General features: G+C 43.1%; 6 protein-coding genes, 1 non-coding gene and 1 pseudogene across 19 annotated transcripts; 6 read left to right on the top strand and 2 right to left on the bottom strand.

Annotated features, from left to right (window-relative positions):
• Nucleotides 1-2,983: 2,983 nt before the first annotated feature.
• Nucleotides 2,984-8,789, top strand: LOC118388847 (achaete-scute homolog 5-like). 3 transcript variants are annotated; one of them, XM_035778369.1, is made up of 3 exons: nt 2,984-3,108; nt 3,237-3,423; nt 6,899-8,789. In XM_035778369.1, exon 3 carries the CDS (start codon nt 6,983-6,985, stop codon nt 7,739-7,741), a length of 759 nt encoding a protein of 252 aa, XP_035634262.1. In that variant the 5' UTR covers nt 2,984-3,108; nt 3,237-3,423; nt 6,899-6,982; the 3' UTR covers nt 7,742-8,789. The 3 variants fall into 3 exon arrangements, 2 of the variants coding, with proteins under 2 accessions (XP_035634262.1, XP_035634263.1); XM_035778370.2 differs by having other exon boundaries at nt 2,995-3,108; nt 3,276-3,423; XR_008144633.1 differs by lacking the exon at nt 6,899-8,789 and adding an exon at nt 6,527-6,688 and having other exon boundaries at nt 2,995-3,423.
• Nucleotides 8,790-10,135: 1,346 nt separating this feature from the next.
• LOC118389361 (dihydropyridine-sensitive L-type skeletal muscle calcium channel subunit alpha-1-like) lies at nt 10,136-44,047 on the top strand. Its single transcript, XM_052527174.1, has 42 exons — nt 10,136-10,658; nt 13,232-13,337; nt 21,286-21,425; nt 21,657-21,799; nt 22,601-22,753; nt 22,970-23,175; nt 24,454-24,557; nt 24,640-24,785; nt 25,167-25,248; nt 25,381-25,541; nt 25,627-25,852; nt 26,080-26,287; nt 26,513-26,633; nt 26,797-27,011; nt 28,481-28,550; nt 28,663-28,795; nt 29,087-29,216; nt 29,505-29,564; nt 29,881-29,987; nt 30,314-30,401; nt 30,626-30,733; nt 33,674-33,726; nt 33,964-34,110; nt 34,333-34,534; nt 34,649-34,807; nt 35,098-35,208; nt 35,662-35,745; nt 36,881-36,928; nt 37,216-37,368; nt 37,520-37,585; nt 37,764-37,855; nt 38,100-38,259; nt 40,186-40,313; nt 40,469-40,565; nt 40,675-40,777; nt 40,889-40,990; nt 41,079-41,209; nt 41,422-41,547; nt 41,699-41,776; nt 41,945-42,090; nt 42,210-42,396; nt 42,554-44,047. Exons 1-42 carry the CDS (start codon nt 10,468-10,470, stop codon nt 42,779-42,781), a joined length of 5,499 nt encoding a protein of 1,832 aa, XP_052383134.1. The 5' UTR covers nt 10,136-10,467; the 3' UTR covers nt 42,782-44,047.
• An 8,069-nt stretch (nt 44,048-52,116) lies between these two features.
• Nucleotides 52,117-60,815, top strand: kctd20 (potassium channel tetramerization domain containing 20). Of its 5 annotated transcripts, none has more exons than XM_035778368.2 (7): nt 52,117-52,163; nt 54,671-54,839; nt 55,782-55,878; nt 56,025-56,145; nt 58,002-58,199; nt 58,420-58,530; nt 59,536-60,815. In XM_035778368.2, exons 2-7 carry the CDS (start codon nt 54,679-54,681, stop codon nt 59,832-59,834), a joined length of 987 nt encoding a protein of 328 aa, XP_035634261.1. In that variant the 5' UTR covers nt 52,117-52,163; nt 54,671-54,678; the 3' UTR covers nt 59,835-60,815. The 5 variants fall into 5 exon arrangements, with proteins under 5 accessions (XP_035634261.1, XP_035634259.1, XP_035634260.1 ...); XM_035778366.2 differs by lacking the exon at nt 52,117-52,163 and adding an exon at nt 52,216-52,632; XM_035778367.2 differs by lacking the exon at nt 52,117-52,163 and adding an exon at nt 52,685-53,032.
• Nucleotides 60,816-60,927: 112 nt separating this feature from the next.
• On the bottom strand, nt 60,928-79,675 carry stk38b (serine/threonine kinase 38b). The gene is made up of 14 exons (XM_035778361.2): nt 79,517-79,675; nt 77,440-77,576; nt 76,408-76,459; nt 76,215-76,337; nt 74,905-74,988; nt 72,456-72,579; nt 72,224-72,378; nt 68,421-68,523; nt 68,213-68,274; nt 67,483-67,600; nt 67,256-67,379; nt 64,022-64,117; nt 63,800-63,894; nt 60,928-63,391 (listed from the first exon to the last, which is right to left on the bottom strand). The coding sequence occupies exons 2-14, from the start codon at nt 77,568-77,570 to the stop codon at nt 63,234-63,236; spliced, it is 1,425 nt and encodes a 474-aa protein (XP_035634254.1). The 5' UTR covers nt 77,571-77,576; nt 79,517-79,675; the 3' UTR covers nt 60,928-63,233.
• A 368-nt stretch (nt 79,676-80,043) lies between these two features.
• On the top strand, nt 80,044-101,130 carry cept1b (choline/ethanolamine phosphotransferase 1b). Of its 3 annotated transcripts, none has more exons than XM_035778364.2 (10): nt 80,044-80,426; nt 86,610-86,878; nt 90,232-90,406; nt 93,118-93,265; nt 93,350-93,491; nt 96,838-96,922; nt 97,240-97,371; nt 98,269-98,427; nt 98,586-98,711; nt 99,113-101,130. In XM_035778364.2, exons 2-10 carry the CDS (start codon nt 86,685-86,687, stop codon nt 99,227-99,229), a joined length of 1,278 nt encoding a protein of 425 aa, XP_035634257.1. In that variant the 5' UTR covers nt 80,044-80,426; nt 86,610-86,684; the 3' UTR covers nt 99,230-101,130. The 3 variants fall into 3 exon arrangements, with proteins under 3 accessions (XP_035634257.1, XP_035634256.1, XP_035634255.1); XM_035778363.2 differs by lacking the exon at nt 80,044-80,426 and adding an exon at nt 82,098-82,517; XM_035778362.2 differs by lacking the exon at nt 80,044-80,426 and adding an exon at nt 82,100-82,457.
• On the top strand, nt 92,125-92,197 carry trnaa-ugc (transfer RNA alanine (anticodon UGC)). Its single transcript has one exon. It is a non-coding gene; the product is annotated as a tRNA-Ala (tRNA).
• LOC118388842 (synaptonemal complex protein 3-like) lies at nt 101,035-104,571 on the bottom strand (annotated as a pseudogene).
• Nucleotides 104,572-105,064: 493 nt separating this feature from the next.
• dram2b (DNA-damage regulated autophagy modulator 2b) lies at nt 105,065-110,461 on the top strand. Of its 5 annotated transcripts, none has more exons than XM_035778356.2 (8): nt 105,065-105,195; nt 106,120-106,326; nt 106,488-106,555; nt 106,677-106,819; nt 106,912-107,089; nt 107,345-107,427; nt 107,494-107,586; nt 108,877-110,461. In XM_035778356.2, the coding sequence occupies exons 2-8, from the start codon at nt 106,196-106,198 to the stop codon at nt 108,997-108,999; spliced, it is 819 nt and encodes a 272-aa protein (XP_035634249.1). In that variant the 5' UTR covers nt 105,065-105,195; nt 106,120-106,195; the 3' UTR covers nt 109,000-110,461. The 5 variants fall into 5 exon arrangements, with proteins under 5 accessions (XP_035634249.1, XP_035634247.1, XP_035634251.1 ...); XM_035778354.2 differs by lacking the exon at nt 105,065-105,195 and adding an exon at nt 105,202-105,393; XM_035778358.2 differs by lacking the exon at nt 105,065-105,195 and adding an exon at nt 105,407-105,596.
• The last annotated feature ends 9,107 nt before the right edge of the window (nt 110,462-119,568 follow it).

Raw genomic sequence — 119,568 nt, 5'->3', positions numbered from 1 at the left:
CCTGAGAAACAACAACAGCAACAACAACAAACAACAACAAAATGTAATACAAAAATATTATATACACTGCTCAAAAAAATAAAGGGAACACTAAAATAACACATCCTAGATCTGAATGAATGAAATATTCTTATTAAACACTTTTGTCTTTACATAGTTGAATGTGCTGACAACAAAATCACACAAAAATTATCAATGGAAATCAAATGTATCAACCCACGGAGGTCTGGATTTGGAGTCACACTCAAAATTAAAGTGGAAAACCACACTACAGGCTGACCCAACTTTGATATAATGTCCTTAAAACAAGTCAAAATGAGGCTCAGTAGTGTGTGTGGCCTCCACATGCCTGTATGACCTCCCTACAATGCCTGGGCATGCTCCTGATGAGGTGGCGGATCTCCTCCCAGACCTGGACTAAAGCTACCGCCAACTCCTGGACAGTCTGTGGATGGAGCGAGACATGATGTCCCAGATGTGCTCAATTGGATTCAGGTCTGGGGAACGGGCGGGCCAGTCCATAGCATCAATGCCTTCCTCTTGCAGGAACTGCTGACACACTCCAGCCATATGAGGTCTAGCATTGTCTTGCATTAGGAGGAACCCAGGGCCAACCGCACCAGCATATGGTCTCACAAGGGGTCTGAGGATCTCATCTCGGTACCTAATGGCAGTCAGGCTACCTCTGGCGAGCACATGGAAGACTGTGCGGCCCCCCAAAGAAATGCCACCCCACACCATGACTGACCCACCGCCAAACCGGTCAAGCTGGAGGATGTTGCAGGCAGCAGAACGTTCTCCACGGCGTCTCCATACTCTGTCACGTCTGTCACATGTGCTCAGTGTGAACCTGCTTTCATCTGTGAAGAGCACAGGGCGCCAGTGGCAAATTTGCCAATCTTGGTGTTCTCTGGCAAATGCCAAACGTCCTGCACGGTGTTGGGCTGTAAGCACAACCCCCACCTGTGGACGTCGGGCCCTCATACCACCCTCATGAAGTCTGTTTCTGACCGTTTGAGCAGACACATGCACATTTGTGGCCTGCTGGAGGTCATTTTGCAGGGTTCTGGCAGTGCTCCTCCTGCTCCTCCTTGCACAAAGGCGGAGGTAGCGGTCCTGCTGCTGGGTTGTTGCCCTCCTACGGCCTCCTCCACGTCTCCTGATGTACTGGCCTGTCTCCTGGTAGCGCCTCTATGCTCTGGACACCACGCTGACAGACACAGAGTGAAAGCTAGAGTGAAAGCACCGCCAGCATTCAAAAGTGACCAAAACATCAGCCAGGAAGCATAGGAACTGAGAAGTGGTCTGTGGTCACCATCTGCAGAACCACTCCTTTATTGGGGGTGTCTTGCTAATTGCCTATAATTTCCACCTGTTGTCTATTGCATTTGCACAACAGCATGTGAAATTTATTGTCAATCAGTGTTGCTTCCTAAGAGGACAGTTTGATTTCACAGAAGTGTGATTGACCTGGAGTTACATTGTGTTGTTTAAGTGTTCCCTTTATTTTTTTGAGCAGTGTACATATTTTTTTCAACAGGACAAATCTGAGGGGGCACATACTCCTGTGCCCCCCATGGGCATGACGCCTCTGGACATATCTCACGATGATCTTCATCTTTTTTTATTTACTTTTTTGTTTTGTTTACTAAGATTCATTGATAATCATAAACACGGGATGATATATGATAATCAACAATTGATGACAATAATTATTGTAAGTGAATTAAGTTGTAGCAGTTCAGTGGTAGTTATGACGAAAGTGTATGAGTGGTGGTAGTGTGGAGTAGTTGTAGTGGTATAGTGGGAGTATTTCAGTGATTGTATTTCACTTTAGATTGTTAAAGAGCTCATTCCTGCTCTTCTATATTTGAAGGAGGAACACTTGAAGCGGCGACTTAAAGAGGGCATATGGATGCTGTTTTGAGGGGCTGGCCATTCAAGATCACACCGGTAGTCATGTGGCGATGATTGTTGTTTGGGGTCTTTAAAGTGTGTCGTCTGCGTTTGATGTGAGTGTGTGTGGACGTGTGTGTGTGCGCGCGTGTGCGTGTGTTTGGCATACGTGTGTGATGTGTGTAAGAGACAGACGTGGCTGCAACCCAATCCCCCTCTCTCTGACTGTCTGCAGCTCAATCCCGGGTCTCTCATGTGTAAACCCTTCGACAACGGGAGACACACTCTTCTCTAATCACAGAGAACACAGGCCCAGACCTGCCCTGGGCAGCCCTGCAAATCACATGGCGTATAGATATTTTGTAATTTTAGTCATTTCTAATCCTTTAAACTGGTAAGAAAGAAGGAAGAAAGAGTCAAGAACCTGTCCTAATTTTCAATAATGGCATGGCAGGAATGAAGCGATACGTAGCGCAGCTACCTGTTCAGTGCACCACTCTCAAACAGAAACAGCTCAGTAGAATCTGTGTATTAGTCATCCCGATAATATTGTACAGTGTTGATTCAGAGAATGGTTGATAGCAGGCACAGGTAGCAGGTACGGTGCATTTACTGTAAATAATTATTAGTCCAAGATTTAGGGGAAGAGGGGAAAAGTGTGCTTCCTAGAAGGTGACTCCACCCTTTAAATACCCTTTATTTAGTGGCCTATATCTTCATTCATTTCTATGATTCTGATGTAGACTGTTTAATCACGGCTGGAAGTGGGGGATTAGGGATAGGAAACAGCAAACAATCATTTCCAGGATGCAGCGCTTTGATTCAGCTCTGAAACAGTAACAATTGCTATTACTGCAACTGACATTTAAAGGCAGTTTGAACAGTCCCTTCCTTTGAGTGAATGAACAACAGGTTTTTTAGACAATGCTCCCTGCAGTAATAATAGAAGAATGCTGTGAGGTACTTTTTAACCCAGCTTTTCCCAAACTCTGTCCACCCCTCCTTCATGTTTTTTTTTTTTGTGCCCTAGCACTACACAGCTGATTAAAATCATCAACTAATGACCAAGCTTTGATTATTTGAGTCAGCTGTCTGGTGTTAGGGCAAAAACCAAAACATGCAACCTTTGGCGTCCCCAGGACTGAGTTTAGGAAACGCTGGATTAAGCTGTCTAAGAGATCAGTGAAGTCTGACTTGACACAACTTAACGCAGTAAGGTCATGCTTCTCATTGATGTTAAACTATCATTAAACAATCTAATCGCCACTGGGAGTGGGTGTATTTATAAAATACCACACCTGCGATACTTCTTTAAGCCAAAAACAATATCTTCATCTCAGTTGATCTCCCACCCATCTCTTTGTGGGTGGGGCGTCCAGGGGTGAGAGTAGGTAATACCTGGGATCCACCTCCCACCTGACACACTGCTACAGAAGACAGAGAAGGGTCCTGCCAGTCTCCCCCCTGAACACCTGGAGGCCTGGTGCTAAATGTGGAGGACCCCGAGTATCACCTGTTCATCTGAAGGTAAGATGGAGAGAGTAGAATGAAGACATCCGCAATGGAGAAAACACATTTGACTTTCTGGAGTACGTACGATTCCATGCAAATACATTCCATGACCTGGGACATGTGACATGTAAATAATGCAGGGTGAAGCCGTATTTTGTGTGGCCAGTCCACACAGTAAATATCTACAGTAAATATAAATGATTTGTTCAAAATTTGTCATTAGGTTATACCCAATATAAAAACCAATGTAAAATTCAATGGACATCATCGTCTGCATTGTACATGATGCTTTAATATTTAATATGATCTCTTGTGTCTTTGGTAATGTGTAGAGTATAGATCATAGAATATAGATAGTATAGGTAGATCATCTCAAGTCCTATAGATGATATTCGTGCCATTGTACTTATGAATAGTAAGTCATTATAACTGTGCATGTATTACTGTGTATATATTCTAGCTAAGTCTGAATACTTTGAATGTAAGGACAAGCTCATCACACATGATTCCTCATCTTTACTTCACTCTGGGGTAGTTTTTCCCCAAGCACTACAAGGACACAGCGTGCCGATGGTGGTGTGTGTGTCTGTGTTTGCGTCTATGGCTCTGGGTGTGTTAATTTTCACTTCAAAAGACATATACAACTGTCAAAGTTATATACAATAACTCTCGCCTTCAAATGCTTAAGTGGTTTTGGCAGACGTTCCAAACTGTCTTTGGGAAATCCAACACTGGCTTAAAGAGAGGGGAATTCCTTTTCTCTCTTCTCTCTCCTCTTTTCTCTCTTCTCTCTCCTCTTTTCTCTCTTTTCTCTTTTCTCTCTTTTCTCTCTCTTCTCTCTCTTTCTCTTCTCTCTCTTCTCTCTCTTCTCTCTCTTCTCTCTCTTCTCTCTTTTCTCTCTTTTCTCTCTTTTCTCTCTATTTCTGCCTCTCTCTTCTTCTGTGCAGCAGCCAGGGATGCAAGTCTCTGTAGAGAGAGAGAAGGAGAAGATGAAAAGGAGGGAGGAGGAGAGAGGGATTAGAAGATATTTCAAGATTATTGAGGAAAACTACAGTTCTGCCCACAACGTTAACGCTTTCCTGTTCATTGTTGCTTTCTCAGATCAATTGACTTTTGATTAAAAAATAAAGTAGAAGTAGGGGAGAGTGGGGTATGTTGAGCCATTTCTTACATTCAGCATCACTACATCAAGCTAAATATAGTATTCCTCCTAACAATGAATATCTACATATATTTCAGGATGTTGTGTATCCCTGGAAATAATCAGAATTCATGTAAACTTAACATTTTTTAAATAGCTTGTCCAAGAAAAGTGATCTCTTGGCACGACTTAGTTAGGGACAGGGTGAATTGAGCCGCCTTGGGGTAAGTGGGCTATGGTGTTCTGTGACAGTGGGGTGATGATGCTAGTAGGTCAAAGGTTAATTCATGGTATTGGGGTGTGGTATACTGTATATTTTAAATGTATACCTACATTCAGATATAGATCTCTCTGTTCAATATCTCTTCCATTTCTTGACCAGTAATCTGGGACAGGGATGGTGTTTACATCCATCCAATTCGTAGGCAAATTCTCTGCATTTGAGGCTACTAAGCTCATGAAATTGGTCTGCGAGATTCTTGATATGATTAGCGAGCTCAGACTCTATATCATCAGCTAAACTCTTGTGTCTCTGCTACTCTCTCATAGCTTCTCTTTCGCACAGATACATGTTAGTTTTCAATGTGCCTCTTCAGTTTCACTATCTAGGGTTCCATCCAATTGGCGACAGATTTTCATGCAACTATTTCAAAACTATGCATTAAAACAATATGAACATTTTCACACCAGATATAAGGCTATACGCGCATTGCGGATATAAGGCTGTGCATGATGTCGTAGTGCACGTACAAATAACTTTTGCGGTTAAATTTCCATGTACCGAATAAAATAAATACAAGTTAAATGAGTTTAAATGCATCTTCAACTCTACTGATGACTTTTTCACGAAAAATGTTGCTGTTTAAAGCTAATGTGGCCACTCTGGATTGGTCTTTACATGCTTGCCAACAGCTCGCTGCTACAGAGCTGGTGTAGCCTACATTATGAGATTATTATGGACAAAAGAGCAAGATTTTTTTATTTGTCAAATGGCAGCCAAGCTACAATCATTATGTCACCAGAATAAGACCCTCAATATTTATTGGAAAGGAGCATCAGCGTTTTTAGTCATGAATCTTGTTCTGGAGGCAGCTCTACAGAGTGGTCACTAGCTGGCACATAAAATCTGATTTTTAAACCTAACCCTAACCTTGACCCTAACCTTAACCACACTGCTAAGCCTAATACCTAACCCTAACCTTAAATCGTTTACGTGACTTTTTACAACAATAGCCAATTTTGACTCTGCAGCTGACCCATCTAAGTGGTAATCGGCTCAGTTCTGCCTCCAGGAAAAGATAACTCGCATAATTCATTTTAGAGACGCAAAAAATCCCACCTTGTCTAGCGTATTTTGTTTTGTCAACATTTGTAAAGTTTCCTGACAATTTTGCTGCGTCCATCAAGCCAGTCGTGGAATGTTTTATCCAACATGTACTTTACTCACATAAAAAGGTTGGATGGAAACCTGGTTATTCAGTCAATTTTGTTCATCCCTTGCTGCTGATCAAATGGACGTCCTTTTCTCCCTTCCTTGACTGCTCTCTCAAGAATCTCAAGCAGGGCTAGACCCCGGCTTGTTTTACGTTTCTATACACGGGGCATGATGTTGTTTGCTCTGTAACAATAAAAAGAGTTCATATGCATGACACATTGCAGGCATACTATACATATTATTATGCATAAAACGGACAAAATCTAATCATTTATATGGGGTATGGTGGCCATTGGCTCACCTTATCCTAAAGCAAACATTTTGACTATATTAGCCCACACAGCTACAACGATGCACTTCATGCTTGGTTTAGGACCTCATATTGTAGCTTATAGAGACCCCAGCTGATATATAAAGCAATCTACTTTGGTTTAGATACAAGCATCATGAACCCTATAACACAATGAATCATTTAAGGTTAAAAGTTTTTTTTTAACCTAACTTGCTTACCAATTTTTTTCGTGTGGTTTCTTCCTTTACAGACTCCATGAAATGGTGACCTCACCCTAAATATTTGGTCACATGATACATTTTGTGTATGGTTTCCTCGAAACAAGGGGTGGCTCAACTTACCCCCACTCTCCCCTACAACAAAGCCAGATACTAGTCTTGGATTTGCATACTTTCAGTGTGATTGTAAATGTTCTGATTTTCAGGTAACGGTAAAGATCTTCCTTTGGTTTCTTAGCACAAAGTGCAGCTGTCTAATCCCTTACTTCTGAAGTGTGTATAGCCTCATTGCTTCTTTAAATACATGCAACAGTCATTATTATCTTCAAAACCTCCTGTGTTTGACTGGGCGGCTCATTTAACTAGGTTCTAACCTTTTATCCGGTCTTAATTCACTTCCACAGATCTACAAGAGGAGAGTGTTTGATGATGAAGCTCCACCTTGTTTCTCCTTCTACCTGAGGCGAACAAGTTCACCAGAAAACTGGATGCCACAAGTGGAGGAAACTCACAACTTGCTGCTCCGATTCCTTATCCATCCATTTGTCTTAAGAGTCTCTCTCTCTGTTCACACCATCACCATGAGTGCTGTCTTCTCCCACCCCTTCGTAGACCAGCGGCCCACCTACCTAAACAGAGGCAGCAGCCTGCCGTATGGTCTGTCTCCCTCTAGTGGCTACTCTGAAAACCGCCCAAACACCCACTCCAACCGCCTCCACTCTGGCTCTGACCCTCTGGCCCACACAGTGCCCTTCCTCCTCTACCCCACCACAATGGACCCTGGAGGCCTCTATGAAGCCTCGTTCCGGGGCCCTGGAGGCCCCAATCTCCTCCCCTACCTGTCCCCATTCCACCACGGGCACTTTGGAGTGTACGAGTGCCCCTTCGAGCCAGCGTTCATCCAGAAGCGTAACGAGCGGGAGCGTCAGAGGGTGAAGTGTGTGAACCAGGGCTATGCCAAGCTGAGGGACCACCTGCCCGGGGGTGTCAGTGAGAAGAGGCTCAGTAAAGTGGAGACACTGAGGGCAGCAATTAATTATATTAAATACCTGCAGGGGCTGTTGGAGGGGCAGGGGAAGGGCAGAGATGGGTATGAGGGGGGACAGGTGTGCCACAGCCCCAGTTCTGTCCACTGTAGGACGGAGGACTCGGACCACAGCAATGGGGGGTCACCTCACTCTCTCTCAGACTCCTCCTCTTCCTCCGCAGGGATAGACTGTGAGGAGTCAGCGGGCTCTGGGACCTAGATGATTGTGGGTAGTATAATTTGTGAGCGAGACTGTGGATAGACCTTTGTGGATTGAGGTAGGACTTCCCTCTCTCCAAGGACTGCTCACGAAAACATCAAACCCTGAGCACGAAGACATATAATTTAAGACTTTTCCAGTAGATACTATGTAATGTATTGGCAATGTGTCTTGTTTTTTTTGCCACAAATGTTTTACCAAACTACTTTCAGATGCTGATTATGTTAAAGAGGATGTCATGAACACTTTAGATTTGAAGATAAACATCTGAAACTCAGAAAGCAATCCCAGCTAGCACATAACATTCTGAGAACAGCTCTACGTTTTTAGAGCTTGGTGAGACCGTGGATGTCCTATGGTTATTTTGCACACAGTCTTCCATCAACTCTTTGGGAATGGTGCATAGTTGTTTGGCTTTGGAATAGTCTCCGCTCATTTCAGGAACCTGATTAAAACAAAATCTTACTATTTCATTACATTAAAAGAAAGTTTCCGAAATGGTCAAACAGGGTTACATTTCATTTCAATTTGGGTAATTATCTTGGAATGTTCTCTAACTGGTTCGACGTTGGGAATGTTCTCAACTAGTTCAGAGACTGTTAAGAAACAATGTTCTTCTGTGGGAATTTCAGTACTTTAGCATAATGTTTCTTACAGGTTTCCTCATGGTTCTATTTAAAGTCACGTTCTCAAATTGTTCCAAGAACATGAAGAAAACTGTCCATAAAAAAACACACCAAAATAAACATTTGATGCTGAGAACATACACATTCCATTCTCAGCCTCAACAAAACTCTCTCTATCCACTATCCTGTTAAGTGTGTTCAGGTGTGTTGGCTGTGCCCACTAATTGGCCACACCTGATCTTATTGAGTGCTTTTTTCCCTTTGAAATGAGGTCTGTTTGAACAGACTAAAATAAACAGCCTCGTATGCATAAAAAACTACGCATGCTAGCTCCATCCTGGTGGCGCAGTAGACTAATTCAATGAATAGAGAAGAGAATATTATAGGTTTGAATCTCACTAAATAAAACAAATCTATAATAACTATGTTTGCATGATTAATGCCTAAGGAAAGGAATTTCCATGTGTCCTAATTGTGCTTGGATTTCAAGAAGTAAACCCCAAATAAGCTAGCAATGTTATTAAAAGACTTTCAGTGAAAGTTTTCAGGAAGTTATTCAAAAAACTTCAAAATAACCTATAATTTCAGTTCTCAGAGCGTTAATAAAACCTCCCAGGAAAACGTTCAAGGAACCAGGGTAAAATGTTCTCAGAACCTCTCTGCAACCTAAAAATAACAGTCCCAGAACAGTAAAAATGTTCACTTCTGTTCTCAGAACGTTTAAGAAACATTCAGTTCCTACAACCAATGTGAAACTAAAAACATACGTTTCCACAACTTCCAAGGATCCGAATGTGTTAATTGGGACGAATTCAAGTATGCGATGTTTATTGTGTTTCAAAATGAAAAACTGACCATTGTAGCAACACGTTACTGTTATCAAAAGAAACTGTATTTCCCAAAACAAACTGTAGTTAATTTTATTACAGCGCATGACATCTTTTGGAAATTTCGGGTGATATTATGTCACAAAACTGGTAATAAAGTAATGTGATTCCTCTTTTCACGAATAGAGTTTTTGGAAAAGAAACAGATTCTACAATGGGACAACTGATACTTGGATGCAATATTTTGGGGGGGTTAGACAGTATTCATAATGGTGTTAATCTAATTACTCTAATTTGTTGTAGTACTGTAGTTCACCATAATTGTGCTCATTCCTCAGACCTGGGGCCTGTCATTAATGTTTGGTTGCTGTGTTTGCGTTCTATATATACAAAGCCTTTCACAAACCCTGTTATATAATAAAAAGCATTGGGCATGATAGAGCACAAATTGATACCATAAATAATATTTGTTTCATCATAAGAGTCACCAACTGTTGACACAGATCTCACTGGCAATAATTCACAGACACGTTTCCCACCATCGAGTCCATTCTATGATGTTAACTCTACTCCAAAACATACATGTCAGAGGTCATGAAGGGTGAGTTCAACCAATGAGGGAACACCCCAACTCCGTTGGGCATTGTAGTAGCCATCATGTCTGTGAAGGCCAAAAAAAAAAAAGTGAAAGTAAAATAGCACAAACATTGTCGGGGGACTCAGTGTTACAACCAATGACAGGACATCACTCCAACCCTGTTAGCCAATGACACAATACTACTATAGGGCCGACAACAACATAGTATATGCCTTACACTGCCTTAACCTTCACTCTTGGTAAATGTGCCCCCCCCCCCTTCCGACACCCCCTCCCCAGAATGACACTCATTGTCTATATTTATTCTCTCCGCTGACCAACTGTTCCTCCAGCCAATACACAGGCACAGGTCTGTCATCTCAGAAAGGGAGAGAGAGAGAGGGGGAATGACCGAGAAAGAGTACAGGGAGATATAGACAACAGAGAGGAGAGAGGAGTGTTGTGGAAGAAACGAGTGCCTACCCAGCAGGTTATGAAGAGGACCAGTAGGACCTGGACTAGCTGAGCAGGTGAATCGCTAGCTGACCTGGTGGAATACAGCACTGAAAGCAACCATCTTCACTTGGGCTAGGATCTGGACGACCAGGTCAAGTTGGGGGTACAGTAGCTGGCTGGCTGAAGAGGCCATTTTAGCGACCATCTTCACTTCCTCCAAATTCCCCAGGTAGAGCCAAGATGGCGGAGAGTGGCGGCGAGCCTAACCTGCAGTCCTACATTATGGACGAGGAAACTCTGAAGAGGAAGCAGAAGGAGAAGCTGAAGAAGCTCCTAGCCACAGGGGGAAACCCTCGGCCCGCACGCTCCCTCTTCTTCCTCACATTGAAGAACCCCTTCCGCAAGGCTGCCATCAACATTGTGGAATGGAAGTATCCTTTAGGGGTCAGTGGTCAAGGGTCAGGGGTTAGAGGTCAGGAGGTTGTGGGAACAGGAAACGGTTGTCACTAGATAGCCATGCTCAGAGTTGTGTGTAGAAATGATGTAGTCTGGTCCCAGATCTGTTTGTGTTGCCTTGTCAACACAGCACAAACAGGCTAGATAAGAAAGGTTATTCAACCATGAAGCATGTTCAAGCTGTTAGAAATAATGGCACAGTGCGTTCACACCATAAATATCTAACATGGCCAGATAGTGAAGCCTGTCTGTGGATTGTCGGTATAGCAAATGATTGTTTATGACATGGATACATTTGGTCTTGTATTGATGGTCAATGCAACCCAGCAGTGTTTCCCACATCGTGCCCCAAGCCCAGTTTCTATTGAGGTCATGGATAGCAACTGGGTTGTTAGTGAGTTAAGGCTTTGTGTATTTGCTGGATGACAGAGAAGTATTTGAACAGCTAATCAAATCCCCCCCCATTTTTTACGCTGCTGCCACACTCTGTTTATTATCTATGCATAGTTACTTTAACTCAACCTACATGTACATATTACCTCAATTACCTTGACTAACTGGTGCCCCCGCACATTGACTCTGTACCGGTACCACATGTATATAGCCTCGCTAATGTTATTTTACTGCTACTCTTTAATTCATTGTTTCTTAAATGTTTTATTTTTTACTGATCTATATTTTACTTAACACTTATTTTTCTTAAAACTGCATTGTTGGTTAAGGGCTCGTAAGCACGCATTTCATTGTAAGGTTGCTACAGCTGTTGTATTCAGCAAATGCAATTGGATTTGATTTGATTTGTTTTGAATGGGTGGTAGCAGCCGAGCGTCTGGGAACAACTGCTTCAGGGTTCTGAGGCATGGCTGCCATCGTGACGAGTCAACACTTTATAAAGCACCCCCCCTTTGAGTCTCGTATTGTCTTGTAGTGAATAAGGTGACAGACGGCTGGACCATATCTCTGTATAGCCGTAGAGTTAGAGCCACTCTGATACGCTCACACATGACAGTAGAACACACACGTTATAACCACGGGACACAGCCCTTACATTTTCTGGTGGTCCAGTCCAGTATGCAGACATGCTGAACTGTAGAGTGGCTTGAGCACCAGAGCAACAGGTTGATGACTACGGGTTTCAGAACAACATGCAGTAGCATCAGGGTAGAGCGGAGACGACCCATATTGGGTGGTGACAGGAACACAACAAAGAGTACATTTCTGTTAGAATCATCTTGTAAATGCAAATTGTCTCGAGGACAAATCCACCACAGCTCAGAATCACAATTGAACCGTGGGCGTACCATAGACTCCCACATCCAAGGTTACAGTTCTGTTTTGGCAGTGAGTAATGACTGTGGCTGCAGTAATGGTCCACTGAGATGTTATAATCCAGTGAAGCTGTTGATGGATTATTTTTTGACATGTATAATATGAGTTTGTTATAGCGACAGTGTGATGATATTCCTGGGGACGGACGGACAGCTGTCCTCCCACGTCACAGCCTAAAAACAGACGCGCTAAGCTAAGAGAATGCTGCCTCAGACACGGACTGGTGGTGGAATTGGGTACTGCAGTCGGAGAGGGGAACAACAGAATGATGACTAGAATATTTGTTCTATTTAACAAGGCAAGTCAGTTAAGAACAAATTCTTCTTTACAATGACGGCCCAGGAACAGTGGGTCAGCTGCTTTGTTCAGGGGCAGATTGACAGATTTGTACCTTGTCAGCTCGGGGATTCAATCTAGCAACCTTTAGGTTACTGACCCAACACTCTAACCACTAGGCTACCTGCCACCCCCAATGAAGTTGCAGTTGATTATCCACGGTATTACCCTTATTATAGCTTTGCACTATTACACACCCAGGAGTGCAACATTGCACAGCATTGACCGTTTTGAATGTGCTGTACTGAAGGGACCCAGATATTTGAACTCGCCACCATCTTCAACACAGGTGCCGACATAAATAGATCCGATTATCTTCTAACTGACCCATTGTTGGCCTCAAATGTCTCCCAGTGTGTTTTCAATACCCTTGGCTATATGGGGAAGTCCCTATTGAGGGGTTGCACACACTGTACATCAGTTCAACTGAAACAGACTCACCTTATTGAATATGTTTGACATTTTGTGATTCAGATGCATGGCCAATATTGCTAGTTATGGTTACTCTGTCAATAGTTATCCTGTAACTGATACAAAACTAGCACGAGCACTAGTTTCCTGTAACATGAAGTCTACAGTGGCATGTTAAACCGTGCACCTTATGGTTATTTAGATTGTGAACGTCGTCTAATAGGTGGGTGAGGTTGAAAGATCTCACTGAGATGCATGTGTACTTCCTGTAGGCATTGTATGATGGAATAGCTATCCATATCCATCCATATCGCTTGGTTAGGTAACATCAGTTTGGATAAGAAAGGAAAATATCCCGCAAAGTATCTAATGGTATATTTTAAAAGGATATTATTTCCTACACCCTGCAGTTCTGTGATCTGCTGGATGTGTATAATGTCGCTTGAACCTTTCCTGAGCGTTCCCCCATCAGACCTTTTGAGATCATCATCCTGCTGACCATCTTTGCCAACTGTGTGGCCCTCGCTGTGTTCCTGCCCATGCCTGAGGAGGACAGCAATAACACCAACAGCAACCTGGTGAGTCTGGACCCAATACACACCATCCCATATGGATTGAAAGTGATGGAGATCGTAATACTGCTAGTTGGGGTTTAATTCATTTAGGTTGGGAAGCAGGGTTCTATTTCAAATACTTGTTTTGATGTCTCACTATGGGATTTGCTGTCGGAGATAGACAGGACGAGTGGCGAATGAGGTGAGCCCCTCCCTCTTTATAAGATGCCACTCACCCCACACTCTGGTCATTCTCACTTTCTTCCTTGTGAAGATCCCTACACTCTCTGAAGCTCTCCTCAGCACGACTTGACCCCTGTCTTCTTGTTTAACTTTTCTCAGGCGAACCGTGAGGTTATGCTGCCAAATGTAGGACCTCAGCTCTCGCCCTTTGTGTTGAGTACTGACCGAAAATAACATTTTTGCTTAGAATAGAATTCTAATTCTCTGGTTGCAGCTAGCGTCACACGGCTAGCTACTGAGACTTGGCTAGCGCAAGCCACAAGGCCTAGCTAATCCAGCAAGCTGCAAGGCCAGCTAAGCACCACTAGCTTTTCTACCTGCAAGGGTAAAAATGGCTATCTCTCCTCTCTCGTTTAGCTCAACCTGTGTTCACTCGTTTTGTGTTGACTAAACGGACCAATCCAGCCTCACAAGCGTGGCGGTCAAGAGGCTGCCACGCTTGTGGTCACCGACAGACTATGCTGCAACACGCTCTTCTTCATGTTAGGCGAACGCTAGCTAGCTTACAACTAGCTTCGCAGCTATACACGGCTAGCACTCTCCTAACCCGAGTTTACAAACGTTTTGTTTTCTTCTCTGAGTTATGTAACCTGCTCCCTGAGCAGGGCCGCTGCCAAGGCACCGCATACCCGTGTCCATGCGGGGCCATGATTGCAGTCAAGGATACACACTCCTTGTCTATCACCTGCTTGGTGGTTGAGCATGCCAAAGCAGCACACACTAACTAACCCTGAGTCCTGTGTGCATTGTAGGAAGATGCCTTAGACCTGACTCAAACGGACTGTTCTCCCTTACAGCCTCTGGGCAATAAGCTAAACTCTCAACCCCAACCCTCCTTAGCTGAGGTTATGGATGGTTTTGAAGACCTAGCAGCTGGGAAGTGGGGAGGGGACATCTCAAGGCCCTCTAGCACCCTAAGCAATGCATCTTTTTCCAGACAAAAAATGTCCGGCTCACCTGCAGGCGGGCAGCAACCAGGCTCAATATTGAGTGGCCTGCGCCCATAGTGGCCTGCGCCCGGCGCGAAAGGGACTGGCTCAATGGGAGGAGGCTCCTTTCTGACACCGTCCCAGGGAAACAACTCTTCCCAGTAGGCCATTCCACAGGTGGAGGAGAGAGCCCTATGGTTAAAATTGTCCAGGTTGTTGGACAAGGAGAAAGTAGATTTCCCCAACGCTCTGATTGAGCCTAAGGAATGGTTTTGGCCGGCTGTCACTGCCATGTGGCAGAAGTGCAAACATTGAAAGAAGGAAGGCGAAACCTTCAACTTCTGCCTGCCCTGCAGATCCAGTTACCGTGGCTACCCGGTCTACCCTTCCACAAGCCATGGCTTCATGGCAGGGAGAGGGCAGCACACTGGCTCCAGCGTTAGAGAGGGGCAGCCAACAGTTCACACCATGTCCTGGTCTGTTCCCTCTCAGGTGGAGCACAGACTTTCCCCCACATCACTATGTGGGGGTGAAGAACATCTGTGCTCCTAAAACCCTATCCCCCGTGCAACGGATAATTCCTATGCGTCCACTCACAGGGAAGACGAAGGGAGCGCACTCAACCACCAAGTGCCCTCCTTGCCACAGCTCTCTCCTCAATCGGTCTTGCCAAGGGCACAGAGCAAAAATACAACAAAAGGGCGCCTCGCCATGAAGCCACCAGAGGGCGCTTTGTCAACACTGGTGAGCAAGAGTCATCTAACTTGTAGGCAACTCGCTGCAAGAGCAGGGAACTGCAAAATGCACAGTCCAGCCCAGGGTCTTGTCCGCAGTTCGCTATGAAGCCACCCTTTTTCAATTGAATTCTAAATTCAGTAGCAAGTGATGACATTCTGCCTCCTAATCCTCAATGCAACTGGTTCACTTCAGTCGGCCTACAAGACACTTATTTTCACACAAGTCAGCAGACAGAAGGATTTCTCAGGTTTGCCTTTCAGTGCTTGATAACACTTTATTTGGGTAGTCTATTTGTAGATACTCTACAGACTATCTGCTACTCTTTAATTAATTAATCCTAACCTTAAACTTGACCCTTACCCTATTTAATTTTAATTTAACCAGGCAAGTCAGTTAAGAACACATTCTTATTTTTGATGACAGCCTGGGAACAGTGGGTTAACTGCCTGTTCAGGGGCAGAACGACAGATTTGTACCTTGTCAGCTCGGGGGTTTGAACTCGCAACCTTCCGGTTACTAGTCTAACGCTCTAATCACTAGGCTACGCTGCCGCCACCCCTAACTCGTATTCTAAACCTAACTCTAACATTAAACCTTATCCTAAACCTAAACTTAACCCTTACCCTAATCCTAACCTTAAACTTAACCCTTACCCTAACCCATTTTCTAAAACTGACCCTAACCCTAACCTTATCCTAAACCTAAACTTAACCCTTACCCTAATCCTAACCTTAAACTTAACCCTAACCCATTTTCTAAACCTGACCCTAACCCTAACTGTAACGTTAGTAAGCAGTTGCTTACCAACAGGTAGTTTGTTGATAGTTTGACCATCTGTACAGCATCTACATTATAGACTATCCATTATAGACTAACCATGTGTATGTGACAAATACAATTTGATTTGATTTGGACTATCCAAATAAAGTGTGACCAAGGGTAAAGCCAACAAATACCTCGTTGGCCAAATACCTCGTTGGCCTTTAAAAGTAAAGATACCTTAATTTAATAGAAAATGACTCAAGTAAAAATGAAAGTCTAAAAGTATTTGGTTTTAAATATACTTAAGTTTCAAAAGTAAATGGAATTGCTCAAATGTATTTACGTATCAAAAGTCAAATTTGAAACCATACAAATTCCTTATATTAAGCAAATCAGATGGCACAATTTTCATATTGTTTTATTGAAGGATAACCAGGGGCACACTCCAACACTCGGAAATGACCTTAACATTTGAACCTGGATCTTCTGTGATATGGATGAAACCCAGCCCTTAATGAATGACTAACCATTTGAATTCTTTAGCAATACAAGACCATCGTCTGACCATCGCTTAATGAGAGGTCTGGTTAGCAGATATCGCTGAATTTGTTCAGGAAATGTGTCATTCTAATAATTTACAAACAAAGCATTTGTGTTTAGTGAGTCCGCCAGATCAGAGGCAGTAGGAATGACCAGTGACGTTCTCTTGAAAAGTGTGTGAATTGGACCATTTTCCTGTCAAAATGTAACGAGTACTTTTGGGTGTCAATGAAAATGTATGGAGTAATAAGTACAATATTTTCTATAGGAATGTAGTGAAGTAAAAATTAAAGTTGACAAAATATAAAAGAATAAAGTAAAGTACAGTTACCCCCAAAAACTACTTAAGTAGTACTTTAATAAGGTATTTTTACTTAACACCACTGGTTTTCACAAGGTGACTTTGTTACCTAACCCCACCTTTATGCCGAAAGTGAGCAATACTTATAATTGCCATAGAATAGAATCAAGTATTTGAACGTGAACTTAAAGTTACTTGCGTAACCCCGGTTCTCTGAGACTACGAGTGCGACATCTCACCTCATGTCCCTGCTCGCAAGAGTGCAAGGAAGAGAGACATGCTTGAGATTGGCCAGAGGGTGGGGTGAGTGGCACCTTATAAAGAGGGAGGGGCTCACCTCATTCGCCACTCGACCTGTCTGCCTCCGACAGACGTTGTGTGATTGGTTCTTCAGTAGTGATGCGACTATCCAGCGAATCCCATAGAGCGACATCTCCCTCATATTCACAGAAAACCGGGTTACTCTAGTAACCTTGAGTTGTCCTCATGAAGCCTCTCCATCTGTCATGAATACACAGAACATGTGTGAGAGTACATATGTGTCTGAATGTGTAGTGAGCACTGTATTCATACCTCGATCATGGCGGTGAATGACCTGATTATATCATGGTCCTGCTGCTAACTGCTCACTGTTCTGTTGTAGGAGCACAGTTCATGAAACAAGCAGACTGGGATCTGGCGCCTAGTGTAGTCACCTTGACTTTTGATGGGCACAATGGCCTGGATGTTTGGTGTAATCCAGTTTGACATCTGATCCAGCAGCAAGTGCTAGAAAGTTGACCTGGTTTGTTTTTGTGGGCCAGATGCCAGACTGGCCACATGGAACTAACTGCTGTCCAACTCTGATAGTTCTGCTCATTTTGAGTTTTGTAACACTCTCTGGAAAGGATCATGAAATCAACCACAAAATGGCCATATTACAAATGGGTAGACAGATATTTCTGTATCTGAGTGACCCCAATCCGGAGATAAAGATAGAGGGGTTGTTCCACCGATTCTGTGCCTTATGAGAAGTGTGTATAACATGGTAAAATAAAAGTTTGATTTCACCTCATTTTAACATTCTGTCATAAAGAGCACATGTTCAACCTAATAGAAATCACGTTTTCCCATCTCAACAGGTTAAAATAAGAAAGTGCCAAATAAAGTAACAGGGTTGACTGTAACAGGGTTGAAGATTTCATCTCAAATCAGCCTTGTGACAGGGGGAATAGAAGCATGTTTTGTGCAACAGGGAGTGGCAATTGAATGCAAGCTTCACAAAAAAAAAAGAAATTGCTAAAACATTTCTAGCCTGTCTATCTAGGTTTTCCACCACAAAACACCAGAAATAGCCAAAAAGAGCAGAAGCACCTCACCTGCTTTTACACTATGATTTGGCTATGTTCAATGTTCACTTTCAAAAAAACATTTAATTTCTTATGGCTGGGGGGCAGTATTGAGTAGCTTGGATGAATAAGGTGCCCAGAGTAAACTGCCTGCTCCTCAGTCCCAGTTGCTAATATATGCATATTATTAGTATATTTGGATAGAAAACACTCTGAAATGTCTAAAACTGTTTGAATGATGTCCGTGAGTATAACAGAACTCGTATGGCAGGCAAACACCTGAGTAAAAAATTCAAACAGGAAGTGGGAAATCTGAGGTTGGTCGATTTCAACTCAGCCCCTATTGAAGTTGCAGCGGGATATTGGTCATCTTGCACTTCCTAAGGCTTCCACTAGATGTCAACCGTGGTTAGAAACTTGTTTGATGCTTCTACTCTGAGGTGGGGCCGAATGAGAGTGGATTGAGTCAGAGGTCTGGCAGCAGTCACGCGCTGGTCACGTACATTTCACATGAGAGGTAACTCCCGTTCCTCTCGAATTCTCCGGTTGGAATATTGAAGATTTATGTTAAAAACATCCTAAACATTGATTCCATGCATCGTTTGACAAGCTTCTATGGTCTGTAACAGAACTTATTTGACATTTCGTCTGCAACTAGTGAACGCGCTTCATGAGTTTTGATTTGTTTACCAAACTCGCTTGCAAAAGTAGCTATTTGGACATAAATGATGGACATTATCAAACAAATTAAACATTTATTGTGGACCTGGGATTCCTGGGAGTGCATTCTAATGAAGATCGTCAAAGGTAAGTGAATATTTCTGTTATTTCTGACTTCTGTTGACTCCAATATGGCGGATATATATATTTGTTCTCTGAGCTCTGTTCTCAGATTATAGCATGGTTTGCTTTTTCCGTAAAGCTTTTTTTGACACAGCGGTTGCATTAAGGAGAAGTATATCTTTAATTCCATGTATAACACTTGTATTTCCATTAACATTTATGATGTGGCTCTCTGCATATTCACCAGATGTTTTTGGAACTACTGAACATAACGCGCCCAATGTGTACTTGTTATCAGTATAAAAAACACCTGTCCACAACCTCAAACAGTCACACTCCAAACTCCACTATGGCCAAGACCAAAGAGCTGTCAAAGGACACCAGAAACAAAATTGTAGACCTGCAACAGGCTGGGAAGACTGAATCTGCAATAGGTAAGCAGCTTGGTTTGAAGAAATCAACTGTGGGAGCAATTATTAGGAAATGGAATTATTTTATACTGATAACAAGTTCAAACAGGTGCCATTAATACAGGTAACGAGTGGAGGACAGAGGAGCCTTTTAAAGAAGAGTTACAGGTCTGTGAGAGCCAGAAATCTTGCTTGTTTGTAGGTGACCAAATACTTACTTTCCAGCATAATTTGCAAATAAATTCATTAAAAATCATACAATGTGATTTTCTGGATTTTCTTTCTCATTTTGTCTGTCATAGTTGAAGTGTACCTATGATGAAAATTACAGGCCTCTCATCTTTTTAAGTGGGAGAACTTGCACAATTGGTGGCTGACTAAACTTTTTTCCCCCACTGTACCTGTATGCTTGAGGAATTTTAATTATGAGATGTCTGTTGTTTTGAATTTGGCGCCCTGCACTTTCACTGGCTGTTCCCATTAACGGGATTTCAGCCCTAAGAAGTTCTTAAGAAGGAATAATTACCACATATTAAAATGAGAGTTTAGTTTCTCGCAGCAGGTTTGACTTTAAAATGGGGGACAGACGTAAATTAATCATGAATCACATTACATAAATAATAATCTTCAGAAATTACTTTGTCAAAGCAACAAGAAAACTAGGGCTTGACAATGATGGAGAATTGGTGTGTGTATGTGTTGGAAACCTAAAGATACATACTATAAATTGCGCTATAGGAATGTCCATGACATGCCAGAATCTAACCCAATATCATTTAGGTTCACTGTGCTACAAGCAGTACAGTACAGCACTTTGAAACTTTATTAACAGCACTGTTATTGACGCTATAAAACTCCCTGCACATGCCCTTTCCCCGGGGATCTGAATAGTCCTACCCTATTAAGTAATCAAGCATCAAATAGAACATATGTAACGGCTCTCCTCTTCGTCTGATGATGAGGAATAGGAATCATTGGACCAACATGCAGCGTGTTAAGTGTTCATAGTAAATTTAATAAAATATACTGAACATTGAATGACAAAAAACAACAAAGAGAGTGAATGACTCGAAACAGTCCTGTAAGGCGAAAAAAACACAAAACAGGAAACAACTACCCATAAACACAGGTGGGAACAGGCTACGTAAGTATTGTTCTCAATCAGAGACAACGATTGACAGCTACCTCTGATTGGGAAACATACCAGGCCAAACACATAGAAATACAACACACAGAACAAAACAGAATGAAAAACAGAATGCCCACCGCAACTCACACCCTGACCAAACCAAAATAGAGACATAAAAAAGGAATTAAGGTCAGGACGTGACAACATAGCATTTCATGTTACCCATGGCCACATTATCTATCCATCATCACCGACTTATGCCTATTTGTTTTCCTATTTATCACTTGTCCGTGCTCAAAATCACGTTTCAAGTTCAAGTTAATTTGCATTGTGGAGTACAACAGTATACAAACAGTATATTTATTGCAAGTTAAAAGACAGGGCGATTAGTGAGTGGGTGCCATCTTAGGGACCTCAGCACTGAGGTTCCCAGTTGTTAATCAGTGGGGCCATTCTCTCGATGCCTGGCCTGTAATGGGAGAGGAGGAGAGACACAAATACACAGAACACCAGGGAGCTACTGAGCTGATGGATTTACCCAGCAGGATCAACTTAATCAGTTTAACTCTTGTAAATACTCGAAATAACTCAATATTTCAAGTTTAATTTAAAATGAATATTCTTAAAATGATTGTTGTGCCATTGACTCCTAAACTCTTATAACTAGCTATAACGTGTTTGGAAACTTTGTCACCAAGCAGAATCAATGAATTATACTCCATTGCACATATTCATTATGGGTACTGTTTTATGGGTACTGTAGTTAGTACCTCATGATACACTAACAAGCCTTTATTGTTGTTTCACAGGAAAGTCTGGAGTACATCTTCCTCATCGTCTTCTCCATAGAGTGCTTTCTAAAAATAATAGCCTATGGATTTCTATTTCACGAGAATGCGTATCTGCGGAACTGTTGGAACATACTGGATTTTGTCTGTGTATCTGTGGGGTAAGTAGGGAAGAGATGAAAATGTTCTGTCGTGTTCGGTCATGCTCTTTCACGTTCTGTCACGCTTTGTCACGCTCTGTCATGTTCTGTCATGTTCTATCATGCTCTGTCATGCTATAACTCTTCTGTGACTATGATCTTGTTTATCGCTCTCTGTACTCCCTTTTGTCCTCCTCTATCTTTCAACCTCTCCCCTCCCCTCTCCTCTCTCTTCCCTCTCTCCCTCTCCAGGCTGTTTGCAGTCATCGGAGACTTCATCACCTATATCAGTGGTGTGGAGGCTCAACCAGGGGACAAGGGAGGAGGCTTCGACATGAAGGCCCTCAGGGCATTCAGGGTGCTCCGGCCACTCAGGCTGGTCTCTGGAGTCCCCAGTAAGGACCACTGTACAATAGGAACCCTGTAGCAGTCATAAGGGCAGGAAATCAGCAGAAGGCAATTCAGGTTAAAGTGTAGAATGACAAAATAAATAGCCTCTGAATCAGGCTTAACATGTCCTATTTATATTAAATAAACCAAAACATATTTCTCACAAGTGTAGCATAGTTCGTATAAGCTCTACAAACAATATGTCTATTCCCGAGGAATTTGAACGGTAAGTTAATGTGATCATATATTTAATGAATGAACAGAAATGACCAATATAACCAAACACTAATGTTTTAGATTACTGGGAAATCATTACTGGTGATATATCTATATGGGAATTGCTAAGCATTTAAAAAACAAAGGGAAAAACAGTGAATGAGCTCAAATTGGCGGGAAGCAGATAGCTCATTTGTGATAAGAGGAGCCTAGCACTCACTTCACCACAACAATATTCTGAGAACACTTACCTTCAGCAACAATGCTAGTGTCAAATACAATATAATGTGGTTCATTGCGGTTAGTCTGCAGTTTGATCTAGTTATATTGGTCAACTACTACAGTGGTTCCCCACCAGGGGTACTAGGACCCCTGGGGGAAAATGTCCTATCTACAATGGGTACTTGAGAAGACTCATGAGACCATAGACCTACTGGTAAAATGCAAGAGGGGGTACTTCAGGGGTACTCAAGGAAGGGGAAAATTCAGGAAGGGGAAGAATCAGCTGGTTGTACAGTAACTGAAAATGGTTGTCAACTACCGGACTACTAGGTCCACTGATGTTTACAATGTGTTTGCTCGTCCCCCAGGCCTGCAGGTGGTGATGAACTCCATCCTGAAATCCATGCTACCTCTGTTCCACATCTCCCTGCTGGTCTTCTTCATGGTCACCATCTACGCCATCGTGGGACTGGAGCTGTTCAAGTGCAAGATGCATAAAACCTGCTACTACACAGGCACAAGTAGGAAACACGCACGCACGCACGCACGCACGCACGCACGCACGCACGCACGCACGCACGCACGCACACACACACACACACACACACACACACACACACACACACACACACACACACACACACACACACACACACACACACACACACACACACACACACACACACACACACACACACACCCACCCTCCCTATATCTTCTCCCCCGTTGTCCTGCAGATATCATAGCCACAGTGGAGAATGAGAAGGCATCTCCATGTGCCCAGGCCGGTAATGGTCGGCGCTGCACCATCAACGGGACAGAGTGTAGGGCGGGATGGGCCGGACCCAACAACGGCATCACACACTTTGACAACCTGGGCTTCGCTATGCTCACTGTCTACCAGTGCATCACTACCCAGGGCTGGACCGACGTGCTCTACTGGGTACTGTGTTACATCACCCCTATACTTTAATGTTACTGTACTGCTTCATCCTGTTGCATTATGTACTTCATCCCAGTTAATGTAGCTCACTCTCTCAATTCAATTTCAATTCCATTTCAGGGGCTTTATTGGCATGGGAAACATATGTTTACATTGCCACAGCAAGTGAAATAGATAATAAACAAAAGTGAAATAAGCAGTAAAAGAATGAACAGTAAACTTTACACTCACAAATTTCCAAAAGACATTTCAAATGTCATATTATGTCTATAGACAGTGTTTTAATAATGTGCATATAGTTAAAGAACAAAAGGGAAAATAAATATAAATATGGGATGTATTTACAATGGTGTTTGTTCTTCACTTGTTGATATTTTCTTGTGGTAACAGGTCACACATCTTGCTGCTGTGATTGCACACTGTTGTATTTCACCCAATAGATATGGAAGTTTATCAACAACATTTTAAAAAATGTTTAATTATTTGTGAGTCTGTGTAATCTGAGAGAAATATGCGTCTCTATTATGGTCATACGTTTGGCAGGAGGTTAGGAAGTGCAGCTCAGTTTCCACCTCATTTTGTGGGCAGTATGCACGTAGCCTGTGTTCTCATGAGAGCCAGGTCTGCCTACGGCGTCCTTTCTCAATAGCAAGGCTATGCTTACTGAGTCTGTACATAGTCGAAGCTTTCCTTCAATTTGAGTCAGTCACAGTGGTCAGGTATTCATTCTGCCACTGTGTACTCTCTGTTTAAGGCCAAATAGCGATGTAGTTTGCTCAGTTGTTTTTGTTCATTCTTTCCAATCTGTCAAGTAAATCTTTTTTTGTTTTCTAATTGTGTTGCTGTCCTGGGGCTCTGTGGGGTGTGTTTGTGTTTGTGAACAGAGCCCCAGGACCAGCTTGCTTAGGGGACTCTGCTCCAGGTTCATCTCTCTGTAGGTGGTGGTTTTGTTGTGAAAAGTTGGGGAATCGCTTCCTTTTAGGTGGTTGTAGAATTGATCCGTTCATTCTGGATTTTGATAATTAGTGGGTATCGGCCTATATCTGCTCTGCATTCATTATTTGGTGTTTTACATTGTACACAGAGGATATTTTTGCAGAATTCTGCATGCAGAGTCTCAATTTGGTCTCTTTCCTTCTCTCTCTCGCTCTCGTTCTTCCTCTCTCTTTCTTTCTCCCCCTCACTTTGTCTCTGTCTCTCTCTATATCCCCCCTCTCTCTCTCGCATCTCCTTCCACTCCTTCTCTTTCTCCCTCTCCCTCTCCCTCTCTCTCTTCAGGTGAATGATGCCATCGGTATGGAGTGGCCGTGGATGTACTTTCTGACACTCATCTTGGTTGGCTCCTTCTTTGTGCTCAACCTGGTTCTGGGCGTGCTCAGTGGGTAAGAGGACAGACACACACACACACACACACTCATCTCTCTCACTTTCATCTTTTCTCCATCTCTCTTTCCCCTCCGTCAGTGAATTCACTAAGGAGCGAGAGAAGGGTAAGGCGCGTGGAGAGTACACAGAGATGAGGGAGACCCAGCAGCTGGATGAGGATCTGAAGGGCTACATGGAGTGGATCACACAGGCCGAAGTCATGGACGCCGACGGGGAGGGACAAGGTACTTATGGCTTCCTAACCCTATCACCAACACACAATAGAATTGAGGGAGGAGGAGGACTACAATAGGAGTCAGCCCGTTGCAGACGTCCTGCAGGTTGGCATTTTATGTAATGAATCTGCAGAGCGGTCACTAGCTGGCGCAGCCACAAAGTCATACTTAAAAAAAAAAAACCTGACCCTAACCTCGACCCTAACCTTAACCACACTGTTAACCCTAATGCCTCACCCTAACCTTAAATATTTTTATTTTCCTGAATTTTTACAATATAGACAATTTTGACATTGCAGCTGAATTATCTAAGGGGAAATCTCTCAGTTCTGCGTCCAGTTCAAGATGAATGAAAGTCAACCTGCTGACACCAGTGTCTCTTGTCCCCAGGCCTGCTAACGCTGGAGGATGGAGAATCCGAGGCAGGGAGCCTAAAGGACATGGACACCATGCAAAAAATCATGTACTACTAGTAAGTACACACATACACCGGCCTCTGACCGGGACAACACTCGGGTGTTTTGATAAAACAAAAGTCTGACAGACCTCCTCCTAACATCCCACCTCTTCCTCCTCTCCCTCATCTCTCACTTGCTCTGTTCAGCAAGCTGGCTCGTAAATGGAACATTTTCTTCCGGCGTAAGTGTCTTGTGTATGTGAAGTCCCGTATGTTCTACTGGTGGGTGATCCTTCTGGTGTTCCTAAACACGCTGGCCATCGCTACTGAACACCACAAGCAGTCCCAGCAACTCACCGAGTGGCAAGGTCAGGGTCTACATATCATGTCCATAGCTTCAAACCATATACACACAATCTCAGCATCTAACAAGGCTCTTGCCCCCCCCCCCAGACACTGCCAACAAGGTGCTGCTGTCTCTGTTCGCCATTGAGATGTTTATGAAGATGTACGCCCTGGGTCTCCAGCAATACTTCATGTCTCTGTTCAACCGCTTCGACTGCTTCGTGGTCTCCACCGGCATTCTGGAACTCGTCCTGGTCGGCATGGACGTCATGACCGTCATGGGGATCTCTGTGCTGCGCTGCATTCGACTACTCAGGCTGCTCAAAGTAACCAAGTAAGACTTTACATTAGGCTGCATTAGGCTTTCAGGTGTGTTAGTGGTGGACTCCATTAAAAGCCTGCACACACCATGCTTCTCCAGGTCCAGGATTGGTCCAATTAATTGATGGGTTTATTGATTAATTGATTGTATCTTACATCCCCAACCCCTTGTAGCTTCATAGGAAGTGCATAGCACTTACCGTGTGTGTGTGTGTGTGTGCGCGTGTGTGTGTGCTTCAGGTACTGGACGTCTCTCAGTAATCTGGTGGTGTCCCTGCTGAACTCAACCCCCTCCATCGCCTGCCTGCTCCTCCTCCTCTTCCTCTTCATCGTCATCTTCTCTCTGCTGGGCATGCAGGTGTTCGGGGGGAAGTTCAACTTCCCCAATGCGCCCAAACCCCGCAGCACCTTTGACAGCTTCCCCCAAGCTCTCATCAGTGTCTTCCAGGTGGGCAAGGAAATACCGTTTTTTTTCTCATTATTTTTAACAGATTTATCACACTAACAAGATGAAGGACGATATGGACATCTGAAGGAGCATATGTACACGTATGACAGGAAAATGTTGGACATCAGCCCTTGCTTTTTGTTTCATTTGCTGTGGAAAAGCAGGCCGATCATTTGTCAGTGGGAGCCTGACTGTGTTCCTTCCCTGCCTCTCGCTCTCTGTCAGATCCTGACGGGGGAGGATTGGAACTCTGTGATGTATGATGGCATCATGGCGCATGGCGGTCCCACCATGCCCGGGATCCTCGTCAGCATCTACTTCATCATCCTCTTCGTCTGCGGAAACTGTATCCTCTGTGTGTGTGTGTGCGTGTGTGCGTGTGTGCGTGCGTGCGTGCGTGCTGCCCAACTACTCTCCCAGACAGAAATCAGACTTAAATTCTGTCCTTGGGTACATTAGTGTCTCTCTTCCATTTCCTACCGTAATGAACTTTGACCCCTAGCACTTAGACATCCTGCTGAATGTGTTCCTGGCCATCGCTGTGGACAACCTGGCGGAGGCTGAGAGTCTGACCATGGCCCAGAAGGAGAAGTCTGAGGAGAAGAAACGCAAGAAGCTGCTCAGGGCTAACATGCCTGACAAGGCCACAGAGGAGAAAGCCCTCCTGGCCAAGAAGCTTGCAGCGGAGAGAGCCAAAATAGAGGGCATCCCTACCACAGCCAAGGTCAGATATTTCCAGTAGCGGTGCAGGGGTAAAATTACAGAAGAAGCCAAGCCAGTGAAAAAAGTAATATTGTGATAATTGCGTTGTTTGCTCTATAACCCATTTGTTCATATGCCACCGTGGTATACAATAACACCATGACAACAAAAAGACAACAGTCACACAGTGGCGGAATAAATTAGACTACACATATGTTTGTTTCATCACAACACTGGAGAGCAACATCTGTCCAGTGAAGTCCACAAAGCAACTATTGCATGAAACAAACAGCTATATCACCTGCAGCATCAAGCAAGGTAATGTTTTCGACAGTTTACTAAACAACGACTGGTTTAGAACCATGGCCTCTGCTATTCCAGAACCACTTCAACTTTAACAGTCAAACATCATCAAATCAACAAGGTTGTATCACAACCGGCCGTGATTGGGAGTCTCATAGGGCGGCGCACAATTGGCCCATTATCGTCCGGGTTTGGCTGGTGTAGGCCGTCATTGTAAATAAGAATGTGTTCTTAACTGACCCAGCTCCAGCGCTGATTGCCTAATGATCTTGTAAAAATTATATCAAGGGAGGCCAAATGTTTGCTGGCATCAATCAATCAAATGCTACGGGCCAACATTTTATACGCTTTTGGTCCAGACAGTATCAAATCAAATCAAAGTTAATTTGTCACGTGCGCCGAATACAACAGGTGTAGGTAGACCTTACAGTGAAATACTTACTTACAGGCTCTAACCAATAGTGCAAAATAGCTGTTAGGTGAACAATAGGTAAGTAAAGAAATAGGCTATATACAGTAGCGAGGCTACATACAGACACTGGTTAGTCAGGCTGATTGAGGTAGTATGTACATGTTGATATGGTTAAAGGGACTATGCATATATGATGAACAGAGAGTAGCAGTAGCATAAAAGAGGGGTTGGCGGGTGGTGGGTGGTGGGACACAATGCAGATAGCCCAGTTAGTCAATGTAGTGAGGTAGTATGTACATGAATGTATAGTTAAAGTGACTATGCATATATGATAAACACAGAGTAGCAGCAGCGTAAAAAAAGGGGGTTTGGGGGGGGGCACACAATGCAAATTGTCCGGGTAGCCATTTGATTACCTGTTCAGGAGTCTTAATGGCTTGGGGGTAAAAACTGTTGAGAAGCCTTTTTGTCCTAGACTTGGCACGCCGGTACCGCTTGCCATGCGGTAGTAGAGAGAACAGTCTATGACTGTGGTGGCTGGGGTCTTTGACAATTTTTAGGGCCTTCCTCTGACACCGCCTGGTGTAGAGGTCCTGGATGGCAGGCAGCTTAGCCCCAGTGATGTACTGGGCCGTATGCACTACCCTCTGTAGTGCCTTGCAGTCAGAAGCTGAGCAATTGCCGTACCAGGCAGTGATGCCACGTTTGGTGTCAGTATAACCGGTGGGATTTGAACCCAGGCCCCACTCTAATCAAAATGCTTGTTTATGTCACAGCTGAGAGTGGACGAGTTTGAGTCCAACGTGAACGAGATCAAGGACCCCTTCCCGCCTGCTGACTTCCCTGGTAAAATCCGTTCGCTCACACACCTCTGGGCACATTCATGTCAATCTAATCTGGATCTCAGAGAACTCCGAATTTAGAACGTGGCACGTTTCCTGTTCATTCTTTCATCCAGGTGATGATGAGGAGGAGGAGCCTGATATCCCTGACACCCCGAGGCCACGGCCAATGGCAGACCTGCAGCTGAAGGAGGAGGTGGTGCCTATTCCAGAGGCCAGCTCCTTCTATATCTTTAGCTCTGATAACAAGTAATGATGATTATGGTGATGATTATGGGGATGATGATGTACTTGCTAAGATATGTTGTTGTTTATCTGCCTTATAGTTGAATGCACTGACTTGGGGTCACTCTGGAAAAGACCAACTGCTAAATGACCAAAAATGTACTGGAGATGGTGGTGATGATGAATGGACTACAATGAATGCATTATGATGTTGGCATTATGTGGTTGTTTTAGCCTCCTTACTTGGCTGTCAGTCACTCTGCATAACAGTGTCTGCAGTTAAATTCCTGTGACGTAAATGGTGTCCCCCTCCAGGATCCGTAAGCTGTGCCACCGCATCATCAACGCCACCACCTTCACCAATATCATCCTCCTCTTCATCCTCCTCAGTAGTATCTCCCTGGCTGCCGAGGACCCTATCGACCCCATGTCCTTCAGGAACCAGGTGCCCACAGACATGCGTGCTCTGCCTGCTGTATCATTCACCTCCTTATCGCAGATGGAAAAGCATTTGTTTCAGTAAAGAAAGCCGAAAGGGAATTAATTTTGACCAAAATAACTGACACAAAGGGCTTTTCTCTGCTTCATGGCATCACTGTCTTTAACCTACGCAGCATGACTGCAAGACTGTATGGAGTACCACGTTAGAGATTCTGCTAAAGAGCTCTGATGCGCTTACTAGGCTGAAATGAATCCGCCCACGTTGTCATGTTGCCCTGTTTCCCCTGTGTAGGTGCTGGCCTCCGCTGATGTGGTCTTCACCTCAGTGTTCACTGTGGAAGTTGTCCTCAAGGTAACCGGGCATTGTCGGCTCCACTACTAGTAGCTGTACTGGATTAGAAAGGCACTTTTCTAAATGGGATCATGTCTTACATGTTTACATTACCAAGTACATGCACCTTTTCTGCAGCAACGGTACATCGGTAATGTGACAAACTCTCTCGACATTATGTTACATCCACTTTAACCTGCACCGCAGCCCTTATTCAACTCTATGTGTTTTCACATGAGTAGCTGTGAGTTCATGTGGGTTAGTTGTTTGTTGGTTTGAGAGGGTTTATGTCTCAACCAGTCTCGTCATCTTCAGTATCCTTCCGCCTCTACTCCAGATGACCGTATATGGCGCCATCATGCACCCCGGCTCCTTCTGCCGGAACTCCTTTAATATCCTGGATCTGATTGTGGTCAGCGTATCCCTCCTCTCCATGCTCATGGAGTAAGTAGTCCCTGGGAATGTATAATGTCATTCAAATCCTGTGACACAACTGAATCTATTCCATAATGCTTGATGTAGTCCTTCTGTAGCTCAGTTGGTAGAGCATGGCGCTTGTAACGCCAGGGTAGTGGGTTCGATTCCCGGGACCACCCATACGTAGAATGTATGCACATATGACTGTAAGTCGCTTTGGATAAAAGCGTCTGCTAAATGGCATATATTATTATTATTATTATTATTATTATTATATGTAGCTTCAGTTATGAGTGTGTGTCTCTCAGACTATAGACAAGTCAAGTGTGAGATGTGGTGCCTGCCCTATCTAGGTCCAGTGCTATCTCTGTGGTGAAGATCCTCAGGGTGTTGAGGGTGCTGAGACCCCTAAGGGCCATCAACAGGGCCAAGGGCCTCAAGGTGAGCTTACCTGTGCTCTCTAACCCTCACTTCTACCCCTCAACAGTACTCCTTACCTGCTCCTCTGACACTATATTCACATTCTCATTGTTTTTTTTACATGTTTCCATTACCTAACACACCAAATGCAACACTTTGACCAACCCAGCAGCCACATGTTTTTCTAGTTCTGGTCCTGAAGTACCCGTCTGATATGCTGGTTTCTGCTGTCTCTTGTGGTCTAGCATGTGGTCCAGTGTGTTTTTGTGGCCATCAAAACTATTGGCAACATCGTGCTGGTCACCATGCTGCTAGACTTCATGTTCGCCTGCATTGGAGTCCAGCTCTTCAAGGTGAGCTCTAGATAGGGATGTATGGTAATTTATAGGGATGTATGGTAATTTATAGGGATGTATGGTAGTTTATAGGGAGGGATGTGTGGTAATTTATAGGGATGTATGGTAATATATAGTGAATGCACCAATTTGTAAGTCGCTCTGGATAAGAGCGTCTGCTAAATGACTTAAATGTAAATGTAAATGTAAATGGATGCATGGTTGTTTATTGGGATTTAAGGTTGTTTATAGCGATGTATGGTCGTTTATAGGGATGTATGGTAATTTATAGGGATGTATGGTCATTTATAGGGATGTATGGTAGTTTATAGGGATTTAACCGTTGTTTATTTTGATTCATTTTGTATTTCACCTTTATTTAACCAGATAGGCCAGTTGAGAACAAGTTTTCATTTACAACTGCTACCTGGCCAAGATAAAGCAAAACAGTGCTACAAAAACAACACAGAGTTACACATGGGATAAACAAACATACAGTCAATAACACAATAGAAAAATCTGTATACATTGTGTGCAAATTAAGTAAGGAGGCAAGGCAATAATTAGGCCAATAGTGGCGAAGTAATTACAATTGAGCAATTTACACTGGATGGATATATGTGCAGATGGGGATGTGCAAGTAGAAATACTGTGGTGCAAAAGAGCAGAAAAACAAAAACAAATATGTGGATGAGGTAGGTAGTTGATTGGATGGGCTATTTACAGATGGGCTGTGTACAGCTGCAAGCTGCTCTGACAGCTGATGCCGAAAGTTAGTGATTGAGATATAAGTCTCCAATTTCAGTTATTTTTGCAATTCGTTCCAGTCATTGGCAGCAGAGAACTGTAAGGAAAGGCGACCAAAGTAGGTTTTGGCTTTGGGGATGACCAGTGACATATACCTGCTGGAGCGCGTGCTATGGGTGGGTGTTGCTATGGTGACCAGTAAGCTGAGATAAGGCGGAGCTTTACCTAGCATAGACTTATAGATGACCTGTAGATGACCTGGAGGCAGTGGGTTTAGCAACGAATATGTAGCGAGGACCAGCCAACGAGATCATACATGTTGCAGTGGTGGGTAGTATATGGGGCATTGGTGACAAAATGGTTGGCACTGTGATAGACTGCATCCAAGTAGAGTGTTGGAGGCTATTTAGTAAATGACATCGCGAAAGTCAAGGATCGGTAGGATGTATGGTCATTTATAGGGATGTATGACAATTTATAGGGATGTATGGTTGTTTATAGGGATTAAAGGTTGTTTATAACGATGTATGGTAATTTATAGGGAAGTATCGTTGTTTATAGGGATTTATGGTAGTTTATAGGGATTTATGGTTGTTTATAGGGATTTATGGTAGTTTATATCTCATATCAAACATCTCCAATCGAAAATCAAATCGAGAGTCGGCTTTCTATTCCGCAACAAAGCCTCCTTCACTCACGCCGCCAAACTTACCCTAGTAAAACTGACTATCCTACCGATCCTCGACTTCGGCGACGTCATCTACAAAATTGCTTCCAACACTCTACTCAGCAAACTGGATGCAGTTTATCACAGTGCCATCCGTTTTGTCACTAAAGCACCTTATACCACCCACCACTGCAACCTGTATGCTCTAGTCGGCTGGCCCTCGCTACATATTTGTCGCCAGACCCACTGGCTCCAGGTCATCTACAAGTCCATGCTAGGTAAAGCTCCGCCTTATCTCAGTTCACTGGTCACGATGGCAACACCCACCCGTAGCATGCGCTCCAGCAGGTGTATCTCACTGATCATCCCTAAAGCCAACACCTCATTTGGCCGCCTTTCGTTCCAATTCTCTGCTGCCTGTGACTGGAACGAATTGCAAAAATCGCTGAAGTTGGAGACTTTTACCTCCCTCATCAACTTCAAACATCTGCTGTCTGAGCAGCTAACCGATCGCTGCAGCTGTACATAGTCTATCGGTAAATAGCCCACCCATTTTTACCTACCTCATCCCCATACTGTTTTTATTTATTTACTTTTCTGCTCTTTTGCACACCAATATCTCTACCTGTACATGACCATCTGATCATTTATCACTCCAGTGTTAATCTGCAAAATTGTAATTATTCGCCTACCTCCTCATGCCTTTTGCACACAATGTATATAGACTCCCTTTTTTTCTACTGTGTTATTGACTTGTTAATTGTTTACTCCATGTTTAACTCTGCGTTGTCTGTTCACACTGCTATGCTTTATCTTGGCCAGGTCGCAGTTGCTAATGAGAACTTGTTCTCAACTAGCCTACCTGGTTAAATAAAGGTGAAATAAATTTAAAATGTTTAAAAATATAGCGATGTATGGTCATTTATAGGGATGTGTGGTAATTTATATGGACGCATGGTAGTTTATAGGGATGTACTGTAATTTGTATGGATGTATGGTAATTTAAATGAATGCATGGTAGTTTATAGGGATGTATGGTAATTTATAGGGAAGTATGGTAGTTTATAGGGAGGTAATTTATAAGGATGTATGGAAATTTATAGGGATGTATGGTAATTTATAGGGATGTATGGTAATTTATATGGATTTATAGTAGTTTTTGGGATGTATGGTAGTTTATAGCGATGTATGGTAATTTGTATGGTAATTTATAAGGATGTATGCCAATTCTTTGGAATGTATGGTAATTTATAGGGATGTATGGTAAATTATGGGGATATATGGTCATTTATATGAATGCATGGTAATTTATATGGATGCATGATAGTTTATAAGGATGTATGGCAGTTAATAGGGATGTATGGTAATTTATATGGATGCATGGTAATTTATAAGGATGTATGGTAATTTATAGGGATGTATGGTAATTGTTAGGGATGTATGGTCGTTTATACACCTGATGATCAAAACAGAAGTCCACACACAGTCAAAGCTAATATTCTCGCTCATGTTCTGTATGTATGTGTTCATGTTCATCCCTGCAGGGCAAATTCTATGCCTGCACAGATCCTGACAAAATGACAGAGGAGGAGTGCAAGTAAGAGAGTGCAGTGATATTGTTTATTCCCTCGCACACAACATTGCATGAAAGTACAGAATGGAGCATTACATTAGTCCTGCTTTCTCTGCCACACTCTCCTCTCCCATGTACTCTCTTTCACTCATTTATCTCTTTATTTCTTTCATTTTTGTTATTTTCATTTTTTTATTTCTTTATCTCTTTCTCTTTCTCGCTCTCTCTTTCTCTCTCCCTCCCTCGCTCTCTCCTTCTCAGGGGCAACTACATTAGGTACCAGGAAGGTGCCATCCATCCGATGACCATCCATAAGAGAGAATGGATCAATGCAGAGCTCAACTTTGACAACATCCTCGAAGGCATGCTGGCTCTCTTCACTGTCTCCACCTTCGAGGGCTGGCCAAAGTGAGACATACATAGAAGCTTGGGATTTTGTATTTATCACATGGCATGCCTAGTAAAGTACTATGGAACACATAACAATGTATGTATGTCATGCTTGCTCAAATGCCTGTGTGTGTGTGTGTGTGTGTGTGTGTGTGTGTGTGTGTGTGTGTGTGTGTGTGTGTGTGTGGGTGTGGGTGTGTGTGGGTGTGTGTGGGTGTGGGTGTGTGTGTGTGCACGCAGGTTGCTCTACAAGGCCATAGACTCTAACATGGAGGATGTGGGTCCGGTGTACAACAACCGCATCGCCATCTCCATCTTCTTCATCGTCTACCTCATCCTCATCGCTTTCTTCATGATGAACATTTTCGTGGGTTTCGTCATCGTTACATTTCAGGAGCAGGGAGAGCAGGAGTACAAGAACTGCGAGCTGGATAAGAACCAGGTGTGTGTATCTGGGTGTGTGTGTATGTCTCTCTCTCTCTCTCTCTCTGTTTTGTTTGTTGTTCTGACACACAGGCGTGTGTAACCCCTCTGTGTCCTGTCTTCCCTCTGACAGCGTGCGTGTGTCGAGTACGCCCTGAAAGCCCGGCCGCTGCGCTGCTACATTCCTAAGAACCCGTACCAGTACAATGTGTGGTACATCGTCACCTCCTGCTACTTTGAGTACCTGATGTTCCTGCTCATCATGCTGAACACCATGTGTCTGGGGATGCAGGTAATGCTATTGGAGGTGGTTCTCATTTCAAATACTAAAACGGGATTCTTTGAAAGGACTTCTCCTGCGTCACATCAATACGATGGCCTCTGCGAGATGTTCCTACTACATATGTCCATCCCTTCTCCATACCTAGGAGGTCTGTTTTTTTTTATGGGGGCACCCTTGAAAACAAGATGGGCATCTCAAGAGATTTCATCCTGGAAAATGACAAATCAAATAATATTAATGAATAAATATCTTCCCTTTTTCATTTCCTTCTTCTCTCCCCCCTCTCTCTTCTCCCACAGCACTGTAACCAGTCAACCCATGTGACCGACCTGTCAGACATGCTGAACGTGATCTTCACTGTGCTCTTCACTGTGGAGATGGTCCTCAAACTCATGGCCTTCAAAGCTAAGGTCAGTGGTCCATAACCATGTCCTGAATGCACTACACTTCCCAAGATGCCTTGCAAATCAATGTGGGATCACAATGAATAATAGCACAGTGGTAATAGCACAGTGGTTATGTAGCAACTTCGTACTTCTTCATTGTGTGTTGCCCTCTTCTCAAACTCATGACCATCAAGGTTCAGAGCTGGAATGTCTGTAGGTTAAGATACCTTTTATACACACACGCACGCACGCACGCACGCACGCACGCACGCACGCACGCACGCACGCACGCACGCACGCACGCACGCACGCACGCACGCACGCACGCACGCACGCACACACACACACACACACACACACACACACACACACACACACACACACACACACACACACACACACACACACACACACACACACACACACACACACACACACACACACACACACGTGATGAATATCTTTCCTTCCCCCTAGGGTTACTTTGGAGACCCTTGGAACGTCTTTGACTTTGTCATCGTCATCGGCAGCGTCGTTGACGTCATCCTGAGTGAAGTCGATGTGAGTATTGCCATTGCGTAATGTTATTCTGAAATATGTAAGTATTGTTATGTACTGTAATATGTTATGTACTGTAATACTCACAATCCCCACTGTTCCTAAAATGTTTAGGTTTACTAAACAGTTCAGGTGGACCCACTGTGCATTTTTGTCTTCACATTTTGAATTTCTTGGGTTATTATTTATAAGGCTGAGGAAAATCTACAGATATTTCACAATAAATGCTCTGTCCTGTCATCTGACTTTCTGGACTGTGTTTACACCCCTGTCTGACACCCCACCCACTTAGAGAAACTCAGGACAGGCTCCCCTGTCAGAACTCGGCCCCAATAATAGCACTGAGGATGCGGTCAGTATTCGCCAAGGGGTAACCCTCGCACTACCACCCACCTATGCCCCGGCTGCACCCTCATCCCCCCGAACACACCATCCTCCTGAAGCCCTGCAGCACGTGGCTGTAGCTTGCCTCACCCACCTGCCACGCCTTGAACACCACACCACACCCTGTCTGCTTGGTTACTTTATGCCCCTAACATAATAACTGTTTGGTAATTTCCCTCATTGCTTTTACTGTTTGAGACTGAGAGGGCTGATTCCAGATCAGTTGTTAAGGGCAGAAAACAACCACTGTCACCTTGTTTCACCTCCCACCACCATGTGTCCAGCGAACTGTCAATCATTCCTACTAGTAAGTAAGAGATTGACATCCTTCTGTGGTTTTTACTGTGATTCCTGTACGAGGGACTGAGTCAACAGGTTTGGCGTCAGGTTCTAGATTTAAAGCAGCATTTCACATGTTTCGCTTCGGAAAAGTAAATGTAATTTTAGAAAACATAATGTTAACTCAAGTTGCCATTACAGTAAACCTTCAGAAGACCCCATCAACCATTTTCACATCTTCACCCCTCAGCCGTCATCCAGTCGTATATTACAACGTTGTCCTTTTTTTGTGCTCAAATGCATTCTCTCCCTCTCTCTCCCCCTTACTGCAGTCTTTCATCCTCCATTTTCTCCTCCACCTTTGCCACCTTTGCCCCACGCAAAGCTGGCCCTGTCCCCTTTCGCCACTTCCTGTGTCTGATGTCACTTCATGTCTGACTTCACTTCCTGTGTCTCCCGTCTCTCCCCCTCACAGGCAGCCCTGGCCTCCTCTGGAGGACTATACTGTCTCCACGGCTGCGCTGTAATTATTTGCCCGTAGACACTGCAAGAGCATTGCATGAAATCGCATCAAACATTGCATGAAACTCTGCGTTAGCATTGTTTATTCATTGTACCAGACATTGCGTTGCAAATTGTTAGACTACTAAACTGTTGGAGCTAGGCACACAAGCATTTTGCTACACCCACAAATAACATTGGCTAAATGTGTGCATGTGACTAATAGAATTTGATTTGATTTGATCTTCAGTCTCAGTAAAAGCCAGGACAAGAAGCATTTTCAGCTGTTTATTTCTTTGGTGCCTTCAGGAGGTGAACCCAATGCAAGCGATAGCAGATTCTGAAAATGCCCGTGTGTCAATCACCTTCTTCCGACTGTTCCGTGTGATGCGTCTGGTGAAACTGCTGAACCGTTCTGAAGGGATCCGGAACCTTCTGTGGACCTTCATCAAGTCCTTACAGGTCAGAGTTCACTCCGTTTCTTTGCCTTTCATTCTGTAAGATGCACAAGTCTCATTCTGTAAGATTCACATTTCTTTGCCTTTCACAAGTCTCAGGATTTGATTGGACAGTGTGCACCAGTCTGACTATGTAATTGGTTGTTGTGCTGCAGGCCCTGCCCTATGTCGCCCTGCTCATCCTCATGCTGTTCTTCATCTATGCTGTGGTTGGGATGCAGGTATTGCACACACACACACACACACACACACACACACACACACACACACACACACACACACACACACACACACACACACACACACACACACACACACACACACACACACACACACACACACACACACACACACACGTACAGCACTCTCAGATGAGATGTATGTGTGTGTCTCCTGCAGATATTTGGTAAGATAGCGCTAATAGACGGGACGTACATCAACAGGAACAACAACTTCCAGACGTTCCCCCATGCTGTGCTGCTGCTCTTCAGGTGGGTGATCTGATCCATCAGTCCACTAACTCTGTTTCCATTTTCTTCCATTGCCTTTGCAAGTTGTACTGTCTCTCTTTCCCCTACCCCCTCTCTCCCTCTTCATACCCCTCTCTCTCCCCCTCCACCCTCTCTCCCACTTCCTCCCTCTCTCTCTCTCTCCCCCTTCCCCTCTCTCCTGCTTCCTCCCTCTCACTATCTCTCTCTCTTTCTATCCCTCACCCCTCTCTCTCTCTCCCTCCAGGTGTGCGACAGGTGAGGCGTGGCAGGAAGTAATGTTGGCGTGTCTGTATGGGAAGAGGTGTGACCCTAAGTCAGACTACCTGCCTGGGGAGGAGATGACCTGTGGAGCCAGCTTCGCCATCATCTACTTCATGAGCTTCTACATGCTCTGTGCCTTCCTGGTGAATGACACACACACACATGCAAATCAAATCAACTTTTATTTGTCACATACACATGGTTAGCAGATGTTAGTGCGAGTGTAGCGAAATGCTTGTGCTTCTAGTTCCGACAATGCAGTAATAACCAACAAGTAATCTAGCTAACAATTCCAAAACTACTACCTTATAGACACAAGTGTAAGGGGATAAAGAATATGTACATAAAGATATATGAATGAGTGATGGTATTGAGTGCAGTATATACATATGAGATGAGTATGTAAACAAAGTGGCATAGTTAAAGTGGCTAGTGATACATGTATTACATAAGGATGATATAGAGTACAGTATATACGTATACATATGAGATGAATAATGTAGGGTATGTAAACATTATATTAGGTAGCATTGTTTAAAGTGGCTAGTGATATATTTTACATAATTTCCCATCCATTCCCATTATTAAAGTGGCTGGAGTTGAGTCAGTGTGTTGGCAGCAGCCACTCAATGTTAGTGGTGGCTGTTTAACAGTCTGATGGCCTTGAGATAGAAGCTGTTTTTCAGTCTCTCAGCCCCAGCTTTGATGCACCTGTACTGACCTCGCCTTCTGGATGATAGCGGGGTGAACAGGCAGTGGCTCGGGTGGTTGCTGTCCTTGATGATCTTTATGGCCTTCCTGTGACATCGGGTGGTGTAGGTGTCCTGGAGGGCAGGTAGTTTGCCCCCGGTGATGCGTTGTGCAGACCTCACTACCCTCTGGAGAGCCTTACGGTTGTGGGCGGAGCAGTGGCTGTACCAGGCGGTGATACAGCCCGACAGGATGCTCTCGATTGTGCATCTGTAGAAGTTTGTGAGTGCTTTTGGTGACAAGCCGAACTTCTTCAGCCTCCTGAGGTTGAAGAGGCGCTGCTGCACCCTTCTTCACGATGCTGTCTGTGTGGGTGGACCAATTCAGTTTGTCTGTGATGTGTACGCCGAGGAACTTAAAACTTACTACCCTCTCCACTACTGTTCCATCGATGTGGATAGGGGGTGTTCCCTCTGCTGTTTCCTGAAGTCCACAATCATCTCCTTAGTTTTGTTGACGTTGAGTGTGAGGTTATTTTCCTGACACCACACTCCGAGGGCCCTCACCTCCTCCCTGTAGGCCGTCTCGTCGTTGTTGGTAATCAAGCCTACCACTGTTGTGTCGTCCGCAAACTTGATGATTGAGTTGGATGCGTGCGTGGCCACGCAGTCGTGGGTGAACAGGGAGTACATGAGAGGGCTCAGAACGCACCCTTGTGGGGCCCCAGTGTTGAGGATCAGCGGGGTGGAGATGTTGTTGCCTACCCTCACCACCTGGGGGCGGCCCGTCAGGAAGTTCAGTACCCAGTTGCACAGGGCGGGGTCGAGACCCAGGGTCTCGAGCTTGATGACGAGTTTGGAGGGTACTATGGTGTTAAATGCCGAGCTGTAGTCGATGAACAGCATTCTCACATAGGTATTCCTCTTGTCCAGATGGGTTAGGGCAGTGTGCAGTGTGGTTGAGATTGCATCGTCTGTGGACCTATTTGGGCGGTAAGCAAATTGGAGTGGGTCTAGGGTGTCAGGTAGGGTGGAGATGATATGGTGCTTGACTAGTCTCTCAAAGCACTTCATGATGACGGAAGTGAGTGCTACGGGGCGGTAGTCGTTTAGCTCAGTTACCTTAGCTTTCTTGGGAACAGGAACAATGGTGGCCCTCTTGAAGCATGTGGGAACAACAGACTGGGATAGGGATTGATTGAATATGTCTGTAAACACACCAGCCAGCTGGTCTGCGCATGCTCTGAGGGCGCGGCTGGGGATGCCGTCTGGGCCTGCAACCTTGCAAGGGTTGACACATACACATATACACACATTTGCATGCTGAGACATACATTCACACACACACACACACACATATGATGCTGTTGTCCTCCACAGATCATCAACCTGTTTGTGGCAGTCATCATGGACAACTTTGACTACCTTACACGTGATTGGTCCATCCTGGGTCCTCATCACCTGGACGAGTTCAAGAAGATCTGGGCAGAGTACGACCCAGAGGCCACGTAAGTGTGTGTGTGTGTGTGTTTGTTGCCCCTTCATTTACTATATATGGACGGTATAAATGGGGTTTATCTTATGACTCGTCTTTTTATCCTATTATCAGTGTACTGCAGTTAGATTATTTACAGTAGCTGTTGCTTCCCCTCCTGTTCTGCAGGGGGCGTATTAAGCACCTGGACGTGGTGACTCTGCTGCGTAGGATCCAGCCTCCTCTGGGTTTTGGAAAGTTCTGCCCCCATAGAGTAGCCTGCAAGGTGAGAGATACAGGAGGGAATCTGTTCAATTATTGTATGTGTTAATTTAACATATCTATTAAGGCAGCAGACACCTTTTTTTAAATGTCTTTATTGATTCTGCCTGCAGAGACTGGTGTCCATGAACATGCCACTCAACAGTGACGGAACGGTCACCTTTAACGCTACGCTGTTCGCACTGGTCAGGACCGCGCTGAAGATCAAGACTGAAGGTGTTTGTGTGTGTGTGTCAGTCAATTACAGAGTACTATAGTCAGTGACTGGTCCAATTGAAAGTGGTGTATTAATATCCCCGGCCTCACTGTTGCTATCTCATTGGTCAGGCAACTTTGAGAAGGCCAATGAGGAGCTGAGGGCCATCATCAAGAAGATCTGGAAACGCACCAGTATGAAGCTGCTGGACCAGGTCATCCCACCAATCGGAGGTGAGTTCAAACATCCTATCGCAACAACAAGCCATTCATTCTAATTTGCTGCCATGTTTTTATGGGTGTGTGTTTGTGTGTGTGTCAGATGATGAGGTGACCGTGGGGAAGTTCTACGCCACCTTCCTGATCCAGGACTACTTCAGGAAGTTGAAGAAGAGACAGGAGGAGTACTATGGCTTCCGCCCCACCAAGAAGAACGCCAAGAATGAGATACAGGTGAGACCTTAGACACGTCAGAATTTGATAATTGCATACCTTCTAGTTATCTTAATGACCTGGAATATAAATGTCATCTAAACTTTTTATGAATTATCTAACAAGTCTTAATTGGTATCCCCTCACCATCTCTCTCTCTCTCTCTCTCTCTCTCTCGCTCTCTCTCTCTCGCTTTCTCTCTCGCTCTCTTGCGCTCTCTATCTATCTTCCAGGCAGGTCTGAGGAGCATTGAGGAGGAGGAGGCTCCAGAGCTGCAGAGAGCCATCTCCGGAGACCTGATGAACGAGGAGGAGATGGACAGAGCCATGGAGGATGCAGCGGAGGAGGGTATCTTCAGGGTAAGAGGATAGAGGGAGTGGGGTGGAAAGAGAGGACCGTGGGGAGAAAGGGAGGGAGGCGGAAAGAGAGGAGGGAGGACAAGTTGAGGGTGAGAAGAAAGAGAATAAAACTCCTCTCTATTGTGAAATGTTGTTCCTTTCATCCTCCCAGCGGGCGGGCGGTCTGTTTGGGAACCACGTTGATTCCTTCACCATGGAGGAAGGAACCCGTGACCCTAACGCTACACAGGTCATCATTTCATCATTTCAACCATTTCAGTATTAACACTTACAGTATGTGACCTTCTTCAGACTCAAAGTGCTTTACATGGTATGGCTCTGAGTTTTTCCAGATCATGTCGACAGGAAAAACTCCTGTCCCGATGGAGGTAACTCACCTGTCTGTGTCTCCATGCAGGTGACCAGCCAGCGTCCCCTGCAGATGAGCAGATCAGACGACGGGGAGGCTACCAGTTCACCTGCCTACCATGCAAACGAGGACTTCTTCCCCTCAACGCCTAACAAAACCAACAACAACAATGTCAACAACAATGCCGGGGAGAGGTGAGTGTGTGTGAGTGGTCATTTTTTGTGTTTTGTGTGTTTGTTTTCCTTAGCTGAGAGGTCACACTACATAGTAATAAAGCAAGGGGTTAACAAGCTGATTCTTTGTCCTTCTGTAGCTTTTCTTGTGGGACATATGACCGGGTTCAGGTCTATACCATCTCAACCAGCAGAAGTCCCCCAGACAGAGACTGGCAGCTGCAGATAATAGCTGGACCCAGACAGGACGCTGAACCCCACAGAGAGCCGCTCAGCCTCCGGCAGGCCCAGGGCCCAGACAGTGCCTTCGATACACTTATACAGGAGGTGAGTGGAGAGACCAGACACTGCATTTCGTACATACTGAATTCATATTGTATTCATGACATTGACATGGAACACTGGTCAAAACTCATTTTGAATCAGACAGAGTCATTCTCTCTCGCTCTCTCCTCTCTCTTCTCATGTCTTTCACCTCTGTTAGGTCTTGATAAACGGTGGGCTGGAGAGCTTGGCCAGGGACCCTCGTTTTGTGTCGGTGACGAAACGGGAAATGGCTGAAGCGTTGAACTTTGACCCTGTGGACATGGAAAGTTCCGCCACTGAGCTTTTGAATGGTCGCAGAGGGAGCGTTGTCACACCTCCAATCAGGCCCCCTCGCAGATCAAAGAGAAAGGCCAACCAATCAACAACACCCAGGGATGTTGTGTAGACCAATAGGTCTGTCTGGCGTAGCAGCATAATAGAGAGACACGTGATCGTATTCAAATGTAAGCAAGGTTTGAAATTATTATGCCTTAGTCAAATATGATATCTGTTTTGGCCTATTGCAGTCAAATTGCAGTCTACAAATGATTTGTAATTATGTTCCGTTCCCCCGACCATCACTCAAGAAAAATCGTCATGAGGCCGAATCAAGCTGCCTCATTGGGTGCCTTCATAGCGAGTGATATCATCTGATTGGTTAAGCAGGCTTTATGAATCCAGTGTTGTCGTGATATTCTGACTTTGGATGATTTCTCTCTTGGTTGATTTAAAGACTTTCCCCGGGAGAGAGCAGACTTACGATATGTGAACATTTCTTTACCATGTTATGTTCACAGAACAGGCTCCTGTTCGGACATACGTTGAGTTCAGGTGAACATCCCTTCGTCCCGATTAAACATGTTCTCGAGTCTCAACTTAAGGAAGTTTTGCTTGCATAAAATGTCGGCCTTGTTTGAAAACTAGTGTCTTTCCCTCCATCCTTGAAGTAATCACTAATGCACCTGTAGTTGGGTAGGTACTGAATACGGTTGTGTGAGTGATTAGCTCAAAGAGGAAGGGAAGGTTGTGTTTTCTAAGTATTCTTGCAAGGTTCGGACGTTACTTTTCAGGGGACAATCTTTGAATTCTCTCATGACGACAAGGCAAGACATAGCTGGGTCAGGATGTCTCTGGGCTGGATCATGTATACGGTGTCCATATTAGGACCATCTCAGGATGTAAGCTGTGTTGACAAAGCTAACGGGCATGTTCAAGATACACACATTCTGTACAGATCTCCACATATCAACATGTATTCACAATGCTTGGACTTTTTTTGCTATAAAATCCCATATCTCAAACATGTACATCATCTCCAGCACAGAGAGGATGACCATGAAGTGTAACATGGGAGAAAAGCCTTGTGTGGTAGGGTAGTCACTAGCTGGCCATGCTACTGTAAAATGGACTAAAATACAGATAAGAGGATGTGGTTAAAGACAAGGTTAGGATGAAGAGTAAGTTTAGGGTCAATGGTTGGGATTGTATTTGTGGTTAGCGAGCAGTGTGTATGAGATATGGACAACTTATGGTATACTAAGGGTTTAAAGTCCTCCCTGTAGATGGCATTTTGTCTGATCTTCTATTTTCTTTTTGAGGTATGGCAATTTGGTTGAAACCTACAGCCTTTATTGTGAAAAATAAATGTTAGATTACTTATAAAGAATAATACCCCCCCAACTAAATAAATACGAAATAAAACAATTTGGTACAACATTTTTGAATTCATTGTTGTTTAAGTATTTAAAGTGACTTTTATTTAAAGTGATCTTCAGTTCAAACAATAACAGAGCAGCTACCTCACCCCTGTTTTGGTAAATGGCTGAGGGATGGGGCTGGAGAAATGTAACCACTCTCAAATTCATAGACAGAACTATGGATGAGAGGGGATACCTAGTAAATTGCGCAACTAAATGCATTCAACCCGAAATGTGTCTTTGGCATTTAACCCAACCACTCTGAATCAGAGAGGTGCGTGGGCTGCCTCAATCAACATTGTTGGGGGTTAAATGCCTTGCTCAAGGGCAGAATTGCAGATTTCTTTCACCTAGCTCGCTTTGGGATTCGAAACAGCAACCTTTCGGTTACTGGCCCAACGCTCTCAACCGCTAGGCTACCCGCCAGACTGACCATCAAATCAAATCATATCAAAAGTGTTTATAAAGCACTTCTTACATCAGCTGATATCTCAAAGTGCTGTACAGAAACCCAGCCTAAAACCCCAAACAGCAAGCAATACAGGTGTAGAAGTACAGTGGCTAGGGAAAACTCCCTAGAAAGGCCAGATCCTAGGAAGAAACCTAGAGAGGAACCAGGCTATGAGGGGTGGCCAGTCCTCTTCTGGCTGTGCCAGGTGGAGATTAGAACAGAGCATGGCCAAGATGTTCAAAGATGACCAGCAGGGCCAAATAATAATAATCACGGTGGATGTCGAGGGTGCAACAGGTCAGGTTCATAGCTGATCATTCAGAGTATCTCTACCGCTCCTGCTGTCTCTAGAGAGTTGAAAACAGCAGGTCTGGGACAGGTAGCATGTCCAGTGAACAGGTCAGGGTTCCATAGCCGCAGGCAGAACACTTGAAACTGGAGCAGCAGCACGGCCAGGTGGACAGGGGACAGCAAGGAGTCATCAGGCCAGGTAGTCCTGAGGCATGGTCATAGGGCTCAGGTCCTCTGAGAGAGAGAAAGAGAGAAAAAGAAAGAGCATACTGAAATACACACAGGACACCGGATAAGACAGGAGAAATACTCCAGATACAGTGCCTTGCGAAAGTATTCGGCCCCCTTGAACTTTGCGACCTTTTGCCACATTTCAGGCTTCAAAGATAAAGATATAAAACTGTATTTTTTGTGAAGAATCAACAACAAGTGGGACACAATCATGAAGTGGAACAACATTTATTGGATATTTCAAACTTTTTTAACAAATCAAAAACTGAAAAATTGGGCGTGCAAAATTATTCCGCCCCTTTACTTTCAGTGCAGCAAACTCTCTCCAGAAGTTCAGTGAGGATCTCTGAATGATCCAATGTTGACCTAAATGACTAATGATGATAAATACAATCCACCTATGTAATCAAGTCTCCGTATAAATGTATATCTGTATATCAGACTGACCCTAGCCCCCCGACACGTAAACTACTGCAGCATAAATACTGGAGGCTGAGACAGGAGGGGTCGGGAGACACTATGGCCCCATCCGACGAAACCCCCGGACAGGGCCAAACAGGCAGGATATAACCCCACCCACTTTGCCAATGCACAGCCACCACACCACTAGAAGGATCACTTCAACCACCAACTTACCATCCTGAGACAAGGCTGAGTATAGCCCACAAAGATCTCCGCTACGGCACAACCCAAGGGGGGGCGCCAACCCAGACAGGAAGATCATGTCAGTGACTCAACCCACTCAAATGAGGCACCTCTCCTAGGGAGGGCATGGAAGAGCACCAGTAAGCCAGTGACTCAGCCTCTGTAATAGGGTTAGAGGCAGAGAATCCCAGTGGAGAGAGGGGAACCGGCCAGGCAGAGACAGCAAGGTGCATTTCCGTTCAACTTCACACTCCTGGGCCAGACTACACTCAATTATAGGACCTACTGAAGAGATGAGTCTTCAATAAAGACTTAAAGGTTGAGACCGAGTCTGCGTCTCACACATGGGTAGGCAGACCATTCCATAAAAAATGGAGCGTTTGTTTACTCCAGCATTGGAGTAAAACAATCTTGTAATTTGGGTTCGGGTAGGGTATGACGACAGTTGAACAAAGCTCATAAGGCATTTATAAGTTATATTCTTCAAGTATTAATGTGTATATCATTTGTTAGAAAGTCCACACATGCATACAGCAATCACATATTGCCCCTTTTAAAAGCTTAAAAGTGATTAGGTTGTATTTCAAGAGATAGTGAGTGGTATTGTCTTTTTAAGGATTCATCTGTAATTTGGTTAAATAGAGGCAAAGTAAAATACCCGTAGTGTGATGAAGGCAAAAAATAAGATAAAATAAAATGTTCATCTCAATAAGTTTTGAATGATACAATCTGGTGTTCCCACAGGCCTTTTAAACAAAGTAAAGGTGTGTAATGTGTATAATGTGTAGCCTCTACTCAGTGGTGATTTTAGCATGTAACTCTTGATGGGGCAAAAAACAATACAAGTAGGATATATGCTAGCAAATCCACAAGACTAAACAATACATTAATTGCACTATAAAAGTAACAAACGGTGCCCACAAACGGCCTACATAAAGCTGTCCCAACAAGCAGTCCCAACATCTTACCACTGCTACACCTGGCTATCAGCGGAGCCTTGTCTGGCAGCAAAACAGTTCATTCAGCCTCATTTAGCTGATATGGTTGACTTGTTTAAACAAATGTGGTTTCTAATGACAATTGAGATGTATAAACTATGGCATAAAGGGGAAGACAAGCAGATAAAAAAAATTAAACCTTTATTTAACTAGCCAAGTCAGTTAACATTTAACATTTAACATTTAAGTCATTTAGCAGACACTCTTATCCAGAGCGACTTACAAATTGGTGCATTTACCTTATGAAATCCAGTGGAACAGCCACTTTACAATAGTGCATCTAAATCTTTTAAGGGGGGGGGGGTGAGAAGGATTACTTTATCCTATCCTAGGTATTCCTTAAAGAGGTGGGGTTTCAGGTGTCTCCGGAAGGTGGTGATTGACTCCGCTGTCCTGGCGTCGTGAGGGAGTTTGTTCCACCATTGGGGGGCCAGAGCAGCGAACAGTTTTGACTGGGCTGAGCGGGAACTGTACTTCCTCAGTGGTAGGGAGGCGAGCAGGCCAGAGGTGGATGAACGCAGTGCCCTTGTTTGGGTGTAGGGACTGATCAGAGCCTGGAGGTACTGAGGTGCCGTTCCCCTCACAGCTCCGTAGGCAAGCACCATGGTCTTGTAGCGGATGCGAGCTTCAACTGGAAGCCAGTGGAGAGAGCGGAGGAGCGGGGACGTGAGAGAACTTGGGAAGGTTGAACACCAGACGGGCTGCGGCGTTCTGGATGAGTTGTAGGGGTTTAATGGCACAGGCAGGGAGCCCAGCCAACAGCGAGTTGCAGTAATCCAGACGGGAGATGACAAGTGCCTGGATTAGGACCTGCGCCGCTTCCTGTGTGAGGCAGGGTCGTACTCTGCGGATGTTGTAGAGCATGAACCTACAGGAACGGGCCACCGCCTTGATGTTAGTTGAGAACGACAGGGTGTTGTCCAGGATCACGCCAAGGTTCTTAGCGCTCTGGGAGGAGGACACAATGGAGTTGTCAACCGTGATGGCGAGATCATGGAACGGGCAGTCCTTCCCCGGGAGGAAGAGCAGCTCCGTCTTGCCGAGGTTCAGCTTGAGGTGGTGATCCGTCATCCACACTGATGTCTGCCAGACATGCAGAGATGCGATTCGCCACCTGGTCATCAGAAGGGGGAAAGGAGAAGATTAATTGTGTGTCGTCTGCATAGCAATGATAGGAGAGACCATGTGAGGTTATGACAGAGCCAAGTGACTTGGTGTATAGCGAGAATAGGAGAGGGCCTAGAACAGAGCCCTGGGGGACACCAGTGGTGAGAGCGCGTGGTGAGGAGACAGATTCTCGCCACGCCACCTGGTAGGAGCGACCTGTCAGGTAGGATGCAATCCAAGCGTGGGCCGCGCCGGAGATGCCCATCTCGGAGAGGGTGGAGAGGAGGATCTGATGGTTCACAGTATCGAAGGCAGCCGATAGGTCTAGAAGGATGAGAGCAGAGGAGAGAGAGTTAGCTTTAGCAGTGCGGAGCGCCTCCGTGATACAGAAAAGAGCAGTCTCAGTTGAATGACTAGTCTTGAAACCTGACTGATTTGGATCAAGAAGGTCATTCTGAGAGAGATAGCGGGAGAGCTGGCCAAGGACGGCACGTTCAAGAGTTTTGGAGAGAAAAGAAAGAAGGGATACTGGTCTGTAGTTGTTGACATCGGAGGGATCGAGTGTAGGTTTTTTCAGAAGGGGTGCAACTCTCGCTCTCTTGAAGACGGAAGGGACGTAGCCAGCGGTCAGGGATGAGTTGATGAGCGAAGTGAGGTAAGGGAGAAGGTCTCCGGAAATGGTCTGGAGAAGAGAGGAGGGGATGGGGTCAAGCGGGCAGGTTGTTGGGCGGCCGGCCGTCACAAGACGCGAGATTTCATCTGGAGAGAGAGGGGAGAAAGAGGTCAGAGAACAGGGTAGGGCAGTGTGAGCAGAACCAGCGGTGTCGTTTGACTTAGCAAACAAGGATCGGATGTCGTCGACCTTCTTTTCAAAATGGTTGACGAATTCATCTGCAGAGAGGGAGGAGGGGGGAGGATTCAGGAGGGAGGAGAAGGTGGCAAAGAGCTTCCTAGGGTTAGAGGCAGATGCTTGGAATTTAGAGTGGTAGAAAGTGGCTTTAGCAGCAGAGACAGAGGAGGAAAATGTAGAGAGGAGGGAGTGAAAGGATGCCAGGTCCGCAGGAGGCGAGTTTTCCTCCATTTCCGATCGGCTGCCCGGAGCCCTGTTCTGTGAGCTCGCAATGAGTCGTCGAGCCACGGAGCGGGAGGGGAGGACCGAGCCGGCCTGGAGGATAGGGGACATAGAGAGTCAAAGGATGCAGAAAGGGAGGAGAGGAGGGTTGAGGAGGCAGAATCAGGAGATAGGTTGGAGAAGGTTTGAGCAGAGGGAAGAGATGATAGGATGGAAGAGGAGAGAGTAGCGAGGGAGAGAGAGCGAAGGTTGGGACGGCGCGATACCATCCGAGTAGGGGCAGTGTGGGAAGTGTTGGATGAGAGCGAGAGGGAAAAGGATACAAGGTAGTGGTCGGAGACTTGGAGGGGAGTTGCAATGAGGTTAGTGGAAGAACAGCATCTAGTAAAGATGAGGTCGAGCGTATTGCCTGCCTTGTGAGTAGGGGGAAGGTGAGAGGGTGAGGTCAAAAGAGGAGAGGAGTGGAAAGAAGGAGGCAGAGAGGAATGAGTCAAAAGTAGACGTGGGGAGGTTAAAGTCGCCCAGAACTGTGAGAGGTGAGCCGTCCTCAGGAAAGGAGCTTATCAAGGCATCAAGCTCATTGATGAACTCTCCGAGGGGACCTGGAGGGCAATAAATGATAAGGATGTTAAGCTTGAAAGGGCTGGTAACTGTGACAGCATGAAATTCAAAGGAGGCGATAGACAGATGGGTAAGGGGAGAAAGAGAGAATGACCACTTGGGAGAGATGAGGATCCCGGTGCCACCACCCCGCTGACCAGAAGCTCTCGGGGTGTGCGAGAACACGTGGGCGGACGAAGAGAGAGCAGTAGGAGTAGCAGTGTTATCTGTGGTGATCCATGCGTTTGTATGGTCTGTGCAGAGAGGAGAGAACAGGGATAGACAGACACATAGTTGACAGGCTACAGAAGAGGCTACGCTAATGCAAGGAGATTGGAATGACAAGTGGACTACACGTCTCGAATGTTCAGAAAGTTAAGCTTACGTAGCAAGAATCTTATTGACTAAAATGATTAAAATGATACAGTACTGCTGAAGTAGGCTAGCTGGCAGTGGCGGCGTTGTTGACTTTGTAGGCTAGCTGGCAGTGGCTGCGTTGTTGACACTACACTAATCAAGTCGTTCCGTTGAGTGTAATAGTTTCTACAGTGCTGCTATTCGGGGCTAGCTGGCTAGCTAGCAGTGTTGATTACGTTACGTTGCGTTAAAAGAACGACAATAGCTGGCTAGCTAACCTAGAAAATCGCTCTAGACTACACAATTATCTTTGATACACAGACGGCTATGTAGCTAGCTATGTAGCTAGCTACGATCAAACAAATCAAACCGTTGTGCTGTAATGAAATGAAATGAAAATGTGATACTACCTGTGGAGCGAAGCGGAATGCGACCGGGTTGTTGAGTGCGGAAGTTCTATTCAGTAGACGTTGGCTAGCTGTTGGCTAGCTAGCAGTGTCTCCTACGTTAAGGACGACAAATAGCTGGCTAGCTAACCTCGGTAAATTAAGATAATCACTCTAAGACTACACGCTCTAAACTACACAATTATCTTGGATACGAAGACAGCAAAGACAACTATGTAGCTAGCTAACACTACACTAATCAAGTCGTTCAGTTGAGTGTAATAGTTTCTACAGTGCTGCTATTCGGTAGACGGTGGACGTTTGCTAGCTGGCTAGCTGCTGGGCAGATATGTTAGGACAACGAAATACGAAGTTGCAATAGAAGTGCTGACTGTTTCACTTTGTTGTCCTCTTTCTTTTCCTTTTTCTTCTGTCCTTCTTTTGTCCTTATTTTGTCTTCCTTTCTTCTGTTAACTAGATATTTTTTGTTGTTATTCTTTGTAAGCTAGCTAGCTTCTTCCAGGAGAGTCCCTAGCAACTGCTTTGCAACAAGTAAACAATTCTGCTAGCAATTCAGCTAACTAAGATAACTGTACAATTTTATGAAAAATAGTTACTTTTTCAAAAGCCTGTCTTTTTTGGTTTGTTCCTTGTTTTGTCTTCTATTGAGTCTTGCAGTTTTCTCTTGATTTTTTTCGATGTACTTCACTCTAAAAAACCATTTAAATCTCAATATATACAGGAGCTCATTTTTCAGCAGCTGCTCAATTTAGAACTCCGGAACTCGTAGTTAAGAACAAATTCTTATTTTCAATGACGGCCTAGGAACAGTGGGTTAACTGCCTTGTTTAGGGGCACAACGGCAGATTTGTACCTTGTCAGCTCGGGATTTGAACTTGCAACCTTTCGGTTACTAGCCCAACGCTCTATAAGAGACAATCCGTCATTTCGATTAAGACATTAATGAGCGAGTTAGGACGGGTGTAGTCAATATAACTATTTGTTTAGCACTTTTGAAATGTACAGTGACAGAATTCCGAACATCTGCCATTTTAACAGTGTTCTCTCCGTGTACACCAAGTCAGAACAGTTGGCGAAATTAAAAGGGGTAAATAGACCAAATTATTAGGGTGAGGCACATGGGCTACTAACACCTTACTACACAACATTCACTTAGTATTACTTTCTTAGCTACAGTATACATATCTCCCTGGTATTTTACATAATTTATGCAGCAGTGTAACGGATGTGAAACGGCTAGCTAGTTAGCAGTGATGCACGCTAAGTAGCGTTTCAATCGGTGACGTCACTTGCTCTGAGACCTTGAAGTAGTGGTTCCCCTTGCTCTGCAAGGGCCGCGGCTTTTGTGGAGCGATGTGTGCAGAGGGTCCCTGGTTCGCGCCCGGGTATGGGCGAGGGGACGGTCTAAAGTTATACTGTTACAGCAGCATACAGCAGGACTCACCTTGTTGTGCTGTGCTCACTTGAACATGGTGCGGCGGTCCCTTGTGGGCAAATTTTGTAATCAAAGTCTGGCATTCTTTGGATTTATGGTGCTTTCAAAACAACTGGGAACTCTGAAAAAAACAAGGTTGAATCATGATTATGTCATTGATCTTTAGGTCATAGCTCTAGAAAGAGGCTGGATTTACAGCGCAGCGCTCCATATTTTCTGCTGGCTTGCCCCACCACCACAGAAAGCACTGAATTAGGCTGAAACACCTGTATTTTGGAGCTGCATTACTCAAGAAAACAAAAAAGGGACGATGTTTGTATACGGCTTTATTAACTTAATTATATATATATTTTTTTACATTGTTTGTAAACTGATATGTGACACATATTAATGCCAAAATAACATGCAAAACAGGCAACCCCCCTTTTTTTTTTGTTGCAAAAATGAGCTGCCCTGAATGACTGGTCGCCACTCCCTATAATTGATTTTACTAAAAGGTGGGCCATGTCTGTACTGCCATCATGTTTTTAGCATAACGAGGCTATATATAGGGGGTACCGGTACCGAGTCAGTGTGGGCGGGGGTCAGGTTAGTTGAGGTAATTTTTTGTAGGTAGGGGTGAAGTGACTTTGCATAGCTAATAAACAGCGAGTAGCAGCAGTGTTCATAACATATGGACGGGGGTAAATGTAATAGTCCGGTGGCCATTTGATTATTTGTTCAGCAGTGTTATGGCTTGGGGGTAGAAGCTGTTCAGGAGTATTTTGGTCCTAGACTTGGCGCTCCGGTACAGCTTGCCGTGCGGTAGCAGAGAAAACAGTCTATGACTTGGGTGACTGGAGACTCTGACACTTTTATGGGCCTTCCTCTGTCTGACACCGCCGATTATATAGGTCCTGGATGGCAGGAAGCTTGGCCCCAGTCATGTGCTGGGCCGTAAAGCACCACCCTCTGTAGCGCCTTACGGTCAGATAACATTATTTGAGACATTTTATTATTTTCTCTCTGTTTATTTGTGTCAATAATGTTTCTCTAAACCATACCAATAAATATGACTTTATGAAGTGAAAATAGTTCCCCCCCCGTCAAATTATTGGAGCTATATGGTAGGGGTCAGTTAAGGAAAGGTACACAGTAGCAATTCTGCGCGTTGAAACAAACGGATTGGGAATTCTCTTACGAGAGTCTGGATCTCTACACCGGGAGTAATTGGATTTGAGAGCACTGATCCGCTGTCACCGTATGGGCTGGGGCGCTTTCGGTAAACCCATATTCCTGCACCCCGCGCTGTGGCACTTGGCATCGGGTCCATCGTTCGCGTGACAAATCGGCTACAGAGAACAGCCGTTTTCACCCAGACGTTCTGGTAAGGCTGTGGTGGGTAGTCGTTGTCTGGTGGTCTCCGTCGCCTTTAGCTTATGTTTCGGTAATATGTCTGCAACTGTATCTGAATGTTATTATGGCATTTTACAATACAGCTCGGTATTTCAGTTATGACGTATGCAGACCGTGATACGGGCACGTAAGCTCCAGACATGTGGCGCAGCGTAATTCGTAGCGCTGTCAAATCTCAAGTCAGCAGGGACGGATACGGTGAAAATTGTCTACACCCTGGACGCAGACTGAATAAAATAGTCAGTGCTGTTTATTAGCTAGAAAAATACTGAATTGTTGATGGGGTTGGGGCTATACGGTATGGGTTGGGGAAGCCTACCATATATCTTGATTTTGGGCTTAGGCTACCAGTTATGTTACAGTGTAGTGTTAATATTATCAGCTCTCCTCAACAGTTGTTAAAATTTGCATCCCATCAAACCCTTTTCCTCATTGTGTTACATTAGAACCTGTCTGTCTTCCACCTGTTGGCTACAATGGAATGCTGTGCACTGCACACCGTTGAAGACCATTGTTACAACTCAGGTGTTATACCAGTAGAAAAACCCACGCATTAATTACCCTTTAACTAATTACCCTTTTACTAAATCTATTTTACTTTGAAAAGCTAAATTAACATAGCTTACGACCTGTCTAATGGTCATTCTCATTAGGCCGGTTCTAATTGGGCGGCAGGTGGTTTGAGCGTTGGGCCAGCAACTGGAAAGGTTGCTGGATCGAATCCCTGAGCTGACGAGGTGAAAATCGGTCTTTCTGCCCATGAACAAGGCAGTTAACCCACTGTTCCTTGGTAGGCCGTCATTAAATAAGAATTTCTTCTTAACTGACTTGCCTAGTTAAATAAAGGTTAAATAAAAATAATAACAAGTTCTCTCCTTCCACTGGATTAATACCTACTCTTTGTCCTCTCACATTTCACTTCTGTATATAATTCTTTATTTCTGTTGTCTCATCTGAATACCAAGTTTAAGTGCAGGAGGGATGTCACTGCCCTATTGGTGGGAGATGAATCCCAGGTTTGTTAGTAGCAAAACAATCTTCAATGTCAGAGACCAAAGCAGATACTGTATGTAAGACAGAGAGTATTGTGGCCACTGTTGTCGACTTCATCACTCTACAGTTATTCCCATGACCCCTCCTGCTGCTGTCTGTCTCAATCCCAGTCCAGATAACTGGGAGAAGTGGTGAGGCTGGAAAAGCTGGCATGTTACTGTGCAGCTACGGTACGCTACTGCAGTAATCTCCTCCTCCTCTCGGGGCTTAGTGAGGAGGCTGACAGTAGCAGATGGGTCCAGGGCACCAGGCTAATAGACTCACTGACTCAGTGGGACGGCAGGTTTTGAAGGCCTGTATACTACTAGTTGCCTGACCCCTTACCGTCAACTAGACCGACACTACAGTAGCGCAGGTCTTTGCTCCAGCCCACCTTTGTTTCCGTCTAACTCTGATATGTCCGTGTTGGAGTAATGGGGGATAAAGCCATGGCAGGGCCAGTGTCCTCACTGCCTGATGGGTTTGGCCACATTTGTCAGTTGACATATTTGTTGGATATCTCTGGCACAAATGTAAATCCATGAGGTCAACTGTGATGGCACTTGTTCTCCCCCAGACATTGACATGGCAGCACGTCCAGACTTCCAACGTGAGGGGAGGGGTGAGAAGAACCTGTCTCCCCTGTCTCGCCTCCCCCATGAGCGGGTGACCCTGATGGTGGACGGGACTCACTTTGTGGTGGACCCAGCCCTGTTCACCGCCCACCCTGACACCATGCTGGGGAGGTAATATGTGTCAGATTTAGACTCTTTTATTATAGTGTAACAGACTCTCACAAGATTGTGCTAGCCCACTGACATAAATCATCCAAAGCCTTAGCGCAAGTCTTCAAGTCTCAGGCCAGGTTAGTCATCAGGCAAGCGTGGATCACCACCGTGTCCAATACAGTAGTACAGCCTATTATTAGACCAGGGAAAGATAAAGAAGAAACACTAACAAAACCCTAATCCCTCAGGAATCATTTCAGAGTGGTTTGTTTCTAGTCTCAGAGAGTGATGTTTACTCTGACCCATTGGCCATTTGGATTAATCTGGCTAATAATCTGAGATTAGTCAAATATTACCCAGGAATATTCCTCTCATTAACACCTTCTCTCGCATACACAATGGAGGCATTGTTATGATTCTGACAAGTTACACTTATCAGGTTTCAGGTGTGACCCAGATGCAGACAGTGTTGAAGAAACAAACATTTATTTATAGTACAGGGGCAGGCAAACGACAGGTCAAAGATAGGCAGAGGTCAGTAATCCAGAGAGGCTGCAAAAGGTCCAGAACAGCAGGCAGTCTCAGGGTCAGGGAAGGCAGAACGGTCAAAACCCGGAAGGACTAGAAAACAGGAGCAAGAACAGACAGGAACAGGGGAACAAACACTGGTAGGTTTCACGAAACAAAACGAACTGGCAACAGACAAACAGAGAACACAGGTATAAATACACTGGGGATAATGAGGAAGATGGGTGAAACCTGGAGGGGGGGTGGGGGAGGGGGGGTGGAGACAAGCACAAAGACAGGTGAAACAGATCACTGTACTAAGGAAAGGAAATAAGACTTGAATGGTAACTGGACATCTATACAGACAAGGCTTTCAACATGCACTACACTCAGAAATGCATATTGTGATGACATTTAGTATAATTAAATAAATAAACACATTTGAATTCTCAGGATGTTTGGTCCTGCCCGTCACTTCACCCGGCCAAACGCCAAGGGAGAGTATGAGATCGCTGAGGGAATCGGAGCCAGCATATTCAAAGTCGTCCTGGTGTGTTTCACTCAAAATAGTTCCCCTGAATTATGAAATTGCTTATATCTTCCCTTACCTAAACTAACCTACTGTGTTTCTCTCTCCCCCCTCTTCTTCTCTGTCCCTTGACTCTCTTTCTCTCATTCTCTCTTCCTCTCTCACAGGACTTTTACAAAGGGGGTATCCTGCAGTGTCCAGAGGGGGTGTCAGTGTCTGAGCTCAGAGAAGCGTGTGACTACCTCTGTATTAACTTTGACTACAGTACCGTCAGGTGCCGAGACCTCAGTGAGTAGCACAGTCACACCGGGTCTGACCAGGGTCCTGTTCAAAACCGAAACGTTGACGAATGTTTTGCAATTGTTGCATGCACAGTTTTCAGAATGAAGTTAAACCACTTTTCAAAACCTCTTCCTAATTGCTGAGTCTTCTTCATCTTGAATTTTTACTATTGAAATATACATTTTGCCATGTACAGTGCCTTGCGAAAGTATTCGGCCCCCTTGAACTTTGCGATATTTTGCCACATTTCAGGCTTCAAACATAAAGATATAAAACTGTATTTTTTTGTGAAGAATCAACAACAAGTGGGACACAGTCATGAAGTGGAACGACATTTATTGGATATTTCAAACTTTTTTAACAAATCAAAAACTGAAAAATTGGGTGTGCAAAATTATTCAGCCCCCTTAAGTTAATACTTTGTAGCGCCACCTTTTCCTGCGATTCCAGCTGTAAGTCGCTTGGGGTATGTCTCTATCAGTTTTGCACATCGAGAGACTGAAATTTTTTCCCATTCCTCCTTGCAAAACAGCTCGAGCTCAGTGAGGTTGGATGGAGAGCATTTGTGAACAGCAGTTTTCAGTTCTTTCCACAGATTCTCGATTGGATTCAGGTCTGGACTTTGACTTGGCCATTCTAACACCTGGATATGTTTATTTTTGAACCATTCCATTGTAGATTTTGCTTTATGTTTTGGATCATTGTCTTGTTGGAAGACAAATATCCGTCCCAATCTCAGGTCTTTTGCAGACTCCATCAGGTTTTCTTCCAGAATGGTCCTGTATTTGGCTCCATCCATCTTCCCATCAATTTTAACCATCTTCCCTGTCCCTGCTGAAGAAAAGCAGGCCCAAACCATGATGCTGCCACCACCATGTTTGACAGTGGGGATGGTGCGTTCAGGGTGATGAGCTGTGTTCCTTTTACGCCAAACATAACGTTTTGCATTGTTGCCAAAAAGTTCAATTTTGGTTTCATCTGACCAGAGCACCTTCTTCCACATGTTTGGTGTGTCTCCCAGGTGGCTTGTGGCAAACTTTAAACAACACTTTTTATGGATATCTTTAAGAAATTGATTTCTTCTTGCCACTCTTCCATAAAGGCCAGATTTGTGCAATATACGACTGATTGTTGTCCTAAGGACAGAGTCTCCCACCTCAGCTGTAGATCTCTGCAGTTCATCCAGAGTGATCATGGGTCTCTTGGCTGCATCTCTGATCAGTCTTCTCCTTGTATGAGCTGAAAGTTTAGAGGGACGGCCAGGTCTTGGTAGATTTGCAGTGGTCTGATACTCCTTCCATTTCAATATTATCGCTTGCACAGTGCTCCTTGGGATGTTTAAAGTTTGGGAAATCTTTTTGTATCCAAATCCGGCTTTAAACTTCTTCACAACAGTATCTCAGATCTGCCTGGTGTGTTCCTTGTTCTTCATGATGTAGTTTACGTGTCGGGGGGCTAGGGTCAGTCTGATATACAGATATACATTTATACGGAGACTTGATTACACATAGGTGGATTGTATTTATCATCATTAGTCATTTAGGTCAACATTGGATCATTCAGAGATCCTCACTGAACTTCTGGAGAGAGTTTGCTGCACTGAAAGTAAAGGGGCTGAATAATTTTGCACGCCCAATTGTTAAAAAAGTTTGAAAATCCAATAAATGTCGTTCCACTTCATGATTGTGTCCCACTTGTTGTTGATTCTTCACAGTTTTATATCTTTGTTTGAAGCCTGAAATGTGGCAAAAGGACGCAAAGTTCAAGGGGGCCGAATACTTTCGCAAGGCACTGTACAAGACACTATGATGTCAAATCAGAGGTCATAGTTCAAATGGTGTGACCATTCGTTCCTGTCCCAGGTGCATTGCTGCATGAGCTGTCCAACGACGGTGCAAAGCGTCAGTTTGATGTCTTCCTAGAGGAGCTAGTTGTCCCGGTGATGGTGTCCAGTGCTCAGGAGGGGGAGAGGGAGTGTCACATCGTAGTTCTCACAGATGATGACATAGTGGATTGGGACCATGACAACCCTCCACCCATGGGAGAGGAGTACTCACAGAGTAAGTGACCTAGTGACCTAGACCTAGTCCTTAATTATAATGAATCAGACATTATTAATAAAATAAATCATGGACATGTATCTTTCGGACAGTGCTGTTTGTTTCATTTTCTATACTTTAGAATCTAGTGCCCCAACCTTTTTTGGAAAATAATTATGATTTTGGAGTGAGCACTTTGTTCAATATTATTTCCTGTTCTTTCTCTCTTCAATGTGCCCAGTTCTGTACAGCACCAAGCTCTACCGCTTCTTCAAGTACATAGAGAACAGAGATGTGGCTAAAGCACTGTTAAAGGAGAGAGGACTGAAGAACATTCGCATCGGCATTGAGGGTGAGTCCGTTACCATGTCCCAAATCAACCCGCTAGCCCTCAGCCTCTTCTCCCAGCCTCTTCTGCTTAGGTGTCTGAATATCTGAAAGAAAAAAATAGGTATAATAAATCTAAGGCATAGATTCAATCCGTATCGCGGAAGATCCATGCTATATACGGGTTAGCAGATGAAAATGATGCACGTGTTTTAATGGGGACGGAGTCCATGTTTTGTTGGGATTCTGGATGGCATGATAGCTAGTAACATTGAGGGGAATCTTAAGTGGCACGTTTCATCTTGTTATTGATATCATGTCTTGTTTTGAGGTGTTTTGTCTGATTTTATGTCAATGCTAATATGGCAAAACATTTGCTAGCTAGCTAACCAACGACTGTAACGATGTATTTGAGAAGCAACAAGTGCTCATTGTGAAAATGTATTTTCAATACACATTGGAGACCAAATATAGTTTGCATGTTGTCAACAATCTAAGCAACCAACCCGTCTATAGCTAGATTGAAATTTAAAGACTATGTTCCGCCTTTGTATTACAAGCTGCATCCCACTGGGGAAAAAACTGGTTGAATCAAAGCTGTTTCCACGTTATTTCAATAAAACAATATATGTTATGTGATAATGTTGAATCAGTGTGGAAAACTGATTGGGTTTGCAAAAAGTAATCAACGTCAGGACATTTCTACTTTATTTCACCCTGCTTTTAACCTAAATCCAATGACATAGTGAAATTGTTTGTTGATTTCACGTTGAATTCACGTTAGTTGACAACTCAACCGTATTTAAATCAAAACTAGACGTTGAACTGACGTCTGTGCCCAGTGGGATATGTCGTCTCAATCGAAAATCACATTTACATTTAAATTGCGCTATAACACAAATCTTCTGGAATACTTATTGAATCTAGCCCCAAGTCTTCCAATGCCATAGGCTACATTTTGCTTCTCTCAAATCCGCAAACCCTACAGAGATACTGAACATGATGTGCGTCTGGTCCTCATGTATCCCAGGGTACCCTACCTGTAAAGAGAAGGTGAAGCGCCGTCCCGGTGGGAGGTCAGAGGTCATCTATAACTATGTGCAGCGGCCCTTCATCCAGCTGTCCTGGGAGAAGGAGGAAGGGAAGAGTCGACACGTGGACTTCCAGTGCGTCCGGAGCAAGAGTGTCCCCAACCTCATCACCTCTCTGGGGGAGTCAACACGACCCGCAGTCATACCCAACCCGCAGGTCGATGAGCTGGATAGGCTGATCAGCCCTGATCCCCGCCCCCAGTCTCAGGACCCACCCCCACCCATCAATGACAGTTGAGGAGAGGGTAGAAGTTGACCTTGGGTATAGGTTTTTTGTTTGTTTCCCTATTGGTTAAGGTCAGGGTTTGGCAAGGTTGCGCTGATACTAGGGCCTAGATTCAATCAGATCAAGCATTAACCAGCGATAGACGACACGACATCTGATGTTTTGGAGTGTCGGAGATGTAACTGGGTTGGAGCTGTCAAATCAGTGAGCAGCTGCTCTGGTGATCTCATGAAGCCACACCGTCCCACTTGTGTTAGAAGTTCAGACCGAGAATGTGTAGGCTATATAGAAATAATGACGCTCAAATTCATTAAACAAAATAATGAGGATTTCTATCAGCCTAATCGAGGTGTAGATTACATCTCACATTCCAGTATTCTAACTTGTAAACAGGGCTGCATGAGATTTCTGTTAATGCGACTCCATGCAGCCAATGGCAATGTCCGCTTTAGGTATAACTCCAGGAGTGCCTGTTGATTTGACAGCTCTAATGCAGTTCCTCCTCTGACCTCAACGCTGATCTGAAAGAATCTAGCCCTAGATCTGTGTTTTGGGGCAACTTCTACCCGAGGCCGTCATCAGTTACCACGTCAGCCTGTCTTCCACTCAGGATGTGTGAGTTTACAGACACACTCAAACAAACCTCCATGACCATACAGTCCAACCCATGTATGCATACAGAAACAGATGCGCATGAAACACAGACATGTACACACACACATACACACATGGATTTGGACAAGGAGGATGTTTACAGTAGATAACTAGACCCTACCAGAGTATATCTAGTGTTTCCTCATTTAGAATGTGTGTGTGTGTGCTCTTTTTTTTCTTTTATGACGGATTACATTTTATATGCTTTGTACATTTATATAAAGGTTTCAGTTAATATTATTGTTTAAAGTATTTCCATCGTTTTTGTTCAAAGAATTGGTTCAAGTAATTGTTGCAGCTGCACGGGACACTGAAATAAAATGATTGATGGCGTAGCTAGCTTCAGGATTTTGTGTTCTGAATCAATCTAAATCAAACCTCAGGTTGACATCTCATAGAAAGGATGGCCATGCTGACAAAGGCATAAAAAAGAAACAACAGTATGCCCCAGAATTGTACAAATGTTTTATTGAAAGATGAAATAATTCTCAGCATTTAAAGCTTTTTTTTCCTCATAGTGAACATATGTTCTCCTTTGCTGAGAAATATAGTTGAGCTGAAAACATTCAAACCTCATACAGAAGGATTCAATAAGATATACACACACACACACACACAGACCTACACATAGTATATGTGTCACCCAGCAGACAAAAGACTGCGGTTTACATTTACATTTACATTTAAGTCATTTAGCAGACGCTCTTATCCAGAGCGACTTACAAATTGTTTATACATGTACTCATTTGCATATCAATATTTTTCCTTGTTCAAAAGGAACAGCTTGGTGTGAGCATTGACACAAAATATAGGCTATATTAAAAAACATAAGCAGACTTAATGGGAATTATTGTACCGCCTATTTGGCATGTGCACCTTTTCAAACAGCATTACACTAGTAAGAATCTATCATGCTAAGCAGCTGTTCAGAGTTTACTTCTCCAGCGGGTACAAAGACCTTAAAGCACTCGAGTGAAAATCAGAACGAGAGGAGAACTGACCGTCAACGTCATTCAGTCGTCTATCTGGGGGAGAAAAAAAATAATGTATCACTTTACACAGGTATTACTACTGGGTTACTATGTGGGAATAATCTATGTAATTACATTTAAGTGCAAGTAGTTACATAGCACATACCATTTTAGTCTCTTGAAAAATAAAAGAGCGAGAACAAATGGTTAGTGTTAGGCCTACTACTACCTGACTGCAGTAGTTCATCTAGTAAAAAGTATCCTGTAGTTACTCATGTAAGGTGTAAAGTGAGGCCAAGTTTGTTTTCCTTTTTTTTTACATAATACACACACTAACAGTGCTGAAAGTGTTTAAACACAGATATATGTGAAAGTTCAAGCTCTATATTTCATATTTGCTGAAGTTTTAAATGTACGTGAAATCCATAAATCCCCAGCATTGTGCATAAAACAGTGGTTCATTTGTGAGTTAAAATTACTATATGGAAGAAAAAAATAAAGTAACATGGGAAGCCTTTCATTAAATACCAGCTTTAGAAAGAGCAGCTGTAGAAAATTTAAAAAAAGAATCAAGCACTGTCGGGTGAGCAAAGGTCTAGAGCTTTCCATCCTGCATACAAACAATTTAACATGAAACAAAAAGGGGGATTCCAATTTCAAACTAATGTACAGCTCTTGGAATTCTTTGGGTAAGGCATATAAAATGGACATGACGTCTCAAGGTAGTGTCATTCAGACAGTTCAACATACACTCACAACCAGCATTAGTTATATCCCTGAAGACTAGTACTACTTCAATCCAACACAGCATCTGAATGAACCTTTTCGAAAACGTCTGTATTATGAAAATGATACATAACAAAATGACAAAAGAAATAACAGGGCACATTAAAAGTTGAGACAACCAACAAAGGCAGTGAAGGAGAAGTGCTTCCTCAATAAACCCCTTATTGAGGAGTAAGCTAGACTACCATGGAATTTTCCGTCCTTTGGTGAACATTCTCACTCACTCTGACTGATGACATCACAGGAATCACAGAAATAGAATGCTAAAAATAGCATTGTTAGAACTCCTCTCTCCAAGGCAAGCGGTGATCTAATCTAATGACATCACAGGGGTAGTGAGACAGACTGCTGTGAACCTGTCAGCTTCCTAGAGAACAGTAGAGACGTTTTCCTATTAACCGTATGACAGGTCGAGGAGAGGAGTGGGGAGAAGGTTCTGGAGGGACACAAGGGGACAGCTATAAGGCTGTACATCAGAGTTCAGTGCTGGTGGGAAAGTTAGAGCCAGGCTTCAGCTCTGAGACATTGGGCCCTATTCAATCAAAACTGCTATCCTGCTTTCTAGGATAAAAATGGACATTCTTCCAACACAGCGAGAAAGCATATTTGAGATGAGTAATTGTTACACACTGTAAAAAGTTTACTGAGATAATTCATCCAAACATGCATTGATAGTGAAAGAATAATGGTGGTTTTCACATCCTGGAAACCCGGTTACTGGGCCCCAAGTCACATAAGGCCAAACTGTGGTTACAACCATGTATCCACAGAGTATAATGAACTGGTTAGGGTTGGTTCAACCAGATTTCTCAGAATCCTGGTTCAGAAGGCCTGCAGGAAATAGAACACTTAACAGTTGAATTTTGTAAAAAATAAATTTAAAAAAACAAACAAAAAAACATTTGTATAATGAAACTGAACCGTTGTGTGAAGGTATCTGGGTGCTGCGGGGGATATGGGAATCAGTGGGTCACTGCAGCACAGGTTATAGGGTCAGAGTTCATCTCTTGCTTCCCTTCATATAGGAAGGGATGGCTCCCCTGGCTGTCAGGCCCTCGAATCGCTTGTAGGTGTAGTTGATGAAGACCCAGTCCTTATTTTTATAGTCAGCCTCCGCTGCAGCTGCTGCTGCTGGAGACTTGGTGGGTGCTGCTGCAGCTGGGGGGAGAGAGAGAAAGGGGCAGAGAAAGGAGAGTGACAAAAGAGGGAGAGGAATGTGGGAGCGGAAATAGACAAGGTGAAAGGGAGATATTTAGAGTTGATAGCCACAAGGTCAAATCAAATCAAATTTACAAATTACAAATTTACATCAGCTGATATCTCAAAGTGCTGTACAGAAACCCAGCCTAAAACAATGCAGGTGTAGAAGCACGGTATACTGTACAACCAGACACACACACACACACACACACACACACACACACACACACACACACACACACACACACACACACACACACACACACACACACACACACACACACACACACACACGTCAAGAATAACACACAAACTTTGAAAGACACAGGAAAATAGTTTCTGCCGAAACTCTTGTCTTTCTCTCACCTGTGGGTGAGAGGATGTCCGACTCGGGGAACTCGTCGAAGTTTGACGTGTCGTCTATGCTTTTGATCTCCACGGGAATCGCTGCAGGTCTCTCCCTGGGTTGGGCGACAAACACAGTAAGACTGTAGTAAGACCTGGACTTCTTGGAACGCCGAGGTATTAAAAAAAGAAAAGAAAATGGATTTGCCTATAAACTGTTCCCGGAAAGAAGTCCCTGTGTACCTGATGTGGTCGTAATCGACTCCCTCAAAGAATGGGTTTCTCTTGATCTCCTCCACCCCTGTCGCCCCGATCCGATGATCTCCCTCACAGCAGAACCTAAGTAGGAATAAACCAAAATGTTGATCCTGAGAACAACCACATAAAGGGACATAGAAGTATACCTGCCAGAGACACAGTATTTTGCTCGAGATGACATTCATGTTTTACAATTGAACCATTTAGTTGACGGTCATTCTTATCAAGAATAATATACTGTACATACATTTACATTTAAGTCATTTAGCAGACGCTCTTATCCAGAGCGACTTACAAATTGGTGCATTCACCTTATGACATCCAGTAGAACAGTCACTTTACAATAGTGCATCTAAATCTTAAAGGGGGGGGTGAGAAGGATTACTTATCCTATCCTAGGTATTCCTTAAAGAGGTGTCAGGATTTGGCCAGGGTTGTTCCGGTTTTTGGTCACTAAGATGCCCCCATTGTGCTTTTTGACCTTTTGTTTTCCCTTGATCCCCATTATTATTTGCACCTGTGCCTCGTTTCCCCTGATTGTATTTAAAACCTTAGTTTTCCTCAGTTCTTTGCTCTGTGTTTGTATGTTAGCACCCAGCCCTAGTATTCTGTGAACTCTTGTTGATCCCGGTGGACTCTCTTGTGGAATTCTGTTTTTTGTTCTTGTTTATTTATTTTTGAGTATCTTTTGAGGCTTTTTATGCTACACCTACCACCTTGTGGATTTACCTTTTTGTCTTGGAGGATTACCTTTGTTCTTGTGGAATTCCTTTTGAGGTTGTGGAGTTTCATGTTTTCCTGAAGGACTTCACTTTTTACTTCATTAAATACACCGTCTCAAGTACTGCTGTGTCTCATCTTCTGGGTTCTGCCGACTATCTTCTGGGTTCTGCCGACTATTCGTGGCTCAGTTGGTTAAGTGACTGTTTCTCACTCCGGAGACCCGGGTTCGTAACCGGGTCCTGACAGTACAATGGTCTCTATGGACTGTTATATGTAGTGCACTCTCAGAAAAAAAGGTGTTAAGTAGAACCATATAGGGTCTTTCGGTTTGTCCCCATACGAGACAACAACCTGCTATAGAGCATGCTAGGAAATATGTTAACGATGGGTGTGGATTTGAGTGTTTTACTCTACACAGAGTACAAATGACACAATCACACATTCGCCTTTGGTTATTAAACGCCAACAATTGGGTCCGTTTAAACCCCTGAGTGTTAATTTGGCTCTTTATAGAGTTAATGTAACTCCTGAATCAACCTTAGAAATGTTACACTGAAAGATCAACACTAGGTAACACAGGCCAATTTGCTGTGTACGAATATTCCCATACACACTACCGTTCAAAACTTTGGGGTCACTTAGAAATGTCATTGTTTTTGAAAGAAAAGCTACTATTTTGTTCATTAAAATTACATCAAATTGATCAGAAATACAGTGTAGACATTGTTAATGTTGTAAATGACTATTGAAGCTGGAAACGGCAGATGTTTTATGGAATATCTACGTAGGCGTACAGAGGCCCATTATCTGCAACCATCACCCCTGTGTCCCAATGGCATGTTGTGTTAGCTAATCCAAGTTTCTCATTCTAAAAAGGCTAATAGATCATTAGAAAACCCTTTTGCAATTACGTTAGCACAGCTGAAAACTGTTGTTCTGATTAAAGAAGCAATAACACTGGTCTTCTTTAGACTAGTTGAGTATCTGGAGCATCAACATTTGTTGGTTTGATTACAGGCTCAAAATGGCCAGAAACAAAGAACATTCTTCTGAATCTCGTCAGTCTATTCTTGTTCTGAGAAATGAAGGCTATTGAATGCGAGAAATTGCCAAGAAACTGAAGATCTCGTACAGCGCTGTGTACTACTCCCTTCAGAGAACAGCGCAAACTGGCTCTAACCAGAATAGAAAGAGGAGTGGGAGGCCTCCGTGCACAACTGAGCAAGAGGACAAGTACATTAGAGTGTCTAGTTTGAGAAACAGACATATCACAAGTCCTCAACTGGCAGCTTCATTAAATAGTACTCGCAAAACACCAGTCTCAATGTCAACAGTGAGGAGGCGACTCTGGGATGCTGGCCTTAAAGGCAGAGTAGCAAAGAAAAAGCCATATCTCAGACTGGCCAATAAAAACAAAAGACAAATGTTAGTTTGAGGTGTTCGGATCCCAAAGAAGAACATTCATGAGACGCAGAATTTTAAAAAATATGCTGGAAGAATGCTTGACGCCATCTGTCAAGCATGGAGGAGGCAACGTGATGGTCTGGGGGTGCTTTGGTGTTGGTAAAGTGGGATATTTGTACAAGGTAAAGGGGATCTTGAAGAAGGAAGGCTATCACACCATTTTGCAACGCCATGTCATACCCTGTGGACGGCGCTTAATTGGAGACAATTTTCTCCTACAACAGCACAATGACCCAAAGCACAGCTCCAAACTATGCAAGAACTATTTAGGAAAGAAGCAGTCAGCTGTCTGTAATGGAGTGGCCAGCACAGTCACCGGATCTCAACCCTATTGAGCTGTTGTGGGAGCAGCTTGACCATATGGTATGTAAGAAGTGCCCATCAAGCCTATCCAACTTGTGGGAGGTGCTTCAGGAAGCATGGGGTGAAATCCATTCAGATTACCTCAACAAATTGACAACTGGAATGCCAAAGGTCTGCAAGGCTGTAATTGCTGCAAATGGAGGATTCTTTGACAAAAGCAAAGTTTGAAGGACTCAATTACTATTTAAATTAAAAATAGTTATTTATAACCTTGTCAACATCTTGACTATATTTCCTATTAATTTTGCAACTCATTTCATGTATGTTTTCATCGAAAACACGGAGATTCCTAAGTGGCCCCAAACTTTTGAACGGTAGTTAAAGGTACAGTTTAAACCATTCTTACACCTATCCTTTTAAGCTCAAGAGGGTTAAACTTTGAACACAGAGATAAACAGGAATGCTCAGGTACTATTTATTTAGATTCACACGGGTTCTATGTAGAACCCTTCTTGTCTTTCAAAGAATCCTTATTGCCATCCAAAGAACCCTTCTTTCCAAAAACAGTTCTTAGGATGAGAAAGATTCCAGTTTGAACCCTTTGCCTTACAAAGAACCCTCATCTTCCAAAAAGGATTCTTCAAATGAAAATGGTTATTGGTAGAACTCCATCTCTCTGCAAAGAACCATTTTGGAACCCTTTTTTTCCAAGAGTGTACTGGTGCTCACCTGAGGATGAGTTCCTTGGCCCTCTCTGAGATGGGGACTTCCGGAGGGAAAACCAGAGTCTCCTTCCAGTTCATCACCTTCTTATATGTCTCCTGGGGTGTCTCCGAACAGAACGGGGGGTAGCCTGGAGAGAAACAAAGAAACTTAGACAGCAATCCTAATTCAATCCTAACTTACTTCTTGCAAGTTAGTGCCGGTGTTCCAATCAATCAAACGATCACTCTTACCAATCAGCATCTCGTACATGATGACCCCCAGGCTCCACCAATCACAGAGCTTGTTGTATCCGGTCTGCATGAACACTTCCGGGGCGATGTAGTCTGGAGTTCCCACAGTGGAGAAAGCCTGAGAGAGGAAGATAGGAAAGGAGAGAGGGAGAGGAGAGTTGACAGGGTAAGAGGTACGCCCTGCTTTAGACACAGCCCAGTCAGTAAAACAACCTCTAGCCCCTGAAATGAATAACCATTTCAAGTAATGTTCTGAATTGACCTAATTAAAATGCAGTCAACCCTAGCCTTTTTCTCTTACCATGCCACACAGTACATTCGCTGTGGAAACCAAGCTGACGTAACTGTAACCGTGCTGTAAATGTCAGCCCATAAAAAGGGACAGAAATCCAACCATCTGCACACCAGATGTGTACTGTATCTCTGCTACTACACTGGCCTTCATCATTTCATCTAGAGAAATCTGGTCTATACAGAACGACAGGCTCTCTCGCACGAAGAGATAATGTGGATTTGGAGATGCTCTACTCTTTACAGGAGGGAACACTTTTTCCTAGGAGTGAATGAACACGGATAACCAACACATTTCAAAAGCAGAGGCCATTGGTAAACCGTCTTATACCCTAATTAACTACAGTCGTCTTTGCTGCGTTTATGAGGAAGTTTGGGCTTAAGACCGATCCTCCAGTGGAGTAGTGACTAAAGGTAGCCAGAGCTCCATGACACTCACCAGCTGTCGTCTGTTCCTCTTCCAGGTCTCTGCTTTCCTCTTGGAGTTCATGTACTGAGATGCTGTGGAGAAGAAATGATTGGTCTTAGGCACAACTCAGTTACAGCTACGCACCCAGGAGGAAGATCCATGACAAATATATAGTTGTATTAGCTTTCTAATTGTATCTACTTAAATTCATTGAGTATAGCTGTATTGTCGTACTCACTGAAGTCGTTGGAAACGCTGTGGTTGAGGTTCCTGTAGAACTCTGTCCGATGGGCCTTCTTCAACCCTGTACACAAGCCGAAGTCTGATAGCTTCACATGGCCCTGAACACACACACACACACACACGCGCACACACACGGTTATTTGTGTTACACCACTTCCTGGGGATGTTTCAGTAATAACGCATGACAACATCAGAGTGTTCTGAAATCACAGTTTCTGTGGTGACTTTGAAACTGTGTTGTGGATTTATAATTTCAGACTCGACACTCAGGTAGATCACCACATTCTAATGCTGATGTAATCCTCCTGTGTGTGTGTGTGTGTGTGTGTGTGTGTGTGTGTGTGTGTGTGTGTGTGTGTGTGTAATTTCAAATAGATTTCAACCTGCTTGCTTTTTTATAACCGAATCAAAAAATCTAAATGTACATGGCATGTTATAGAAGGATCCAGAGCACTTTTTTTTTATTTTTTAGATTTCACTTTTGAGAAACCTACCCTAACCAGCGATTCACTTCCTCATCCTCGTTGTGCAGTACAGGGGGCTCTGAAAACACATGAACAAGTGCTCCAAAAACAACCAAATACATTGTTTTAGAAACGCAAAAATAGGGTGGCGCAGTTTTTTAGACGTTGTACACATAACATTGTCATTCTGAACTTTATCCGCAACGTTACATTGCATTTTGTGCGACTCAAGCCGTTTCCTTTTTCCTTCCTGTTTCCATTCTCCTTGTAGCTTGCTGATAGAATGAACGGAGCGGTATCACTCGAGTTGCAACTAATTGAAAGATAACGTTCCAGATAAGGTTCTGTGTACAACATCTAAAGACCTGCATCACTATACTGAGAGATGTTCAGTTTCTAAAAGAACGTATTTGTATGTTTTTGGAGAATTTGTTCATATTTTTCGGAGCCTCCCGTACAGCACAACGAGGACGAGGAAGTGAAGCACTGGTTGCGGTAAATTTCTCAAAAACAAGTGAAATCGCCAAAAAAAAGTGTCTGGACCCTACTAAAACATGACATTTAGAGATTTGGTCGTAAAAAAGCAAAAAGAAAGTAAAGACGTTATTTTAACCAGATTTCAACCTGTTTTAATGACGTTATTTCAACCAGATTTCAACCTGTTTGTAAATTACGTAATTTTTACCAGATTTCAACACGTTTTAATGACGTTATTTAAACCAGATTTTAACCTGTTTGTATTCATGGGTTCATATGAGAGGTTCATGGCTCTGTTAAGGGCGGTCTTCGACCATCCACCGGAGGGCAGAGAAGGAGGTGAGCGACTATTCCAAATCCGGCAGGATTCCCAGACCATTGCGGAGTACGCCCTAACCTTCCCGGACCGTGGCAGCCTCCGGCGGATGGAATGTACTGGTGCTCTGCACCCTATTCCGTAGAGGTCTGCACAAGGCGGTTCAGACGGCGATGGCGTGCCCGGACGACAACCTTTCTTTGGACGCACTCATCGCGATGGCTATCTGTCTGGACAACTGTAGTATCTTGGGATGCTTCTTAGATTGATGACACCGGACACATGAGTACGTTTTATTATTTAATTGTTACTTAGAATAACATTACCGGAATGCACCTGGCGTAAGCTCCCTGAGGTGTTTCCGAGCACGGTTTAATGGCAGACTAAACGGTTATGGATAATTAAAGCAAATCACGTATTGAGTCAATACTGCCATCTATTGGTAAACATAATACTTAACAAATATACCAGGTTACTATAGCAACCTTCTTTGGGAGTGGCTGAACCCATGGAGGTAGGGGCCAAACGTCTGTCCTTGGCAGAGGGACGTCGTGTTCCTATTGCGGCCAGGAGAGGTACCAGCTTCAGTGTTGTCCAGTGCGTCCCAACCCGGGGTCCACTAGGGCAGAGGGGCGGCTGTCCCTCAGGCGTGGTCTCTACAACTCTAGTGGACTCCGGTGCCGCGGGGAATTTCATCAACCAGGCCCTCGCCTCCTCCCTCAACATCACCTCATACCCGCTCTCCTCTCCTTTTCCTGCCCAAGCCGACCATTGGGATCCGGCACTATCACGCACATCACAGCACCACTCAACCTCACCGTGGGAGCCATGCACCAAGAAAGCCTTCCTCATCATCACTACACCCGTACACAAAGTCATCCTCGGCCTGCCGTGGCTCCAACGTCATAACCCCACTTTATCCTGGTCGAAAGATGAGAATCACAGCCTCGTCTCCGCCTCGGCACCAGGATGCCGGAATCCCTGCTTTCCCTTGCCCTGTGGTTCCACATCCACCAGGCTCTGGAGAGGAAACCCGCACCTGTTACCTGCCCCCCTGAGCGCATCTACGTTCTCACGGGCGTAAGAGATAGGCTGCTGACCTGGGCGCACACATCCCACGCTGCTGGACACCCAGGTATCACCTGCACCATTCAATCCATCTCCGCTAAGTACTGGTGGTCCACCTTGGCGCAGGACATTGCCCACTCTGTCAACTCCTGCTCCGTATGTGCCCAAACTAAATCTCCCTGGCATGCTCCAGCAGGGAAACTCCTTCCCCTTCCCGTGCCTCAGCAGCCTTAGACCCATCTGTCCATAGACATTGTCACTGATCTCCCCCCGTCTGATGGTTTCACCACTATTACGGTTCTTGTGGACAGATTCTCTAAATCCTGCCATTTTATCCCTCTCTTTGGTCTCCCTGCCGCTCTCCAGGTTTCTGAGGCACTGTTCCAGCAGATGTTCTGGCCCTAAGGCCTTCCGGGTGGACATTGTCTCTGACCATGGCCCCAAATTCACATCGTGAGTATGGGGAGCCTTCACGGAGAAGCTGGGGGACACGGCCAGCCTCACATCCACGTACCTCAGTCCAGCGGGCAGGTGGAAAGGACTAACCAGAAGCTGGGGAGGTTCCTTAGGACCGGCAGGGGGAGTAGGCCCGGTTCCTTCCCAGTGCGGAGTACGCACAGAACTCACTTCGTCACTCCTCCACCGGGCTGACTCCCTTCCAGTGTGTCCTGGGATATCAGCCAGCCCGGGCCCCGTGGACCCCAAGCCAGATCGAGTGTCATGCCTACTCCAGCTGCCGCTCTCCGGCGCTCAACGTCGCCGGTCTACTAACCACAGGTCCTGGCACCATCATTGCGCACACCTGGTGTCACGCCCTGGTCGACGTATTTTGTGTTTTTCTTTATGTATTTGGTCAGGCCAGGGTGTGACATGGGTTTTTGTATGTGGTGTGTAGCTTAGTGGGATTGTAACTTAGTGGGGTGTTCTAGGAGAGTCTATGGCTGTCTGAAGTGGTTCTCAATCAGACGCAGGTGTTTATCGTTGTCTCTGATTGGGAACCATATTTAGGCAGCCATATTCTTTGGTTGTATTGTGGGTGATTGTCCTGAGTGTCTTGATGTCCTTGTTCGATGTTAGTATAGGCTGTTTTCGGTTTTCGTTTCGTTTATTGTTTTGTAGTGTTCGTGTTTAGTCGTGTTTACGTTTGTTTAAATAAACATGAATCGCAATCGACACGTTGCAGTTTGGTCCGACTCTCCTTCACCATATGAAAACCGTGACACCTGGACCTCATCATCACCTTGAATACTCTCCCTTTATTTAGTTCTCAGTAGCCTCAGTCGTTAGGCAGTATTGGTTCTGTTCTCGTTCAATACGCTTCTCATGTTTTGTTGATCTGCCGTCTCTTACCATTAAACGTACCTTCTGCACCTGCTTCCTGACTCCAAGTGCGTACGCTACAGAGTGTGTGTGTGTGTGTGTGTGTGTTTGCTTGCATGTATGTATTACATAGCAGGTTCTGTGTATATGTACCTTGGAGTCCAGCAGTACATTGTCAGGTTTGATGTCTCTGTGTATGAAGCCCATCTGGTGTATCGAGTCTATGGCCAGGACCGTCTCAGCCACATAGAACTGAGTCTCCTCCTCTGACAGAGTATCCTTCTTCATCAGCAATGTCATCATGTCACCTGCAGGGAGTGCCACAAAGAGCATCAGCGTCGCACACACAATTGCAAACATGCACGTGCACACTTCACACACACACCTCCAGGTAGGAACTCCATGAGTAGGTAGAGGTTCATCTTGTCCTGGAAGCTGTAGAACATCTTGACCACCCACAGACTGTCTGCCTGCACCAGGATGTCCCTTTCAGCCCGGATATGGCCCACCTAACATAGAAAAACAACACATACTGTAGATCACATAAAATTAACACACAGACATTCTCTCTACACTAACGCCAACCCACCCAACATCGAAACACAACACATAGAAGGAACACACACACCCAATCTCTCAACACTAATGCTAACCCACCCAACATAGAAATATAACACATAGATCAAAGAATGAACACACACACACACATTTTCTCTACACTAATGCTAACCCACCTAACATCGGAACACAACACATAGAATGTATACATCAATAAGCCTACAGGTCCAGCCCCATCCTCTAGCACCAAGACCTTTGATATTCACAGATTTGGAGAGGGCAGTGGAGGAGGGGGGGAGGGGGTACATTCAGAAATAGCCATTGCTGTTGCTACATAAACAAAGTTAAATATCCATAATACGTTGGGAAAATAAGGAATATGTTTCAACACGACACAAGGCTTAAGGAGGAGGAATGTGAAGTAATCCTGTGTCCTTAGATACAGTACATGGCCTTAGATACAGTACATGTCCTTAGATACAGTACATGTCCTTAGATACAGTACATGTCCTTAGATACAGTACATGTCCTTAGATACAGTACATGTCCTTAGATACAGTACATGTCCTTAGATACAGTACATGTCCTTAGATACAGTACATGTCTCAGCTGAGCGAATAAAAGGGACACGGCTCTATTATCAGCAGGTGCTAAGGAGACTCAAGTGTCGAACACACAATAGTTTGCAATTTCATCATTGTAAAAACGGACTGGCATTACACCAGGTTCAGCAATTTACATCAGCTCGCTTGCGCTGAGGTGGGAGGAGGCAATATTTGAGGTATGTCCTTAAAAACAAGCGCATAGTGACAATTTCATGGAGTGCAAAAGGGAAGTTAAGACCCACCAAAAGCAGGTTAACGGTAACACAGTTGATAACGGCATGGAATCTGAGTGTGGAAGCGCAGCCTATGCAGCAATGGCTCACAGTGCCAACGGAAAGAGAGATGTGTCTTTTGGGCCTTAGAATCATGTATTTAGAAACATTTAAAAAACTATTTGTTCCCCTCCCACTTTGTTTAATTTGATTAAAAACCAAGCATAGTCTTGTTTAGCAGCTTCGTATAGGGGCATATTTTTTAAAATCCTGGCCATGCATTAGCTAATTAGCCTATGAATGAAGGGGTTTTAAATGGTCTACTGAGAGTGACTTGAAACATTTTGGAGTCACTCTCAGTAGGCAACGAAACAATTGACAGGACCCTAGTATTTTAAATAGACGTGCAAATGTCATGTTAAGACATTGACGTGAGATGCGATTTATGATATTACGCTTCTGACCCCATCCTATTTAGAAATATTGTTGTTGTTTTTAAAAACAAATGGCTTGTTTTTCCATTTTATTTTTAAGAAAAACCAAGCACGGCTCCACCCTCCACTCCCAATGCATTGGCCAAATAGCAGCCTATCAATAAAGGGTTTGGCTCGTGAGACTGCTTTCCCAAAGCTTTATTAAAAGATCAAGTTTGGGAGCAGAAAAACATACCTTTTTTTTGCCTGCTCACGTTCTTATTTTGGATGTGAGTAAAAGCAACAACTTGTTTTAAAAAATGTCTACCTTAATATTATACGCCCAAAGAGAGCAATTATGGTGCCTGTAACAGTATTTAGACAGCCTATTTAAAACAAGCTGTTTTCTCCTTTTGATAAGAATTTGATCAGAATGATTCACTCTCTTTCGGAATTTAATCTTGCTTATTGACATCATTTGGCAGGTCCATGGCTCAGACAAGGCAGACATAATGCAATTTACAGTAGGCGTAGCCCCTATATCAGTGTGAATGCTATGTATTTCCATATTGAAGCCATGCAATAAGGCTTCTTACAATGTGGACTGCAAACATGTTCAACGTATTTAGCAAAGATGGGATAGGCCTACATACTTTTTTTTCTTATGCTGTTGCTGGAGGCTTTTTAACAAACTAAGCTATAATGGACTCACATTTGAATTTGAGTTGATGACAACGCAATACACATAAAAGACCGTACACAACATGAAGAAATCCATATTTAGCCATGGAGCACGTTCTGATTGAGCAATGAGGGGTCAAGCCTGGACACACCTTCAACTTGTTTAGTAATCAAAACCCAGTCTTTTCGTGCCACCGCCAGCTACTGCACCCATAATTGCAGTTGTCAAATAACTAAAATATTTCTGACGCCCCGAACCTATTGCACTACCGTCAGCGCTATGATTTACCATTGTGTTAGGTTTGTTAAAATAGAGCCCAGAGAGAGAGAGAGAGAGAGAGACAGAGAAAAAGAGAAACACACACCTGTTCCTTCTCCAGCATGTCAGCCTTGCGCAGGATCTTCATGGCATAGACATGACCTGTGTCCTTCTTCTGGACCAGACGCACCTGTTGATCAGAGGGCAAAGGTGATCCAACATAAGTTCATGAGGTCATGGCAAATGGGAAGGGATTTACATCATCGCCATCAAATTATTTTCTGAAATCAGTGGATTAGGCAGTTCAGACTGAAAAACACAGGACTGTAGGTGAGAGTGGGGTAAATTGAGCCACCCTTGTTTGTGGGATAATTATAAACTATACAAAATGTATAATTTGACCAAATATTTAGGAAGAGGTCAGTGTTTTATAAGCTGCAATAGGAGGTCCTAAACCTATCATGAAAGTACATCCCTGTAGCTTTGTGGGCTAACATAGTCAAAATGTTAAGTTGAGCCAATGGCTATGGGGTAAAGTTAACCAATCGAGCCAATGGCCAAGGGGTAAAGTGAAACAATCATTAAGCCAATGTCAAGTTGAGCAAATGTAAGTGTTTTCTTCCCAGGAGAATTTGTTCTCAACTGACTTGCCTAGTTAAATAAAAACGTATCTGCATTAGCAAGGCATTATCGCTGGGATATTTAAAGAAAAGATATGTTTTTATTTAACTAGGCAAGTCAGTTGAGAACAAATTCTTATTTGCAATGACGGCCTACCCCGGCCAAACCCGGACCAATTGTGTGCCGCCCTATGGGACTCCCAATCACGGCCGGATGTGAAACAGCCTGGAATCAAACCAGGGACTGTAGTGACACCTCTTGCACTGAGATGCAGTGCCTTAGGCTGCTGTGCCACTCGGGAGCCCAAGGATATGAGGTAACAACAGGAGCTGGACTATGTTAAAAGTGTTCGTTAGGTGTTAAGCCTGTGTTAAAATATGCTTAAAATTATTAAAAGACAAAAAGTGATCGTGATTAACCCATACCCAGGTTAAATTGTGCCAAGAGACCACTTTTTTTGGACAAGCTATGTTATCAAAACTGTAACGTTTACATGAATTCTTATTATTTCCAGGGATCCACAACATCTTGAAATAAATGCAGATATCAGTGATGCTGAATGTAAAAAATGACTCAACTTACCCCACTCTCCTCTATTGCTGCTGAGTGATAGATAACTTACAGCAGGGAGTAGAGAAAATGGGAGGATCCACCAGAGCGTGATAACAAACATAACTCAGCTACACTTTATTGACAAACCCACTTTTTACCTCGCAAAGCTATTACATTGTGAAATGATAACTAATTACATAGTAATAACCTAATTAGGACTGCAATAGCTCTATGTAGGCTTACCTCTCCAAAAGCTCCTCGACCAATCACCTTGAGGGACTCAAAGTCTTCCAATCCCAGCCGGGTTCTCTTCAGCCTCAGGAACTCTGTCTCCTTACGTGCATGCTGGGAGCGCCGCATACACTTCTGCAACACAGGGTGTGTGTAAGTGTTTGTGTGCGTGTGCGTGTGTGTGTGTGTGTGTTACTACACTCACCTCCTCATCAGGCAGTCCCTCCTCATCCATCACCCTCTCCAGCTTCTGTTGCCTAGCAACAAGATAGGGGTTGGGGGTCAAGAATTAAAGGTTAGGGTCAAATATGTTGATTCAGGAAGTCCCCTCGAAACCTGCAGCTCTATACTAAGCACTACACTACCGGTTCTTTAATTGATTTGGGGCAGTTATGGAGGAATGGTGACAGAAAAGGAATGACCCATTCATATGTTCTCAAAGAGAAATAAACCATAAATGTTTTTCTTGAAAAAATGAGGGAGCTTAGCCAAACCAGCCCCTATAATTATTGTATATTCTCCTTTCTAAGCAGGTCTGTGACACCATGAACAATATTCTAGTGTGGACTTCCTCTTTTGGCACGGCTCGTTGGTGGGTAGGATGAGCTGTGACTGGGCGCTTGCTTTGTGCATAAGTTTATTTTTCAGACGCCTCTAACGGGGGGGTACACAGATCCTGTAGAGGTTTTAAAGGAATAATACTATTTAATTTAACCTTATCCCTGGCATTTCTGGATTCAGGTTTTGATTTAATGGGATTGCATTTTAATTCAGCAACTTAATATGGATTTCCCAGGACCCTGGTAGGACTGCTGATGGTCAACAGTGGGTAAATCTAGATATTATCAAACTAAAAGTACTTCCAGATGCATTGTGAAAAGCACTAGTCATGGGAAAAGCATATTTCACAGACACACTGAAACATCGTTCAGACTTATTTTACTACTGCATTTATTGTATTGCCTACACGCATTGGCAGGGCGCGGTTACACCCATTTCTCCCCCAGGCAGGGTGAGGCTCTAAGCAGAGAGAGAGGTCGAGTTGAGGTCAGTGATGTGTAACACCTCTACTCTCTCTTCCTCTTGTTGGTGGCACTGTGCTGCCTTCTCAGCTTCGGACATGTTTTGAGGAACAACCTTTGCTTTTCAGAACCCTGTCAATGTCACTGATCTTCCTAGTTCCAGCATGTGAGAGCATGGTGCGTGTGTGTGTGCGTGTCAATGCCATAGCACGCACCTCATCTCTCTTTCCTCATGCTGGGATATCAGGTTACTGTAGAAGTTCTCCAGGGTCACCTTAGCCATGGTCACTCTCTCCTTGGTGTGGTTACTCATTGAGGAGCAAGAGGAATGACCCCTCGTCGCCATGATTACCTACCCTCCCCACACACACACAAATTGGAGCACACAGTGTAAAGTATCCTATGCCCTACTATCTACAGATGTCCCCTATTCTATGGGCTCTGTTGAAGACAATGAATTGCCAGGCGGAGTTGGCTGCATGTTTGTGCAAGAGTGTGTGTGTGTATACAATTGCATCAGAACAGACACATTACGAGAGATGCCTGTTGTAAACATAGCCATAGACTCTCACTTCAAACACAGCTTTGAATCGGCATGAGTCACACATGCCCTCTCCACTCTGGTGTCTGTCTGCCACAAGTCCACACACAGCCCCTCAAGTTAACACCAGAGGCTATGGACAGCCATGGCAGAGACAATGAGACAGTCTCTACTAGGGATTTATACTTTCCATCAGCTAACACTCAAAAAAGACATGAAAGCTTGAGTTGTGCGAGGAGAGAGACTATATGAAACAGACTCCTCTGGCAATAACTTTTCTTAGTCTGGTGATTTGTGGTCTGTAATGCTAGGCCGAGGACATTAAATGATCCCTATTTAGAAACAGCAGAAGAACAGTATTTCAGAGAATGTGGAGCAACCAAGGTAAAAATGGGTTTTATTTTGGATATTGTGTGGATATTTGGTTTTTCTCTCATCAATAACTATGGAACCAAGCATGCCATGAGTATGACAACTGTATATTCTGAATCTTGGTAATTGGAGAACAATCCATTTTGTTTTGTACAAAATAAGATTTAGGACTTCAATCTTCATGTTCATAGTCCTGACAAGCTTTGTTTATTAGTTTAAGAGCTATTGATGATTAAAATCCGAAATATGCTTTGTATTTTTATTTTTACACAAAAAAAGGTGTGAATGTCATGCTTGGTTCAATAGCTATTGGAGAGAGAAAACCGAATATGCACCGAATATCAGATAGAAAAATGTTTGTTTTCCTCAGTTGTGGAGCAGACCGAATTCCGTGAAATGAGAAAGGAGGCAGCGACACAGACAGAGGCCATTCACATCTTCCAGGCTCCAAAAGCGATAAAGGAAAAAAGTATAAAAATAAACAGTTGTTTAATTAACTGTGCTTACTCTTATCAGTGGTCTGCACTGACGGTCTGCACTGCTTATATTATTAACACATTGTGAACTAAACAGCAAGTTGTCTTCAGGTGTGACAGAAGACTAGCCTAGGTCAGCTTCAGACTCATAAAATTTGAATAGAAAGTATGATTTAAAAAAAATGTTTTTGAACTACATTCAGTTTGTCCAAAGAATTGCCATCTTTACCTTGAGAAAGGGTGTCCAAATAGCCGCCTTTATTATACAAGTATATAAAGGCCAGGAAATAGTCTACAGCCGATGCAATGAGAATAAGGTGTTGGCATCTAGATACAATTAGAGGTAATTGTAGGCTACAATCGACCTTTAAATAAAAAACTAAACTACAGTACCTACCTATAGTACTATAATCAAATGCTGGTGTTACACTTTTAATAGCCTACAGATAGTCCTACAATAAAACGGAACACACTCAGGTATGCGAAATGTTTGACCGTCCTGCATTAATGGTATGGTTGGTTGGACTTTTTGTGTGTAAACTAGCCTACTCAAAATAGCTACCAAGGCTGGAGAGAGGAGCCTTTGTTTTACCCGTGCGGATTTACGTTCTCAACTTCCTAAAGTAAATCCCCATATCTACCAAATGCTATTAGGTGGCCTATCTAAATCTGAACTCTTCAATAAAAGCTTACGATCTCATATTGTTATATTAAAGTAGCTGAGCGATAAACTAGTACGCTCGTTTTGACTGGTTGCTTTGTTCAGAAAAGCGTCAACATCTGCCAAGCGAGAGATCGCTTTTTACCCCAACTACCTTTAGAAGGTTCACGAGATAAATTGTTATTCCACATTTACAACGTCTCCGTAGTCATTGTCAAATGAAATGTTACTCTCAGTCTCACCTCTATTATGGCGTCAATCGGTTAAAATTCAAGTCGGATCTGCTCCCCTCGCTCGAGTCTGCTGATGTTCACGGTCGGTATCCATTCGAATTACGGGAAGTGAAGTGCCCCTCCCCGCAGAGCTCCAAATTACCCGGGGCCTCTTACCGGGGCCATGGTCGTGTGGGCTGCTCGGATCAGTTTCAGGCTTGATCGAGGTAATGATGGGGATGGTGATTATGTTGTTCATGATGATAATAATAATGATTGATGACAGGCTTAGTGATGATGATAGCATGCCCTGACCCTTATTCAAAGAGGCATGGCAGAATTATTTAGGTTACTTTCAACTATCACCTCCACCCCTCATACCCTTCTATGTTAAAAGCAACCCATAAAATCCCTCGAAATATAGTCTAATATTCATAGCTTTCGAAAAGTGGCCTATTTGTCACCCTTTGACATTCACCTACAGATCTGTTATCGACATATGATCATTTGTTTTATGAGTGTAGGTCACAGGTGAATTGTGTGCCATTGTTCCATCCATACTTAATCCTGCATTAAAGTAACTGTCCAGTGAAAATCTCACTTTTAAAAGTGAATATTCTGTTAACTCATACCCAAATAATGTTGTTGACTCACCCTATACTCATATTTGTGGCCAAAGCATAATTTGGAGGGGGGAAAAAACACTTCAAAAGCCCCACCTCAAACTTGTATCTATTACCTCATTGAGGGTGATGTGAGCTGGCCAATCAGCGGTCTACTCACGTTATTATTTTTTCAACGATCGATTATTTTCAGACCTCAGCTGAATCTGGTAATGAATGGTGTGGCTGTTGAACAAGTTGAGGAGACAAGTCCTGTGTAGCCCAGTCGGGGTTGTGAGTTCAATTCCCATGGGGAACCAGTATGAGAGAAAGAAAAGGTATGAAAATGTATGTACTCTTATCCAGAGCGATTTTACAGCTCCGGATAAGAGCGTCTGCTAAACGTAAAAACGAGACCAAATTACTTTGTGTTACCTTATCTATCATATGCTCTGCCTTTTGACACCACACCCCATATAGCATGTTCTGCAAGCTCTAGTTGTGTCTTATCCTGATTATTGTTGCGTCACTTCATGTTTCTACAAGAAACGTTAATGTGTGGGAAATTCCAAATGGTTTGCTGAGACAACTTACATACAAGACTGACACATACACTTAACCCACCAGACATGCTACCAGGGGTCTTATCACAGCCCCCAGGTACAGAACCAATTCAAGGTAACGTACAGTATTATACAGAGCCATGAGTGCCTGGAACTCTCTTCCATCTCATATAGCGCAAGTGAACAGCAAAACTGGTTTAAAAAATAAAGCGACACCTCACGGCACAATGCCTCTCCCCCCATGTGACCTGCTTGTTGCGTGTAATGTACTGCTGACATGTATGTATAACTGATAGATGCACACACACTACATGTACATGTTTTTAAATGTGTGTCAATTGTAAAGTGTTTTGTCTGTAATGTCTTTTTCGTTGTGTCGGACCGCAGTAAGTCTAGCTGTTTCCATTGGCGTCGGCTAAAGGAGATCAAAACATAAAAATACACCCACACCAAATAAAACATTGTACATTGTAAGGAAAACCATTTATCTCATATTGTAATGAATTATAGACCGTATTTCATAAACATCTGGAAACACTGGATAGTTACTTTAACGTTGATGTACACTAGGTGGCAGCGATGTCCTATACTTCTGCGCTAAGCAACCTTGAAAGACAATTTTGTTTGGACGCAAATTAGTAGCTGTTAAATCAAGCACATATCTCAGCAGATATATGAGACTACGCCCCTATTCCATCTCGAACTAAATGTTGACATTATTTGTAAATGCTGTCTTTTCACACAAGTTCAAAAATACAGGTTTGAATTTATGCTCTTGAACGCACCTCGCGCTGGGGTCCTCGACTGCAACGGAAGTGACCGGTGTTTTTCTGACGGTTATTGCTATCAGAGATCTTTTGGGACGTCCATAATCCTAAACCCTAACCTTAACCCATTTTAAATGTCAACGTAAATGGGGATCCCAGATTGCATTTTCTGACAGCAGCTAATTTTAGCATCAGCTCGCCAGTTCCGGCTAGTGCTATCTGGAATCCTTGGGACGTCCCTACGCGAACCCAACCCTTACCTAACCCATTTTACACTTAAATTTCAATGGGGGATAGGGACGTCCCAAGCATTCCAGTTTGCTCCCAAATGGCTTTGTTCGAAATGCTTAAAAGTCGATATTGAACCAAGGAAAAATTGCAAATCTTCAATGCAAAGCCACAAAGTAGGGTACCATATCTGCCAGATCGTGAAAAGAGCATACTAATACTTTTTTTACATGGACAAATTATTAGATCACCCGTAAAAAAGGAAAAAAAGACGTTTCTTTTTAATGCACTGCAAAAATGAGTTTAGACCAGAATGAAGCACTCTCCTAACTATTTATTGTTCATGCAGTGAATCCTGCAAGAGGATTCGCCCTCATTTGTATAATTATTTTGTAATATATCTGCAGGTATTCGTTGTTTTGAGCAAAAATAAATAAAAATAAACCAGAAGCTGTATGTAAATCAGGGAGCCAAATAAACGTCGCTTTCTGGTTTTCACCGATGCGATTCGGGTTCCGACCAAAAAGATCCGTTCAAAAAGAACGACCCATCACGAGATAATGTTAGGATCAGCTTTCCAGTGGGACGGTCAGTGCTAACCGGAATCCTTGGGATATCCCCACCCTTAACCATAACCCTCTTTCCATTTCAACTTCATGGGGTAGGGACTTCCCAAGGATCCCGGATAGCACGGACCCCATTCGGACATTGGAGTGGTTGTGAATCCTGGCTGTCGTAACGTTCGCTGAGGACTTTCCCACCCTTTATACGCCGTAAACTGTAAGACTGCTGCTACGATCCTTACCAACGGGTAAGTCATTCAACGCACGGTGAAGTGCCTCGACACCCTGCTGTCCTGTTTACTCGCCAGGTCAGTGGCTCCTTGGCAAACTGCTAGTCCGCTGCTAACTACTGTCGTCAGCAAGCTGTCATTGTGATTGTGGGGGAAGGGTGCTTTTTTGTTGTTGTACAGCAGTGGCAAATTAACGGATGGAGTTCTTGAGATCGGCTGGGGAAACATTGACAGTTACATTGTAAATTAACCGAGGGAAATCATGTGAAATAGCTTTGTGTCATGTTGTCATTTGCCAGTGTTGTTGTTAGCTAGCTAGCCAGTTTTAGCCGGGATGCTACCGTTCCACAGACTGCCTGCCAGTCATATATATATACTTTTTTTTTGTAAGTGCCTGTCATTTAGTGGGACAGCAGAGAAACCACTAGCAGCTTCTAGACTGGTTTAAGAGTTGTAACACAGTTGTATTGCATATGATTGCTCTTCATTCCCATCAATCTTCCCTTTTATATTCATTGATGTGAGTATCAAACTCAGTTTCTTTGCATTACTTTTTGACTGATATACTGTACCAGTCAAAAGTTTGGACGCCTACTCATTCAAGAGTTTTTCTTTATTTTTTACTATTTTCTACATTGTAGAATAATAGATAAGACATCTAAACTGTGAAATAACACATATGGAATCATGTAGTCATCAAAAAAGTCTTATAAACAAATCCAAATATATTTGATGTTCTTCAAAGTAGTCACGCTTTGCACACTATTGGCATCCTCTCAACCAGCTTCACCTGGAATGCTTTTCCAACAGTCTTGAAAGAGTACCCACATATGCGGAGCACTTGTTGGCTACTTTTCCTTCACTCTGCGGTTCAACTCATCCCAAACCATCTCAATTGGGTTGAGGTCAGGTGATTGTGGAGTCCAGGTCATCTCATGCAGCACTCCATCACTCTCCTTCTTGGTCAAATAGCCCTTACACAGCCTGGAGGTGTGTTGGGTCATTGTCCTGTTGAAAACAAATGATAGTCCCAATAAGCGCAAACCAGATGGGATGGCGTATCGCTGCAGAATGCTGTGGTAGCCATGCTGGTTAAGTGTGACTTGAATTCTAAGTAAATCATGACAGCGTCACCAGCAGAGCACCATCACACCTCCTCCTCCATGCTTCATGGCGGGAATCACGCATGCAAAGATAATTTGTTCACTTACTCTGCGTCTCACAAAGACATTGGAACCAAAAATCTTAATTTTGGACTCATCAGACCAAAGGACAGATTTCCACCGTTCTAATGTCCATTGCTCGTGTTTCTTGTTCCAAGCAAGTCCCTTCTTATTATTGGTGTCCTTTAGTAGTGGTTTCTTTGCAGCAATTTGACCATGAAGGCCTGATTCACCCATTCTCCTCTGAACAGTCGATGTTGAGATGTGTCTGTAACTTGAACTCTGTGAAGCATTTATTTGGGCTACAATTTCTGAGGCTGGTAACTCTAATGAACTTATCCTCATGAGTGCCAGTTTCATCATAGCGCTTGATGGTTTTTGCGACTGCACTTAAAGAAACTTTCAAAGTTCTTGAAATTTTCCTGATTGACTGACCGTGTCTTAAAGTAATGATGGACTGTTGTTTCTCTTTGCTTATTTGAGCTGGTCTTGCCATAATATGGACTTGGTCTTTTACCAAATAGGGCTATCTTCTCTATACCACCTCTACCTTGTCACAACACAACTGATTGGCTCCAACACATTAAGAAGGAAAGAAATTCCACAAATGAACTTTTAACAAGCCACACCTGTTAATTGAAATGCTTTCCAGGTGACTACCTCACATGAAGCTGGTTGAGAGAATGCCAAGAGTGTGCAAAGCTGTCATCAAGGCAAAGGTTGTCGCAAAGGGTGTCGATTTTGAAGATTCTCAAATATAAAATATATTTTGATAATTTAACACTTTTTTGGTTACTAGATTATTCCATGTGTAATTTCATAGAATGATAGAGAAGACATCAAAACTATCATGTAGAAAAATAAAATAAAAACCCTTGAATGAGTAGTTGTGTCCAAACTTTTGCCTGGTACTGTAGGTGCTAATGTTGCAAGTGGAAGCTAGCCTGTTGAGAATGACCTGGGGTCTGACCTGCTGTTTCTGCATCAGATAACGTTACATTTGCTGCTTTTGCTTTAAACAACAAGTTGTCTAATGGAGAAACTGACTGATGCATGCCTGATCTGCAAAATTGCACATTGGCCCACGTTGTTTTAGAAATCTTTGGTCAGTGGGTCATAAGAAAAGAAATGGGTCTGACCACTTTCCAAAACTTTAGGGTCCACTGTTGTCGAGGATTTCTGTGGTTACTTTGTGCAAGTTGTGACTCTCCAATGATATGGGCCGGCATTCTCAGTGGCTAAGACACAGAATAAGAATACTAGAATGGAAATTAACCTTCTTATGATGGGATAAAGGTCAGCCATTTTATTCAGGGAGTTAGTCAACCATAGTTTGCCAGTGCTGTGATAAGATATTGTGTCAAATAATATATTTTAAAGGTGATTTATACTGAAAATGTGCATAAAACCTGTATAAACTGTATTTATAACTATATGACTATTTTAGCTTGACAATAATTATATTACGTAATTTGTGTTATAAACTGGGTGGTTTGAGCCCTGAATGCTGATTGCCTGAGAGCCATGGTAAATCAGACCGTATTCCACGAGTACGACAAAACATTTATTTTAGCTGCTCTAATTACATTGGTAACCAGTTTATAACAGTAATAAGACACCTCGGGGGGGGGGGGTTTGTGATTTATAGCCAATATACCACGGCTAAGGTCTGTGTCAAGGCACTCCGCGTTGCGCCATATACCACACCCCGTTGGGCTTTATTGCTTTACACCATGCCCAGAATGGACGTGCACCATCGTGCAGAAATTTATTTTGTCCCCCCACCAAACGCGATCACGACACGCAGGTTGAAATATCAAAACAAACTCTGAACCAATTATATAAATTTGGTGACAGGTCGAAAGCATTAAACATTTTATGGCAATTTAGCTTGCTAGATTGCAGTTGCTAGCTAATTTGCCCTGGGATATAAATGTTGAGTTGTTATTTTACCTGAAATGCACAAGGTCCTCTACTCGGACAATTATTCCACACATAAAATGGTCAAACAAATTGTTTCTAGTCATCTCTCCTCCTTCCAGGCTTTTTCTTCTTTGGACTTTATATGGCGATTGGCATCTAACTTTCATCGTATTTCCATGACCGACCTAAGTTCATCTTTCAATCACCCACGTGGGTATAACCAATGAGGAGATGGCATGTGGGTGTCTGCTTCTATAAACCAATGAGGAGATGGGAGAGGCAGGACTTGCACCATGTTCAGCATCACAAATAGAACTGACTTCTATTTTAGCACTTGGCAATGCAGACACTCGTTGGCGTGGCGAGCAGTGTGGGTGCAATGATTGAATAACGTATGTATACATTTATTTTGCAAAGCTCGCGCACACGACTTAAGCGGAGTGATCAGCATGTAAGTATAACATATATCTTAATCCCGATTTTACTTATGCAGGAAAATAAAAGTATGTCTCTACTGCCATTCATTCCAATTAGACTGGTTTGGAATTCTCCCTGGCCAATATGGGTCCATTTTTACCCCCATTCTGGCCATTCTGGAACATTGACGGTTATAATGACAAAGCCCCTCTTGTAATTTAATAGGATCTCTATGGGCTAAGATTTGTTTGAGAAGCTTCATGTTTAGTGGAGTGTGACGGCAGGACCTGCCATATCCTGCCCCATCACGTCTTTAAGACTGTGGCTGCACAGTGTTTTGTAACTCAGAACTGGGTGAAGAGGAACGTACTCGTGCACTTGTGTGCGTATGGCAATAGATAACACGGCGGGGTCCTAGGGTTCATTTCTTATTCTCACTTTCATTCTCAACCCTTTTTCTAGCTATTCCACCACATCCTTCCTTCCTTTCGCTCATTTTCACTCAAATGAGAACTTACGTGAAATGAAATTAGTTTAGTAAAACAGTTAAGAAGCAACTGGCAAGAGAGGACTACTAGAGCAAACTGAACTCCCAAGTCCCATTTCAGCACCTAGCCTACATGTAAAGCCAACCTCACATGATCTGTTCTCTCCTCTTCCTCTTCAGTGTGCGGCCCCATTGTGGATCCCCAGCCTCAGAGAGCAGCGGTGGGGAGGCAGAGGGCACAGCGCTAGCAGGGCCATGAACGTCACCGGGTACCAGCAGCAGCAGGGGGGTTTTCGGACATGCCGAGGCACACTCAGGGAGAGGGATCCTAGGCAGGGTGTGGGCATGGAGACAGCCTGCTGCCTGGCCCCTGGAGCCCTGCGCAGACTGATTGAGCTGCCGTCTCCCCCGCTCAACCGCCACCAGCTGAAGAGACTGGAGGAACACAGGTACTGTGATAGAAAAATCTAATATTTACCTTTGATCCGATGATCATATGTGTTTTATAGATGTCATTACATCAAACTAGGGATGCACCGATATTACATTTTTGTCCGATACCGATATCCGATATTTTCCTTGCCAAAAAACCTGATACCGATATTTTTACATTTTAGCAGCCTTTTAAGCATTCTAGAACAGTTAAATAGTTGAAACACACACTGACCCAAAAGTTATTTTGTTGGCATTTACATATGTCCCCATTACCAGTAAAACATCATCAAAACCTATTTCTTTCACTTACCTGCTGTGCTGTTTCGTTGTACATTTGTTCAGTCATTTCATTCTCAACCAGGATTTCATCATACATGTCAAGTTTCAGCTCTGTCTGTCCGTGGCCTCTTCCTCGGTGCGCACTGTCACTGTGTCCGTTTCCATCTTGTCCAGCTGTGTATGTAACATTTCACGTAAACCCTGTTTCTTGTCTGCATCGAAGTAGAGGTCCTTGTACCTAGCATCGAGCATGGTGGCGACACAGTAAAGAGGCAGTAAAGAGAATGTCACCGAATCACTTGTTCACAGTCTCTAGTAGAGTACTCTTCCAACTTAACCCCACGGTCTGTCTGCAGTTTTGTTGAGCAGGCGTTTCAATGCCATGACAGAGGGTTTCACGTCCGCTGCAGACGCAGTTGATGAGCTTATTTCTCCATTCAGTTGTTCGAATTGAGCTAGGGGTGTGTTCATGTTGCCAAGTTTCAAACATGTTCGCAAATGCCATTGAAATGGCAGCAGCGGTATGAGAACCAGCACATTCTTGAGTATGTATTACGGCTTTCCTCAGTAGGAAATCCTCGTCGACCCACTGTGCTGTCAGACTCGGCATACTCATGGGGCTGACATCGCTGGTCCAAACGGTCGGGATGGCGGGAAGCTAATAGCAGTGATGCCCATAGCAAGTAGCTCATGGATGTGCGTTTTCAACAATACTGTGTAACTCCGGTAGGGCAACATCTGAAAAATAGTGCCTACTTGGTAGTGTGTACCAGGGGCTCGAGGTGCTCGACCAGTCGGCGAAAGCCAACATCATCCACGACAGAGAACGGTTGATTGTCAAGGGCAATGAATTCCATTATCTTGGCGTTAATGGATTTTGCCTTTGAGTTGTCTCGCTGAAATCTTACTCTTTCAAGGACTGCTCCACTTGTTAACTGCTTGATCCACACAGCAGACATTGTGGGCTAGGTTAGGGATGCTGTGTTGCACGTGTATGGCCTGTCCCTTTGCGGAAAATCCCATTTACATCGGAGCCTGCATTGTTTGCCGAGCATTACTAAGGGAACAAATGATTGGATCTCGAATACATCCTTTAGATAATTCAGAAGATTTTATTTTGGAATGTTATTGTTTTTCCGCACAATCAATCATAACTGAGTGTACAAAACGTTAGGAACATCTTCCTAATATTGAGTTGCACCCCCTTTTGCCCTCAGAACAGCCTCAATTTTTCGGTGTCAAGCGTTCCACAGGGATGCAAGATATTGTTAGATATTACTGTACTATCGGAGCTAGAAACACAAGCATTTCGCTACACCCACAATAACATCTGCTAAACGCATGTCTGTGACCAATACAATTCGATATGATGCTTCCCACAGTTGTCATGTTAGCTGGCTGTCCTTTGGGTGGTGGACCATTCTTGATAAACACGGGAAACTGTTGAGCGTGAACCCAGAAGCGTTGCAGTTCTTTACTCAAACCGGTGCTCCCTGGCACCTGCTACCATACCCCGTTCAAAGGCACTTAAATATTTTGTCTTTCCCATTCACCCTCTGAATGGCGCACACACACAATCCACGTTTCAATTGTCTCTCAAGGCTTAAAAATCCTTTAACTGGTCTCCTCCCCTTCAGCTACACTGATTGAAGAGAATTTAACAAGTGACCTCAATAAGGGATCATAGCTTTCACCTGGATTAGGCTGATCCGTCTATGTCATGAAAAGAGCAGGTGTTCCTAATGTTTTGTCCACTCAGTGTATATCTGGCCAACATACTCAACCCACTGTAAGTTTCCTGTACAATGTGGGAAATTCTGAACAATTTGCCAAGGCAAATGTGTGTAGAGCCATAAGAAGATTCTGCTTCGCATTGAAGATATATATTTTTTAATGTCTTTGCTGCGTTCCCTGGCCATCAAGCTGTCCATATAGTCAAGTAGGACTTTTACAGGATTGCAGGAAGAGTAGGCTGCAGTCAGTTGACTGCCAGCGATACTTTGCTAATCTCAAATGAATCAGTCTAGGCAACATGATTAAAAAGTAGAAAATTGACTAATTCATCTCGCAGATTTTCCAAACGTGATTGACGCTATAGATGGGACACATATCCCCCTTTCAAAGACCCTCTGGACCAAATGACTGAGACTACCTGAATATACAATCTTATTAAGTGTAAACACACAGGTAGCTAGCTATTGAATACTGTCGCCTGCACCTTCACCAAACCAAATAATTTCCCGAAACAGTCATTCAATTCAATGATCTTTCTTACTACTTTGGTCAGATGATCTGGGACTCCCATGGTCTTTACAACTAAACTACTGTCACACCCCTCACTATTGTCATTGGTTACACTAATTGCACTGTGTGTCTACATAACCTGGTTCAAAGTATTCATGACATTACCCTGAGGAAGGCACAGTGATGCCGAAAACGTTGGTAAATACCCATTAAATCGGAGTGTGTGACATTCTTTATTTTGATAGTTTATAGTTACAACTAAACAGAAGACATTGTTGCCCATGTTGTCATGAAAAGCACTCTGTCGTCAATCAATTATTATTCCTCCAACAGGATATGGAATGGGCCTACCACTGCCATTGTGACACAGGCTACTTACTACAACTTACATGTTAGGTTATAGCCTTAACATGTAATATCACCCGCGTTGCCATAAAAGTGCTCTGTAAAGTGAAAGCGTTATTACTAATCACCCGTGTGTATAAGCTCGGCCTATTACATATTGGAATTGTGCCATTTCACTTACGCATTGAATCGGTCTGCAGTTTTCTGCCAGGCTCACTCTGGCTTTTGCGGCGGTCGGTGTATTACTTTTTGGGTAAATATGGGAACGTATTCGTTGTGTGTTGTTTCTTGTTCGAGAACAATATTTCACAAGTCTAGGTCTTTTGACTCAACCAATCTGCGCATCGCTTCGCCTAGTAACTTCAACGAGATGCAGCTGTTCCCGGTACCAAGAAATCCCAGACTCCCTTATCTGGTTAAAAGAAGCCAAATATGTTCAGGGAATCTTGAATTTGTTAAACCTTCTTTCCGGGATACTCCACTCGTTCCCCCTCTACAGGTACAGCAGTGCAGGTCGCTCCCTGCTGGAGCCTCTGATGCAGCGCTACTGGGAGTGGCTGGTGGGCCGCGTGCCAGCCTGGATCGCCCCCAACCTCATCACCATCGTGGGCCTGGCCACCAACGTATTCACCACCCTGGTGCTGGTCTACTACTGCCCCACCGCCACTGAGCAGGTAACAATGGCAACAATATGGCACCTGTCCAGGTAGTGTGTACGTACTACTGTACTGCCCCACCGCCACTGAACTGGTTGGTTATACACCGCCTGGCTTAGTCCCCTGGACAGGTACAGTTTGAGAGTTTGAAGTAAAATGCTACCGTATGGTATTTACCTAGACAGACAGACAGACAGACAGACAGTTAGTTGTTTCGTCTCAAGGTTTTTTTTTCTATTAGCAACAGTTTTCATGGTCTCTTTGTTTCCCCTCTCTGCTGTCGAGGAGCGTTTTGGTATAGCTCAGGCTTTCTGTTCTGGATGAACACCCCGTACCCATAGCTCATACAGCTAGTCTGCACCTGATTCCACGTCCCCCAGCCCCCTTCCCGGCCCACACGCCACACCAGCACCACAGCAGAGATGAGTGCATGCTAAGGACAGGGAATAGAGAGGACACAGCAAAACATGCAAACTGTTAAGCTTAGTAGTTCCCCTCTAGAACCGACAGCCTACAGTAACTTCCCACAAGGGAATATAATTGGTGATATCAGACTTCAAAGTACATGGAATTAGATTACATTCAAACGAATACTTTGTATACAAGAGCCATTACCAAACAGCCCAATGCAGTATAATGCATTTTGTTCATCCATAGACTTTGTGCTTTGTGGGTTTAGCTCTGGCTGTTTTCCTACAAGTTCAGTCCACAACACTAGTGTGGACTGGACTTACAGTCTCTACTTATTTTATCATAGAAAGGCCAGTCTAACCATGGAAGAAAACATGTATTAAGCCTATAATATTGATGAGAATTCCAGCTTTCCCAGCTAGCAGCTGACTGTATATTTGACCGTTGAATCCACTAATAACTTCCAAAAGTAGGCCGAGCGTTATCTGCAAGGCACAACATGGCCTCATCTTAGGGGTCTCTTTAAATGCCAGTGTTATTCTACCCTGGTCCTGGAAGCCCATAGGCCGTGCAGGTTTCTGTTCTTGCCCAGCAGTAACACACCTGATTCAAATGATCAAGGGTTTGATAATTTGTCGATTAGTTGAATCCAGTGCTGTGATGGAACAAAAGCAGACCCTGTGAGTCTCCAGGAGGCAGGATTGAAGAGCTTTAGTGTCAGCTGACTTCCCCTGTGCTGCTAAAGCAGACTACGGCCTTAACAGGCAGCAGCTAAAATGTGGGTTTGAGTAGTTAGTTAGGAGTGTAATTAGGAGGATCTGCAGGGCGTAACTTTGTTTTCCCTTTCTATAAATAGTGCTCTGTCTCTAGTTCTCCTCCTCTTCCTGTTTCTTTTTTTAGGACAAAGGTTGAGAAATGGCTCTGCGCGCATGTACTGTATGCTCACAGTGTGGAGAAACTGGGGAGAGTGAGACAAAGAGAAGAGGGACTTCAGTAGAGTTTAGTACAGAGAAGACAGGCTTGGTAGGGTACTAGCTCTAGAGGGAGAGGTGACTATGTACAGACGTCCTAATTATATTGCCTTTACAATGTCCATACTCATTGTTGTAAGCATGATTCGACACATGACATCACAGGTCTTAGTTATGTTAACAGGATGCTAAAACATTAGTGGCAGCACTGTTTCACAGCCCAGAGAAAATTGTATTTACCTAACATGCTGCAGTAGTCAGTGTCCTGTTTTCTGATGGCCCAGGTCAGGATCGTTAAGGACAGACTGCCCCGTGGCTGTGGGTGTATTAGTGCTCTATAGGAGTCTATGTGGGTCCCGTGTGGCTCAGTTGGTAGAGCATGGCGCTTGCAACGCCAGGGTTGTGGGTTCTATTCCCACCGGGGGACCAGTATGAAAATCGATGTACTCATTGCTTTCTGTAAGTCGCTCTGGATAAGAGCGTTTTCTAAATGACTGAAAATGCCAGGCGTAATGAGTAAACAGTAAAGCTGACACAGGGTGTCGTGTTCTCTTTTGCTGAGTTTCTCACCATGTCGTGTTTGAACAGAAAGTATACTTGCTCTATGGGCTCTTAGTTTCACAGCCCTTGTTAGATTTCTCACGCCATTTTTAATTCCTAATCACATGTTTCATGAGAACAAAGAGGCAGTCGGTAGATCTTTCCACCCTGCTCTACTTTTCAACATCCCCCATGCCCCACGAACAAACTTTCCTTCCGCAAACCCCCTCCCACTCCCCATATCCCTGTTTTTGGTGAGAGGGCCTGAATTAATTTTTAAAAAGCGTAATTTATCGGGGTATGAGCCAGATTGTGACACTCTGCAATAACAGGGTTATTTATATGAATGCCAGATTGCCAAGCCTGTAAATTGTAGGCCGTGTCATATTCCAGTTGGTTTTAGTCTGTGTATAAGCTGCTGTCATCTCATAATAGACCCACTGAGTACAGAACAGGAAATGAAGGCAGACAACATTGATGATGCTGTCAAACTCTTTCCGTGCTGATTGGCTAATGAAGGACCAAGCTCTGCAGTGTTCCAAAGCTGTTGAGAGGGAAACAAACTATACAAGTTCACAAACATCTCTCCTTTGTGTAGCTGTAGCCTACATCTGCCAGAAGGTCATATTTTATGTCAGATGATGCACTATTGACGATAATACCCACTGGTTCTCAAAGAGCACAACTTCTAAATGTCTTGTGGAAATTACCCTACCATAACCAAACATGTTATATTTTTCCATTGGGAGAAAGGAAGTCATAAGTATTCACGAAGTCCCCCATTTTTGTGACTTCCTTTTTCTTCAGGCACCTCTGTGGGCATACCTTCTGTGTGCTGTGGGCCTGTTTGTGTACCAGTCATTGGATGCCATTGACGGGAAGCAGGCCAGACGAACCAATAGTAGCTCTCCACTGGGTGAACTGTTTGACCACGGCTGTGACTCCCTCTCCACAGGTACAGCTGCCCCTCTTGTGTGTCTGTGGGTTTGCCCTATTAGGATTTCATTGAATCTGTGCTTCTATTTCCTCTCTCTCTCAGTGTTTGTGGTCCTGGGCACCAGTATAGCAGTGCAGCTGGGCACCAACCCTGACTGGATGTTCTTCTGCTGTTTCGCTGGCATGTTCATGTTCTACTGTGCCCACTGGCAGACCTACGTCTCTGGCACCCTGCGCTTTGGCATGTGAGTTTGTCTGCGCTCCAGGGAGAGGAAGTTGGGAGACAACTGGGTTAATAGTAATAATAGATTTATACTGAACCAAAAAATAAACGCAACATGCAACAATTTCAAAGATTTTTCTGAGTTACAGTTCATATAAGGAAATCAGTCAATTGAAATAAATGAATCTCCTACTTTATGGATTTCACATGACGTGGTCACAGATGCCTTTAAAAAAAGGTATGTCGTGGATCAGAAAACCAGTCAGTATCTGGTGTGACCACCATTTGCATCATGCAGCGCAACACATCGCCTTTGCATAGAGTTGATCAGGCTGTTGATTGTGGCCTTAGGAATGTTGTACCACTCCTCTTCAATGGCTGTGTGAAGTTGCTGGATATTGGCGGGAACTGGAACGCGCTGTCTATCCAAAGCATCCCAAACATGCTCAATGGTGACATGTCTGGTGAGTATGCAGGCCATGGAAGAACTGTGACAATTGTGTACAGATCCTTGCGACATGGGACCGTGCATTATCATGCTGAAACATGATGTGATGGAGGCGAATGAATGGCACGACAATGGGCCTCAGGATCTCATCACGGTAACTCTGTGCATTCAAATTGCCCTCGATAAAATGCAATTGTGTTCGTTGTCCGTAGCTAAAGCCTGCTCGTACCATAACCCCACCTGTGGTTGTGAGGCCGGTTGGACTTAGTGACAGATTCTCTAAAACAACATTGGAGTTGGCTTATGGTAGAGAAATTAACATTAAATTATCTTGTAACAGCTCTGGTGGACATTCCTGCAGTCAGAATGCCAATTGCACGCTCCCTCAACTTGAGACATCTGTGGCATTGTGTTGTGTGACAAAACTGCACATTTTAGAGTGGCCTTTTATTGTCCCCAGCACAAGGTGCACCTGTGTAAGGAGCATAATGTTTAATCAGCTTCTTGATATGCCACACCTGTCAGGTGGATGGATTACCTTGGTAAAGGAGAAATGCTTACTAACAGGGATGTAAACAAATTTGTGCACCAAATTTGAGAGATGGAACATTTGGTCATGTGGTCCTTCTGTAGCTCAGTTGGTAGAGCATGGCGCTTGTAACGCCAGGGTAGTGGGTTCGATTCCCGGGACCACCCATACGTAGAATGTATGCACACATGACTGTAAGTCGCTTTGGATAAAAGCGTCCGCTAAATGGCATATATTATTTATTATTATTATTATTTCTGGGATGTTTTTTTTTTTCAGCTCATGAAACATGGAACCAACACTTTACATGTGTCGTTTTATATTTTGTTCAGTATATTTTGTCTGGGTAGCTATTTGGTTAAATATTTACCTATCTGCAGTGACTCGGTACAGGTGTCCTTGTATATAGCAAAGTTATCGTTACTCATTGTGTAGCTATTACTTTTATTATTACGGGTTTTACTTTTCTATTATTTCTCTATTTTCTTTCTGCATGGTTGGGAAGGGCCCGTAAGCAAGCATTTCACTGTTAGTCCACACCTGTTGTTTACAGATCATGTGACGAGGAGTGCTACTGAAGGAATATTGAAACATACACTACTGTTCAAAGGTTTGGGATTAGAAATGTCTATGTTTTCCATGAAAACATACATGAAATTAGTTGCAAAATGAATAGGAAATATAGTCAAGATGTTGACAAGGTTATAAATAATGATTTTTAAAAATTGAAATAATAATTGTGTCCTTCAAACTTTGCTTTCGTCAAAGAATCCTCCATTTGCAGCAACTACAGCCTTGCAGACCTTTGGCATTCTAGTTGTCAATTTGTTGAGGTAATCTGAAGAGATTTCACCCCAAGCTTCCTGAAGCACCTCCCACAAGTTGGATAGGCTTGATGGGCACTTATATATATATTTTTTTTAAATAAAATTTACCCCCTTTTTTTCTCCCCAATTTCATGGTATCCAATTGTTAGTAATTACTATCTTGTCTCATCGCTACAACTCCTGTACCGGCTCGGGAGAGACGAAGGTCGAAAGCACTTCTTACGTACCATACGGTCAAACTACTCCCACAACAGCTCAATAGGGTTGAGATCCGGTGACTGCTGGCCACTCCATTATAGACAGAATACCAGCTGACTGCTTCTTCCCTAAATAGTTCTTGCATAGTTTGGAGCTGTGCTTTGCGTCATTGTCCTGTTTGTAGGAGGAAATTGGCTCCAATTAAGCGCCGTCTACAGGGTATGGCATGGCTTTGCAAAATGGAGTGATAGCCTTTCTTCTTCAATATCCCTTTTACCCTGTACAAATCTCCCACTTTACCACCACCAAAGCACCCCCAGACCATCACATTGCCTCCACCATGCTTGACAGATGGCGTCAAGCACTCCTCCAGAATGTTCTTCTTTGTGATCTGAGCACCTCAAACTTAGATTAGTCTGTCCATAACACTCTTTTCCAATCTTCCTCTGTCCAGTGTCTGTTTTCTTTTTTCCATCTTAATCTTTTCTTTTTATTGACCAGTCTGAGATATGGCTTTTTCTTTGCAACTCTGCCTTGAAGGCCAGCATCCCGGAGTCGCCTCTTCACTGTTGACGTTGAGACTGGTGTTTTTGCGGGTACTATTTAATGAAGCTGCCAGTTGAGGACTTGTGAGGGAGGCGTCTGTTTCTCAAAATAGACACTCTAATGTACTTGTCCTCTCGCTCAGTTGAGAGCTTCGGTTTCTTGGCAATTTCTCACATGGAATAGCATTCATTTCTCAGAACAAGAATAGACTGACGAGTTTCAGAAGAAAGTTCTTTGTTTCTGGACATTTTGAGCCTGTAATCGAACCTACAAATGCTGATGCTCCAGATACTCAACTAGTCCAAAGAAGGCAAGTTTTATTGCTTCTTTAATCAGACCAATATTTTTCAGCTGTGCTAACATAATTGCAAAATGGTTTTCTAATGATCAATTAGCCTTTCAAAATGATAAACTTGGATTAGCTAACACAACGTGCCATTGGAACACAGGAGTGATGGTTGCTGTTAATGGGCCTCTGTACGCCTATGTAGATATTCCATAAAAAATCTGCCGTTTCCAGCTCCAATAGTCCTTTACAACATTAACAATGTCTACACTTTATTTCTGATCAATTTGATGTTATTTTAATGGACAAAAAATGAGCTTTTCTTTCAAAAGCAAGGACATTTCTAAGTCACCACAAACTTTTGAACGGTAGGATACATGTTTGCTATTAGTGCATCATGATTGGTTGGGAGAGCTGTGGTCAGTTGGACAGTGTTTGGGTGAGGACGGTCCATAGGGCAGCTGTGTGGCTCTGTGCTTATGGACAGAGTTGATGACTTCTGACTAACCTCTGCTCTCTGCCTGCTCCTCTCAGCATTGATGTGACTGAGGTGCAAATCTTCATTATAATCATGTATTTGCTGGCCGCTGTGGGAGGATCCGCTTTCTGGCAGTCACTGGTAATTCTGATTGGCTCAAACTTCCACTGATTGTCTGTTGGTAACTGAAATGAATGGCATAACTGAAAGTTGAAACTGAAACAGTAACTACTATTATAATGGTGGAGTTTCCTGCATTGGTTTGTTCTAATTCTTTGTGCAGTATGATTCCTTACCATAGTAAATGCAATTTCACTTTGAGTAAATGAAACCGTTTTACTGACAAGTACCCATCTTACTAACAATGTTCAGAGCTGTTTTCATGTACTTAACATTCAAGTGGTGGTGACTGGTTGTTGTTTTGTAATGAATAATATCTTGCTCTGTCACCTTCACAGATCCCAGTCATAAACATCCAGATGAAAATAGTTCCAGCCATCTGCACTTTCCTAGGCGCCATCTTTTCCTGTACTAATTACTTCCGGGTTATATTTACCGGAGGTAAGGGCAAAAATGGATCCACAATAGCAGTAAGTCAACACTCGCGCTCAATTCCAAATCGACCTGTAGCCTAGTCCCTGACCTTCATGTAGATGGGCATATCAACTTAATGGTAGTCACTCCTTGCCCTGATAGACTCAGATTTTTTTTCTCTCCGTATTGCTCACATATTTCCAGTCCTTTAAGATCTACAGAAATGCCTATGGGGAAGGGGGAATCTGACAGTCCTTCTCCCAAATTCCTTCACCAACACTGACACAAGGTAGTTCTCAATCACTGTGTAGGCTTCGCCATGTACCTTCTAGAGATGGTGAAGCTAGCTTGATGCCTAAGTGCTTGTGTGCTGGTTTCATCCATTTTACAGAGCTATCTATTAGCTTCATAGGAAATGAAGGATGCGTGTTAAGACTGTCGGACCTGATCTCAGTTCAGTTGGCGGAGCGATATCAGTGTTCGTCACAAGGAAGTAATTACTTTATATGTTTTCCTTCGGGAGGAAATGTTATGTTATGTATGTTATGACCCCTAGTTGTACACAAATTATGAGGCCATCTGCGTTCTATTAAGGTCCTTACTACTGAATAGTGTCTGTTCCAGGTGCGTAGAATTCTAAATAAGAATACTGGAAGAGATGGAGACCCGCACTGTCAAAAAAAAAGGAATAAATCCAAAACTGAGGCTTGAACGCAAAATAAAGATGTTTGTTTCGGGAACCATGATGTTTTAATAATCATAGTGCATAAATGAAAGGTGATAACAAAACACAAATGTTTCGGCCTAAGGTGATGGTGGATTATATACACCAGCATTCATTACTGTGTGTTTTCTTTCACCCTAACTGCACTCTCATGTCATTCACATACTGTACCATTGTGGCCTATTAATGTCGTTGATTATACAGTCTCTCTTTTCTCCCTCTTCTCCAGGGAACCAGTGTCCTATCTCCTGTGTTACATATAGGCTCAGTAATAATACTGGCCATGATGATCTATAAGAAGTCAGCTATCCAGTTGTTTGAGAAGCACCCCTGTGTTTATATCCTGGCCTTTGGCTTCGTGTCGGCCAAGATCACCAACAAATTAGTTGTAAGTGTGGCGCGCTGCTAATTGGTGTAATGCAATACCTGTGCATCCTGTGTAAATGTGCTTGGATGTAAGAACGTTTATGACGTAAATGAATGTCATCAATGAAAATGTGCTTGCTGATTGGAGCATGACTGTTGCCTGTGTCTTGTTTGTTTTAGGTCGCACATATGACAAAGAGTGAGATGCATCTCCATGATATAGCATTCCTGGGGCCAGGCCTGCTGTTCCTGGACCAGTATTTCAACAGTTTTATTGATGAATACCTGGTGCTGTGGATTGCGCTGGTGAGTACACACACACTCGCACATTTCCATGACGTAGAGGTCTATAGTATCTGAGCAAGTCCAGGGTGAAGTTATGCAACAACAATGCATGAGGGCATGCAATCTGCAGCATGTGTTTTAATGACAACATGTATCTTTGAAATTAACCATCAGTCTAATCATATCCAACACTAATTGTATTTCACTCTGAAAGGTATAAAGACTTACTGTGCATTTTTCAGAGGCACGTGTTTTCAGTCTACTGCCACGTTTATTTGGAACTAGTCGCAAAACCCTTTTATACTTTTATCTTCGGCATCATCTAGCCATCTACACACTGGATCCATTCTGTACAGTTGTGTTGATCAAGTTATCTTGTTTCCTGACTCTTCATTTTCTCCTCTTCTGCTTTCCGTCTGCAGATCCTGTCTTTCGTTGACTTGGTGCGTTACTGTGTCAGTGTTTGCAACCAGATCGCCTCCCATCTTCACATCTTTGTCTTCCGAATCAAGCCACTGACCCCCTCCACCCTTCAGTGAGGGCACGGACGCCATTACTGTCTATTGCTCTTTCTTTCTCTCTCTCTTCATGTTAGTTAGTAAGTTGTTGCTCTTTCACCATTTTTTTGTATTTGTTGAGGCAGGGTCGGGGTGGATGTGTGTGGAGCTATTACCAGTAGAGGTGGTGAATGTGGGCATAAATGAAATATAATGAGTTAATAATAATGATGATGATGATAATAATAATAAGTTATTGTCCATTGCTACTTTCTGTAATTTGTGTTGATTTCATCTTGTTACAGTAATCAGATTCCTGGACAAAAATAATGCTTTCTCTTTTTCTGAAATGAATAGTCACATTGGACATGTACTGAATGCTCTTCTCTGTGTCAGAGAGGGTAAGTAAGTGCAAGAAGACTGCAAGGGGCTTGAAAAGGTGCTACCTTATTCATTTAATAATGATCATTATTATTTTCTTATTGAACTTTAAAACAAACATTTCATGTGTTGACAGTGTGTTTGTTGGTTAGTTGTTCTCTGCAAGGAAATGTTAAGCATCAAAAGAGATTTACACAGGTTGTCAGTCTGCTTTCAGTTTTGTTTCGTAAGAGTGTTGTGTCTTTATTAGATGTATATATCATTTTGCAATATTTGCATAACCTCACTTTTCGGTTTCACAAATATCAAACTATTCGGGTGTTGGTATTTGTAGTGTTCTTTTATTTAAAAAAAGTTTTTCCTGGCAATACGGTATCTTATCAAACCTACAAAAGTGGTACATTTACCTTGCAATTACATTCAAATGATGGGATGATTTCTGTAATATATTACAGATATAAACTACTTGACTAAAAACAAATTATTGTAAAGATACAAATTGTATTGCACATTTGAAAAGATAAGTGTCTCAAGCCTTGCTTCCCTGAAATGGCTCAAGCATACATTGTCTCCAATGCCACCAAAATTACAGTGCTTATGGCACTACATGCAGGTTTGCTAGCGCTTGTCTGGAGATTCTGTATATCTAGTTTAATATTGCTTTTAAATAGTTGAATGTATAACATATAATTTACATTTTTAGCAGCAAAGTTTCTTGCTTTTGAATTGTGTGCCTGTTTATTATTGTATTGTCCTGTTGCACCTCTGCCCCCAGATACTGTCGTGTTGCATTTGTCTCGGGAATGCTCAACGAAAACTAAATGCCAAGTGTTATTGAAGAAAGTATTGTGATTTTTGTCCCCCCAAAAAGTAGTGTCATTCTCATTGGAAGCTCAAGATGTTGTCTGCGCTTGCTCATATCTAGAATCTAAGGACATATTTTAATTTTCATAAAATTATTTTGCAATTTATTTTTAAATGACCTTGTAACACCTCTACGAACAACTTTCTTTGTGTAGAGCATTCTGTCCTGTGCCAGGTCCACATACAGCAATTGATAGTGTTTTGGGAGAATAGGGGAGTTTCAATGTGACAGAAAAATTATATTCTAACTGTGCCCTAATATTATTTGTCTGTACAACGTTTTTACCTCTATACCTGCAGTCTGCTTATAATTCACCATCAGAATCAATAGAAACTCTGTCATTTCAATGAAAAACAGACTTTATTTCTGTGTATTTTTATTGAGCTCATTTGACAATGTGTACTAGTAATTTTCAGACAAGTAAAAGGTTGCCTTAAACACAATATTATTTTTTTCTTCTTTGGGGAGATAAAGGTTTAAACAAATTAGGGGCATGTTGTCTCTGTGTGTTTACTGGAAAAGGCTTGTGTTTTCTTCCTTGTTACTGTTTTCTTTTAGCCAGACCGTCAAGCTCAGGTATATTAGTGTGCAGAATAGTATGTTCATAGGCTATGAGAAAATAACTTCAAGATCACTTGACAATCTCTCCCTCACCTACCAATGCAAATAAAATGTCATTCACACATGTAAGAAGCTACTTGTTGCCTGTGTTATTTGTAACAAAGGTTTCTACACCGAGTGTACAAAACATTAGGAACATCAGCTCTTTCCATGACATACTATAGATTCAGTGCTCGACTTGGGCAGGAGCTCACCGAAGCTGAGAACTGGCACCTCAAATGTTCTACTGATTGAACTTCTGTAACTCTTATATTAGCTTGTATTGTGGAGCTCCTACACCTAAATATAAACAGTACCGGCACCAAAAATGAGTACCGGCACCTATTTCAGTCTAAGTCCAGCACTGCATAGACTGACCAGGTGAAAGCCAAATCCACTTCAGTGAAGATGAAGGGGAGAAGACAGGTTAGAAGGATTTTTAAGCCTTGAGACAGATTGTGTATATCTGCCATTCAGAGGGTGAATGCCTTTAAATGGGGTATGGTAGTAGGTGCCAGGAACACTGGTTTGAGTGTGTCAAAAACTGCAACACTGCTGGGTTTTTCACGCTCAACAGTTTCCTGTGTGTATGAAAAATGGACAGCCAGCCAAATTGACAACTGTGGGAAGCATTGGAGTCAACATGGGCCAGCATCCCTGTGGAACGCTTTCAACACCTTGTAGAGTCCATTCCCTGACGAATTGAGGCTGTTCTGAGGGCAAAAGGGAGTGCAACTCAATATTAGGAAGGTGTCCCTAATGTTTTGTACACTCAGTGTATATTTACAATAACAGATGGTCTTAATTCCTGACAACATTTTAGTAACGAGAAGTCTTATGTTCTCCATAACCCCCCTCTCGATCAGGGATCAATTAAGTAGATTAAACATATGAAACCAGAACTCCAAAATATGAAGACAGAAATAAGAATTTAAGTGAATGACATCCCTCTGACTTCAACACTTTCAGTCTGGAACCCTCAGCTGACACAATGTTGATCTTTTGAATGAAGCAGTTCACAACAGAAATGCAATGTTACATGTACACAACACACAAGATTTCAAAAGTTATTTGCAGATTACTGGATCAGGTAGATGTGGTTCCTGAGATGTTTAACACTTATCTGGAAATTGTAAAGTTCTATCTGAAACACATCCATAAACTAAAGTAGAACAGGCAACCCAGCTTAGAGATATGTACAAGCATTTCGATGGAGTTAATTCTTCTCAGCTCCCTGCATTCTGCAGAGACTTGTGCACTGTAGCCATCTGTTGCTGTTATTAGAAATGGTATTGTTTGTTGAACTAAATGAAATGTTCTAAATAGAACAGTTAAATAAGTATTTTCTAAATAGCTCAGTTCATGCTCATAGTGCTCATGCCCATAGTATGCTAATATTTTAAAATGGCACATATCAATTTGTATTCTTAGCAACGCTTCAGCTAAACAAAAGGGTCAACCATCGTAAGGCACGTGAACAATAAGTTAGTAAATTGACCTGTCCTTTTACTTACTGTGTCACTGAGAATCTTTTTCTGAAACAGTGCCATCTCCTGGCGCAGCTCGCCCTGTGCAGCACCCTGCTGGCTGACATGGGTCTTCTCCATCGTATCAAGGCTCCAGCCCAGCAAAACAAGGTGGCATGAGAAAACCAACTGAGACATAGATTTAAAATCACCATGTTAAAGAATACTATGAGATAATATACTTGGATGTATACTTGAATGTACTGCTCCAGCAGCTGCTTGAGAGTCTTCAGTCTCTGGCTCTGGGAGGCCCTCTTGTGCTGAAACATCTTCTGCTGGTGCTGGAACATACTCTATGGGAACACATACAGCACCTACAGTTAGTTCTAAAAGATGCCTTAGTTACTCCAGTGTTACTCTGTAAGTAGCTATAGAATAGAAATAGGTACAATATTTTCTGTCCTGACAGAGCATTTACCAGTAGTTTCTCCTCATTATCCTTGGACTTCTGCACATCTGTGTCCCACTGACTGAAGACTGCATTGAACTGGGTGCAGTAATCTTCTGTCACTTTACTCCTGCGGGATTGATATCATACAAATCAGGTTACACACACACACACACACACACACACACACACACACACACACACACACACACACACACACACACACACACACACACACACACACACACACACACAGACACACACAGACACACACACACACATAGACACTTGCACCCTCCTTTCACTCTACACATCTCATTACCTGTCTCTTTGTTGGACCCTCCATAACTGCTCAATCTTCTGATGGCTAGTCTTCACAGAGGACTTAGTGAACGTTTCCAAACGTTAGCGTTTTGCCAGGAAGGCTTTGTTGATGTCCGCTGGCAGTAAAGAGAAAAAGAGGCTCACAGATGTAATGCATAGATCATTGATGAGAAACAATCGCCGTACCAATCAGTGTGCAAGGCCCAGTGGTGGAAAAAGTAACAAATTGTCATATTTGATTAAAAGTAAAGATACCTTAATAAAAAATTAAAAACGACTCAAGTAAAAGTGAGTCAACCTGTAAAATACTACTTGAGTTTTAAATATACTTAAGTATCAAAAGTAAATGTAATTAATAAAATATACGTAAGTATCAAAAGTATTAATCATTTCAAATTCCTTACATCAAGCAAACCAGATGGCACCATGTTCTTGTTTTTAAAATGTACAGATAGCCATGGGCACATTCCAACACTCACACATAATTTACAAACTAAGTATTTGTTTTTAGTGAGTCTGCCAGATCAGAGGCATTAGGGATGACCAGGGATGTTCTCTTGATAAGTGTGTGAATTTGACATTTTTCCTGTCCTGCTAAGCATTCAAAATGTAACGAAGTATTTTTGGGTGTCAGGGAAAATGTATGGAGTAGAAAGTACATTATTTTCTTAAGGAATATAGTGTGATTTATATTGTCAAAAATATAAATATTAAAGTAAAGTACAGATACCCACAAAAACTACTTAAGAAGTACTTTAAAGTATTTTTACTTAAGTACTTTACACCACTGGCAAGGCCAGAGTATGAATATGAGGATAGAAAGAGAGAGATTAGAGACAAATCTAGTGGAACACACAATACCTCCAAATCTGTCCAACATGGTCATCATATCCCCTCTGTGGAAGAGGAAGACATTATATAGTTATTGAATGATAGCAATAGCAACCCATGAATTAAATCACACAGGATAATACTGTATGTTCACCTCTGATAAATAAATGTCACTTTGTGACAAATGCTTGGCCTACCCTTTGGCATATCTGACATATGTTTCCTTCCTCTCAAAGCCTCTGCCTCAACTACTGTAAATAAACAATAAAGAAAGTAGACTATTAGATATTATGTCATGTGTAAAAACATGCACATTATTTTAGGCTACCAGTTTCCAGGACTAACAAATGTTACCTGGCAGGTTTTCATTGTTGAAACTCTCCTTGAAGTCCTCCATATAGGGTTTGCCTGAGTTGGTTATAGTGCCTTTTGCTTTGCCTTTCTGAGCATGTCCCTTGTGCATTGCCATTTCTTGCTGGTTTCTGTGGATTTGGAAACTAGAAGTGCTCCTGGGTAGAATAGACCAACCTTTTACTGAGACACAATGTACAGAAAATGGTGTACGGTGCAATATATATATATATCCAATATGGAAAACGTACTGAAGGTAGTGCAAAAGGAATGGACTAATTAACAATGGGATTTAAAAGTATTTTCAAAATATTTTTAAGTATATTATTACAATTATTATTAATATTGTTATTACTATTATTCATAATAGTAGTATTATAAATACGGTTCTAGTTATTTGTATTCCTGTTGTTACCATGATAACTATCTAGTAATCATTACTTTTTGCTGTTAACAATAATGGCAGCGCTATAATATTATTTGTGCTATAAAGTCGATTAAATGTTTTCATATTGTTAAACAACAAAAATATTTCAGCATAAAATGTTATGAATTTCGTCAAATTGTTTTTTCTACCATCGTCAAAGGGGGACTTTTATTTTGAAGGGAAATCGCCGAGGGCACAGCCTTTTTCTTGATACGTCTTGCGTATTGTTGCTGATGGAACGGAGGTCTCTTTGTTGACGTTCGCTACAGATCTGGGTATTATAATGCCACGCCTCTTCTGGAACACTAACAGGAAGTAATGAGCTTGTGATTTTAGTTGAGAAAGCGTGACCTAATTCCTCATCTGGGTCATGTAGCCTTCATTTAATCAGAGCGATCTAAAGAGTAGACTACATATATTAGCTTTTTCTGCTTTCCCGCTGTTCATTGTTGGTCTTTTGTGAGACCGAATTTCGTGTGATGAGGTGACAACAAAGGAACCACTTTTTTGAAGGTAGTTTATTGCCGCGTTCAAAACAACTGGGAACTCGGAAAAATACTAGGTCAAATAATGACGTCAGATTTTCAGGTCGGAAAGTCAAAGCTCTGGAAATAGGCCCGAGTGTCCGTGTTTAAATTTCGAGTGGACTGACCGTTTGAATCAAGTTAATCCATTCCCAGCTCGTTTTTCTGCGTTCCCAGTCGTTTTAAATGCACGTAAGTCGGAGATTTCCGGGCTCTCAATTGTTTTGAACGCAGCATCAAGCCTTCAAACTCAACTCTGGACCTGGAAGCCAGTTAAACTGCATTTATTAATTGTTCCCCTCTAATCAGGGACTTGTTTAGATCTGGGACACCAGGTGTGTGCAATTAATTATCAGGTAGAACAGAACCTGCATCTTGTTCACTCTACTTATTTTATTAAACAGTAGCGTGTATTGTAGCATCATTTCAAATAAGAATTTGTTCTTAACTGACTTGCCTAGTTAAATAAAGGTTATTTAAAAAATAAATGCATTGTAGCCTACCAAATGTAACTAGCTCGCTCTGTATCTCAAGTCACTTGACTACATCAAGCCACACAACTAGTAGAGGAACTGAGAAATGCGATCACGTGGCAGGAATACACTGTAGTCTCTTGATACTGAGCTTTTATCCAGAATGAGGAAACGAGTGTGCAGCAGCTTCAGCTATTTTTCTCTGTGTGTGTGTGGTGCCTCACATAATCCAATATCTACAGGTGAAGGCAACATACCAGCATCTGTGGTCTAACTTGGATAGGCTACTGGTGGTTTGACACACACACAGCAGAGGATATGTGGTGGTTCCAGCAGGGTCTTTGTATTCTACCGGTGGCTTTGGTATTATGGACGGCGGCCACGTTCATCTTTGCTTACATCACTGCTGTGCTGCTGAAACATGTGGACCCACTGGTGCCATACATCAGGTCAGACACAGGCTCAACACCATCCCCTGAGCCTTTTTACCATTATACTTGCAATCACTTCACTTTAAAAGTAGTAGACAGAATTTTACATGTATTACAATTGTACATTACATTGTGATAGTGGGAGATTACATTTTTGATGGTCATGTTTCTGTTCACAGCGACACGGGGACGGTTGCCCCAGAGAGATGTGTGTTTGGAATCATGCTGGACATCTCAGCATACTTAGGTAACACCACCATTACCTCTCGGATTCCTCTTTGGAATCTAGCAATACATTTGAAACCAGCTATAAACCTGACCGAATTTGTGACTATGTTTTGATTTGTGATCGTGTTTTGTCGTGGCAGGCATAGCCACCATGTACGTACGCTACAAGCAGGTCCAAGCCTTGACAGTCGAAGAGGAGTCGAAGCTGCATAAACTCAACCTCTTGGGTTTGGTGCTGGGATGGACCAGCTCCTTTGGCATGTGCATTGTTGCTAACTTTCAGGTACCCATTGAGAGTCTTGTTTCTGTTTGTTTTGATGACAGTGTATGTAAATGTGGTACTATAAAATCATTCTCTCTCTCAACAACAACCAGAAAACGACTCTGTTCTCCATGCACCTGGTGGGGGCAATATTGACGTTTGGCGTGGGGGCACTGTACATCCTGGTGCAGACCTTGGTGTCTCTGTGCATGCAGCCTCACGTCCACGGGAAGAGCATCTTCTGGGTCCGACTCAGCATCGGAGTCTGGACCTTCGCCAGCATCATCAGCAGTATCCTCCGCTATTTCTGCAACAAGAAAATATGAAATCATGATTCACTGTTGATGATAATAGAATAATAATGTTGTTGCTATAAGACAATGCCACTCAATTACAGTGAATGGAAGCTGTGAACTCGTGCAACAAATTGCAAGGACCTCTGACAGCTTGTTCAAGATCCAAACGTTCTGAAATATTACAAGAGTTGCCCTCTAAACACAGCTCTAGCCCCTGCCTGTTGTGCTCCTTAACCTCCTCACCTCTCAGTGTTTGTGTCATCTGTCATCATGTACAGTAGTCTACCTGGAGTGGACGTGGCCCATAAACTGCACTGGATACCTGGGGAGACGGTCAGTAGACTTTGTGATAGCGCATACACGCACACCAACACAAACTAACAGCTCTGTCTGTTGCAGGGCTACATCCCTCACATCGTCAGCACCATCTCTGAGTGGTCTCTGGCTCTCTCCTTCATCAGTTTCTTCCTCACCTACATCAGAGACTTCCAGGTACCTAAGCTCTCCTACTCACTTCACTCACTCCATCACTTGAACCAGACAGAATATATGTTCAAATCAGACTTTATTTGTCACATGCGCCGAATACACACCTTACTGTGAAATGCTTACTTACAAGCCCTTAACTAACAGTTTAGTTCAAGAAAGAGTTAAGAAAATATTTACCAAATAAGTAAAAAATAAATAATAATAAATAAATAACACAATACAATAACGAGGCTATATACAGGGGGTACCGGTACCGAGTCAGTGTGCGGGGGTACAGGTCAGTTGAGGTAATTTCTACATCTAGGTAGGGGTGAAGTAACTATGTATAGATAATAAACAGTGAGTAGCAGCAGTGTACTAAACAAATGGAGAGGGGGGTCAATGTAATAGTCCGGTGGCCATTTGGTTAATTGTTCAGCCGTCTTATGGCTTGGGGGTAGAAGCTGTTAAGGTCCTAGACTTAGTGCTCCAGTACCGCTTCTCGTGTGGTAGCATAGAAAACAGTCTATGTCTTGGGTGACTGGAGTCTCTGACAATTTTTGGGGGCTTTTCCTCTGACACCGCCTATTATATAGGTCCTGGATGGCAGGAAGCTTGATGTACTGGGCCGTGCGCACTACCCTCAGTAGCGCCTTACTGTCAAATGCCGAGCAATTGCCATACCAGGCAGTGATGCAACCGGTCAGGATGCTCTCGATGGGAACTTGAAACTCAACGTTGTTAATGGGGGCTTGTTCGGCCCGCCTTTTCCTGTAGTCCACGATCAGCTCCTTTGTCTTGCTCACATTGAGGGAGAGGTTGTAGTCCTGGCACCACACTGCCAGTTCTCTGACCTCCTCCCTATAGGCCCTCATCGTTGTCGATGATCTGTTCACCACCCAATGCTGTGTCGTCAGCAAACTTAATGATGGTGTTGGAGTCGTGTTTGGCCACGCAGTCATGGGTGAACAGGAAGTACAGGAGGGGACTAACACACCCCTGAGGGGCCCCAGTGTTGAGGATCAGCGTGGCAGACGTGTTGTTGCCTACCCTTACCACCTGGGAGAAGGCTCGTCAAGAAGTCCAGGATCCAGTTGCAGAGGGAGGTGTTTAATTCTAGGGTCCTTAGCTTAGTGATGAGCTTTGTAGGCACTAAGGTGTTGAACGCTGAGCTGTATTCAATGAACAGCATTCTGACGTAGGTGTTCCTTTTGTCCAGGTGGGCTGCAGCAAAATCCTGCGTACCCCATAGCTCTCCAGGGCAGAAGTTGGAGACCATGATTCTAACAACTGTTCTCCGTTTCCCATCTGTAGAAAGTAACGCTGCGGGCAGAGGTGGACCTACAGAGCAATCACCTCTACGATTCTCCACACTACAGCATCACTGCACAGGTCAACCAATCTGAGACCTCCCCACTGATGGCGGGGGGCATCTGAACAGGACAACTCCTCGTGGTGCGGTTGAGTCTAGCTGTAATTATGAACATATTGAATGGAATCAATGAGATATAGAATGTTGAGGGTGTAATCAACGAGCACTATTATAAACAGGGTGGGTCGAGCCCTGAAATCTGATTGCCTGAAAGTAGTGGTATATCGGACAGTATACCACAGGTATGACAAAACATATGTTTTTACTGCTCAAATTACGTTGGTAAACAGTTTATAATAGCAATATGGCACCTCGGGGGTTTGTGGTATATTGACAATATACCACGACTAAGGGCTGTATCTAGGACCTCCGCATTTGCGTGGTATATTGGCTATATACAGCGAACCCCTCGGGCCTTATTGCTTAAATATACCGCTGAAAGACCTAATTCTCAGATAGTGTAAATTCCACATGCCCTTTTAAACTGACATTTTGGTTCTTATTAGAAAGTAATTATATTTTTATTAAACCTAAAGGGGTTCGATCCACTGACAAGACATGTATTTTGTTTCAGTAGTCAGAACACAACTAACCAGTATTTATTATTATTATTATATTCTCTACCAGCCACTCGATGGTGCCAAAGAATCGTCAAGATGTTTGTTTTGACTTTCTTAAATCTAACAATGAGCATTTGTTGCGCTATCTTACGTTTGTCTTTCACGAGAATTGATATCATTAGGTGGTTTACAGCAAGGCACTTGAACTAATTAACTAGAATGTGATTTATTTGCTCTACTTTACTTTGGGATGCTAAGTTTAATTGATTTGAATGTTGCTCTCACTCTGTTAAAGTAGGATAATATAAGAATTGGGTTTGGCTGTAGGTTTGGTCATTAGTGAATTATGGATTTTCTTGGGATGCTTTTCTATTAGTTTTTATGTTTCTATTTTTCCCAATGATCATCTCTATTACCCATAAAAAGTTATGTGAATTTCTCTTTCCTGTAGAATGGATACAATATTGGTGAGATGTAAGGAGGTGCTTAGTACAATATTTTTGGTTATTTGAAGATGTTTTCTACTGAAAGTTTATTTTGTTACAGTATATAAAACATTTCAGCTGGCCACTTTTTGCCACCAGTTTCTATAACTGTGTGGAGGAGGTATTGCCATCATTGCTGTAAACTGGCCTGAATAATTCCATCAATCGGTTTCATGTTAACCTGATCACCTATGCAGTAACTACATAGAAGCTTTGTTTGTTTCATTCTCATAAGAATGGAAAGCATCAAATTCACTGTTGTATATGAAGGCTTTATAACAGAATAAAACATTTTACTTCTAACGCCGTTATAGATTAAAGCAATAACAAACAAGATAGTTATGACATTTATTGGTATATTGAGTAATTTACACCATACATGATACACACATCTAATTGTACTTAAACTGAATTGAACAAAAACAATGTGTTGTGTTGGTACCATGTTTCATGAGCTCAAATAAAAGATACCAGAAATGTTCCATATGCACAATTATTATATATTTTTTTACATCCCTGTTAGTGAGTATTTTTATCCTTTGTGAAGATCCAGTTATGACAGAATTCGTACTTGAGCAATGAAGTGCTCTGCAGCACTGTCTTCAAATTCCTTGGCGTCCATGTTACCCACAGCTGGCTCCGCTCCAGCCATAGCCTGGGCCAGCTTAACGGGTGATATTTTAGTGCTTGCCTCCAGCTAGCGGCTAATCCTGGCATTAACCTCCATATAGGGATTTTTGTTAGTGTAGTGCAGGGTTTCTTAAACTTTTTCAGCGTGGGACCCAAATGACAAATTCTGTATTTTCCTGGGACCCAAGCTTATGAAAACATGCAACAATACATACATATCAGTCCATTTCATTGCCCTTAAGCCAGCCTAAAACAGGTGCAATAAAGACAAACAATTGAATGAAATATAAATAGCTATTTGTGTTTATTTTCCCCCATTAACACTAGGTTGGAACTATTTCTGTTAAACTATAATAAATCATTTTCATTCTGAACTGGAATAAACTGATTGATCACATCACACAGATGTAAACCAGAAAACAAATACGAAGCCCTAATGAGAGGTGTGTGGCTGGTTGAAGTTTTTAACAAGCAGGTCTATTCTGTACTCAGTTTTTGACAATGCAACCCTCAGGTCATGCTCAGCATGGAGTGTTTCTGTACTTGTTTTATAAGTATGCCAGAGTTGAGAACCCTGACTCATAGATATGTGGTGACAAACTGGATCAGAAGATCTACCGCTTTCTCAGTCAGGCAGGATACCACTTCCTGCTGTAGATGAACAAACCAGAACTGTGTTTTCCTCAAAAAGCATCTTGCTTCACATCAGTTTACTCCCGTTCAGAATTATTATTTTTTTAAACGTATTTTAACAGCAATCGTTCCAACCTAGACTTGTTTTCACTAATAAGTTCTACAGTAAGATGTTCAGTAGGCCTGATAATGTTTCATCTTCATATGTACTGTTGCTTAGGGTTGCACTAGTTAGCTAGCATGCTTTGACTAACTTTAGCGAGCTAGCTATTAGCTGTGTACAAGGGGATTGTTTGAAAGAGAAACTCACATCTACTACTATGAGAGTAGTAGATACTAGTACTACTAGTACTCCCTTATTTCTGCTGATCATCCATCACCTGTTATAAAATTACGTCTTGCTAGCTGACTTACCTTTCCACTATCAAAGCACTGTTTGCTGAAGCATTCTGCCATTTTCTGAAAGAACTCCCTGGGTTTAACTGTCATGCTCAGTGTTGCCAGGGCCACCTCATATTTCTAGCCCTATGACCTCTGAAAACTCGAACACAAGGCCTGAAAACTATCCAAAAATATGTTTTCGCAGCAAGAGGAGTTGCCACATGTATCCATGAAATCCTTTTTCTATAACGTTATCGAGCGTTAAGGAATACGTATTTTTTTTACGACGTAGGCTAAGAAGCTAAATGTGTTTTTCCATCAAAGTAATGATTCTTGTAAGTTTAAGAATATGTCGCAAGACAAAATATAAATTGCCATTTATCTCAAGATAATTTTCTATCAATGGGTGACGATTTAACTTGTTTTGACTGCTATAATTAAGTAATAATGTCCTAGGAGGTGTGGTATATGGCCAATATACCACGGTTAATAGCTGTTCTTTGGACCTAGCCCTTAGCCGTGGTATATTGGCCATATACCACAAAACCCTGAGGAGCCTTATTGCTATAAACTGGTTAACAATGTAATTAGAATAGTAAAATGAATAGTAAAATGTTTTTGTATTTCCCATGGTACACAGTCTGAGCCCTGAATGCTGATTGCTTGACAGCTGTGGTATATCAGACCGTATACCACGGATATGACAAAACATTTATTTTTACTGCTCTTATTACTTTGGTAACCAGTTTATAATAGCAATAAGGCTATCAGGAATCAAGGTAAGACCCAAGTTTATTGTAACCACAGGGGCAGGCAAATGACAGGACAAGGCAGGCAGGGGTCAATAATCCAGAGCAGAGGCCAAGGTACAGGACTGCAGACAGGCTCAAGGTCAGGCAAAGGTCAAAAACCAGGACGATGTGGAGAAGAGAGACTAGGGAACAACAGGAGCTGAGACAAAATGCGGGTAGGCTTGAACAAACAAGATGAACTGGCAACAGAGACAGAAAACACAGGGGATAATGGGGAAGATGGGCGACACCTGGTGGGGGGTGGAGACGAGCACAAGGACAGGTGAAACAGATCAGGGCGTGACTTTGGGCACCTCAGGGGTTTGTGATATTTGGCCAATATACCACACCTCCTCTGGCTTCATTGCTTAAATAAATGTACATAACTATAGATATATCCAACAGGAGAATTTGAGTGATGAAAGTTGGACAGAGGATCTCAATCTCTGTGCAAGAAACACTTGGATGAACATCAAAATACAAATGTTAGGTTATTTTCTGGCAATTGTGCCTGATGTTAAGACTACAAACCGCTATGAAAGGCCTATTTGCGAGATTGACTTATTTCAATGGGGCATAGGCTAGGCATACTGACTAAAATCTGAGTTTAAAGCCATCTCCCTCCCACAGAGAGCGCACTGAACAGCGAGTGCTGTTGCACTTGGCCAAACCAATTCCAGTAATTCATGAAATAATTATACATTTACTCTAACACAGGGCTGCCCAACCCTCTTCCTGAAGATCTACTGTCCTGTGGGTTTTCAGTCCAACCCTAATTTAACACACCTGATTCTACTTATTAGCTGCTCAACAAGACCTTAACTAGCTGAATCAGATACGCTAAATTAGGGTTGGACTGAAAACCTAGAGGACATTAGATCTCCAGGAAGAGGGTTGGGAAGCCCCGCTCTAAACACGTAACATGACCCATACTTGAAGAAAGGCTGGTGTAGTGGTTTGCATCAGAGGAGCAGCCATCGGATCACAACGTCTCCAGGGTTTCGTGGAGGGTACCCAGCACCGCCAGACACAGTGCCCGACCAGTAGGCCCCTCAGCTGGGACGTAAGACCCCTGCGTACAGTCTCTGTGCCTGCCGTATGTAGTCAGAAAACACAGCACACTGTGCCTGAAGACGTCGTAGGGCACTGTCCCATGGTCGTGACAGTGTAGCCGGGTTAGCAGGGGGGCTGAGGTGGAGATGGGGACACCCCCCCCCCCCAGCTGCAGAGACGCTATAGGAATAGAGAATAGAACAGAACAGGAATATTACTTAGATTTCCATCAACATAAATTGATATTTTAGTCTGCTCCAAAACCCCTCAGACAAAACAACACACAAACACAGCACTTGAGAGGAGCAGTGCCTTGCTCAACAGCACAAATGGTTTCTGGAGTCAGGGATCTTAAAAACCAGCAGTGTATATTATACAGTATGAATGATCAATTGTATATGCTACCTAGAGTGTGAGTATAGAGGTGCCCCCCTCCTCCACCTGGGCTGTTAGAGCTGCTGGGGCCCTGTCTGGGTTTATTCAATTTAATTTTACCTTTATTTAACAAGGCAAGTCAGTTAAGAACATATTCTTATTTTCAATGACGGCCTGGGAACAGTGGGTTAACTGCCTGTTCAGGGGCAGAATGACAGATTTGTACCTCGTCAGCTCGGGGGTTTGAACTCGCAACCTTCCGGCTACTAGTCCAACGCTCTAACCACTAGGCTACGTTGCCGCCCCGAGGTCATAGGCCACAAGCACGTTGCTGCTGAAGGCAGATCTGGATACAGACACACGTGTATGTAGACATGCACAGGGACACATGGAAGCACACAAACACAGGACAAGAGCATTGTGTGGTTTCATTGTGAGATAAAATGAGAACATAGAGCTGATGCATTATATGAGTTCCACATCCCTCATTGTCCTAGTTCCATAGCAACTGGCCTGCCTCATCAGGAACTGAAAGTAGACTACTACCCTTTGCCGCATTCTTTTGAAATATTATTATTAAGCAATAATATGTTTGAATATAAATAAAATAAAAATGTGTATTTGTTTAACCTTTATTTAACTAGGCAAGTCAGTTAAGAACACATTCTTATTTACAATGACGGCCTACCAAAAGGCAAAATGCCTCCTGCGGGGATGGGGGCTGGGATTAAAAATAAAATAAAAATATAGTACAGAACACACATCACAACAAGACAGATCACACTACATAAAGTGAGACCTAAGATCACAACATAGCATGGCAGCAACACATGACAACACAGCATGGTAGCAACACAAAAGGACAACAACATGGTAGCAATACAACATGGCAGCAGCACAACATGGTAGCAGCACAAAACAGGGTACAAACATTGTTGGGCACAGACAACAGCACAAAGGCCAATAATATGAACTTGCTGCACTTCCCCTGGTCTCACTCAGTAACTTTCCATGTACAAAGTTCCTATTCACCCTTCATTGACACCTAACATAAACTCTGCAAAAAAAGAAACGTCCTCCCACTGTCAACTGTGTTTATTTTCAGCAAGCTTAACATGTGTAAATATTTGTATGAACATAAGATTCAACAACTGAGACATAAACTGAACAAGTTCCACAGACATGTGACTAACAAAAATTGAATAATGTGTCCCTGAACAAAGGGGAGGTCAAAATCAAAAGTAACAGTCAGTATCTGGTGTGGCCACTAGCTGCATTAAGTACTGCAGTGCATCTCCTCCTCATGGACTGCACCAGATTTGCCAGTTCTTGCTGTGAGATGTTACCCCACTATTTCACCAAGGCACCTGCAAGTTCCCGGACATTTCTGGGGGGAATGGCCATAGCCCTCACCCTCCGATCCATCAGGTCCCAGACGTGCTCCATGGAATTGAGATCCGGGCTCTTAGCTGGCCATGGTAGAACACTGACATTCCTCACGAAGTCGACCATCACCCCTGGTGACATCAAATTCAATTTGCAAAGTGGCTTGGTAGGTTTAACACTAGAACACACAACGAGTATCTCAAGTTGAAGGCTGATCGGGGTATTTAAAAAAAAAAAAATAAATATATTTTTTAACCTTTATTTAATTAGGGAAGTCAGTTAAGAACAAATTATTATTTTCAATGACGGCCTAGGAACAGTGGGTTAACTGCCTGTTCAGGGGCAGAACAACATATTTGTACCTTGTCAGCTCAGGGATTTGAACTTGCAACCTTCCAGTTACTAGTCCAACGCTCTAACCACTAGGCTACCCTGCAGTCCCAGGCTGCTGGTAGAAACTAAATTATTTTTATATTTCTGTGTGGGATTTTAAAATAAAATTGGTTCAAGGACATACGTCTGGTATAATAGAAGCAATTATTGGTACCATGATGGAGGAGAATGGCGCCAGAGGGAATGGCTGCTGTTTCACGGGCTCCTAACCAATTGTGGTATTTTTAACTTAATGTTGATGCAACCGCCTTAGTATTGAAAATAGTTTCTGGATATCATGTGATTACACATGTCAAACTGGACGAACATTTTTAATTTAATTAGTCCGAGGCAAAGGATATAATGTTGCTCCCAGACAAGGCCCAAATCTCCCTAATTTTTCCTTCTTTTCATGTAGAAAAGGGAATTACAGGGGGCGCAGATCAGGTTGCCTTGTGAGAATTTATTGGCAAGTAGGTAACCCGCCTCTACCATCTGTTCTATTGGCCAACGTGCAATCATTGGAAAATAAACTGGATAAGCTCCGTTCAAGACTATCCTAGGACTGTTTTGCTAGCACAGACTGGAATATGTTCATCCGGATTCATCCAATAGCATTGAGTATACCACCTCAGTCCCCGGCTAAAATCAATAAGTGCCTCAACCAGAAGCCATGAATTACAGGCAACATCCGCACCGAGCTAAAGGGTAGAGCTGCTGCTTTCAAGGGACACTACCCAGACATTTATAACAAAAATCCTGCTATACCCTCAGACGGACCATCAAACAGACAAAGCATCAATATAGGACTACAATTGAATCCTACTACACCGGCTCTGACACTTGGATGTGGCAGGGCTTGCAAACTATTAAGGACTAACTGGCAAGTGACTTCACTCCCCAAAGCACTCACATCAGTAACCATGAAGTGTTTTGAAAAGCTGGTCATGGCTCACTGTCATCCCGGAAACCCTAGACCCACTCCAATTCGCATACCGCCGCAACAGATCCACAGATGACGCGCTCCACACTGCCCTTTCCCACCAGGACAAAAGGAACTATGTGAGAATGCTATTCATTGACTACAGCTCAGTGTTCAATATCATAGTGCCCACAAAGCTCATCATTAAGCTAAAGACCCTGGGACTAAACACCTCCCTCTGCAACTGGATCCTGAACTTCCTGATGGACCGCCCCCAGGTGGTAAGGGTATGAAACAACACATCTTCCACACTGATCCTCAACACGGGGTCCTCTCAGGGGTCCTGACCAGTTGCATCACCGCCTGGTATGGCAACTGCTCTGCATCCGACCGTAAGGCCCTACAGAGGGTAATGTGTATGGCTCAGCACATCACTGGGGCTAAGCTTTCTGCCATCCAGGACCTATATACTTGGCAGTGTCAGAGGAAGGCCCAAAAAATTGTCAAAGATCCCAGTCAGTCAAGTCATAGACTGCTCTCTCTGCTACCGCAGGCAAGCAGTACTTTAGTGCCAAGTCTAGGTCCAATAGGCTCCTTAACAGCTTCAAGCCATAAGACTGCTGAACAATTAATCAAAATGGCCACACGGACTATTTATATTGACACACCCCCACTTTGTTTTTACACTGCTCATACTCACTGTTTATTATCTATGCATAGTCACTTTACCCCTACCTACATGTACAAATTACCTTGACTAACTTGTACCCCTGCACATTGTACCTGTACACCCTGTATATGGCCTCATTGTTATTTTGTGTTATATTAAACTATTTTTTACTTTAGTTTATTTAGTAAATATTTTCTTATAACTGCATTGTTGGTTAAGAGCTTGTAAGTAAGCATTTCACGGTAAGATCTACACCTGTTGAATTTGGTGCATGTGACAAATAAAATTTGCTTCGATTTGATTACCTTCATTTCTGGATACAACAGTCTGCAGTACCCTGGTCGGCCTTTAACTTCATGGCTCCAATGAAATGGGGGCAGTCGTTCTCCCCTGCCACAAAAGTATTAAACTGTCAAGAGGAGTAAAACAAGGTTGTCCACTATCGGCATATCTATTTATTATGGCCATTGAAATGTTAGCTATTAAAATCAGAGCCAACAATAATATCAAGGGGTTAGAAATCAAGGGCTTAAAATCAAAGGTGTAATTGTATGCTGATAATTCATGCTTTCTTTTAGATCCCCAATTTGGATCCCTAAACAGCCTGAGGATCTAGATACTTTTTCTAACCAAATTATGTTGCAGACAATTACATTGATGGAATCTACAACCTGCACTATTAAAAGCTGATCTACCCCGTTTTTATTTTTTTATTTTTACAAAAACATGAATGAAAAACAAATAAGTTAACAAAAATAGTTAAGATTTTGCTACCATGGAAAGGAAAATAACTTTATTTGTGGGACAAATCACCCTGATGAACTCTTTAGTCATATCCCAGTTGACCTATTTGCTTATGGTATTTCCTACACCTAGCAACCTGTTTTTTAAATTATATTAGCAAAAAATATGACATTTTATATGGAACGGCAAGCTAGACAAAATAAAACGGGCCCATTTATATAATCAATTTGAAGGGAAGAAATTAAAATATAAAAGCATTAAACATCTCACTAAATGCAGTGATATAAAAGTTATATTTAATTCCATACTGGTTCTGTAGCAGATTAGTAAGAATGTGTCACCCCATGTTCAAGAATGTCCTTTTCCCCTTTATTCAGATTACAACCTCACTTTTGGTTTTTCAAAAATGAAATCTCCAAAATATCTTTATTTTTAAAACAAGCCATAGAAAGTAGTTGAAATTTCAGTTTAATCCACCAGAAAAGACAGAACAAATAACACAACAAATATTGTGGTTAAAGTGAAATATACTAAATTGTTAAAAAAATATATAATCGTTGTAAATGATATAAATAGGACTGGTGGAGTTGTCCAGGTAGACCCATTGTAGCAGCAATCGACTCTGACATCCAACATTTCTAAATTTGTGGATTACCACATTAAACCGTTGGTTGAGAATCTCCTATTTTATGTCAAAGACACTAGTCACATGAGCTCATTGATAGAGGGTTTAGGAAGGTTACCAGAGGGCACCCTGCTGGCCACTTTTGATGTGGAGAGCTTGTACAGTAACATCCGGAGGAGGCTTGCAGGCGCTGCAACACTTCCTTCAGCAGAGAGACTCTACCCTTGCTCCATCCAATGATTGCATCTTACAACTTACTGAACTGGTATTATCCCATAACTACTTTGTCTTTGCGTCAGACTTTTCCCTTCAAATTCGGGTTGTAGCCATGGGCTCCCCTTTTACCCCAACTATGCAAACCTGTCTGTGGGACAATTTGAAGAAGCATTCCTTTATAAAACAGAGACACACCCCTTACTTCATAAAATACTTCTATGGAAGAGATACATAGATGATGTCTTTGTGCTCTGGGAAGGAAGTCAATAGGAACTAAATTAATTCCAAACTCTACTAAACGAGATCTTTGAATATCTCATTCACCATGCAGACTGATAAGAGAAAAATAAACTACCTGGATTTATGGATTATCAAAGAGAATGATGCATTACACACAAAGAGACTTGCACACAAAGCCCACAGATCGCAATACCTTGCTATGTGCGCATAGTATGCATCCCCTTCCCCTCAAGAATGGTCTACTATATTGCCAGTTATGCAGAGTTAAACTAATCTGTGGCCACCAGTCAGATTTTGAAAGCAATGCTAAAAGAATGACAGATCAATTCAAAATGAGAGGCTACAAGGACAAAACTCTTGATGCTGCAATGATGAAAATATCTAAAAAACCAAGAGGAATTACAAAAAACTCAACCAAAGAAGAAAAACAACGCAACCATCTTTTGCACTAAGTACACCACGGGTTCGGAGAAAATGAAAGGAATCCTGAAAAAGCACGGGATATTCTGCAATCTGACAAAAAACTGCACACCTCTTCAAGAGGTGGTCTA

This window comes from Oncorhynchus keta, chromosome 10 (assembly GCF_023373465.1).
Source record: "Oncorhynchus keta strain PuntledgeMale-10-30-2019 chromosome 10, Oket_V2, whole genome shotgun sequence".
Lineage (NCBI taxonomy): Eukaryota > Metazoa > Chordata > Actinopteri > Salmoniformes > Salmonidae > Oncorhynchus > Oncorhynchus keta.
This window is presented reverse-complemented; position numbering and strand designations above follow the sequence as displayed.

Excerpts from the sequence above, each read along its gene's own strand:
- LOC118388847 (XM_035778369.1), top strand. The coding sequence starts at position 6,983 with ATGCCACAAGTGGAGGAAACTCACAACTTGCTGCTCCGATTCCTTATC.
- stk38b (XM_035778361.2), bottom strand. The coding sequence starts at position 77,570 with ATGGCGACGAGGGGTCATTCCTCTTGCTCCTCAATGAGTAACCACACC. Across the intron at positions 76,460-77,439 it reads CATGAGGAAAGAGAGATGAG|GCAACAGAAGCTGGAGAGGG; the intron begins GTGCGTGCTATG and ends TCTTGTTGCTAG. Across the intron at positions 68,524-72,223 it reads ATGTACTGCTGGACTCCAAG|GGCCATGTGAAGCTATCAGA; the intron begins GTACATATACAC and ends GTGTGTGTTCAG.
- cept1b (XM_035778364.2), top strand. The coding sequence starts at position 86,685 with ATGAACGTCACCGGGTACCAGCAGCAGCAGGGGGGTTTTCGGACATGC. Across the intron at positions 93,266-93,349 it reads CTGTGACTCCCTCTCCACAG|TGTTTGTGGTCCTGGGCACC; the intron begins GTACAGCTGCCC and ends TCTCTCTCTCAG. Across the intron at positions 98,712-99,112 it reads TGGTGCTGTGGATTGCGCTG|ATCCTGTCTTTCGTTGACTT; the intron begins GTGAGTACACAC and ends TTCCGTCTGCAG.
- dram2b (XM_035778356.2), top strand. The coding sequence starts at position 106,196 with ATGTGGTGGTTCCAGCAGGGTCTTTGTATTCTACCGGTGGCTTTGGTA. Across the intron at positions 106,327-106,487 it reads CCACTGGTGCCATACATCAG|CGACACGGGGACGGTTGCCC; the intron begins GTCAGACACAGG and ends TTCTGTTCACAG. Across the intron at positions 107,428-107,493 it reads ACTGGATACCTGGGGAGACG|GGCTACATCCCTCACATCGT; the intron begins GTCAGTAGACTT and ends TGTCTGTTGCAG.
- LOC118389361 (XM_052527174.1), top strand. The coding sequence starts at position 10,468 with ATGGCGGAGAGTGGCGGCGAGCCTAACCTGCAGTCCTACATTATGGAC. Across the intron at positions 35,209-35,661 it reads TCATGGCCTTCAAAGCTAAG|GGTTACTTTGGAGACCCTTG; the intron begins GTCAGTGGTCCA and ends CCTTCCCCCTAG. Across the intron at positions 40,991-41,078 it reads GGTCATCCCACCAATCGGAG|ATGATGAGGTGACCGTGGGG; the intron begins GTGAGTTCAAAC and ends TGTGTGTGTCAG.
- kctd20 (XM_035778368.2), top strand. The coding sequence starts at position 54,679 with ATGGCAGCACGTCCAGACTTCCAACGTGAGGGGAGGGGTGAGAAGAAC. Across the intron at positions 56,146-58,001 it reads CGTCAGGTGCCGAGACCTCA|GTGCATTGCTGCATGAGCTG; the intron begins GTGAGTAGCACA and ends TTCCTGTCCCAG. Across the intron at positions 58,200-58,419 it reads GGGAGAGGAGTACTCACAGA|TTCTGTACAGCACCAAGCTC; the intron begins GTAAGTGACCTA and ends CAATGTGCCCAG.